The sequence below is a fragment of the Trachemys scripta genome, chromosome 19 (genome assembly GCF_013100865.1).
Source record: "Trachemys scripta elegans isolate TJP31775 chromosome 19, CAS_Tse_1.0, whole genome shotgun sequence".
Taxonomy (NCBI): domain Eukaryota; kingdom Metazoa; phylum Chordata; order Testudines; family Emydidae; genus Trachemys; species Trachemys scripta.
Genome location: NC_048316.1, coordinates 10277033 through 10420874, shown reverse-complemented (window position 1 = coordinate 10420874; position 143842 = coordinate 10277033). Strand labels below are relative to the sequence as shown.

At 48.6% G+C, this 143842-nt stretch overlaps 2 protein-coding genes and 1 long non-coding RNA gene across 17 annotated transcripts in view; 1 reads left to right on the top strand and 2 right to left on the bottom strand.

Annotated features, from left to right (window-relative positions):
* Nucleotides 1-32467: 32467 nt before the first annotated feature.
* Nucleotides 32468-107054, bottom strand: SPSB1 (splA/ryanodine receptor domain and SOCS box containing 1). Of its 7 annotated transcripts, none has more exons than XM_034753332.1 (4): nucleotides 106720-107054; nucleotides 101536-101610; nucleotides 41454-42275; nucleotides 32468-34743 (listed from the first exon to the last, which is right to left on the bottom strand). In XM_034753332.1, exons 3-4 carry the CDS (start codon nucleotides 42145-42147, stop codon nucleotides 34616-34618), a joined length of 822 nt encoding a protein of 273 aa, XP_034609223.1. In that variant the 5' UTR covers nucleotides 42148-42275; nucleotides 101536-101610; nucleotides 106720-107054; the 3' UTR covers nucleotides 32468-34615. The 7 variants fall into 7 exon arrangements, with proteins under 7 accessions (XP_034609223.1, XP_034609219.1, XP_034609222.1 ...); XM_034753328.1 differs by lacking the exon at nucleotides 101536-101610 and adding an exon at nucleotides 68556-68741; XM_034753331.1 differs by lacking the exons at nucleotides 101536-101610; nucleotides 106720-107054 and adding exons at nucleotides 68556-68741; nucleotides 71687-71702.
* Nucleotides 107055-121147: 14093 nt separating this feature from the next.
* LOC117867794 lies at nucleotides 121148-121578 on the top strand. Its single transcript, XR_004643506.1, has 2 exons — nucleotides 121148-121285; nucleotides 121483-121578. It is a non-coding gene; the product is annotated as an uncharacterized LOC117867794 (long non-coding RNA).
* Nucleotides 121579-125540: 3962 nt separating this feature from the next.
* Nucleotides 125541-143842, bottom strand: part of H6PD (hexose-6-phosphate dehydrogenase/glucose 1-dehydrogenase) — a 19324-nt gene continuing 1022 nt past the window's right edge. For 2 of the 9 annotated variants that reach the window (XM_034753072.1, XM_034753074.1), the window contains exons 2-6: nucleotides 142992-143054; nucleotides 134376-135032; nucleotides 130481-130598; nucleotides 128329-128598; nucleotides 125541-127597 (exon numbers count right to left, since the gene is read on the bottom strand). In XM_034753072.1, coding sequence (XP_034608963.1) covers nucleotides 126240-127597; nucleotides 128329-128598; nucleotides 130481-130598; nucleotides 134376-135002 — 2373 coding nt within the window. In that variant the 5' untranslated portion in view covers nucleotides 135003-135032; nucleotides 142992-143054 and the 3' untranslated portion in view covers nucleotides 125541-126239. The other 7 variants (XM_034753076.1, XM_034753077.1, XM_034753071.1 and 4 more) reach the window with 7 other exon arrangements.

The following is a 143842-nucleotide window of genomic DNA, read 5'->3' as shown; positions in this document are numbered from 1 at the left end:
TAAAATAAAGGCAAAACAAATTATAAACACATAACTAAACCACAGCTCTGCCAGTCAGGAAGCAAACAACCAGACTAAGAAACCCATCTGGCTAGGTGGCATCTTGGGTGGGCACCTTCCTAAATGTTTCATGAATGGCATTGTTACTGGGCTCGAGGTGGGGGGGAAACCGAGGCAAATTCAAAAAAAAAATCAACTCTTCCTTCAGTTGCGGGGAAGTAGAAGGGGAGGTGGGATGGTTATGGGGAGGACCACCTCCAAGGTCAGAGCCCGAGTCAGTCATCTCTCTCACAGGGAAGACTATGTCAAAGACGAGCAGCAGTTGGGTTAACCCTTCTCTGGCACCACGAGGCATGTGGTTTCAAACCCCGTCTGCCTCCCTACTGAACAACAATGCAAGCCAAGAGAGAGAAAAAAACCCAAATCCCCTTAAAGGAAGCCGAGGGCCAGATGTTCTCGGTTTCCTGTCCAATGCTGCCACAGCTGCCATAGCCTGTGGTTGTGGTTTGTCTGTCTATGGCTTGTATGTGAGAGACTGGAACAGCACTTTCTGGAAAGTCCCGCAGCAGCTGCACTGATACCTGACAGGCGTCAGATTTGCCACAGCCAGGGGGCTCTGTCTCGGCGGCAAGGGAAGTTCTGCTCGTTTTGTGCTTAAGCTTGTTGATGATTTTAGTGCCGGGGAGGGCGTTGCAATGACAGCCTTGGAGACCTACTGCTTGCCACAGAAAAGACCCAGCAAACTTTCAACAGACCAGGCCCCACAAGTTCCCCTGCCCAGATGCCCCTCCCCGACCAGCAGGGACCATCTCCAGGCCCAGGACGATAGCTCACTTTCCATGGCCCATTCACTCTTCGGCTCCTTTGCTGGCCAGTTTGTGATGGTGGTTTTGGTGATGTGGACACCGGGGCCAGATCCTGGACTGGTGTAAATTAGCGTAGCTTCATTGAAGTCCATGGAGCAAAGCTGATTCACATCATCTGAGTCTCAGCCCCCAGATTCAGACAACAGGCCATGTTCGGTCTCATTGTATCCATTGACTTCAGTGGTGTTTTGACTAAGCACAGGAAATTGCCCGTGCAAGTTGTCAGCATCACTTTGAATATTCTAATCACAATGGTAATAACTACAGTTGTCTTTGGAAAGCCCCACAGGGCACTTAGGATGCTGCAAGGACAATTATAATGCAATAATCACGATATTTAAAATGCCATGAAACACACCACACAAACCCCAAGCAATGTTTAAGAACCCAAACCTCAGCATCATAAACCAAATAAGAGAGGGACTTAGGGTAAGATCCGCCCTAATTGTAATATACTGAAAAAGCTGATTTCTAACTTTCCAGATAACACAACCAGCAGCAGTTACAGCATATAATAATCTTAGGCCCTTATCCTAGAAAGGAATCTGCACGGGCAGTCCCCTGTGTATGCATGTAACTTTATTGATGGATGCTACAGAGCGCTCAGTATAGGCTCAGGGTCCTAGAATGTAGGGTGTGGGTAATTATTCAACCTATACACATAATAAAATCTGAGAAAAGAGCTCTGTTACCCAAGAACTGGACACACAGACACCTCTTCTGCTGGTCAGTTACACAGGTGTAAATCCAGAGCAACTCCCCTGATCGGAATGGAGTTACTCTGAATCTATGCTGGTGTAAGGGACAGCAGAGTTGGCAACATAACGAGCTGGTTCCAGCTGAAAAGTACTCAGAGAAACACCTGGTACAGTGACAGCCAATCCAATCAGCCATAGGCTGTCATACTACTACTTTACGGTGCACCTTTCATCCAGCTGTGGTTATTCTGCATGTCAGACCATAGCTCTAAATCATAGAGCCTGGACTGGCAAGAGTGTTTGGGTGTTTTTGCTGTTGTGCCTTTCCACCTCCTCAGCACTGATTTGGGCTTGACCCAGGCAAAATTCAAAAGGAGGTTGGACCAAAAACAGTCTCCGGGATGGGGCCCTCTAAGAGCTGCCGTTTAAGGATAATAGGAAGAAAAAGCAAATCCAGTCTGTTTCCAACAAGAGAAGGAAATGGAACAAAGGAACCAACAGAAAATTCTGCTTACACACCACTACTTGCCACCGTCCACAGCTTTGCTAAGGGAACCTGGCCGGGGCTAAGCTAGGCCAACAAAATGTTTTAAATTAAGGCATCTGCATGACCTGACAATTCTGGAACCTGATCTGTAAAACTAAGGCTGCTTGGGATAGCTACAGATCGTGAGCCTTTGCCGGGTATATGGGCCACCCAGCTTAGTGCAGGAGAACTATTTTTCTGTTTTTAGGTATTAACCTAACCTGCTGAAAGGCACTCAGAGCAAGGGTGTCCACCCAGGGCGTTGGTGCAGAGTAACTATAGTACTAGTGCACACAAGTGACTCTGCCCTAGCAACCCGGGGCTTTTTCCCCTGTGTAGACAAGCCCTATTAGTAACAAGATTTTAAAAGATGGCTAGAATGAGGCACAGATTGGTTGAGCGATTTGCCCAAGGCCTTGCAGTGCGTCAGTGGCAGGGCTAAAACTAGAGCTCAGAAGTTTTTGTTTTCCAGTCTCTTGCCACTCCCTTCCCGTCCCCACCCTGTACAGCACACTGACAGAAAGAAGGAAAGTGCCAGACCAGTAGGATACAATGAAATCAGCAAGAGGCAATGCTGATCACTATCAGCGTCTGTGGCAATTAATGAGCACATTCTCCTCTCACAGTAAGTTCCGGAAAACTCTCCTAAGCCATCCAAAGATGCCTCAGGAAGTGCCAGGAATGGACGTCAGCCCCATTCACTAGCATCCATCCCTGATGCCAGGACTTCGTAAGAGATGCAGATGGAATATATCTGGCAACCGCGCCAGCTGGCCAGTGCTGCGCCTATTTGCAGCTATAGCGCTAGCAGTGAAGATGGCCATCGCAGGCTGTATGCTGCACTCTGCCTCGCTGGTGCGCTGAGGAAATATGCAGGGCCTAATTCAGTACATGTCAGGAAGAAGGATGCTTTTTTGGTAACTGGATGGATAAATGGATTCCCCCCAGGAACTGCAACACCCCAGACCTGAAATATTCCTAGAAGAGAGAGAGAGAAAAATTGGAGTCCCTTTCAGGCAATACCCACGTGTTAGCTTTTTACCACACACAAGGCAAACCTCTGCTTTCGGCCTGCCAGACTTTCTGATTAAGGAATATCAAAGAACTAAGGGTCCTTAAGAGAATGCAGAAGCCTGTGTGCCTCCTTGTAGTGCATAGGAACGGAGTAGCATCCCTTTAAATATTCTGTGAGCCCTCTAGTGGTGCTTACTGTGTTCTATGATGTAGAAGCTGCCAGAAACCAACCAGAGCAGCAGGCTGTATCTAGCTAGGCCTGCCATGTTTGTGTGTATTTAGTAAACACAGTTGTGAGACACACACACACACACACACACACACACACACACACACACACACACACACACCCGCCAGGGCCCATGAGGGATTGTTTTGTTGTGTAAAGAGCAAATGACACATCACTCTTCCATCTCAACTGAACCAAAAAAAATGGCAGCTGCTTCCAGCAGGGAGCAAAAGGAATGCAAATTGTCCGTACACAGAAAACAAAACACACCCGTTACATAGGAGATTCTGACTAGTACAGCATAGGCAGGGATTGGCCTAGGGACGTTCGCATTTCAAACTACCAACCGCACCCCATTGCCCACAATTCCTCCAGGACCCAGAGTGAAGAAACAAATCCAGAAATGGGGAGAGTCCAGGACAGTCTGCAACAAAGATAAATCAGAAGAGCAAGAGGGCAGGATTTCCCCAACATACCAAGAGATCCTTTAGCCCTTGAGGAAAGATATTAATTCTGACACTCTCCACCGGGCTGTGTATCTCTGTGTGGCTGTGGGGAGCCGACCCAGTGTGGTAGTAGTAGTCTAATGGTTCAAATCTAGGATTGGGAGTCAGGGGACCTGGGTCCACTTCCCAGTTTCGCCACTGACTTGGTGTGTGATCCTGGGCAAGTCACTTCACTGCCCTGTGCCTCAGTTTCTCTACCTGTAAGATTTGTATTTATTTGTTGTCAGGTTCAGTGAAGCGCTTGGGGATGCTTGGGTGAAAGGCACTAGAGCAGGGTGGAGTGGGGTTATTATTTAGCACATATTATCCCCTCGAGGACCAGGTGGACTCCCCTTCCCTTCCCTAGGGCAGCCTCTCTGTCTGTCTTTTATTTAATCGTGGTGTAATCCTGATTAGTTACAGCCTGCTCTTGTTTCTCCACAAAGCCATGTGGGCAGCACCACTCACGCGCCGCTGTCTGCCTTAGCCCTCTGATGGTGAGCCAGAGCAGGAGGAATTAACCACTGAGCTGTCTGGCCGCATCTCCAACAGGAAGCTGTTCCGCTTACGGCCCAGACAGCAGGCTTCAAGGTGCCTGCAGGAGGATGTCTTTGTCTCGACATGTGGGGTGGGGGAGGGGGGGCAGCTGCGCAGGGAAGAAAGGGGTGGGAGAAAGAAAGAGCACATAGCAAAAAAAAAAAAAAAAGCAAAGGAGGGGAGGGGGAGCAGGAAGAACAGAGAATCCAGCCGTTGGCACTAGCAACTTCAGAAAGGCTGAAATAAACCAGCCGAAAGGAGCAGGCAGGCTCAATCCACCCATTGACTGTAGTGGAGTCACCCCAGGGTTGTCCCATCAACGATCCACATTTTGTGACCACCTGAAAACCAACGCCAGCTGCAGCAGCAGAGGTGTTGCTACATTCCCTGGGCCCAGGCTGGGGGACTGAGTGACAGATGTGTGGCAGGCATGGGTAGGCTTGTCGGGGTGCCGTATCACATGCATCCACGTCTCCCGTTTAGCATCCAAGCTGGGAGCATGATTCTCCACAGCCGTGTGCTGGCACTTGCACCGGCGTGAAGTGGGTGTAAAATGCCACTATTGCCAAAGCCCAGTGAAGTCAATGGAGTCATGCCACTGACTTCAGGAAGTGTCAGCTGAGTTGGGGACTCTGATGTAGTCGCCTCTTTTGCACTGAACTACGCCCGAGGGCAAACAGCCACACAAGGCGCAAGGCGGGGGAGAATCAGGCCCACAGCTGTGCGCTGAGCACGTGCTCCCCTGCACACATCCATGAGCAAGTGCAAGGGAGGGCTTTGGTTTGCCGTGTGCTTGCGAGCGACACGTATGGATGTGAGTGTGCATTACACGGGCCACATGTGGAAATCCTAGAGGGGGCTTAAAGGGGAGGCAAGACTTGAGCGCGGCATTAACTGTGGTGTCAGCCTGAAGCCAAGCAGTCTGAATCCATTTTAACGGGGCCTGGGATTCCTGCCCTCTCCTAGTGCCATGTTCTGTCCTAGAGCAAGTGCACCTCTGAGCACTGAACCGGACCTTCGGCTCTGAAAGAACAATGCAGCCATGCATGGTACACAGCAACGATCCCAGCTCCCCCGCCCCCTTTAGTGCTGGATTCTGAACCTAGAAAGATCACCTTTTGATGGGAAAGCCTAATCTTGGGGAACCAGAAAGTGCACAGCCTGTGTAGTGTGCCAGGAGTTATCACCCAAGCTCTCTTTGGTGGAACATTGTCTTCTAAGGGGAGAAACAAACAAAAGGAAGACAGATGTATGGTAACCTCAGCCAGTTGAGTTTCTGCAGGTGGCCCAGAGCCAGCTGCGCTCTCCTGAAGGTCCCACAGCCAGCTCTGCTCTTGGGAGGGTCCTTTCACCCTCTTTTGCAGGAGTCCTGGGGCTGACCTGGTCTCTAAAGGACCTCAGAGCAGCTATGTCCTTTGAGGGCCTCAAAGACTCCAGCTGAGTTCATGTGAGCTTCCCACCTTTCCCATCATTGAGGACAGACAGGGTAACTTACACTAGCCTGTCTAGGTGACGTTGAGGAAATGATTTGCTAATGAAACGTGACATTTTCAACGTCTGAAGCCTGCTTAATCAGAACGACCTATTCCACTTTCAAGTGGTTTGGGCTGCAATGAGCAGTAATTAAGGGGATTTTCCAGGCCTGTTCCTCTGCTTTTCAAGCCAGGCTGACTTCTCTCCCTCTGATGTTTAGCTTGGGTGGCATTTGGCCACCAGCTGTGAGCAGGTAGTGCCTGTGCATCCAGCAGCACATGGGCCTTTGCTATGCTGACTGAGAGGAAGGGAGAGCTGCGGGAGGTTTTCATCTTTATGGTTCTCCCCCACCACCTGTGTGATTTTCCCGGTGATTTCCCCAAACCTACAACAAAGCTCCTGGAGCAGATCCTGCTCTCAGTAACATCAGTATAAATCTAGAGCGACTCTCTTGCAGCATTACAACCCTGCTGTGCCTGAGAGCAGAACTGGACACTGGAGCTCTCCCGGGGACTACTCAGGGCCAAAATCCTCGTCAGCTGGATCTACGGTGCTGAATCATGCCTGCGAGCACATTGTTTTGGGCATGGCATTGACATTGTCCTTTCCTTCAGACAAGGGGCTGGGCTAGGCATGGCTTTCAGGGGCCTTGTGACAAGCCAGTCTCACCTGTAGACCTCACATGGCCATCAAATCAAACCCAAATTGGAATCCAGGACATGCTGGCCCAGCTAGGGTACCACAGAGGGGTATCATGTAGAAAACCTGGCATCTGGAGCAACTCTGGGATGCTTGGGAGAGAGGAGTATCTAAGCCTACCTCTACCAACTGATTAGGAGGCATTTGATTTCTGAACTGGAGGGTGCCAAGCTAGGGACAGAGAATGGTGCTCAACGAAAAGATGATGGGGGGAGAGGATTGGAACAAAGTAGAGGGCCCTACACGGCTGCTCCTGGCCATGAACAAGGCGAGTAGCCTACTGGGATCTGAACTTCCCTACATACCAACCGTTGGCCACCCCTTTTCCCCATGAGGGGCCACAGCAAGAACTCTGGCTCCAAACCCATGGCCATACTTTGCGTCCCGGGCTGAGCTTTATGCCTCTGGTCCACAAAGAGAGAGAGCCAGACATGGCAGCACGGCCTACGGTTTGCTCCTGAAGGGGCACAGGTGCCACTGCACTCAAGTCCTGCCCCCGGCTGCAGCTGCGCATTGTGAATAATATCCCCGCCCACAACGCCTGCGAGCGCAGCACCAGCCCTGGACGAAGAGAAACAAGTGCGCATCGGGTTTCTAAGAACAACTGGTGCAAGTCCCAGATCTGAGCTGGCTTCAATGGAGCTGAGCCCAACTGTTTTACATCAAAACAGAGATTTTTCCTCCACGCTCAGCCTGTTTCCACTTATAGCAGGGCAGGGTCAGTCTGCAGTTTCCCCATTGCAGCACAAAGGGAGGGGGGAGGGTCTGATTTGTGCTGTCACCTGGATCTTCAGTCCCCCAACACCACAGACTTGGGCCTGCCACCTCCCCCAGCCTTCTGACTTCACCTGGTACCGTGGGGCTGTCAGGCAGTCATTCGAATAGGAGCCTGGGACTCAGACTTTCTGGAGGATACATCCCAGCCACTGACTGTGTGTGACCGTGGGGAGGTCACGGCCCTGCTCTGGGCCTTGTTTCCCCATCTGTAAAATGGGTATAATGATTCTTTTGCACCTTGGGGATGTGCTTTGAGATTAAGGCAGTGCTAATGTGATTTTCAGAAGGGCAAAGCACCCACAGCTCCCACTGGACTGCAATGGGAGCTGGGCATTCTTGGCACCTCTGAGAATCAGGCCATAAACTCACTGCAGGACTCCTCATCCATTGGATGGAAGTAGACACCAAAAAGAGCCTGAACCCAGCTGATCTGCATGAATTTGTGTGAAGGTGACTGTATCCTGTACCTGTAAACAGAGCAGCAGCCAGTCTCTTGGGTTTACAGAGACTGCCAGCAAAACATGGGACATTAAAGACTCAGTAAATGATGGAAGTAAAGGCCCCTGCAGCTGCTCCTCATTTCTGGATGCAAGATCTATCACTGAACTTCTGGGCCACATGCACTCCTCACAGTTAACTTCACCAAACACCCGACGTCATCGGCTCTTCCTACGTGGCCAGGATCTGTTCTCTCATCTGCAGCCCCCATCTGTTAGCGCAGCCTCCCTGTATCTCGGTCTGATCTGTCCTCATGACTTGACCATGCTCTTACATTCTTCTCTGTCCCCGCTCTGCCATGACCCATTATTTCACTCCTGCACAGCATCTCGGGGGGGGAAGCTGATGTGACAGGCTGGAGGACTCCAGGCAAAAGGGAAGTCGCACCATGGTGCCCCTCTGCTGGGTTTTCTCCTCTCTATGTTACAAGCCAGCAGTGAGGCTGGGAATTCTCCATGCCATGAAACACAAGGAGGGACAGCAATGACTGTCGGGGGGAGCAGGGCAGGTCTTCAATGCAAATGAGGTCCTGATCCAAAGTCCATTGCAGCCAACAGAAAGTCTCCCAATTACTTCGGCGGGCTTTTGATCCGGCCCCTGATGAGCGGAAAAGGCTGTGTGTGGAGTATTTCTACAGCCACACAGGACCGTTCAGTACCTGCCCCCCAGTATGAGGTGCAGGAGCACCCACGGTTATGGAGTCCTCCTGTTTGGCCCAAGGCTCCCTCTGAACACACAGAAAAGGAGAGAAGAAAAGCTTGAGAGAAAATACAGTGTAAATAGCAATGAAATGAAACGATGTGAAGCAAATTTAAATGGGCCAAAGCGGTGATGTTCCAATGCGGATTTGAACTGCCTTGTGTCTGAAAGCAGGGTCCATTCCAGCAAGCAAAGGGTCACACAGTTCTGACCCACAGCAGAAACGCTGTCGAGTCTGGGGACAATCGGAGCGCCCCAGCTCCAGCTGTAGGCAAAGATGCTTTTATTTTGATGATCACAACTTGCAAAGCAGCTAGACTGAGTCACAAGGATGAGACTCCCCAGTTCCTTCTAGACACCAGACTGGGCTCGTGTGAACCCCCTCACTCACTGGCGGAGCAAGTGCAACAGCAAAAAAGCAGCAAAGGAACAAAGGGAGCAAGGATGAGGCACCAGGCTGGGAGTCAAGCACCCTGTAGCTGACTTGCTGGGTGACCTTGGGCACATCACTTAGCAGCTCCGTGCCTCAGTTTCCCCTCTGGAAAACGGGGATACTGGCGTTTGTCTCCCACACAGGAGCGGAACTTGTTACCATTTGCCAAGTGGTTAGAAATCCTCCGAGGGATGTTGCTGCATGGCGTGAGTGCAAATATTCTGACCAAAACACTGACAAGCTGAGGAAATGAAAGAGTCCCCCGCCGAGCTCAGCACCTCTCTAGAATCCGACCTGGCGAGGGAGGTGAGAAGTGGACCTATGCCAAGCTGGCAGAGGGAGGGCTGAAGGAATCCATCCTGTCCCCCACTCGCCTGGTAGCACACAAATGCAAGCGAGGCAGCAGCAGCAGCGATCCCGCATGGTTGACTAACGCGGCTCCCTGTAGCCGGTCCAACAACAGCCCAGGCGGATCATAAAACAGCCTCTCACATCCATGTGGTTTGCGCTGCTAGGAGACAAGGCACCAAACACAACCTCACGCGGGCTCAGTAAAACCTTATATCCCCTCAGACCCGGAGCTCAGCTGAAGAATTTGCATCACCTAATTAAAACCAAGCCAAGTTTGCAAAGAAAAAAAAAAAAAACACAATCCCAAAAAGCCCCTCCCCACCCCTCTCCATGATTTCAATTACACTAAAACTTGAAAGCTGCCTTCCTGGCCTCTCCCCGGGGGTTTCCTTGCAGAAGCTTTGCTGGCAGGGCTCAGCTGCTAAGAACATTTGAAGGCTAAAGTCACTTCCTTTGCCTGGTGCCCAAAAGGCAGGTGTAGCCCTTTCTCTGGCCTTCCCAGGGAGAAGAGCGAACAGAGAGCTCCTGGGAAACACAAGGAGGCCTTGAAACAGTTGCTCTGGGTTTGGCTGCCGTGGGCGGTCAAGGGGTTGTTGTTCTGCAAGGAGGAGGAGACGCTGATCTCTCCTTTACAACCAGAGATGGGGTTGTTCATTTTATTTTGGTTCACCCGTTGTTGTTTTTTTTTGGTTTGTTTTTTTTAAGCAGCTAGAATAAGGGGCACTGTGGCCAGGTACTATGCCAGCTCCTCCTCCCCATCACCTCTGTAAAACAACCCCCACCTTGGCTCACTCCCAGCTGGCAGCCCCCTGCTCTCCCAGTCCTGGATCCCCCCACAGCTCTGCTGATGCACCTCACTCCTCCCTAGCAGCACCCCACGTTACTTGGCCACAACCTGCGAACTTGTCACCTGCAGCAGCCCTTCCTCTCCCAGGCATGCTACATCGCTCGGCCGACTCCCCACCACCTCCCTTGGAATGGCCCCCTACTAACCCAGGCATGGACTTCTCATGAGCCAGACCACAAGACGTGTCAAGTGTCATGCTAGTTTTATGGCAGCTGGAGAAAACCGAGGCCAAATGAAAGCAGAACAACCCCAGCCACAGTTCACTTCAGAGTCCCTGTGTCCAGCAGCAACTTTTCCATTTTCCGGCTTCCTAGGATTCGGTGTGTCTTGGGAAGTTCAGTGTATTAGGCTCTCATCTGTTCATTTTTTCCCCTTTGCAGCAGCCAATCAGACTGTTGGGCTGGGAGGTCACCGCCAAGCAAACCTGCCTGCTGCTCTGTCTCCCACACCCACTCTGCTGCAGGGTGAGAGTGAGGGGGTGCGAGGAGGTGAGGATGATTCGTGCAGCTTGTGTCTCCGTTTCAGCAAATCCAGAACCTGCCCATTCGCTCATCTCCCAGCAGCTGGCTAAGGCAGGGACTGGCACAAAAGCAAACTGTCGGTGACTCAGCTCAGAGGGGCTGCCCTTCGTCTCAGGAGCTGATCTCAAAGCACGCTGCAAACATTCATTAAGCTTCAAGGCCATCCTCAGATAACTGAGCATCCTCCTTCCCATTTTATAGAGGGGTAAACTGAGGCAGAGAGCTTCTCCCAAGCCCCCAAAGCGAGTCAGTGGCAGAGCTGGGAACAGAAGGCAAGAATCCTACATCCTCGTGTTCTCCCCACCCCCTGCCCCATCCGAATCACCAGGCAATGCTGCCCGCCAAACCACCTATCTGAGATCAGTGTCTAGCCATCTGGTTTTGCAAAGTGCGTCACTGGACGTTTCCCATCTATCACGTTAGTCAGTGACCCAGCTTCCTGGTGGGAGTTCCTCACCTTGCCAGGCCTCCTCCATCCATCACACAGCAGGACCTCCCCATCTGGTGCTGAAGAACAGAACGGGGGAGGCCTGTCGCTAGGTAGCATGGAGCTGGTCCGGCCCGGCCCGCCTTGAGGGCGGGTAAGTACCAGGGGAAGCATTAGAGGCGCCTTTCTTCAACTGCCTGACACCTCCTGGCTTCAGGTTTCTGGCCGCTGGAAGCCTGTGTGGGGTGGCAGTGTGTGGGCCGGGGGGCAGCGCTCTTGTGAGGTTTGGACACAATTTTGGTAGCTCACACCCTGTGATTTCTCCTGGCCCTGGTCCCACCTCTATTTGATGTGCCAGTCAGAGTAGAAAAATATGAACTGGCCCAGTACATTTCCTTGAGCAAGGCCTATTTTTATTGGAGGGGGAGGGGGCAGTGCAAGGATTACTCACCCGTTCTGAGCTGCTTTGTTGTTTGAGCCGTCAGATGGATGCAGCCTGCTGTAATTGCGGTCCAGGCTCCCCTTGCGAGCCGCCTGGCTTGCCTTCCAACACATGGAGATGGCAGCCATTCCAGAGCGGTTAGAATCCTCGCCTTGCCCTGTGCTGAAGGGCTGATGCAGTGGAAAGCAGCTGCAGGAGGGGAGTGTGCTGCCAGGACAGGCAGCTGGCAAAATAACTCGCCCTTCCCTCCCCTTTTTGCCCCTCGCACACACCCGGGGGGAGAGATAGGAAAGTGTCCCTCTACCTCAAGCAGCCGGGGAGAAGCGAGCAGAGCAGTGGCTGGATTTCCAGGAGGAGCTGCCAACCTACTTGTCCTCTTCAGGTCATGGAAGATGTGAGGGGGTGGGTGCTGCATTAGTAGCTGCAGAGCTACTCTTGGATTGCTACAGCATAGCCGGGGTGAAGCTGCTGTGACCCCTGGCACTGGTGTCCTGCCCCAAGAACAGTCAGTGCCAGCCCTCTGAAATGGTGACCCAACTCCCTGCCCGCGGCGCCAGGGATGGCCAACTGGGTGACATGCCTCCCCGCCCACAACCCAGGTCTATATTCAAAGCCATTGGTACCAGGCTGTATTACAGTGGTACGATGCTGGTTACATCCCCCTGTGGCATGTCTAACACAGTATATGATGCTGATGGTGCAGTGGCTACCCTACAGGTACAATATACCAGCGGGGTGCTTTGGCAGTATGTATGTCAGGGTAAGGCCAATACAGTACATCACCCATGAACTGCTACGGCACCAATAAAGTGCATCAGTGTAGGGCTCTTATGACCCCAGGATAACACCACTACAGCTCCAAGATGGCATGGTGCCCTGCCTCGGCCTCAGGCTGGCACATCAGTATAGCACTGCTGCAGTACAGGCTGATACAATGCAGACACACAGGAGAAATACCTAGAGGGCAGGAGGCCAGCGTAGTACTGTGCCCTCGTAACATGCCCCTTGCTCCGCATGGGCAGTGGACTGGAGCCGGAGTCAAATCCAAGGGCTGGAGAGGGGATCTTAGTCAGGGGCATATGCTGGAAGTGTGGTTTGGGGTTATAGTTTGGCTAAGTAGGCTGCCTGTGACGAATGTTCATTCCTAGTGGGTGTATCACAGCCAAGGCTTCCGGAGAAAGCAGCCAGTGGAACACAGAGACAGGTCCATGAAAGGGAGGGCCATATCCGCTGCAGTCTGTACACTCGAGAGGATGCAGCTGTATCCTCCACGCCAGACCTGTGCCTGCATTTTCCTTCGTCACTGCTCGAGTGAGACCCACACTCCCCTCCCCTCCCAGTGCAAGCTCAAGACTGACCTCTGCTAGCTGCCCCTGTGCCTGCCTTCTAGAAGGCATCGAGAGGGGGCAGGAAAGGGAATTAGACCTGTCCAGATTCATGCAGCAGCCTTACCTGCCAAGATCCTTCTGTCACCTCCACTGGGATGCTGGGGCCGTCAGGTTTAAAGGGAGAGTTGTCACAGCCTTGCCTCTGCCATCAGACCCAGGTAGATTCCACCCATCCAGTCTTTTAGCATGATGAAAAGATCCCAGTAAGGCGCCACTGTCAGGGGGGTCCCACGGATACCAAGTGCATCACTGAGCAGAGTGAGAGGAAATAATCATCTCAGGGAGGGAGAAAGAAAAAAAAAAAAAAAAGGACTTTCCCTGCCATGCGCTCAGAGGATGAGAGGGGAGGAAAGTCAATCACTGAAGCTGTGGCTCTGCTCCAACCCATTGTTCTGAGGGAGACTCAGTCGCTGGGCTTTCAGCAGGTGCTACCCAGAAAGTCCCTCGCCTCTCCCATTCCTCAGCTCTGGCTGCTAGTAGGAGTGGAGACATTCCTGAGACAGCTGTAACAGCGCCAGCTTCCTGGCTAGTTTTGCCTCACCTTCGTAGAGGAAAATCAGCCAAGCCTACCCATTACCAGGAGAAAGACCATGCCTAGGACTGCACGGCGCTGACGCAGGAGTTCATGCAAAAGCCAGCCGGGGGGAATTCAGAACTGTCTCTGATTTTTCTGGACGCTCCATGCCTGCTGTGGAACCCACCTACTGCATTGATGGACGCTGTCTTGGCCCGCAGAAAGCTGCTGGGTGTTGGGCCATCAGCAGAGCCGGGCAGCCACCATGACCCACAGAGTAACAAATATCACCCATTAGAAACACAGCTCTCTTCCTCTCCTCCATTCCTGTCTACCACCCACCGCCATGGCACCTCCTGGAGAGGGGGCAGACAACTTCCTAATCTCAAGTGAGAAAACACTGTGGAACGCAGACCTTCTCCCCTGGCTTCTGGGCCAGCTCCCTGTGCATTGCTAAGGAAGGCAGGACAGAGTCCAAAGCTTCTCTTAAGAAACTAGGAGCCTCCATAGGTCCCCCTAACTGACTGCAACAATAAAATACCCTTCAAGGTCTTACTGATGCCAGGGGCTATACCCAGAATCCATTCCAGTCCAGTCCCGCCCAGAGCTCTAGTTCAGGACTTCTACATTCCCACCTGGACTATAACCCAGGGAGAAGGAAGGCGAGAGATAGAGAAGCTGCTGAAGGAGGAGGAGGATGACTCAGAGGTTACAGTGCTAGCCTAAGACTTGCCAGACCTGGGTTCACAGCCACAGACTTGATTTCAATGGAAACTTGGAGCCTGGGTCTCTTTATGCCTCAGTTCCCCATCTGTACAATGGGGTTAATAGCATTTCCCTCCCTCACAGGGATGCTGCGAGGATAAATGCATTACAGATTGTGAAGTGCTCAGATGCTGTGGGCTGTATAAGTACCTGAGAGACTGATGGGTGATTATCACATCCGTTACTGCCCTACTGGTACAGCAGTCCTTGAAGGGGGACATTTATGCTGAATAGACTCCATTGAGTGCTGATGGAATTTACCAGCCTTTTCCATAGAATGCATAATTCCAAATCCTTGAGACTCATGGAAGGGGTCCAATGGGGGATCATATTAAATGGCTTAATATGCAAGTGTTGTCCTATGGCTTAAAATGCTCTCACTCAGGGGAGCAACATCAGGAAACCTCCCTCCCCCCGGTTGATTCAAGAAACCTTTTTGGCTCTCATTTGCCTTAGAACCCCCTGAACCTACAGAGAATTCTGAAGGGAGAAGCAGACAACCACAGGATAATTAAACTATTACGACAGTCTTGATCCTCTCAAGCCGACAGTTTTAAATACATTACCAATTCTCTCAACATGGCACATGCACAGTGCTGGGCGGTTACAGCAGTCTGGTTCTGGTTCCTGTTGCTGTCTGCCTGTGCGTCACACCGGCATTCAGGGACACTGGTCAACAATGGGAAGGGGGCATTTTTCCATTGAAACTTTTTGTTTGTTTGTTTTTAAATGGAAAATTGGGTTTTTGACTAAAACATTTCAGGGAAAGTGCCTGGCTTTTTTTAAATTTGTTGATATTTTGCTAAAATGTAACCCAAAATCATTTTTTTAAAGTTTTCAATAAAAAAAAAATCAATTTTTTCTGCAGGGGCTGAGGGGAAGGAGAACCATTTCCTGACCAGTTCTATTTGCCCACCTTCAGTTCTTGTCTACTTAGATAGTAATCCCTGCCCTGAAGAGCAGAAAAATCACAGAGCACCATGGGATATGTCCCCCCACACACATGGGCAAGCTAAGAAACAGTGAGGGCACAATAACTCAGGTCGGGCTTTGCAGTGGAGATGCTCATGCCTGGGCTTGGCTAACCTGGCTGCCCAGACCCGGGCTAACTGTGCAGTGAAGACATACCTAGAGCAGCAAGTGACTTGCCCAAGGTCATATGGTAGGTCAGCGGCAGAAACAAGAAGGTATCCCAGATCTCCTGCTATTTGATCCAGAGCTCAGTCCACCGGACCACACTTTTTCTCTTTGAAATAATGATACTGAAAGAGGAGAAGGGAAAGAAAGAGGTAGGGGAATGAAAGGAGAGGAAATAGAGGGAAAAACAGGGAGAGAGAACGGCAGAAAAGGAGAGGGAGAGATCCCTCATTCTTGTCCCCCATGCACTGTGGCAGACTCTCACTGTATCACATCCTCTCTGTCTGAGCGTTCTGCCCCTTAAGGGTAGGTTTGTCTATCTGGTTTTTATAAAGGATAAATCCAATTTCAGATTGGAAGCAAACGTGTTCTGCCCACAGGCTGAGAGCTGATGAAGAGAGAGAGCACCCTTATTGAGAGCACAGCATTTTCAAGAGGACGCCATTCTGGCTTCAAGCCTGGTCTTTCAGCAAACTCCATCCACTGGAGTAAGCAACAAATTCCATTACTTCAATACAAATTAACAAAGGTGAGGGAGATGTTCCCTCAGAACAATCACCTGGATGCTGCATTTTCTCTTTAAAGAACCTCCTGGGTTTGAGGGCCTTGCGCTCTCTGGAAGAAATTGGTGCTCCAGGGAAGAAATGGTTAGGAGACTGTAAGAGTGAGGAATACGAAGAACCAAAACACATAAGCAAAATAAATAAGGTTGGACACAGCCTTTGTGCACAGAGCTAGAAGAGACCAATAAAAGATGGATGGGATATTATAAAGCTTAGGGTTCTTGGACGGGAACACTGGCTATGAAATTTTACTTGAGTCATTACAATCATGACTCAAGTTTTAGCTCTAAGTGAACTCCCAGTGTTTCCGCATGAAGGAGATCACAGACTGTACCCTGCTCTGCTGCAGTCTATAACAACTCAAGAGACATCTGCTCCACCACACCTGCCTTCTACGTGGCAAAGACTTTGGCACAAAACTCAGACCATTACATCATTAGCCATCTACAGCCTTGTTTTCTGACCCTATGACTCCAGACTAAGTCAACTGGAGCTTCAGCTGCTCACCACCTCTGGAAGTCAGACCCTGTAGTCTAATTAAGGTATTTCTAAGTGAGCATCACCCTAGTATCTAACACCCATGGAAGGAACGAGCTCTTGCCCAGTGATTCACTCACAGTAGACCATTGATGGCTCGAAGAGCTGGCTGGTCACATGGTGGTGGTTTCTCCTTTTTGTTTCCAGCAGCTAAGTCACTTTAGAGGCCACCAAGAATACATTAGATACTTTCCATGTAAACAGTTGCTGTATGTGACACAGGGAGGCAGGCCATGAGCAATCTACCTAATCATGAATGGGAGAGGAGGCACTCATAAGACAACCTCGCTAAGATGACATGGTCGACAGCATGAGAAAGTCCGAGAACCCCACATCTAATGTTTGCAGTTGAGTTGTAGGAGTATGCATTGAATATTCCCAGTCAATGTTTGGGTTGTCACCTGAGGTCATATCTAGGTGCCCGGACTCCCCTCTAATGTTTCCATTGCACTCAAAGTCACTATGCAGCGTTCTCCACCTTGTACTGGGCACTGGGCATACACTGTGTGTGTATGGGGAGGGAAGGGTTCCTCTAGGAATGCATCCTTTGATATTCCCCATGGAGTATTGGGGGCACTCCTCATATTTGGGTTGGGTTTTGTGATGACAGGGAGGGAGTCTGCTGATCCTCCATTGGTTCTTTGGGGTTCCCACTAATGTTCTGACAAGATTCTAAGGACTCCTTTTCATTATCTTGCTTTGAGTTCCCTTTGACATTCTCCGCTCATCTTCCCATTTGGAAACCACCATGGATGAAAGCCACCAGTCCACTCCTGGAGGCACAACTGTTACTGCCTCCACCTGGGATGACCTTTTCAATGAAAGTAGGAAGTTTCTATGAAAGCCATTTGGACAACGTGAGATGTCACTGATCAGCACAAACCGACTGCTTTGTTCACATAAAGAGGAGTTCAGATGCTTTAGCGGAGCTCTGTCTAGCACGAAATAGACTGGATTCTGAATATCTACACACGCACTCCCATCTTTTTTGGAAAGTGAGGTTTCATTTTTGAAGACACCTAGGACCCATAAGAATTCTGAAGGCCAGTTGATAATGAGTAGGCCCGTGGGGAAATGCATTGTATGTATAGCTAATCTACTTAAAATATCCTTGTGTTATGGTTACCACGTCTGCCCTCTACTCATTTGTTTCATCCACCTATTACCGCCTGTCATTAGGGTAGGAACAATCTCTTACGACATGCTTGTACAGTTCCTAGCACACTATGTCCCTGCTCCCTGCCTGGGGGGGTCTAGGTGCTATTGTAATATGAACAATTATAGTACTTTAATTTGATTTATCATTCCCTTATTTCTGCAAATAGAAGGGATGGTTTCCTGTTCAGAAACAGGGAAGGGGAGCCAAGAAGTGAAAGGTACATGCAACTCCCCTCCTCTCCTCCTGCAACCACCACTTCAGCACAGAGACTCACAGGGACACATCCTCTCATCCGCAGACTTCTCTGCAGAGATTCTAACAGACCATAAATCAGCCCCTCTGTGAAGTAGCTGGAGAGTAATTAAAAAATATACTGAACAGCTGAGGTGGGCGTGTGTGAGAAAGAGAGAAAAGCAGCATACATCTCAGCAGACAACCCTGCAAATTCTTCTGGGATGCTAGAGGAAACGTAAGGAACTGCACATTGAATTTAGCACAGTGAAAACACATGCAGTCCCTGATTTTTTTGGAGTGTTGTAGTTTGTTAACATGCAGGCAGCATTTGAGTGGGAGCCGTTACTGGAGAGGATGGCTCTGTGATAATATTTACATACCGTGTTCTTCTGCGGGTGCAGCTCTCGCCAGCTCCAGGTCTTTGTTCCAAGCAGCCCTCCTGTGGACTGTCAGCACTGCACTCTCTGATCTGGAGTCCTGAGAACATGGGTTTTAGGAAGTTGGCTGTGATCCTTTCTTAGCAGCACGACTGCCTTGCTGCACCAAAGCCCTGCCCGATCCCTCTGGGAAACACTGACCAAAGCTTGGAACACAAATGGAATTTCAGGCACCATTGGGGATCGCTCCAAGGGCTGTCTATCCTTAAAAATACATAGTGCAATGTGTTTAAAAAGCAGCGGAATTTGCTCCTGTATAATAGTCTAACAGGGATTGGTGGCAGTATCTGCTGTACAAGCTTCCATCTCATAGCCCTGCCAAATGCACCTCAACCTTCCCATATAGCATCCCCCCATATAGCAGTCCTGCATTCTTTGCTGCTGCATTTCAGCCGCGGAGAGGCTGAACAAGTGTCTCAAAGCCAGTTGATTACATACAAGTGTCTCCCCTGGTATATCATAGACTTAATGCATACATTGCCAGCAGCCCATAGGTGTACACATGGAAAGAATGTGATTGACAGGGGCAATGCATGTCTGACTGGATCTGTAATCCATTCCTTCAGCCCACAGTGCACTTGGGCATTTGCAACACAATCAGAGAAAGAGGTGGATCTCTCAGCTGTACAGATGTCCAAGTAGCCAGGCGCAATTCCCATTTTAAATGGCATAGAAAAAGGAAAATTAGCAGGAGGACCCTAGACATATGAGAGATGATCTCTGCCCATGTAGAGGGAGACTAACCTAGGGGAGGAGAAAGTCAGGACTCCCAGGTTTTATTCTCCCTTCTAGTACTGACTCACTTTTTGAGCATAGACGAGTCACTTAACGTGTCTATGATCCTTGGTTTCCCCAGAATTCTAATACATGTCTCACAGGGTATCAGGTTTGCAAGCCGAGGTATTATCTTTAATGTGTGTGCAAAGTGTTTTCAGATCCTCCACTGAAAGGAGCTGTTAACATGCTTATTACTAGTTATCAGCATGAATAAAAGGGATACGGTTTAAGAGGGCTAAAGGGACTGGAGAGGAAAGGCTGTTAAAAGGGTAGAAATACAGCATCCCTCCTAGCTGATTGGAGTTACTTGTGTATATTGTACACAGGCTGCCATTCCCCACAAACAGCAGGTACCTTCCCAGAACTCTGCTGGTTCGATCCCACAGTAAGGCAAGCGAGCGTCAGCCTTCATTAAAGACTGGAAAGGGAAGATGCAGCACTGACAAAGACAATCCATTATTGTCCATATCCCAGACAGGCAGACGTTCCCAGAAAAGAAAGATAACCCGCTGGCAAGGCCCAGCTATGTAATTAGCACAAGGCCAGGCGACGTCCAAGCCAAAGGAATAGCCATCTCTTATTGATTAATAAGCTTTGGCTGCTTAAGATTTCCATCAGCCAACTTGGGGCAAATTAGTTCACTCACCCCGATGTAGCCAATGTTTGTACTGGACTGTTGGCCATCATGTGCACTCACAGTGAGAGACAGACTGGGACTCCCTTGCCCCCACTGATGAGCAGTTGCACACGCAGACAGTCCCCCTGAAGACGGCAGGATTATTTGTGAGAGTAACCACTCACCAAGCTCGGAGAGGTTCACAATCTGACTGTGAGTTTCCCTAACCCGGATTTAGCTGCCTTTCTCTAGGCAATTCCCTATAGCAAATGAGTCCCCTTCATTCCTACCGTGATTACAATTAAGGTTACAGGGGCTAGGGCCCATTTATCCCCATTTACTAAGCAAACAAGTTCCCAGGAATTCTGCAACTCCCTCATGGCCCCTACACTCCTGGGAAGGGGAGAGCAGAGGAGTGAATAACTAAGCCCCTTTAGTCAGAAAAAGAGGCGGCCGCTGCTGGAAAGGGTCCAAACCACACCCCTACACACCCTCTGCCTGGGAAGTTGTTTTTGGTACCAGGAGATTTCAGCTCCAGTGAGGCGTGTGTTAGCTGCCCTGCTTTCTTATAACCGAGTTGGGAGCCAGAATCTGCATGCCTTACAAGGATGATTACCGGCCCCTTGTGCAATTCTGTACTCCCCTTTAACTCAACGGCAGCCAGTGGCTTCTACTCTTCAACCGGCAGAACAGAAGAGGTGTGGCTGAAACTATCCAGCCCCACAGCCTCCAAACATGGCTGCAATGGGACCAACTGCTTTGGAGGCAGCACCGCCCGTTCATCTCTCATTTGTGTGGGCAGGTAGAAGACCATTCAATTCATGTCACCCCTTTCTTGCTCAAGTAGCTTCCCTTTGGCTAATGATCAACGAGCACAGTGGTATTGTCAAGAGAAGGCTGTAAACCTTTATGCATAACAAATGTGGAAGATCATGGAAGCAGGGTCCCAGGGACCTACAAGATGCATGGAATATACAAGAGTATCCTCAGCGGGGCATGACCAGATTTATTCTTGCATTAAATCTTGAGTTGGTCCTTGCATCATCCATGCATGATCCTTGCGCTTTTGCTGGAACAGACAGCCGGGCCACAGGGACTTTAGCGACAATCATAGCAAGTGGAAAAACAGGTCCACACATAAGGAATTGTATAGGGAAGAGAACACTGGGTGGAGAAGGCCCCTGCACCTCCTTCAATGCGCCAAAGAAGTTACCACTTGTATGTAGGGCCCTGTTCCAGAGCAGGTCCTTCCACCACGACTGAAGGACTGGGATGCCTGAACTTCCTCACTCCATTGTAAGCTCAGGGAAAAATGGCTCCAGCTCTCACTTGTCTGCAGAACATACTGGAGTTCCAGCTGTGAAGATCTGCACAGAACGACTCAATGCCTCCGCTCAGTCACAACGAAGAACCAAAGTGGCTAGAACCACTGTACTTCTGAAACCATGTTAAGACCTGACAGGAGGAACTGCACAGAGGAAGCCATTTGCAGCACAGAAATTTCACTGGTCCCACACAAAACCCAACGGTGCGGCGTAGCCTTGAGTGCTATCTATTGGCTCCTTATCTGTTAGTTCTTTGTCTATCCACAGATACAGAGTATACTTGAGAAACCAATCACCCAACCATCTCCCATCCTGGTCGAGAGATGGCAAAGGAGGTAGGACCAACGCACCCTTTGTCTTCATACAATCAGTCCCTCCTGTATCCTTTTGTATCTGGCTGTCTCTGGCAAAAGAATGAAAAAAACCCCCGAAAAACCCAAGACTTTTTATTTATGGTTGTGTCAGTGGGCTGCACTGTCTAGACAGCTGGTATTAGCATCTCAAGCCGTCCTGGAATTTGAAATACCATTTATTTACCAGGAGAAATAAAAACCCTGTGATTAAACAGTTCATCAAAATAAATTGGGAACTGACACCGGGCCGGAGGAGACAAAAGGTAACAATGTCTAGGGCAGGCGTCTTCGTTTGTCTTGGCCACAGAGATGTTTTTACAGAAAAAAACAAGTCAGCTTGTCTTCAGCAAAATGTCCTCTCTCTCTCCCCTCCCCACGTTCACTCAGCTGCTCTCAACATGTCCCCACAAGAAAGCCTCAGTTCACTCAATTGAAAAGGACGGACGAACAGAAATAGGTGTGACTCTTCTACAAGAAGCCTGAGGACTGTGTTCATGTGAAGAAAGGGACTAGGGATGGCTAGCTAATGAGTTACTTGCAAGAAGAGGGGAGAGCTGGAAGCAGGAATCCTCAACCTTCCTTCTCTGTTCTGGAGGTTACAGGGCAATCCATGTCTACCCCATTCTGGAGTGGCACTTTTCCAGGACACTGCACCTGCCAGCCTTCAGATAGCACCCCGTTTCCACTCCAGTTCACAGATTCCAGGAGGTTTCCAGTCACATAGCTTTTAAAATTCAGCATGGACAGAGCAAAATAAATCTCTGGATCCCACCCTCTCCTTCTCCTTGAATGAGCAGCACACAGTCTCCCAGGGGAACATATAAAGAGAGTTTGATGGAGCCACCCCATAACTTTAACAACAGCTGCAGAACTTTAAAGAGGAACCACATGAAGGCATGAGACCTCCCCTCTTACAAAGAGCTACGGGCTCTGTGTTGAAGCTGAAAGCTCATATTAATATAAATGACTCATTAGGCCAAACACACAGCAGCTTGGCTGGAGAATTACTCCAGTTCTCCAAAGACAGGAAGATTTTAATAAGTAAAGGAGAGGCCACAGGACAGAATCACAGCGCCAGGGCTGGAACTAGCAGGGCTTTGTGTGGGACAGACAGAGGCAAAAGTTAGTGTGGTAAAAAAAAAAAATCAGAAAAAACTGATTGGGTAGAAGATAAGGGAGGGGAATTTTGTGTAATTAGTAAGTACCAAAGCCTTGAAGGTCTGGAAAGAAAGGAGAAACAATCTGTAATGGATCAAACCACATGCCTGCTGCAAGCCATGTTAGTGGTATCCAAGGACAGCGAGAGCAGTAATAGCCTGTAGGTGTTTTTTTTTAAGCCGTGATAATATATAGGTTTGGAATGTAATGTGGATATTCTTAATGCATCTATCCCTGTGGTAACTGAACACACTGCTTCCAAATGCAGTGCACAGTACCTGAATGCTGGGTGATGAATGACACCCTGCAAGTGAAATCTGCAGCCTACTGTTTCAAAGTACTCATTGATGGTTCTAATCTCAAAGGAAATTTGCCATTTAAGGCCAATACAGGCAGGGAGGCAGCACGCACCAGGGCACAGTAAATAGTTTCAATACATTTCAGTTTTATTCAGCAAAGTGACTCAAAATGAGCTTTATAAAGCCAACCACTCCAGCCCTGGTTCAGAGCTTGAGAGGAAGGATGGCCTTGCGGTGTACTGGGACTTGAGCAATCCGAGTTGAATTCCCAACTCTGCTATAGACTCCGTGACTGGCCCTGGCCAAGCCACTTATTTCCTGGGCCTCAGTTCCCACCTCCACCCTCCCTGCTGTGAATTACAGGTGAGGTCACTTTTCCAGACCTGAAGAAAAGCTTTGTGTGACTAGAAAGTTGTCTCTCTCACCAACAAAAGTGGGTCCAATCACATCATTTACTTCACCCACCTGGTCTCTCTCCCCCTTGTCTACTTAGAATGTAAAATCTAGACCAGGGCTTCTCATTGCACTTTGACCCCCTTCTGACAACAAAAATTACTGCACGACCCCAGGAGGGAAGGGGACTGAAGCCTGAGCCCTGGGCAGGGGGCAAAGACAAAACCTGAGCTGCACTGTCCCAGGTGGGAGGGACAAAGCCAAATCCCAAGGGCTTCTGCCCCAGGCGGGGAGCCTGTAACCTGAGCCCCGCTGCCCAGGGATGAAACTCTCAGGCTTTGACCCCTGGGCAGTGGGGCTTGGGTTTTGGCCCCGGCCCCAGCAAGCCTCAGTCAGCCCTGGCGACCCCATTAAAATGAGGGTCACAACCTACTTTGGGGTCCGGACTCACAGTTTGAGAATCGCTGCTCAGACTCTCTCTCTCACAACACATACGGACAGCACCTAGCACACCAGGGTCCTGGTCTCTTCGGAGCCCCTCGGTGTTAACTACAATTCTATATAATAAATATGCTCCTTACAGTCTTCTGGCTACGGCCACATGGGCAAAGCAGCGGCCAACTGTGTAGAGTTCAGGCATTTTCTGCAAAGGGTGATTGGATCCTGGCTATTGCCAGAAGACCAGATTTGCTGGACGGAGGGTTCTGATCCAGTATGGCCAAACCTATCTTACTATGGAAACCCTGGTGAGTTCAGAGTCTGAAGAGCCAAATTCTGAAGCACCGAGAGAGGAAAGGATGTTTTCTTTTCTGCTGGACAAAACATAACATTTCTGGCAGACGCGAGCAGGGACTGAACACTGTGTCCACTTTGGCAATATCCCGAATTCCTGGATGGACACAAGTGTGTTTTTACATGCAACACAATTGTGTAATCCATCTCCCTCCACTCCCTCTGAAGGAACTTGGCAAAAAAGCATCCACAAGTCTTTGGAAATGAAGAGTAGCCTGGAGCACGTTGCATCTCACTCCATTCCTAGTGCTCCTCGGTGCGGCTGCAGAGCAAACATCACACAAAGAAACCAAGCCACCTTCAACACTGCATAGTCTGTAGCTTTGCTGCACCCAGATTGTAAGAGGTTCAATCAGCAAAGCCCAGTTTCTCCCTCTCGTTACATCCAATAAAGCTACATACTAAAAATCCAAGGGTCATGAACTATCTACTCCAGACAGCACCAGTGAAGAACCTGGAAAAACCTTGGTCTTCGTGTTGGGGTTTCCTGGCTTGCTAGCTTGTCCCCCCACCTTCTCTCGGGCTCATACACAGCCTTCTGCTCGTTGCACAGGAAAAGGCCCCACACAATGAACACAATTGACTAGCTCTTATGTGTATTCAACTCACCATGGGTCCAGGGCCAGGTCATCTGAAATATACAGATTATGTTTGGAGTAACAGCCATTACTCCTCAACCTGATCTGGCAGGCCTCACAGACTAAGGAGGAACAGACCCTTTCAGCACTTGGGAGGAGACATCCAATAAAGGAAACACCCCAGGGTTATTGATTCCATAGGCAGCACTCACCCTCCAATGAACAGTGACCCACTGCCCAGCATGGTGCTAGAGAATCCTATTGCCAGAGGTGCTTGCTTTGGAAGAAGAAATACAGCAGGACTCTGGTGCCTCATAATCATTAGAAACCTCTTTCTTTTTGTAGGGGACAGGAAAAGTAATCCATGTCCTGGTCAAAGGCCAGTTTAGGCCAGCATATTTTGCCAGTCTGTACTCTGAACTGGATAGAATATTTGCTTGTGTGGGTCCTGAACTGGGGTGAAGTCCTGCTAGACCCTGCTGAATAGAAGTTCCTGCCCAGGGAAGAGATGATTACAGTTCAGGGGCAGATGGGATTCCTGTATGAACAGGCACGATAACGAAGCACTTCGCAACCCTTCAGGACAAACAAAACATTTTCTATAAATTTATAAAGCAACACCACCTCCACTCAAGCCTATATTCCCCTGCGATTAGATACCCCAGCCAGCTCCTTCCGGAGCTATCGCCATCCGTTGCCTGAACAGCTTGACCAAGAGGATGCCTTAAAAACTCAACCCACATGTACTCGGGGGAAAACAGTGGTGGGTGAGTGGGGAGAAGTACTGATTCTACATACTTTTTAGAGGTACAGATTAAAGTCCCACTAGGCAAGCATCAATGGACGCTCAGAGTCAAGGCCTGCTGGCCAGTTATCCCTCTACACTTACACAAATGGACTTTCACTTAGAAAGAAAACCAAACTAACAGAATTATGCTAAGGCACTTGCACTGTTCCTCCCCCCCCCCCACCCCACCATCCTGTAATATTATCCCCATTTTACAAATGGGTTCCCGGAGGACGGAAGAAGTTCTAGACCTCAGGCCAAGATCACAGCTAGTCAAGCAGAGCAGCTGCTTACAGCCAATTTCTTCACAATCAAAATGCTCGGCTGGAGTATGCTGATGTCAGCAAATCTTCCGACGGAAACCAGGCAGCATTTCTGCTGTGTTGCACACCTGGCAGGCTGCTGCAGAGCTGGGACCCTGGAAGCCCCCCGCTCAAGATGGGGCTATCAGGACTTTCAAGCTCCCAGCTTCTTGGTCACCCCTCCAGGCAGGCCGCCAGGCAGCTCAAGGAGCCTCATCAATTTTGTTTAGAAAAAGAGTCAAAATGAAACATTTTGAATTTTCAAACTGGAAATTTCAGGCTGTCTCTGTTCCGCAGGAAATTCTGAAACCACAGTTTTGTTCCAATGCAGAATTATTATTTTTTCAATTATCAGAATTTCCTGGCCACTGGGGATTCCAGGTTCCGACCAACCCCAATATTAAGTGCTAGTCTATTTAAGGAAGCGTAGGCCCAGGCCAGGCTGTTCCCACGACCCAGTTGCCTTTGCAAATGGCTGTAAGCCACCTTAACATCTATGCAGGGGTAGGCAACCTATGGCACGCATGCCAAAGGCGGCACCTGAACTGATTTTCAGTGGCACTCACACTGCCCGGGTCCTGGCCACTGATCTGGGGGGCTCTGCATTTTAATTTAATTTTAAATGAAGCTTCTTAACATCTTAAAAACCTCATTTACTTTACATACAACAATAGTTTAGTAATATAGACTTATAGAAAGAGCCCTTCTAAAAATGTTAAAATGTATTACTGGCACGTGAAACCTTAAATTAGAGTGACTAAATGAAGACTCGGCACAGCACTTCTGAAAGGTTGCCGACCCCTGATCTGTGTGACACTGTAATGCGTGAATGGAGGAACGTGGCTGAATTGGGTGAGTCCCAGTACCCTTGGAAATCAGAACAGCAAGTTAGGCAGTAAACGTGCATTACTGTAGGCTTGCATGATGAGCTCTAGCTGGTATCTCTTCGATGCTATGTGCGTCTGTGGTTTGGGTGGGAAACAAGCATTTCGAGGCAGCAGAACAGAATGCACCAGGGCAGCTTGAACTCCGGCGGGAAGAGCATTGCTAAACAGTAAGCAAGTTGTAAACCACCAGTCAGACAAAACATCTGGCAGCTGCTTCAAATATTTCTCTGTCTGAAGGGCAGACAAGCTTGCAACAGACTCATAAATCAAAACATTTGTGAGGACAGGGCCAGAGCCTGGGGCAGGGGGGGTGGGTTTGTGCTGCCCGAGGACGAGCCTGTCTCCCTTTGGCACCACTTTCTGGGCCAAGGAAGTTTTAAAAATAAAAGAAGTACATCAATCTCCAAATATTTCCCTCTCCAATCAAATTCAAGCCAGCCTTGGGCACAGGATGAAGATTATCAGTGCGGTATAGGATGGGGGAGCACACTAGGGGATCCTTTTCACTTCTAGCTTCAGAACAGCTTCACTCACGCAATAGAAAAGACTTGTTTGCACCCAAATTGGAACATTCACTGCAGCAGTCAGCAGAGGAAGGCTGGCTGTGGTTAAGGCATGGGGCTGGGACTCAGAAAATTTGCAGTCAGTTCTCAGCTCTGTCACTGGATGTCCTCTGTGACCTTGTGCAAGTCACTGAATCTCTGCCTCAGTTCCCCATCTACAACAAGGAATTAGGATTACTCCCTTTGGGCTAAGACCCTAGTTAGGGTTGCCAACTTTCAAATCGCACAAAACCGAACACTCTTGCCCTGCCCCCTTTCCCCAAGACCCCATCCCCGCTCACTCCCATACCCCCTCCCTCTGTCACTCACTCTCCTCATCCTCACTTACTTTCACCGGGCTGGGGCAAGGGACTGGGGTGCAGGAGGAAGTGAGGACTCTGGCTGGGGGTGCAGGCTCTGGGGTGGGGCCAGGAATGAGGGGTTTGGGGTGCAGAAGGGGGCTCCAGGCTGCAGCCAAGGGGTTCAGAGTGTAGGAGGGGGCTCAGAGCTGGGGCACGGGGTTGGGGTGCAGGAGGGGCTGTGGGCTCTGGGGTGAGTCTGGGGAGGAGGGGTTTGGGATGCAGGAGAGGGCTCACGGCTGGGGCAGGGGTGCGGGAGGAGGTACGGGGTGCAGGCTCTGGGTGGGAGTTTGGGTGTGGGAGGGGGTTCTGACCTGGGGCAGAGCACTGGGGTGTGGGAGGGGGTTCTGACCTGGGGCAGAGGGTTGGGGTGCAGGCTCCGGCTGGGCGGCGCTTACCACAGGTGGCTCCCAGTTGGTGGCACAGCAGGGCTAAGGGAGGCTCCCTACCTGCCCTAGCTCCGTGCAGCTCCTGGAAGCAGCTAGCATATCCTTGCAGCCCCTAGGTAGAGGGGCCAGGGGGCTCTGTGTGCTGCCCGCAGGCACCACTCCCACAGCTCCCACTGGCCGTGGCTCATAGCCAATGGGAGCTGCAGAGCTAGTGCTCAGGGTGGGGGCAGCGCATGGAGCCCCTGTGGCCACCCCTGCGCCTACCAGCTGGATATGCTGGGAGCTTTCTGCACTGCAGGGAGGCTGCATGGCAGAGTGGAAAGGACACTGATGGGTACCCAGGCCTGGGCTGTATTCTCAACTCCACGCTGAATCACCATGACCTCGGGCAAACCACAACCCCTCTGCCCCTCCTTATGGATGAGACTTGAGCTTCCTTTCCTAAGTAGCTTGGACCTTGACAGGTAAAGCCCTGCATCTCTGCCGATAGCTATTTTACCATCATGGCAAAACACTCCCCTTAACTTGTAAGTTACTTCTGGGGATGGGTTTTTTTGGGGGGGAAGGAGAAAAGGTTATCATCAGGATATCTCAGATTCTTTCAGAGATCACCACGGGACATCTCTGGGGAGAGGAGCATCAGATACCTTGGATTGCATCACAGAGAGCAAAGCAGGATAGACTGCAATAAAATGGGAAGGCAAAATTCCATGCAGATGAACGTGATTAGTCAGCAATAGAAGGGAGACAAACGATATTGGCCAGCAAGCCAGGATTGGCTTTAAAGGAAGCCCTGATGCAAGTGGGACTTGTAATTTTCATGCTCTTCAGCGGTGGGAGCAGCCTTGGCTGCTGCAGGCCAGGACCCAAGCATATGCGACAGCAGGGGAAACAGGGCTCCACGGATTCATTAGGATTTGCTAATCCTTGACATCATTTGTTGATTCCACCAGGTCCAGTCCACATCTCATGACTTCCTGCATGGTTGCTAAGGCGATGTACATAAACACTGCAAACTCCAGGCCCCCGAGCAGGTCATTTATTTCAAATATTCCCAGCAGCTGGAACACGAGCCTGTTTGGGTGTCTGGAGCGGAGCATGAACAAATTTCTCAGTCTTTGGCACCCGCCCCACCTTCTGTCCCCACAACCCCAGCCCACTGCTGTGCCCCTCCCCGTATCGTTTATGGCTCAGTAGAGCTCACATTCCATAGAACAGTGATGGGACAGGCTACAAGGGAGGCAAGCTTTGCCCACATATGGTCAGAAATTAATATTTCTCTTCGAATCCCCACTACCTGCAGCATGAGAAAGATGAAGAGATTAATCGCTACCATGTGTGCAGGCTGCCTTTGCTTAGCATCATGTCACTAGCGCTTTCCTCCCGCCCCCTCCCCTCACCCCCCTCATTTATCTTGCATTTGCCCCCTGCCCAGGGCAGAAGCGGTTTCTGGTGTATTGCAACCTTGATTGGAGCTCAGTTTTACAGACCCCCTTCCCCAGACTGGAGTTGTAAGAGGTCGTTTTCCTCTCGCACCCACCCCGCCCAGTTTGGTAGCTACAGCACTGGTGTGCTCCCTCTCACAAGAGGGTGCAAGGCTTGCCCCAGATTAGTACAGGTGCTCTCAACCCCAGCCCAGTAAGTCGCATACACACTAGTCTACCAGGGAAAAACTGCAACATTAGCTAAGGTCACCCTGTAGCCATTATAGAATTCTAGAAAAGACTAGACAGAGCAACCACCCCGAACACCACGGCATTGCACGATGCCACTTCCGGGACCATGGAACTACCTTCTTTAGACAGGGCCTTCTTTCCAAGGAGTGAAACCTCTCCCCAAAGCCTATGTAGTGTCATTTCAAGCAGTCACAGGGAGGAGTGGGCACTAATCATACCAACTGCATCCCCATCGGTGCTTCGAGTCAAAAATCACAGTGGAACGGCTCGGACTGGTGAAAGGTGCTAGGTTAAGAGCCCTGTAGCTGAAAGGCCTCAGTGTATTGTGTGGGCAGCGGCAGTGTAAACTTCCACCCACTGCCCCTTGCAAATGCTTCAGCCTTGACCTGGAGGCCCACCAGGCCTAAGAGGGTTATTCAGATTCCACCACCAAATTCAATTTTTGGCCTCCAACAGCCAACTGCAATGACAGCTATACCAGACAGATCTAATGGCAAACGGTCTCAGTTCATCGCCACCAGGTCTGACCTAGGTAGGAGTCAACAGCCTACAGAAAAGAGGCTCTGTGCATCCCACTACAGATTCCAGAGCCATCAATCCCCTGCATCAAAAGCATGTGCTACATTAACCTGCAGGGGCAGGGCACTGCTCTTCAGCTTTCCCACCCCATCCAAAAGACCCTCATTTAAGTGAATGAGGAGAAACAGGAATCGCACTACTTCCATGTAACCTCAGAAGAGCCCGGCTGGAATAGGTCATGATCTCCTTTATTTATCCAGTTCCCTTCTCTCGCTCCATTTCTTCCTCTCTGCCTCTCCCGATCCCCTCCACTTTTTCTTCGCAACTTTCAGGAACCCACTCAAATAACCCTAGAGGGAAAAAAAAATGCTCCCGTATTTATGGTGTATTGCCCATTAAATTTTGCTCATATACATGGTGATTCTTTACCCTTACACTACAGCGTGAATAAGGCACACATTTTAAAAAGAGAGGCTAGCTAGCCATTGGAACTTAAGGAATGTGGATTCTCAGTCACTTAAAGTCCAAATCAAGACTGCAGGTGTCTAAAAGATCATCTTTCCTCACCCAGAAGTTATGGGGTTGATACAGGAATCACTGGGTAAAACTTTCTGGCATGTGCTATGCAGGAAGTCAACCTAGATAACAGTCACCTAAGGTCTTAAAAAAAAAAAAAAAAAAAGGCATCTATGAGTGAACCTGGTTCATTTTAAGGAACTGAGTACAGGGCCAGTAACAAATCTTCCCTGCCAAAACTGCCATCTCATCTCAGAGATATTCATTCCAGCCACATGTGCAGTAGAGATTTCCAGGCATGACTGGCAGATGTGGGTCCCATAAGCCTTTGGAAGTTAATGAGGTTGTCTAAACACACTGGTTCGCGGAAGATCCCCAATGCTTCAAGGAAACAAAAGTGCTGCAATTCTCATACATCACATCCCCACTCTCTTGGCCTGCCTCCTGCAGCCCTCCTCTCACTCAGTATTCAGAAGGAAGTTACATGCAACGAAAGGGCTGCAGGCTTGAACCCAAGTGACAAACAATGGTGGAGACCTGAACTCAAATGGTACCTGCTGTTACAGGTGGAAACAGTGCAACACTACCATGATAACCACAAGCTACCAAAGGAAATGGTAGAGTCTCAGACTCTTGGGAGTCTTCACTTCAAAGACCGGATGCCTTTCTGGAAGATCTGCTCTAGCCCAACATGTTGTTGGTGTCAATGCAGGGGTAACAGGGTAAAACTTCCCTGCCTCATGATACGCAGGAAGTCAGACTAGGCGATTGAATGGTCCCTTCTGGCCTTACAATCTATTAAAAAAAGCTGAGCCGTCTGAGGCTATAGTTGTCCATTATGTGCCTCTGCTAGGAAGCATGCAATGGATTGCAAGGAGCCCAGCGTCTGGAGAACAGAGTGAGGGGTTCCACTGGTCAGATGGAAGAAAAGTGTGGCACTGGGGGCATAGGGGCTGGCCCCTCCACTAGCTACAATAGGATACTCCGGCCTTTCACCGATACCACTTCAGCTTCCTATCCACACAACCCTGTTCCCCAGTCACCTCTACGTCTCCTCCAACACAGCCAGGCACCTTGCTTTCAGCAGGGGAGCACCACCACAAGCCCATACCAGATGAGCACAAGTGCAACTAGTAATGACAGCTCCGCATGTAAGGGGGGGGGGGGGGGAGAGTAGGGAAGAAGCGTTTCAGTCTGAAGAGCAAGGATGGTCCGGGGGTTATAGCATTCGAGATCTGGGTTTAATTCCCAGCTCTGCCACAGACTTTTTGGGTAGCCTCAGAATGGGATCTGTAAAATGGGCATAACCCATGCTCTCATCTTTGTTTGTNTATGTGCCTCTGCTAGGAAGCATGCAATGGATTGCAAGGAGCCCAGCGTCTGGAGAACAGAGTGAGGGGTTCCACTGGTCAGATGGAAGAAAAGTGTGGCACTGGGGGCATAGGGGCTGGCCCCTCCACTAGCTACAATAGGATACTCCGGCCTTTCACCGATACCACTTCAGCTTCCTATCCACACAACCCTGTTCCCCAGTCACCTCTACGTCTCCTCCAACACAGCCAGGCACCTTGCTTTCAGCAGGGGAGCACCACCACAAGCCCATACCAGATGAGCACAAGTGCAACTAGTAATGACAGCTCCGCATGTAAGGGGGGGGGGGGGGGGGGAAGGGTAGGGAAGAAGCGTTTCAGTCTGAAGAGCAAGGATGGTCCGGGGGTTATAGCATTCGAGATCTGGGTTTAATTCCCAGCTCTGCCACAGACTTTTTGGGTAGCCTCAGAATGGGATCTGTAAAATGGGCATAACCCATGCTCTCATCTTTGTTTGTTCTATTCAGACTAGACTCTTTGGGGCAGGTCTCTTGGTCTGTACACAGACCCGAGCACAATTGGCCTCTGATTTTGGCAGGGCCCCCTTAGGCACAAATAAACCAGGACTCCTGCTCAATATTTAATAAACTTTATTTCTGTATTGGGTTACTGAGTATTATTTACAGCTGTAAAAGAGAAAGCAAAGAGTTTAAAACTGTACAAAGCAATGCACTGGGGACAGCAGAGACAGTGGAGACAAAGGAGGGGCTAAAAGCACAAAAACAACAGGGCAGAAGGAGTGGTGGAAGACGCTGGTAGAGTTGAAGGCAATCAAGCTAGGCTCTGTACATGCTGAATTCTCTTGTGCAACTTTGTACGTGTCCCACCCTGTAACAGAAGCTTGTACAAATCCCTACATAAAAATAATAATCCAGGTTACATTAAAAAAAAAAGAAAGGGGGCACTCTGCACCCCCACCCAGTCTTGGCACCAATTCTGTGCTTTAAAAAATATACTATGCCAGTAGATTTTTTTTTTTTTTTTTTAAAAAGGTACCCTACAGCAGCTGTTTAAAACAGGATTATACAAACACCACAAATATATATTAAACATTTTCAACAAATAAACTCATTTGTACCTGTACAGAACAGAAGCAAAAAAAAAAAAAACACCACACAAACATTGTTTTTCAAGACAAAAAAGAAATGTGCAAAATAACCCCAGAGAAGGCAGCTTAATAGCCTGCTATTTGGAGAGGCCAGGAGAGAGCAGCTCCTGTTGACGGTGGGGAACTGGGTTCTCTCTTTTTGGCTACTGAGGTGAGAATCTTTATTTGGGATGTGCAAGGATTTCTCCTTTTTTAAAAAAAAAAATAATAATAATAATAATAATAAAGTCTCACAATGGTTCTTCTCCCCCTCTTTTCTTGACTGTAGTTCAGGCTAGTTCCCTTTGCTGTGCATGCAAAGCATCAAAAGAGCACTCTTAAGCCTCCCATCAAACTACTTTCCATCACATAACCCTCTAGACGTCTGGCCTGCTGACATACTGTAAGGCAGAACACACTGTTCACACCCTTCCTCCTGGGTCGTCCCTCTGTCCACTAGCAGGGATGAGAGAGAGGGTCGTTCCTGCCAGAGAGCAAGGAGGAGATTACCTTGATGGACAATGGCAGACTGAAAAGCTCCGATTTGAAATACTCTAAGCAGCTTATCAAAGCAGAAGATTCCCTGGCAGATCCATTTCAGGGGCGCGAACATGGACTAGAATATGCATGACGCAGACATGGGAAAGGAGAGGTCTGTGGTTGTAAAGGATCTGCCATCAACAAATCAGTCTGGAGTGGCTGGCTCTCCAGGGAGGATATTGCATGCCAACGAGTTGTGGCGGGGGAAACTGACCGCCAATGGAGAGGGGCGGGCATCTGATCTAAAAGCTGCAGGTTAAAGTGAACACAAGGAAAGAGAGGGGGAAGATGCAGACATCAGAGGGGCTGCTCAATAGATTGGTTTCCCCATCCACTTCAGGCCTTATTTGCCCCTAGCGTCACAGCCAGTGAAAAGGAAGACAGACAAGATGCAGGAAAAATGGAGTGAGGGATGGAAAGTGATGGTGAAAGAAACGAGATTCAATCTACATAAAGTAACAGTTAAGACAGGGTGAGACAGTATCACGACATTGACATCAGCTACATAACCACCTTATCCAAGTTAAAAAAAAAAAAAAAGTGTCCATGTGGAGTTTTTTTTGGTGTCTTCACTTCCCATTGAAGTGATTTACGTCCTTGCTTGTCAGAAGGCCCCCCCCATCTCGTGCCATTCCACTTCTAGCACCTGGCATTTGACGTGTTGCCATTCTCAATGCTTCCCCGTCCAAGCTTCATGTACTCTCCTTCAGCCCGAGTAAGAGGCAGAATTTGCTCCTAGACTTCAGGCATTCAAAGGATGCGCTACAGCTGTTTGTCAGGAGCTGTGAGGAAAGCAGCAAGGGATGTGCAGAGAGATTCTGGAAGGTTGTGTTTTTGGGGGTGTTTTTTTTGGAAGCATGCAGGGATGGGATGTGACCTTCATCAGCAAAGGTCATCTTAGTCGTTGAAACAAGGATACTTGAAAACGGCCATTTTAAGGTCATATTTGGTTTGGGCACTGGAGGAAGGTACTTGGGCTGAGGATGTCCAACACTAGTGATGATGGGGGGAGGCTGGCAGGACCACGGTCCAATGGGTCAGCGCCAAATCATTTGCCTCTGTTTCAGTTCTCACAGCATCCTTCAACCTGTAGGTCATTGGTAGAGAAGGTAGCTCTTGAGGGATGCCGGCAGTGGCAGCGCTTGGATCTCACTCAGTCGATCCTTGCCCAGAGCCAGCCGCACAGAACGCCGGCACAGGTCCATCAGAGGCAGTGGTTCGGCTGCAAGACAAAAAAGCCACACGTTAACTCGGAACACGAGTTAGAGCCCGGTGGCTGCGTTGTTAGTTACGGTAGCCGACACACTCAAGAGGAGCGTGAGAGAAACTGAGGCCCTGGTCTGTTCAGGAGCCCTTGACTACCCAGCACCCTCAGCAAGCGAGGCAGCAGTTCTAGGTTACTATGCAGGGGGTCCCAGTAGGCCACGAAAGCTGTGAACTATCTGCAGCAAGCACTGAAGGTAATACATGCCCTAGAAATACCAACGGTAGAGCAGGAAAGGAGATCCTGGAATCCCCCTATAAGTAATTAAGGAGGTGTATTCAGTTAAGGGGGGGGAGATCCCCCGTTTTAGACGCCACAATGTGGGAACCTTTGTGAAAGCTGTTTAAACACAGGACTGCATGCTGCAGTATGATTTTACCATTTCTAGGTACCCCAAAGCACTGTACTGTTCTTCACATTTCTAGGCACCCCAGAAGCCTTCACATGCTTACTTCTGACCTCCCCACTCCCAAAATATGGACAGGCCAGCTCCATCAAGGTTCACAAGTCACTAGATTTGCTCACCTCAGCAGAGATTTCACCTTCAACCTGAATCCTGATCCAGCAGCACCACATGGGACTATACACCCGCACCCATTAGTTCAGTATCCATGCAGCAGGTTTCATAGCCCTCAGCAGCGAGCCAGCTTTATTTAGAGCTCACACCGCCAGTTCTACTGGGATGTCTTTCTATGCATCCTTGGTGGATTGGGCACGTTCCTTGTGCCAGCACAGCATCCCCCATGGTGGAGCTCAAGTGTTCCTATTCTGTTAACACCTCCTGAAATGCAAGCGCCACGCGATTAAGGGTGCAGGTGTTCTGGCTGCTAAAGCCAGTGTTTGCACTGAACAGGCATCACTGATGTGAGTAATAATTTCTCTTCTGCAGGCAACCCTGCCCACCCCCCACCCCCCCCAAAAACCGTCACTGCAGCAGATCTCTAGCCCATTTCCTCTCCAAGGAGATTTTCCAATGACGTAGCTCAAGACCGCAGTTTCCATCAGAGGCTAATGGTAGCCACCTTGAGAAAAATCCAAAACCTAACATGAAGTCACCCCCAAAGAGCGAGTGGAGCTCACTTGCCTAGGTCAGGACTTCAGTGTCTGGTGGGCAGATGAGAACCAAGCCACCTACATAATGTCCCCAGCAAACCAGGTTTCAACACCTCTATTAAAGGGGGCAAGCCCACGTCATAGACCCCAGAGAGTGCTCCCAGGACTGGGGACAGACCAAACTCTACTGGAAGATCTGCAACTACAATTCTTGCAAAATCTCTTTAATAATACAGAAAAGGAGAAAGCACAAGAGTGGCTGGCTTCACTAACCAGGATTAAGACCCACCCAATGTGGAAAAGCTAGTCAAAAGCCCAGCTTCATTTTAGCTCCACAGTTACATTTTCAGGTTAGGTTTGACCGACTACGGCAGTACCCCAGCAATGAGGAGTTGGGGAAATGTTTTTCATATCAAACGATTGCATATGCACTTATGGCTCCATACACGTCAATGCAGCAGGGAGCTGCTATCTCTAGTTCTCAGGAAGAGGAGACTCTACGAAGGCCAAGTTTCCAGCACAGTGAGCCCAGGAAATTGAGGAGGACGAGATTCAGATTTGATATTTTAGAGACAGAAGATCCAAACTGCCATCTCCCTACCTCCCAGGTTACAATTCTGCTATCTAAGCAATTTCATAGCCCTGAAAAAGTTTGGGATTCTGTAGGCCAAACTCAAGAACGCTCTGCATTCAGATGCATGAACAGCAAGTAGGAGATAAAATTTAACTTGAGCGAGCTGCCACAACAGATTAAAATACAAATGAATATTTACTAGGAATATTTCACTGTTCTCCACAGGAAAGACTGGTTTCTTGTGCTCTGATGGGGCAGACAGCAGAAACCAAAGTTACAGCTGCACATAAGGAAAAGAATCTGAACTTTCAGGAGTTTTTCTTGATGAAGTTTTCCAAGCTCATCTGGATAGCACTAAATAAGGGTCAAGGTTTTGCAAAAGTGACTAGGCATGCCTCTGCTTTGGGAGGTCTCACTAGACACTTTAAGAGGGTCTGATTTAAAAAAAAAAAATAAATAAAAAAGCTCAACAGCATCTAAAAATCCAGGCTCCAGCTGGGAACCCCAAAATGGGGACTTTGAAAATCTTGGTCAACCAGTGTCAGTTTTTCAGGAGCTGACTACAGATTAATGCCAACAGCGCTCGCTTCCTCTGGAACAAGCCAAATTAAGCTATTGACCCTGTTCATCCTGCTGCCACTGCCAACAGATGGCAGGCAAAGTTTTTAGTCCATTTTCTGACCATAAGTGTCACTGCATTCGTGCTCCCTTCCAGGATCATTCCAGAAAATAATAATAATAAAAAAATCCCTCTTGCATCTCTCCTCTAACGCTTTCCACTCCATAGGAGTTTTAAGATCCATCCTTCCCTTTCTGTCCAGAGCAACGACACTCTCATTCAGGTCTACCCCCCCACACCTCGTTTTCAGATTATTGTAGCCATTGCTTCCACCTTTTAGCCTCCCAATACTCATTGACAAAACTGTGGCAGAGTTTGCCTAGCAGCTCGGACAGAATCCCTTCATAGATTGCAAGGCCAGACGGGACCACTGGGAACCTCTAATCTGACCTCATGTGTAACCCAGGCTAGAGAAATTCCCCGAAATAATTCCTAGGGTGTAGTTTTTAGAAAGACATCCAGTCTTGATTTCAAAATTCAGTGCCCTGCATGTCAGATCAAGTTCAAGATTCCAACCCTTCCTTTCAAGGTTCTAAACATCTCTGCTCCCCTCCTCCCCCCCCCACCCCGGCACACCACACCTCTCTGCCCATCGCGCAGCCTCTCCACCTAGCCAGCGATGCCAGCCTTGTCCACCGACTGGTCTTTGAGCTTTCCACTAGGATCCACCCCTCTGTCCATACTAGGGTTTCCCTGCACCAACCCCGAAGGTCCCAATCCTTCTCTCGAGATGCAGCTCAGCTGCAGTGCTGGTAAATCAGCTAATTAATGGCTACGTGGTGAGGCATATGGGGACATGACTCTTTATAAGTCATTTTAAAAGGCCAGGGTGCATACTGTGCATTTGATTCTCTACTTCCCGCTCCAGGCTCCATCCCAATGAACTTCATTTGTCCTTTCACCTGTAAGCTCTTCAGGGCAAGGACTGAGTCTTTGTTTATACAGCATTCAGCACAATAGGGCCCTGACCCTCCTCCTTGGGTCCCGTGGCATCACTGCAATAGAAACATGCCAATGCCGTGGCCTTCAAAGACGCTTTGGATGCAAACTAATCCAGCTAAATCGCACTAACTACGTTAGTTATTTGTGCGGATAACCCAAAAACAGTCCTGTAAAGACCACCCCGCTCCACAGGAGCCAGGAATGAACTTCTGTTGGTGGGTTAAACACCCAGAAGAACAAACCATGCTTGTATCTGAACCGCTGACCCAGAGAACGCAGCCACTGCTCGTGGAGCAGGTTCATGAGCATGGTGTCATTAGACCCAGGATCATTACTAAGTACTCCAGTACAACTACACCCAGGAGCTGTTCTATCTGTGCCTGGTAGCTGGTGTGACCATTTCTGACTCTGTTACCGTTACCCACGGTCAAGGCTGGGTTCCAGTAGCCCCATATTGGGTATGTTACATCTTGGAACCCACTCCAACTGAAACAGACACAGAACGTGACTGCTTGCTTGCTATGTGGAGTTCTGTGCTGAGAACTCCAATCTATATTGGCCACCTACTGGCTTCACCCCTATGGTGCTGAATGGTTTGGGACCCAGCTACCTGAACGACTGCCTCCCCTAGGCCATACTGGATAGCAGCAGTGTTAGAGCTGGAATCCCTTCTGAGTGGTAGGGCACCACTGCCAAGAGCGCTCTATTCAAATGCTTGATCCCATGGCCTCCAGGGTTGGGCACCCGTCTGGACATGCTCTCAGCTAGCCTGATTAGAGACAAGGAGGCTGGAGGAAGTGGCTGCTGAGGGACCATCTGGTTTTTAGATGGTAGTGTTTACTTGTGGAAGGCAGTCTATACGGAAAGCGTTGACAGTGTGCATTTTCAAGTTTCAGCACCAGCATCCTGAAGGGGCACCTCTCATACATGGAGATGAGACATCCGACCTTTATCCAGTGCCTTTCCCTACTTCACACACGCACTTGCCCTGTGCCTGGACCCTTGAAACCAGTGCAAGTGAAGGGCTCTTGCTCATTTATTAGCCTGTAAAGTAAATACAAAGCATTCCCAGCCATTGCCTCTGCCCTGCCATTGGCTCCTTTCAGATACAGAAGACTTGATAGGGTGATTGGCCAAGACCACAGTGCAGACAAGAATCTGCGTTCCTGTGTCACAAAGCTTGATTTAGGCCACCTCAAAATTAGACCAGTCTAGTCCCATCACTGTTTAGAAGGAGAGGGATACACAATATCAGTGCTCCAATCCCTGCCCGTCTGCTCCTGGATGTAATTTGAAATGCCTGTTTTGCTTTACCTACATCCGCACGGTTTGGGACCTAGGTACCTATGAGACTAACCATCCCCAAAGTGCTGCTACAGCTATCAGGCTTAGCTGGAAAGCTCTCTCCAACCAACGGCATCTGGAAGTGAGGAGTAACAGCAGAGTTTTTGAGGAAGGGTCCTGGGCTGTGGAATTCTCCTCTCTGATGTGCAGGGCAAAGCTTTTCCTTTGAGCCAACCATTTGCTCGACATGGGTCACAGCTAAGACAATGTTTTGCTGTGAGAGGTACCGGGGGGGGAGGGTTGGGGGGCTGTCATTAGGGAGATCTCAGTTACAGTGCACTGAAAGTGTAGAGTAAAAATACACGAGTTTGGATATGTTTAATCAGCAGCTGTCCCTGTAGTCATGTAAAAGCTCAGAGCTTGCTAAATACCCAGCTGCACCATTGGCCAGGTTTGCTCAGGGCCACTAAATTTGAAAATCAAGAGACTGAACGGTAGCTGTTTACAGCAGGGCAAATTAGGAGAAGTGAGAATTAGCTCTCTCTCTCTCACACACACCCCCCCCCCCAAATGTTTCACTCCAATGCCTGTGACTCAGCACTGGCTCTGTCTCAGGCCAGGAATACCCTACTGCATGTCGATTGGTTGCCAGGTTTGGCTAGATAATAGAGCAGCAGAAACACCAAAGCTGGAAGATTCAGTCTCTGCAGGCCAACCTGGGTAGCAAAAACTAGGAGGAGTTTTAATGCAGAGTGGAAGGAAAAAAAAAAATCTCACTGTTCAAAAACATTGTCCCTTTTGGTCTGTTTGTACAGCCCCTAGCACAACAGAATTCTGCTCCATGACTGGGGCTCCCGGAGGGTGGAGAGGGGACTACAATACAAACACTACCCATTGCCTTAATTTAATAGCTACAGTAGCAAGGAGAGTCAAGTCTGCAGTATTAGGCCCTTGCACTTCGTTCTACAGAAGTGAACTATCCTGCTTAAATAATTCATAATTCATTAATTGTAATTAATACTACACTTGATTCTGAAAGGGCTCCATCATTGCACTGGGTGACCTTTGCATGGCTTTGATGAAGAGGAAGTATATTTACCCCCAAATACAGGAAGAAAGTATTCTATAATCCCTTGCAACAATACAAGACAGATGCTACTCTGGGGCTTGGGGTGAACATGCTAATCCTTCCCATATTAAACCTGACAAATTTCTGTAGCAGTGAATCCAGGTTAAGCCATTCCTCCGAATGGACTAAGTCCCATTCTGGTGCAATTGGGAACCTCTGTCCCAAAGAGACAGACAGGCTTTTTTTTTTCAGGACCAATTTGAACTTGGGAAGCTTGTACTAAGCTTGGTGACCAACTGCCATCCTGAGTTTACACTGAGCCGTCAGAACTACGAAGGTTTTCCTGGCCACAATACCCAACCCCACTCTGTTCAACAGCGTTCCTTAGCCTGGAAGGGAAAAGGACAGAAAGCTAGTTGCTGAAAGGTGGGGTTCCAGGCTAATGATTGCACAGCTCCCTACACACCTGCCTGCAGAGCAAGTTTAAAACTTGTTCTCCTGTATAAAGAGTACGTGGAGGAAAGGTCACCTTTCAGGTAAAGCGTGCTACAGAGAAGCTACAGGATTCTGCCTTGTCCATTGGCCTAAATCCATAGTAAGGCTCTGGAGACTCTAGCAGTAAAGAGGAGGAGGAGGAGGAAGAGAACATCAGCTTTCCAGATAGACTTCATGCAGATGGCTGGAGTCCCAGCCGTAGGTTTCCTCTCCGCATGGCTGCCCAAAATCCACACTTTCCATCCTATACAGTCACCTAGTTACTATCAAACTGCTTTCCTAATTTGAGGCTCCGTATGCTGATGCGTACCCAGACCAGTGGGGGTTACCCTGCTATAGGGACATAATCTGGCTGACTGGTAGCTGCACCAGATCCAGTTAGAAACAATACTGCTCTTTCCAAACACAGCCCATCAGCAGAGACTAATCTGGAGTAGAAACCCCATCCTCCCCCTAACCCTTTGCTGCCCGAACAGACCCTGCTGTCCTAACCGGCTTCATTTCGGTTTGCATGAGTCACAGTTTTCAGGTACATAGCTCACTAGCTATTGGGAAGAGAGTGCGGCTATGTGGTTCAATCTCTTTAGCGGGGCTAGGAAGGCATGCAGAGATCTGCACAGGGTTATACTCACGATCAAGCCCGTTCAAGTAGCGCATCCGTATTTCGCAGTGCCCCCACACCGCGCTTACAACTGGATACAGTTTTTTCCCTTTAAGTCCTCGAAAAGCAACACCCATGTACTGCCCATCTACGATGAAGCTCAGGGTCCCATCATCCATGTCCAGGACCACCAGGAAAGAGTCCGGCACAATGAAAGTCTCATCCGGTTCTAAGAAGGCAGGGTAGGTTTTACTCGGCTGGTTCTTGCCATCGTGGTACAGTCTGTTCCGCCCAAGGTCCCAGCCCCAGGATTCATGGTTATTTCCTATCAGGGTCGTGTACCCTACAGAATGCAAGGGCGCGTCCGCCGTAGCCACCCCTACCACGGCATGCGTGCCCCGCTGCCTCATGGCCCACGTGATCTGCCACACATGCAGTCCCCTCGTATATCCAACTTTGCCTCGGATGGCATCTGTGCTCTGAGCCACCGGATGCCGGTGAAATATTAGTTTGTCGTCCTCTTTCACAAAGACATTCAGCGAGCGGTCATCGTTGTTCCATGAGTGCAGCAGCTGGACCTCGTACGAGACCGGAGGCATGTCCAATAGCAAGTCCAGGCGCGTGGGCTTGCAGTAATCCAACCCCTGGAGCTCCTGCTTGAGTGGCCTGTATGCAGGGTCTCTCATATCCACAGTCTTTATCCCGCCAGTGACCTTCTGACCCATCTTGTGTTTTGATTTCACGTATTTAGAGACTCCCAGGGCAAGCTCATCAATTACCCTCCCGCTGTCATTCAGCCCTGCAGAAGAGGTTGCTAGGAGACCTTATCAAGATGTGCACTGGTCAGTATTGCCTAATGGAGGGAAAGAAAAACAAGGAGAGTTAAACATTACAGTTAAACATTAGCACATCACCCATAAACAAGATTTCCAGCACCTCCTTGTCAGACCAAAGGTCACACCTAGGGGGGCTCACGTGCCCTGCACAGACAGAGACCGGACCACCACTCACTGGAACTTGCAGTGTGTTCTAGAGGGAACCTTTAAAAGTTCTGTCTACACTGCAGGACCAGGTGTGACTGCAGCATATACTGACCTACCTGAGCCAGCTTTAATCTAGCAAGTGAGAGCACCAACAGCAGCGAAGCCACCGCAGCACGGAGGCTTAAACCCGTCTGGGACCCGGGGTACCCAGGCAGTTAGCCGATGCTGAAGTCCTTGCTGCTGCAGCCTCACCACTATTGGGACTTGCAATAGCTGGATTAAAGCTCTCTCAGGTCGGTCTCCACATGATGCAATTTCACCTCTAACTGCAGTGTGGACATACTGTAAGGACTGGGAGTTTGCCAGGCAACTCATGTAGGCGAAGTTTAATAAGGAAGCTGGAAAAATTTAAGCACGCCCAGCCTCTCACGAGCTGCAAGGAGGACACAAGTCTACATGCTGTGATATACGATGCATAGAGAAACCCAGACTTTGGCCCTTTGTGGGCATCATTGAAAACACTGAAGCTGTGGTTTTCCCTTGGGTTACACAGACTGGACCACCCTGTTGTCACTGGGCCATGCTAAAACTTTTAGACACAGGGCTTCTCTAATATGCTGCCTTCCCATAGGTATCCCCTGCATTTAATCCCCAATCACTCCTGCTAAATACTCTATTGTATGCCGCATACATGGGCACAAGCGTTGATACAAGGTAGCGGCAGAGATTAAGAAATTCCTTGATGGTCCTGAATCCGCAATGGAGTTGTAGCAGATACGGCTTTTAGCGAGCATAGCCTTGCTTCATCTCAGCCCCAACCTATACGCTCATGGATGCAAGCGGCACGAGACACCCCAGCCACTGCCAGGACCATCCACCTGTGTGCATCTTTCCAGACACTTAGAAAGGCCCTGGAATTACATTCCAACTGGACAACAGTCAAAGCAATCTCTACAGTTGCCCAGAAAGGAGCCAAAACACACAAAGCGTTTAACATTCTGCAAAGAAAAATCCCTAAACAACCCCAGGCAACTACTGCGCCTATTTGAGCCCTTGTAGCAAAGCGATTCCCAGAGGTATGTCCAAGTTCAGAGGGATTGAAGTCGCATTTAGAGCCTAGAAGGAGCTTGCTTTCATCTTGCAGGGGAGACTGCTCTGGCAGGAGAACTGAGCTTGCTTATTTGGACTTGGTTACTGAAGCTTAAGGCAAGGTCCAGGGATTACTGCATGTTCGGTATTTAGCTAGTTCTTAGCAGCACAAGCCTCCCCATCCTGATCCCCTGGTCTTATTTTGCAATAGATAAGACAGAACCAACCTCCAGACAGAGGCAGTTGCCACTAAATAATAAAGGTGGCTGAAATAGGACTATAGGAGTAGTAAAGGAGCAGGCTGGGTTTCAGTGGGTCTCCCTTCAGGGTTTTATTTCCTAACCACCGTGCTCTCAGGGGGAACCTGAAGACCTGATCCCAATCTGCGAAGATGTCTAGTGCTTGCTGGGATATTACAGGGCTGGCTGGCAGAGCCTGAGGTCTATGCTACCCTGCGTCCCACTCGCTGGTTCAGCAAGGGCTGAGAGCACAGCAGAGGAAGCACTCGCTCATGTGAAGTGGGGAAGTGACTTGCATGGATTTCCCTGGAGTAGCTATAGCTGGCCAAGGGCGCGGGAGATCCAGCCTCCCTTGGCTGCCTGCCGTAGGTGACAAGGCTCTCGGGGTGGGAGGGAATCCTCTGGGCTCTAAGCACCCTCTGGAGAAAAGATTACACAAGGCAAACGCACAGGCGAGGTTGGCTCCTTGATAGCTTTTCCTTCCTCCGCTCAGCACTGAAACGCAGCTCCTGAAAAAGCTTTAAACATGGCTACTTCCCAACAGCAATAAAGCTATTTCAGTGATCAAAAAAGGGAGAGGCCAGGCAGTAAGGGAAAGCCCCCAATGGCTACAAACCATTTTCTGATCAGTGGGCAGAGTTAGAGAGCGCACCCTCCGCTGGGACAGGTCTGGAGAGGAATCTGTCCCCCAAACCCCCAGCACTTCCCTAGTCCGACCCCTCAATACTGTGAAGTACCTTGGAAGCGTCCAACTTTGCAGAGCTGAAGGAGCAGGCAAACAGGCTCAGCCCAGCCTCAGGAGGCCCACATTCCAGCAACGCTTGGCAGCAGAGCTCCCATTGAGTTACTGGAATCCAGACAGCAGTTACAAAAACCCTCCTTGTACGTTTCGTCTCCAATTCTCTGCATCACTGGGGCAGCTGCTCTTCCCAGGGAGACAGAAGCAGACTCCGAGTCCGGAGAGAGAAGCAGGATTCTTTGCACAGCTTAACAGTTTCCTTCCAAGCTTCAGACAGACTCATTTTGAGAGGAGCCTATCTGCTTAGAGACCAGCTACCTTTCGTGCACCGCTCTGTGGCATTGTGTCCACCCAAGCAAATCTGCTCTCACTCGGCTACACAAGCAACCCTCTGTTTATGAGCCGCCAGAGTAGGGGCGGCTATTAGGAAAATAAAAATATGGGAGGGGAGGGAACCAGCTTTCTAAGAAAAAAGTGTTATTTTAACATTTCCTGGAGTGAGGCAATCACCCAGAATTCCTGCCAGCTAACAGTCACAACAGTTACTCATGACCAGGACCTCATCTGGCATGGAAAAAAAATCACAGTGCATGAACAGAATTTTTGCTTGTATTAAAAAAAAAAAAAAAAAAAAAAAGGTTACCGGACATAAGCGGCAGCACTTCAGTTAGAGGCAATGGGGGGAAGGAAGGGCTGTAACGTGCGTCGGCATTACCATGGACAGACTGATCAGCTTCGCCTAAGCTTTGTGCTAACGAAGTTACTGAGATACTCTGCTATTTTAGGTGCCTGCGGTCCAGGGGTTGCTGCAGTTCTGTGGCTATTTGCATAGTTTGCTAAACTATGCACACACACACACACACACACACACACACACACACACGCACACAGTTTGTCAAGCTTTCTGAGACTAACCCCCAAAGTTCCATCTCTGAGAAGCCAGCTCCACAGCTGGCATAGTACATTGGCCCTGAAGATCTTCCACATTCTCTTCTACCTTTGCCCGGTGAGCTGAACGTCAGATTCTTGGAGGTGTGCTCTTAGGGAACAAACCACTCCCAACTTCCCAGTCAAGCCTGCCCTAGTTTGTTAGGCAACTATGGAAGAAAAAGCAGCTGCCTCTTAGAACAGTTTGTTTCTCACCTTTAGATGCCCACCCATTTTCTGCTACGGTGTTGCACAGGCCGTATGCGTCACCATTTAAGAGACAGTGTCAATGAAACAACAAGACCTATCCTACATCTCAAGTACTATATTGGGCTCTCTTCAGGGACCTCTGCCCTACGAGACAGAAGTGCTTTAACAAACTCCAGTCCTGTAGAACAGGGCTGATAACATTGGTAATGAACAACTTGAAATGGAGGCTAATTACTATAAGTCAGACATCATCCAGTATTATCCACGGGGGCACCCGAAGACGAGCTAGGGAACTTGCAAGGACTGCTTAAATCACACTCCAGCATTTGCCGACTGGCTAAGCAGCTAAGTCACTAACCAATTGGAGAACAATTTTAGTGATGTTCCCCTTTCTTTGGCTCAATGCTTCTCTTTAAAATATGTGCCTCATTCTCCCCGGGAATCTCATTCCACTTCACTCCAATAGGTGGCAACACTAAGTCTGGATTAAATCTGCAGATATTTAGGTCTCTAATCTCCCTTCCTAGCACTTCTCTGCCAATGCAGGTGCCTCTGGCACTGGTGCACCTGGGTCACTCCTATTCTCTCCCTGAGGCATATAGTAATGTAGTTTCACATGGGCTGAATGCTAGAGTCTGGTTTCGGTTCGGTGTGCATCTGCTGGGTGGTGTTGGTGGCCTGTGATATATAGGATGTCAGACGAGATGATCTGGTGATCCTTTGGGGCCTTAAACTCTATGATGAAGGATCAAAACACTGGCAGAAAAGGAGATGCAGAGATTTTCCTGAATGCAATAGTCCACGTGACAGCAACAGACAAGAAGCTACAATCCAGCCTGCCAAACTGAGTGAGTATCTGGTGCAGACCATTTTGAAGCAAGACATACTTGAGAGTAGAGAAGAGGGTACTTCTGTACTCTGCTAATGAGCAAACAATCCCCCATTTCCCTGCTCCATCTGCGGAAGCGCCAGCAAGACTAGATTCCAGTACGTGTTATCTACAGCAGCCTTTCATACACTCCTTGTCTTTGACTTAACTTGCACTTGGGAATAGCTTCCCTTCAGCAATCTCTGTTACTGCACCCATGCTCATCCGTAAGAGTAGATAGGATTTGCTTCTGCTTGAAGCCGAGTGGAGCTCAGAGAAAGGGTGGGCTTTACATACCTGTAACACTGAATTGAGCCAAGGATTTCAAGGACAGAATGAGAGCGCCAAATCGGAACACTGTGGCTTGTGGATTTAGCAATTATTGTAACGCATCACAATATATACCTACTGCAACACTCCATTGTGCACCATGTGCCCAACAGAGCCGCTGCCCCAGAAATGGGGTAGGGGTGTCACAAGAGAGAAAGGAGCTTTCAGCTGGGAATGAAAGCTGATGCCCTTGGAAACTTGAAAGAACCTCACCCACCTTTGGATGAGCACTAGTCACTGCATGCTTCATTACCTTTCTTTCCTGAGGCAAAGAACGAGGGAGCTAGCCAGGTCCAAGCAGCAAAGAACTAGATTCGACATTACAGCCAGGACACGAGAGAGAGAAAAAGGTTGGGTTGGGAAGGAAAAGAAAGGAGCAGCGAGAACTGAACACAAGTAAGGGGCTTCTAGAAGGTCAGACTGGATAGCGTCCAAGTAACACAAGGAGATGCTACTTAACTTATGGCTCCAAGATGCATGTAGAATGTGGCCCCTTTACAATCTGACAGGCTAAGGCAGAATCCGTCAGCTCTGTTAGAGGGATTGACGAACACCGTGCAAGCTGACATCTAGTTATAAGCAGTAACACTAGTTGAGGAGAGCCAGCTTTGGCAGGGAATCAGATTACCCAAAGGCAGGGTTTATTCCTTACACCCCAACAGGATTTTAAAAGAAAAGTGCCTGCCTTTTCAAACTGAAGTATAGCAGCCACCGTGGTGCTCAGCAAGCACAAAGCAGACCAGAATACAGTTCTGCTGTGCAAACGGCTGTGTGTCCCGAGGACCGGACTCCTGTACGGTTAGAGTGGTGGCTTACCGATCTGGGAGTGCAGAGCTAGGCATTACGCCTCCCTACAGACAGCTCAGCATGAGACGCAGGCAGCCCTAGAGAAAAAGGGTCAGAAGACACCAAGCACTTAAAGCTACAAACCTTTCACCACAAAGATTTTCAGGGGTCTATAAAGGTGCCTACCACCGTGGAATCTACACACTGGAAGATCTCCATTGCTCATGCAGCCTGTGCTTGCTGGATTTCTGCATTGCTCTACTACCACCAGCCCCGTTTGGCCCCACAGTTTTAAAGCCCCATTTTGCTCCTGTGCTATTCTGGTTTTATTCGGAACCTGACAGATTGAAGAACTTTGGAGTCTCACAGCAACGACATCCACTGCTATTTTCAGAGCATTAGCTCTTTCTTTAGTTTAGTTGTTAGGAACCAACTGGCAACGTCCCATGGTACACACACGCGTCAGGCTACAAAACAAATGATGTTGGCGAGTGGGCACGAAGGCGATCATGAGACGTTTCTCCATCGAGGGCTTTCACACCACAAGAGAGGAGCAGGGACATTGTTTTGGGGCTGCTCAAGAACGATTGCAGCAAAGGTGCAAATGGAAGCGGAGATGGAGAACAGGGTATCCCACCTAGAAAGCCTTCTCTGTCTTCCTGGCACCTTGTCTCCCCTAGACAGAAATGCTGCCCCAACAGCCAGGCTCAACCACTGAGCACATCCAGACCATCTTCTCACCTCTCCACCCAAATAACTTGTGTTTTACTAAGAGTTGAGGTCATGCAAACGTTGCTTCCCTGACAACCTCCTTTGCCTTCTCCCAAGGGATGCATGCAGCCTTCCATTTGCATGTTGTCCTGCACCATCTCCACTTCCTAGGGCTGGAACACCTCCCCTAACCCAGCCCCATTATGCAACCACCCTCTAAGGCCCCAAATTAAACTGCACTTCTTGCAAAGGACTTGTAAGCCTCGCCCTCCCCATTGAATCATTAGCTAATGCAACGATTCATCACCAATACACTGCATGCAAGATGTTGAGAAGCCACGCTTTGCCTCTCTGTTCATACACTCCCCTCCACCCCAACATCACATCCAAACCCCAGCCCTGCTTTGGCCATCTAGACCCATCCACACTACAGAGCGTTCAAGTTTGAAAGCAACTGACCAACTGAGTTAGCTGACAATGCTCACCACGATCTAACCCCGACGCTTCGCTAGCGGTCAGCCCTGCGTCAACAAACTCGACTGTTAATAATCTTGTCCCAACACGGCAACGTTCTGTAGTGTAGGCAAGACCCAAGACTCCGCTCCATTGCTTTTAGTTTCTTTTGATTTGTTTAAAACACTCCCACAATGGGTCCGGAAGTTTCACAATAATTTATACAAAGGTCTGAGAAAAAAAGTCTAACTACTAAACTCCAGACAGGCTATGAGGAACCCCACAGATTCATAGACATGCCCTACCCACTCCATCCTTCAACCCACTGTGCTCTCCTTTCTTGAGCTTTGCCATGTGCCATAAAAGTTAAATCTGGGCCATCTGAACAACCAGGAGGAGAAGTTCTCAGGAAGAGGGGCTCTTCATCCAAGAAGTCCTCCCACCAGCTCTCCCTGCTCTGTCTAAAGCCAGATGACTGCTCAAACTGCATTGCTGTCACACAGACAGGTCGTTTCAGATAGTCCCATTCCAAACCACATGGGGCTTTAAAGGTCAAATCCTACGACAAACTCCATCCAGGAGCTAAGTGGGAAGCAGTGCAAGTCTGCAGAACATCAGTGCACAAAGCAGGGACTTGGTGCTGGGAGCTTTACAAAGGAGTACAGAGACATTGCTGGTGCCATTACCCCAACCCCACCCTGAACTGTGGTTATCAAGTTTGTAGTAAGTCCTGCCCAGAGCTCTCTACGCTCGAGAGGGTTAAAGCAAATATTAAAAGCTGCATTAAGGAAAAAAAGCAGAACCTCTCCATTTGCTCTGGGACAAGCAATGTTGCCAAACATGGAAGCGGCAGGAGGGGATGTTAGGACAGGAAAGCACCTCCAGTTTGGACCCCTACGATGCACTCATTGCATGGAGCAGAGCCATACTGGTGCCAGCTCAGACAAAGGAGATTGGAACTGAAAACGAACCAAACACTGCAGAAAGGGAAAAGACGAAGGCAACTCTAGCCAGCTACAAAAGGTTTTGGACAACTGAAGTTCAAAGCCACGCACAGCTGCTCTGGCCAAGGTGAGCTGCAAAGCAACGGACGACACCTCCCAGGTCACCAGTCACGGAGGCCCCAACATGCTTTTCTCCATCCCCTGGCTTCCTGTGTAAGTTTTGCTCTATGGCTGTTGGTTTGAGGGAGAGTTTACTCTGGCTCGCTCTCTTCCCACAGTATTTACACAGAGTTTCTACGGGGGAGAGGTCAGGCATCTATAAAGCACCCAGAGCGTGAGGAGAAACTCCTGGCCCCACCCCAAAGAGCTTAAGATCTGGAGACACCATACAGAGGGACAGGGGGAGAGGAAATGCTGTGTACAGCCACTTAACCAAGCTTTTAAAAGGAGAATGATTTAACTGCCTGGTATGAGCCTTGTCATCATTCTACCATTCTTTAACCCTGGCTTATGTCTTTTAAAAAAAGGAATCTGATTTTCCAAGTCCTTTTGGTTTGTTTTAGGGACTAAGTCAACACTGTCCCTCTTCCTACTCGTTAGAGACCAAGAACTCATCACGGCCAGTGGGCAGGGCACTGGACTGGCGTGTGGAGTCCTGGTTCTAGTCCCAGCTCTGCCCTCAATCTGTTCCTTGGGCAATTGACTCCCCCCCCCCACACACACAATTTCCCCATTACTCCTTTGTTTTGGCCAAGGCCTCACTGTGTCTGTACAGCGCCTAGCACAATGGAACCCTTCTTTTGACCCTCTGACCGCACTCCTGTCCCTCTTATTTCATTAGTTGTCCCCCGAAATCAGTTGGGTTTCGGGTCCTGTGGATCCTCCCCTTAGGCTGGGGGGCGGAGGGGAGAGAAGAGAGAAGAGATCCTTCCCAGAACCCAATAGGTGCAATGGAACCCTGATCTCAACTAGGGCCTCTAGAGGTGGATCTACACTGCAAACACACACCTGCTGACACAGGCCAGCAGCAGGTGTTTGATTGCCATGTAGACATGCCAAAGTGCGACTTCAATCCAAAGCAACAGTAATCCTTCCTTCTCTCAGTAGTCAGCACCGTCCAGGAGCACAAACCCTTTTGCATTGGACTGAAAGCACAGCCGACTGTAGCAACATTTTAACCAGAAGGGAAAGCACACCGCTCAAGTTCCCCTGTGAAACTAGTGCAACTGAAATCTGCACAACAGTTAAGCTTTGATCTCAGCAGAAAGTTACCAGCACTGTGTTTTTATTCTCAGTCCACTCTCACAAAGGAGATCAGAGGGCGACGTCAGGAGACCCAGTCCTGCTACTCCCCCACCGCACGGACACCCCCTGCACTCAGAACATCTCTGAAGTCCCAGCTCCTGCCGCTAACAATTAATCAACGCTTTTGAAACACCTACCTGCCAGAAGGAGCCTTTGCCGGCTGCCCTGGAAGCTAGTCGGTGTGCGGCAAACGCTAGCCAGCCCCAGAACAGGCTGCCTTGGCAGCTGCTAAGTAGCACACAGAGACCACTGCATTAGTAACACAGTTTACGCTAGTTTTGAAGTGTTGCAAGTCAGCCCCAGCAGAGACGGGGAGGCACAATCATCACTGCCCGGCACCAGTTTTTGGCACTGGTTGCCGCCCCTCTTCAGTCTTGCTTCACAGACCACAAAAAGAAGTTGTCCAAGGGGGCAACTTCCCCCAACCCCACCACCGGCAGAAGCAGCTTGACTAGGAAGGTTCAATTGCTGGAAAGGCTGTTACGGTCCCTCTGCAGAAAGTGAAACTGCCTTAGCATGTGAGAGCAGGAGGAAAGCAATAAAGAGGGATGGCACACGTTCTGGCAGACAGACAGAGCAAGAAAATCCTCTTCCAAAACAGAGGCCCCGACAAGCAGCTGTATTCTACAGATCTGCAGGGGATGGAGGAGAACAAGCCTCTTTACAGCCTAACTGAGCAGTACTCTGCCAAAAGCAATGCTGGCAACCCACGTTCCTAAGCCAAGCACCAGATTTTTCTGCAAAGTTGTGGGCCCTATGCCTACAGACTTCTGCAGCTAGATTCCAATTCTTCTAGATGCTGAGTGAGAGATGTACCTACCCTCATTCCTCTAAGAGAGAGGTCTCTACTACAGATACGAGGAGGGGTATCTTTTCAGAAAGAGGAGAAAGGCCATCTCCTGGGCAGGGGCTTTCAGAAAATTTGACCTTGTAAAACAGCTGGCTTTTAAACTGCTCCAGGTCCTAGCAGTGCCATAAAATGGGTCTAAGAAGGGTCCTCCAAGCAGCAGCTTTGCAAAAGCGGTGCATTTTGGGTAGCATGTGAAATGCACTGTGGACATCTCATGCGCTGTGGTTCATCCTCAAACTGTTCAATTTTCAAACACAACCATAGCAGGGCTGTGAACTCAAATGAGCCAGCGCCCGGAATTAGCTAGGCCCACCCTCGCTCCCATCAACATCTGCATAAAACCACATAACGGAGGAGCCACCTACAGGAATCCAATCTCCTGGTTAAGTTTCCACTCTCCTCCAACCCAACACAGCCATGAAGCTCTGCAGCTAGCAACAAGAAAGTCTTGAAGCACCTCTACAACCAGGGAGAGGATGAATAATTCATAGATTCCAAGGCCAGAAGAGACCACTGTGATCTAGTCTAACTTCCTGTACAACACAAGCCAGAGAACTTCCCCAAAATAATTCCTAGGGAATGGCTTTCTAGGGGAAAAAAGAAAAATCTAATCTTAAACCTCCAGTCAAGAGATTCTGAAGCATTGTGGTCATCAGGGGAGTTCTACACAACTCAGTTCCAATAGCGGAGACACAAAAACATTTGCTTTGTTGAAGGTTTGTACTCAGGAAGATGTGTCTGGAAGAAGGTGGTTTCCTGCTACTGCAAGAGATTCTCCCCTGGATTATACAGGCCAGCTGCAAGTGGCAGTTAAAGTCAAACTCCTGGATGCAATGTGCATATCGGCATTTGCTAGTGGTCTCAGAAAGGCCTGGTCATATCTTAAAAGATTTAAGGGGAATCCCGCATCACAAAGTTTAGCGGATGTGCCAAGAAGGTCACTAGATTATCTGCAGCTCTCAAGAAAACTCATATTCCTTGCCAGTGCCAGCTGCAAATCAAACCACATGCACAGACACAGCATTTCCTCAAGGCTCTTAAAACTAGCCTGCTTAAGTGAAGGCAGATTCCAGCCATTCCCTCCCCATAGCAACAAAATCTACACTAGAGGGACAGAAAAGTTTCAAACTGTACGATTTTTTTTTTTTTTTACAGTGGCATTGCCAGACCAGCTCTCCATCTCCAATGCTGGTCAAGATCAGGCTTTTCAGAGGAAGATGCTCTAATCCTCGCAATGCCCTACTTATGAGGAAGATTTTTCTTAACTATCCCCCATCTGCATCAGTCAGTGGGTGGCTTTTGCCCCCGAGTGTAGGAGATTATAAAAAACTTGCATTTATAAAAACCACCTTGTTCAAGCCCTGAAGTTCAGCTACAGGCAGCTGATGTATTTTCACGGCTTTCAAGATCACAAGGGATCGTTTTTCCCCCTCACTCTGTCCCATTTAGGACAATATCCGCTTGGCGCTTAAGCATCCAGGTTAGTGCTATAGATACCACTGACACATGTGGATGGGTTTGTATCCTGTCAAATGCTGCCAGGGTCCTCTTGGCAATGACATGGGATCCGGCTTCTTTCTAAGCGAGTATGTACGTTTCACAGCACCTTTACGGCAGTTGATTCTCAGACAGGGTGCAGAGTGGGAGCACGTTCGTTTTCTTTCCTCCTGTGATGGAACAGCACCGGCATGAAACGGCGCAGTGCCGGAAGACAGGATTCCATGTTAATGGTTCTCAGGCAAACCAGCACTGGCTACCTGCAGCCAGATCAGAAACAATACACACGGGTCGCCACAAACTGTAGCGCCACCTGTAACTGGATTTTCTCTCTTTAAATAAGGATGGTTCACACACCCCTGCCCCGTACTCCATTGTCTCCGGTGCTGAGCCAAACCACTGTTCCCCCTCCCCTCCCCAATCAAAGAAGTTTTTTTGTTTTAAATAAAGTGATCACACCGGAGGATATACTTCAGGGTGCAGCAAGCTTTGCTCAAAGTGCTGTAAAGACACATGCCTCCACCACTCCAGAGACCACCAGAGGCAGCGTGGCTTAATGGATAGAAAGAGGTGGGTTTTCTATCCTGGGCTCCGATCTGCCGCGAGACCTTGGCCAAGTCACTTCTCCTCTGTGTGTCTGTTTCTCCTCCCATCATCTGTCTTGTCTATTTAGTCTGTGAGCTCTTTGGGGCAAAGACCATCTCACTGTGTCCAATGCAAAGCACAAGAAGGATCCCACTACGGTAGGCTGGGGGTGTCTCCAGGTGCCACCATGATAACCCTTTGGTAGATTGGAGGAGAGGGAGAACCAGGCGCAAAGGTTAAGTGACTTGGCCAAGTGTCTCCCAGCAGTGTCATTTGCACAGCCAGGAACAGAAACCCCAACAGAACTCCCAGCCCATTCCCCTCAAACACCAAGGCCCAGGGATAAGCACCTCTGCAGAATGACTTCTGGCGAGCAAGTTTAGCAGCTTTATATTCTAGAAGGCACCTTTAATAGTGATAAGAGGGGAAATAAGGACATGGGGATATTTCAGCGAGTTCGCCAGAGCTAGGTCACTTTAAATAGCGGCAGGGACATGAACTATTAGAGACCATCTCCCCAGGATACAGCCCTGGCAGTTTAAGATCACATTAAACTAGTACTGCACTGCATCTCTGCCAGATTGCTGAGAAATTTAGCAAAAGCCCCTTCCCATGTCCCTAATTTGCAGCTGCAGCCCTGACCTTCCCCACAACTCTTCCCCTCTGCTCCTCTCCAACATCCTGTGGATGCAAAGCATTTGGCTGCAGCCCACTGGTGAAATGCTGTTTTGATCAGCTGTGTCTGTGTGTCACAAGAACTGCCAGGCACTCTTACAATTCAGAGATCTGGTCTAATGAGCTGTGTTTCCAGGTATACTTTGTGGTGTCTAAACCACCTTCGGTGCCACAAGCCAGACTGTCACATGTCTGGACGCCAACTGCCAGCGAGAGTGAATCCAGCCATCTGTCCGCAGCTCTTTCTGAAGCTAGCAGTGTGTACGGATGGGTTGCAGACATACCTTGTTTTTATGCAAGGGTTGCAGACAGGCTATATCAGGAACATCACTGATGATGATGATCATATGTGGTGAGTTAGAATAAGAGCCATAACTCTGAACTCCAGATAGACTCTTTTGGAGGAAACAGCACGAAGTTGTGGTCTGGCAGAAACGGCAGCATTGAGACGGCACCTGTACATTGCGTTACGCCTGGATTTTCTTGCCCAGTATTTTTCCCCTTGCTCCAAGGCAAGTCTGAGGCGGCAAAAAGACACGTGTCTGGAGCATCCCAGAAGTTACATATCAGAGAGGGAAGTGAGGAGACAGAGAGAGAACAACGTGTCCTCGCAGTAATTAGGCAATTACACAGAGCTATTCCTCTCCAAAGCGCTTTGCAAATATTAGCCATCAGCCCTCCCATGCTGTAGTGTAAGCATTTCACCAACGAGGAACCAGTCACAGATTTAAGTGACTTGGCCAGGGCCACAGTGTCAATTGCAACATTTGGTGCCATGGCAACCGATCCACATTCTTAGGTGTAAAGGGGACACAACTGACTGTTGCAGAAAGTAGATTGGCTAGATCAAGCGTCTGCCCCAGACAGGAGAACAAGCCTTCAGAGCGCCTGAGCTGGCGTCATTTGCCATAGTTTGTCAAAAGGCAGGACAAGGGGTCAGGAGCTCCTGGTTCTGCGCCTCGTAGACGGGTGGTTTTCTAAGCCAAGCTCTTTGTGGACATTTATAACACCACAGAGCCGATGCAGCGGCTCGTCTCCTCAGTCGGAGCACCGAGGGTGCAGCGTCCACTAGGACTGAGGTTCATTGGCAGAGCCACGTGGAGAGGGGCTCACAGGTTGGATCAGCAGCCCCTCATGCCAAAGTCAACAACCCAGGGGGACGGAAGTCGATGGAGTAAAACTAGGGCCCCAGAGCGCAGTACTTTCTTCGGAAGGGCCCAGGCGTTTCAGAATCTCACGGTGATGGTTCCTTATACCCAGACAATATTTCCAGTGCCCATACTGGGTCAGGATTCAAGAACCACTTGCCAGTCAGGATGGTGTGGGCGCAGAGCCAGTGGGGGAGGGGAGGACTTCATCTCTCCTTAGGAAATCTCGCCTCCCATCCTCACATACCTGCCCTATTCCGAAGTTAACTTTTCTAGCACTGCCAGGACTTGAAAAGCTCGCACACGCCTCCCCCACGAAGACGTCACCTCCCCAGTAAGGGTTGTGCCAGGCTTGGCTTGCGTCACAGCTAGCAAAGATCCCAAAGCCACAGCTTAGCAGCGCTGGAAAGACTGGTTTGGGCAGTTGGGAGACTGTACTGAGAGGCACCAGCCGTGCTGTCATCCAGGTTATTAACAGAGCTTGTCTTGGGAGCCTCTCCCTGCTTTCACAAGCTAATCTCCACACTTCCCCAATCCGACACATGCTCAGCAGGCAGGACAAGCCTGGCTTTAAAGAGGCTTTTTTAAAAGCCAGGTGCTCAGGCAGGCTTCTGTCTCTATGGATGCTGCATCATGGTTCCTGTGTCCTTAGACTAGAAGCTCTTTGAGGCAGGGGTTGGCTATTTTGTATTTGTACTGCACCTTGCCTGATAGGATCCTGATCCAGGCCTGGAGCTCCAAGGTGCCCCCCCCCCCCCCCCCCCCCAATAATATCCTGTGCACAGCTGCCCCACCTCACAGCAGACAGTCATAGTCTAGGCCTGGCCAAACTAAGAACTCACAGAGACCACTAGGGTGATACCAATTGCATCATGTTTTTTTGACTACAGCTGACAGGTCTGAGACACACCCAGCTGGTGAGCTAAGTGGGTGAAAGACTGATCCTTCGTGGCCACGCCAAGTTTCCACTTCTGGGGTGGTGCACTCNCTCCCTGCTTTCACAAGCTAATCTCCACACTTCCCCAATCCGACACATGCTCAGCAGGCAGGACAAGCCTGGCTTTAAAGAGGCTTTTTTAAAAGCCAGGTGCTCAGGCAGGCTTCTGTCTCTATGGATGCTGCATCATGGTTCCTGTGTCCTTAGACTAGAAGCTCTTTGAGGCAGGGGTTGGCTATTTTGTATTTGTACTGCACCTTGCCTGATAGGATCCTGATCCAGGCCTGGAGCTCCAAGGTGCTCCTACACCCCCCCCCCCCCAATAATATCCTGTGCACAGCTGCCCCACCTCACAGCAGACAGTCATAGTCTAGGCCTGGCCAAACTAAGAACTCACAGAGACCACTAGGGTGATACCAATTGCATCATGTTTTTTTGACTACAGCTGACAGGTCTGAGACACACCCAGCTGGTGAGCTAAGTGGGTGAAAGACTGATCCTTCGTGGCCACGCCAAGTTTCCACTTCTGGGGTGGTGCACTCAAGCCATCAAGGAAGAGTTGACACATTACTGGATTTACTGAAATTGCTAGTCTAGCTCAGAGCAGCTGTTCTGACTTGGAAAGCGTCGTGTGCCTGTGAATAAAGGAGCACTTAGCAGCAGGTGGATAGGTTCCCTACCACTGACCCTCACCTCCGGACAGTTTGTCACTGTTATCTTGTCATTCCCCCTCCAGGAACACAGCCAGCTGGAAAGTACAGCATCTGAGACAGCTCTCGGGCTGCTCTTTTGCAAGACCCATAGGTTAAATGGGCAGGAGACAAAACAGCAGGAAAGTGTGGGTGGAATAAAAAACCAGATAAGGAGGGCAGGGATGGTCCCCCTAAAATTAACACCAGTAACCTTTTGCTATAGTTACTGGGCAGCAAACTGACAGAGGCTCTCAGATTAGCCCCAGTTCCAATGTGTTTAACTGTTCTGTGCCCGGCTTGGGAGCTTCCAAACAGCTGGTGCCTTCTACACCCCCCTCAACACAGATTCTCCCCTCAGTAAGAAGTGTCTAGCTGATTAACCACTCCCCACATCAGGTTTCTCTGAACCCAGGAGCTATATCATCGGGATAAGCAGCATTTTAAAAAGATATTTCCTCTGCTAGTAAGCCACCATAAATTTAAAATAGAAGGTGTTTACCTTTGGAGCTATTTGCATTAAAGAAACACACCTAATCCTTAGCCAAACCAAGCTCCTCTTATACAGCCAGGGCTCCAGAGTCTAATTTATTCCCTCTTTACTTATTCATCGCCCATGCAGCAGTCAGCCTGTGTGTTTATCTGCCTAAACGACCTTCTTTAGTTCTGTGTCATTCGTTGGACAATCACACCAGTTTGAGACAGTGGGGAAGAGAAGGAAAGAAACGAGTTTCTATCACTATCCAGAGTTTCTGTTCCCATATCAGAAGCTCTTTTCTGCTGAGACAGTACTATGGGCCAACAAAACAACCCACCAGGACCCAGGTTTTCGTAACAGCACTCTCCTTCCCTCGTGAAGCCCGTTAGCACTGAGTCACTGTGGTTTAATGCTAGCGGCAGCTGCACTGATGGAAGGAATCCACATTAAAGTTGAACAACATCATCTACCCCATCCTTCTCCAAGGGACAGTGGGGCAGACGGATGACTGCTTGAAAGCCCAGGAGATTGGGACAGGAGCAACCGTTTCACTGGGGGGTAGATTGTTCTTAGGTAGAAGGAAGGGACTGGGTTGATAGCAGGGACAATTACAGCACAGGCAGTGGTGAAACTTAAGGCTCCCACACCCCAGTGTGCAAGTTTACCCTGCCATGGCAGGGCTAGCCAGTAATACCAGAGGAGTTTAGTTTTCATTCTGTTCAGCCCTTGGCCTGCCAACCAGTGTGGACGCCTAGGGTACGTCTACACTGCAATAACAAAAACCCACGACACCGAGCCTCAGAGCCCAGCTCCACTGACCCAGGCTCGCCGGGCTAAAATTTGCAGTGTAGATGTTCGGGCTTGGGCTGGAGTTTGAGCTCTGAGACCCACCTCCCCAGCAGAGTTTCAGAGCCTGGGCTCCAGCTGGAGCCTGAACAGCGACACTGCAATATTTTTAGCCGTGCAAGCCATGTCTACTGACCTAGCCAGCCACGGCCAACCTGCGGGTCTTATTGCAGTGTGGATGTACCCTTCGTGACTAGAACCAGGCAGAAGTCACTCATTTTCATACAGACTTCTGAACAGCAACTGGCCGGATCTGAACTAGTGACCAAGACACACAAGACTTTTCCAGTTACCAGGATCCTGTATGACGACTGGACAACTAGAGAGCACAGGCGGGTCTCCCCTTGTGCCTCAGCATTCTAGGAAATTAATTTCCTCCTTCCCTTACAAACAGCCAAGCAAAGGTGCATTCCACACTAGCACCCCAGCGACTATCATGCCCAAACAGCGCAGTGACACAGTTCTGGGGAGTTGTTAGCATGACCCCAGACTAGAACCCAGGTGTCTCCTCTATTGCCTGCTGTAGCCACTAGGTGACACTCTCCTAATAAGCAGTTCCAGGAGTCAGCGCAGATCTGAAAGACAGGCCTGCAGAACAAAGCCAAGAGTCCTTCCGCTGTTAATGCCTTGTTTTGCCTTTGTTTTACCATTTGTTTCGAGAACACAGCAAGCTTGTCAGGGATTGAACAAGGCAGCCTAGTACAGGACTGTCACGGGGATCGGAGGCCTATCTGAACTAGTCAGCCACTGGAAGGCTGAGAGGGAGAATCAAAGGCTAGAAAGGAGCGAGTTTGCTCATATATACTGAACCGACAGGGCCAGAGAGATATTCGGAAAAGAATGTTTTTGTGCTGAGCCAGAAGTTGCCAAGCCTCCTGTGTGTATGGGCGAGGCTTGGGGAGCGGAGAGCAATTCCCTATGACCCAACCGTCTTTACATTCTTTGGGAGCATCCAGTTAGCTGGGGATCAGCTGTCCCCTCTAAGATTCCGGTTGCATTTGGCAGAAGTTCTTCGCACCCAAAGCAACGGGACAAAATTTAGTTTCCAGGTTAAAATGTTTCAGACAGCTGACGATACCAAGATGTGTGGGTCTTGCAGAGGATCCTAGAAAAGCCATGACTCCCTAGCCCCAGAAGTGCAGCTGAATACATCTAGAATACCAGGTCATCCTAAACTGCTAACCTGGAGGCTCCATCCAGCATGGCAGAGAAGCCACCACTAGCTAGGATCTGGAGAAGGGCAAATGCATAGTAACACCCCCCCCACCCTTCCACCCCAGCAACTCTGAGCCATGGTCAACGTAATACAAGTGGAGACACTGCATTACCTATGTCAATGCTAACAGTCCTGTAGCAGCTGTTGAACGATGCCAGACACTAGCCACTCTGCTCACAATTGTAAACCCCATTGCCCAGGTGTCACTGAAATCGGAAGCCCCCCATCCCCTTTACGGCCCCCAAATTTTTGAAATGCCTTTTCCTGATTGTCCAGTTTGGTGAGCTCACCTAATCACTCTCCTTTGTTGTGTGCAACTGCTCAGCTGACCCTGACGGCTACAAGCTCCAGACGTGCTCTGGCTTGGAAAAGACAGGAGATATTGGATCCCCTGGGCCTGTGTGGAGAAGAGGCTGTGCAAGCAGTGCTGTGGAGATCTAGGAGCAGGTTGCACAGGGGATGCAGGCGAAGGGAACAGCAGCAGTGTCTTAAGAAAGCAAAGGAACTGCGGTAGGCCTACCAAAAGGCCAGGGAGACCTACCGTTGACCCACTGCCAAGCTGCAGGCCTGCCGCTTTTACAAAAAGCAGCATGCCATACTTGGCAGAGACCCCACCAATCACCCCACACTGGACACCTCTGGGAAGCCAGAGTCCCAGGCCCCTGGTGTGAATAGCTAGGATGATGAAGAGGCCGAGGATAAGGGACATGCGACCGGAGGGTCCAATTATGCTGCAGGCCAGGACCTATTTGACACTCCACCACAGCCCAGTCAGTTGAGCACGGGTGAGACCAATGCAGGGGAAGGAATTTGGGGTAAATGTGTGTCAATTTATTTCCCATTACAGTGATGGCGCCTCCATGTTAGCAGGACACAACTATCTACTTCTCATTAATATCCTCATGCTAGAAGAGGTCTTGGTACAACAGAAGTAGAGTTCTCTACTTTGGACGCAGGCGGCTGGGGCGGGGGGTTGCGGAGCAGTTCACGTACACAGGGATGTCCCTGGAATCCTTGAGATCTCTCAGTGAAACTTCCATGGAGATACTCTGCATTCCTTTCCAAAAGGTTTCTAGGGCTGGCAGCTTTATTTCTTCCTTTGCAGTAGGACACTTTCTCACGCCAGAAGGGGATTACTGCAACGGTGCCTGCCGAAGTTAATGGGTTAGCAGCATACCGGCATGGCCAGCTTCGGGATGCCAGCTGCAGCGGTGCTCGTGTTACCCTCAGCAGTGAGAGATCAACTAAAAACACCACCGAAGATGGGGAACGATGCCCGTATTCTGTGCCATTGCCCTATAATTATAGTTTCATGCAACTGAGCAATTCCCTCCCACTGTCCCTCCCCCGACTAGCCACACTCACCATGGCTGGAGCCAAGAGCTGTGAGAGCTGACCATGCACAAGCACTCTGAAGCAGACGTGTCCATAAACACGCCTCGTTTAAAACTGTAGGGGAACAAGGGAAGAGAGCTCTGAATCTTCACTTTCACTTTCTGTTGTGCCTATACAGTCATTAGTGCCTGTGTGTGTTTTATCTGTAGCTGCTGCTGTGGTGGCCTTGAGGGTTTTTTTCCCTCCACATCTGCAGAATGCCTGAGCCAGATAAGGAGGAGGAAGAGGACGACATGTTCAGCGAGGTCCTACGCAAGCCAGTGCTGCATCAGACCAGGAACAGAGAGCCTGGAGGATGAATATTGCAGACTGTATGGAGAAGGAAAGAGTGGACAGGAGAAAGGCCCAGCAGTTGGAGAGGGAGAGGCACCAGGACATAAACGGGGCTTCTCTGGCAGCAAACAGATGCTGCAGACTCTTGGGGAGCTACAGGTTCAGTCCCAGGCTCACCTCCCCTTTGCAGTCAATAGAGAACTCCAGTACAGCACCTTCCTACTCCTCCCTCGCCCCGATCACTGTACATCGGGGGACATTAAGGACAATCACAGCTTCACATACCCTCACCTGTGAGCAGGGGTGAAAGTAACTTAAAGAACTTACCGGTATGCAGGGCCAGAGTCCTGAGCAGGGGGGCGGGGCCTCAACTGGAAGGGGGCGGGACCTCAACTGGAAGGGGGCGGGACCTCAAGCAGAAGAGTCGGCCCCTTTAAAATCCCCAGGCCCTTTAAATCTCCATTTAAAGGGCTCGGGGCTCCGGCTACGATAGCCGTGGCTGGGAGCCCCGGGCCCTTTAAATCATTGCCGGAGCCCCATGGTAGTGGTAGCTGCGGTGGTGGCCAGGAGCCCCGGGGCTCAGGCTGCAATTTAAAGGACCCCAGGCTCTGGCCGCCGCTGCTACCTGGGGCTCTGGCAGCGATTTAAAGGGCCCGGGGCTCCGGAGCCCCAGGCCCTTTAAATTGCCAGCCAAGCCCTGGGGCTCCCAGCTGCCGCCGCTACCCCGGGGCTCCGGCAGCAGGGCTCTGGTGGCAATTTAAAGGGCCCGGGGCTCTGCTGCAGTAGTGGCGGTCGGAAGCCCCAGACCCTTTAAATCACCGCTGGAGCCCCGGGGCTCCCGGCCTCCACCACTACCCCGGGGCTCTGGCGGCAATTTAAAGGGCCGGGGGTACTACCGGGAGCCCCAGGCCCTTTAAATCGCTGACCTAAGGAAGCTGCCCCCTGCCGGTACAGTCGGCTGTGTACTGGCTCTTGCAGGTACGCCGTACCGGACCAGCTTACTTTCACCTCTGCCTATGAGAGCCACAGTAGATGTACGTGTCGCTAAAACAGAAGTGAATGTTCCGTCCCTTTCTTTACGCCTGTTCCATGAATTTGTTCAGATTTTAATGAATTTGCTTTTAACTTGCACAGAATTTAAGTGGTTTTGTTACTCAGTAAAACTATTATTTGGAAAATAATTTATCTTTATTAGTTCCCAACATAGGCTGCAGAACAGCTGGAGGGACTTGTGATTGGACCCGGACACAACTAATAGGATCAAGTATCAGAGGGGTATCCGTGTTAGTCTGTATCCACAAAAAGAACGAGGAGTCCGGTGGCACCTTAAAGACTAACAGATTTATTTGGGCATAAGCTTCTGTGGGTAAAAAACCCAACTTCTTCAGATGTATGGAGTGAAAATTACAGAGGCAGGCATTATTATACATGAAGAGAAAGGCGTTACCTTAGAAGTGGAGAACCAGTGTTTACAGGGCCAGTTCAATCAGGGTGGATGTGGTGCACTCCCAATAATTGATGCGGAGGTGTCAATTCCAAGAGAGGGAAAATTGCTTTTGTAATGAGCCAGCCACTCCCAGTCCCTATTCAAGCCCAAATGAATGATGTTAAATTTGCAAATGAATTGTAGCTCTGCAGTTTCTCTTTGAAGTCTGTTTTTGAGGTCCATCCGTTTGGAGAGGAAGATGTCTGTCTGTATCTGAGAGAGTTTTTTGAGGAGGTTGATGGATTTCCACTCATAGGATCAGTGACAGCGTAATCATACATGTGCACCAATCACCACAAAATTCATAAAAGGCCCCCAAACAGAAGGCCAGGCACAGCAGCGCCATGACAACGTATTACTATGGCTCGCTGATCTAGTGCTCTTCCAAAGCCCCCCTGAACTGTATAGGTCCATGCTGAGCTCGTGCCAGCCTGGCTGTTCAAACTCAGCTGACAGCCGCTCCACCTTTGCCCTCCACCCCGGCAGCAAATTTCCCCCCCTTTGGTTCACAGCTGTTATGCAGGACACAGCAGGCAGCTAGAACCACTGGAGTATTTGTCTCATTGAGATCCAACCTTGTGCCCCTTCAATCTCCTAAAAGGGCATTCAGTCGTTCTGCATCTACTGAGCCAGTAGTTGACTCTTTCCTCGGTGCTGTTGAGGTGGCCAGGGTCTGCTTTCATGAGCCAAGGAGTAAAGGGTAGGCTGGGTCCCCCAGGATCCTATATGATCATCTACTGGTTGGGAAAGGAAGTCCCTGCTTGTAGCTTTTGAGCAGTCCTGTGCTCTTAAAGATGCGAGCGTCATGCACTTTCCCTCAGCAGCTAGCGTTAATGTCAATAATGCATCCCCAGTGATCCACCAGTACTTGCATAACCATTAAAAAAAAAAAAAAAAAAGAACCCTCCCTGTTCATGTACTCTATGGCAAGACATTCTGATGCCAAAATATGGATGTGCTTGCAATCTATCGCTCCACAGCAGTTTGGGAACTGCTGGAGGGCTGGGGCGAGCTCGGCACACAGATCCAGGAACATGGCATTGCGCATCTGAACGTCCTGCAGGCACTGCTCGGCATCTCAAACCCGCATTATGATGCGATCCCACCAGGCAGTGCTCATTTCTTGGGCCCAGAAACAGCACGCAGTGAATGCCACTGACCATCTTGAACGGATTCTCGTTCTGGCCCACAGCAATCTGTCCTCCGGGAAATGGTCATTTGCCACGCGGCTCTTCTTGCATCTCTGTGAATACCAGAGGATTGCGTGTCCTGTGTTTGTAATGCTCTGGACAATAGGGCAGAGCTGTTCAGGCTCCATGCTTCTGTCAGAGGTAGCGAACAGGTCCCATATAAGGTTCATGGGTTTGTCAAAATAGGCATGAAAAATCATGGGTGGAGAAAGCTGCATCATGGGAACTTGACTCCCTCAGTCTCAATCATCCCTTCATGACACATTTCTGACCCACCAGGCTTTGCCAAAACTTCCCAAGTCAATGGGCTGGATGATGGTAAGGTGCATACTGGGATACCTACCTATGGCGCACTGCACTGTGCATCGAAACTAGCCCCCCGATGAGCAAGTGCACCCCAATGCAAGGCTGCAAGCATGCACAAGCAGTATACTAAACTGACAGCTTTATGCTGATGTGACTTCCATCGGCAAAAGTTTGTAGTGTAGACATGCCCTCAGTCTGACCTCTAAGGGATGTCAGAGACAGGACTATGGGGCTGCATGCAAATCTAAACCTCTACCTCCAGGGCGGGGACCTGCAGGAGAATGAAGTGACTGGATAGACGGCGGAATATTTTTGTGACCAGGCAAAGGCAACAAGCCCTTCAAAAAACTTTTGGGGTGACAGATGGATCCAAGTTCAATCTTGGAAAACAGAAGGGTAGAGGCAGTTTGCTCAGCCTACACGTTTTACCTTCAATTTTGTATTTTAGCTGGTGCAGTGTCCTCCTATAAATGCTGAAAAAAGAGTCACACATTCTCCATCACCTTGCTTTCCTCCCAGGCACTCGAGACAATCCCACCTTACTCTCCATTAGGCTGCTTCATCCTCCCACCCCAGCTAGTCTTGCATTCAGGGAAACCACATCTTTAGCACTCAACTAACATTCCCGACAGAGCGTTTCCATTCTCCACCTCCTTGGGTGCTCTGCTTTGGCTGCAGACCCAGGAGCCTTCCACTGGCTTCTGCAAGCAGCACCATGACTGGCGCGGTGAACGTGCACCTCTGCTTGCTAGTGCACAGCTGGCGGTGTCACCATTACAGCCCTTTGTCTCTTCTTGAGTTGGCTGAGAAATGGTTTGGTGCTGGGAGCAGGATTCAAGTTAGATGAGCAGTAAGTCTGTTCCAACAGCAGCTCCACACGCACAGCAGACCGTCTCCTCTGGATGGAAAATCCCTTACAATTTTCAAGTTGTTTTATCAATACTAAGGCTGCCAAACTGCACCCTCCTCCTTCCTCTTTTCATTTAAGCTGTGTTAGCCAGGTCACAAGCACTATTAACCAAAGAGCAGAAATCCCCCACAACGAAGCACTAGATTACTCAGCCTGTTCCCTTCTAAGGCTTTGTTGAGTCTGATACACAGCTACAGTAAATGCTTCTTCATCAGTAAAGTCTCTGCCCAAGGGGAAGTTATGGCAAGCATGCTTGGGCCAGGTCTACACTAAAGTAAGGTCAGCCCACCTGTGTCCCTCAGTGTGTGAAAAATCCACACCCCTGAGCAATGTAGTTAAGCCAACCTTATTCCTGAAGGACTTCTTCCATCAACCTAGCTGCTGCCTCTCGGGCAGGTGGATTCCCTTTGCTGATGGGAGAATTCCCCTCCCATGGCTCTAGTGAGTGTCTACGCGGACGTGCTACAGCAGCACAGCTGCAATGCTTAAGCGTAGACATAGCATTGGCAATGCCGCTCGGCTGTTTAGGAAGGCAGCACTGTCTGAAAATATTTGCCAACTAATTCCGCTTGATCTACAGCAGGTGCCCCTCCACACCCCACCCACCCCCAAACATTCTCACCACCTCTCCTGCAGAGAGGAGCTCAAGGGAAGTTTTGAGGAGCATAAAGGGGCCACGCTTCCATTTATTGGCATTCTATGCCAATAGGCCCAATGAGCCACTGGGCCACAAAGACTGAACTACCCATCCCTCTACAGGGGGGTCTCTCCAGGTCAGAAGAGAGGCAGACTGGGTCTGTACATGTTTGTGCAATCTTGCATCAAATGATGCATTTTCTGAGGCTGAATAGAGGACATTACTCTGCAGGACTGGAAGGCAGAAGCAGCACCGTCAGCTAGCGGTGTTGAAATGCAGTGTTGCCTAGTCAGTAAGGCGCTGGAGTGTGATCAGGAGACTGGGTGCGAGTCCCAGCTCTGCCGCTGCATTGCCGGGGGGGGGGGGGGGGGCAATTTCCTCCCTGTATTCCCCCCCACCCCCATATCTACAAAATGGGTATAGCGATATGACCTCCTTTGTGATCTATGGATCAAAGCATTGGATAAGAGCTAGGTATTATTAAATGAGAGGAAGAACCTGGATCAAAGTTCCTCCCACCCCAACCCTGAGCAGCATCTCTTCCTAGGAGGGACTAGATCCCTCCTCACAAGAGCAAGAGGCGTCTCTAGATAGATACAGAAGTGCCTGTGGTTGGAAGACTAATCAACTCCCTTCCGCTAGCCTCTTGAGGCAGGCAACACAGCACATGTGCTACAGTGGATTTGTTTTCTCCTTCCTATCCCGCACTCCCAAAAGCCACACTTCAGATGTGAGTTACAGTTTCTCTTTTCCCTCCTTTCCAACCTTAAATTCCTTTAAGAGGCCAACACTGAGCTTTTCTGGCTTCACCAGTCTCTGGTGTTTACACCTTACTACTTGTATTCAATAAATGGACACTCAGCTTTGTGGAGCGAGATCGGTGCCAAGCCTCTCCAGCCTTGCCGGCCAACTGCCGCTGTAGGTTTACACTCATTACAGGGGCTGCTCTGGATCTGATCAGGTGTGAACACAAAAGGTGCACTGGTTTAAAAACACCTTTGGTTAAACCAGTGTTCAGAGGTGGTTCTACACTCTTGTTCTGAAAACTGGCTAAAAAGGACATAGCTAAAATTGGCTTGTTGCAAGCCTTAGGCAAAGTCAGTTGAGCTACATATATTGTAAATAAGTGCTCATGCAGATTTGCAGCTGAATAATCAAATCGGTTTTAATCTACACCGTTTGGTATTCAAGTGCAAGCCTGAAGATAGAACAATCACTTGGCCGAACCTAGCCACGGCAAGCCCATGCATTTATTAAATAGTCAGGAGAGGGGGTTATAGATTGAAATAAAAACGTTCCTGTACACACAAATAGCATCAGGTTTGAGGAACTAGAAGAGAACCACTCCAAATGAACAGTTAATGATTGCCCAATTACCCATGGAATTTCAAAAAGTAGAATGCTTTATTAGCTCTGTGATGAGCAGCCGCATGAATTGAGAAAACAAGCTGTGAAGTCAGACACCAAGAATGTCATTTTAGGATGGAGCATCTCTAGGATACATTGAACACCTTTCGGGAGCTCTGCCTAGCGGATACTTCTGCATGGCCTTCTAAAGGAGATTGAGACATGACACAGCACAAGATTGAGAGCGTGTTTGACAGGAAGGGGATAAAGTGATGCACAATACAATCCCCTTCTTAAATTCAACTTGCAGTCCACCCAGCCCACCAGACAGGCAGCACCTGACCCCCATACATAACAGCATCCCATGTCATCAGCATGCACTGAAGGTTTCTCCAAGCTGCTCCACCAGCAGTTTAAAAGATCGAGGTTACTTGTGCTCTGCTCTTTCCCTGTGCATCTGACTTAACATGCTAGTCTCTCCCCTCTGTTGGGGATAGCTGGTAGCCTTCCAGTGGCAAGCCGCCAACTCTGCCAGCGCATGCCAGTGAGACTGTGGGGGGGGGGGGGGGGGGTAGGCAGCAATTCCATTCCAAGTACGGCCAAAATCCCCTCCCTGCAGCAATGGGATAGCCCTTCCATACTGGGTTTCTTTCTCCCTGTGCCAGCACAGGTCACAGAGATTGAGAGCCTAACCCTTTTCTGGAGTCTACTAATAGCGAATCCAAACAGGAGAGCTAGGATCTAATTTATGTAGTGCGGTACCCAAGTTCCTATCTCTCTTCTTCTCTCCCTCCCCCACAAATGAGGCAGGGAATACCTGCTGACACCTTATGGGATCTAGAACCAATCGACCCAGGCCAGTCGCAGGCATTTAACTGCTGTACAGATGTATCCTCGGAGATCTCCAGGATGGACCTGGTTAAAGATCTTTATTTGGATAGATTCTAAGAGAGACAGCTAGACTGGGAGCCAGAGGCAAATTTCAGCCCCCAAGGACATAATGTAACAGCATGAGTATCAAGCCTAGAACTGCTTCCTCTCATGACAAAGAAATGCTTCTCACTTATTAGCAATACTGACTTACTGAGTAAGACAAGACCGAGTCACGTGATACACAAGCCTGCAGAGTGCGTCTCTGGAGGAATAAAGCTATTCAGCTCCGGGGACAAGGTTACTGGAAGAGTCAGAAGAATCTGTCCAATCATATTAGTCTGTTGTCCATCTGTGATTCCCAGCTCCTTCTTTTATACCACATGTCAATGAAGCCGCACTGAGTTAAAAAAAAAAAAAAAAAAAAAGGACCACATCAAGAACTTCATAGCTAAGCTTCTCACAACCAATGCAACTGCCACTACAGTCCTAGACAGGAAGAGATGCCAAGCTGTACTGGGGTTTTGTAATAGGGCCAAGTGTCCTTGGAGGAGTGAAATTAGACTTTGCTCTCATCTAACTGTGACCCAATAAACACTGGAACCTCATTTTGCTTGGAGAGCGGCTAGTCCACTAACATCCCTGCATCATTAAGTTCTCAAGCCACTTCCACACAAAAAGATGCTTCTACATCTTTGCTTATTCTCTCTGCCGGAGTCTTCCCCGAAGTGGAGAAAAATCTTTGTTAGCCAAGGTCAGTGAAAGGCTCTGTACTGTTCTCTCCCCCACGCCCTGCCCCAAGCCACACAGTGCTGCATGCAATGAGATCGTCTTTAGCAGGGATCAGTTAAAGCCCCCAGCATTCAGCCAGGCAGAAACAACCTCCTGATTCCAGGACATGGGGACTCAGGTGTGGGAAAGAGATGAAGGGAGGCTTTGTGCAAATGTCTAGGAGACTCAGAATCTCACAACAGGCTAGTCCTGGAAGGAGAGAAGAGAAAGGACCCTACTGTCCGACAGTAAGGCAATCAGCACTACCAACAGGAATTAGCAAGACTAGTACTGGAGGCAATCATTATGAATCAACAAGGAGTTTTATTTATTTGCAGCCAAATGTCTGAAGTACCCCAAAGCCAGACAAAAACCGAGGAAAGTCCCTCGGACAAATGGTCTGGATATAGTTGAAATTTCAAGTTTCAACATCACCGCCCCCCCAAAACAAGTTGTCTGCCTGTTTTTGGGTATGTGGGAGGGGGAACCCAGGAAAGGTCTTTTCAGCTGCTTCCTTCTGGGAAACAAGCAGCCAATATCCCAGAACACAGCCCAGGCATGCAAGAGGTCAACATCTGTTGGCATACTGCTGATACACTGTATAGCTGCCACTCCTCCCTCCAAACCCACAAATCTCCTGCTTCCAAAGCTTTTAGCTATCCTGCAGAGAGTGTATGTCTCGACTGCATAAAAGAGAGGTTCCGTACCCCGGGGCAGGCAGCACCGAAGACAAGGGACGTTCGCTTTTCACTTGTTAGCGGCTAGAGTTTAAAAAATCTACAGGGAGTCTGGTGTTGAACTCAAGCAACCTCATCTTCACTATTTTAACCTGAATGTTCTTTACTTGGGTTGGCGAACCCCTTTTTGGGGGGGTGGGGAGGGGGGAAGGAAGAGGACAACAGTGAAGATCTGCCCGTTGTGTGGTCAAAGCAAACCGCCTACAAATAAATCACAGGACAACGATCAACTGCTCCACAAGCTAAACACAGCAGCTTCCCCTTAAAAATACAGGTTGCCACACTCCACCTCACAGAATCCCTGAGTTCAAACACCTCCACTGCCATTAAACAGCCCTATAGCCCAAGCCCAAGCCTGCTGGCATGGGCCAGCAGTGGGTTAACTGCAATGTAGACAACCCTTACAGTCCACTGAATCACAACAAACCAGTGAATCTCACTTGTACCAGATACATGAGCTACTTAGATTGCCTGGGCAAAACTGCACTAATAGACCAGGTACAAAGTGCTGAGAGCAGAGGTCTAAGGAGAAGGGTACGTATATGGGTATTCCTGAGTGGAGTTTCACCATATGCCAAAGTCAGACAACAACAACTCCTAGTTTTTAAGAATCTCCTCCAGGGTGTTTGTCAGGATCACTTATCCCTCTATAAGAAGTTATTGACAAAAAGTGGCAACGGGAGGAAAGAGGAATTAGCCTTGTGTCTTCCTTCTCTGATTCACAAGGGCCCAAAAGGATGTTAGATGTTTGCTTACACCAAACATTCAGCCCCTTTCTGCCCTGAAGACGACGGACACCGAAGAATGTGCAGTTACAACAAACCCAAGACAGAACAGAGTTGAGTAACCAAGGGAGTGATTTTTACAACAGCTTCTGTTAACGCCAATACTTAACACAACCCCCCTTTTGCCAGGTGCTTATTAAGGAGTCAACATCCTTGCACATGCAATTGAAGTGTGAGAGCTCACACCCCCACCCCCAGGAGATCTTTCAGAGCCTGGGGAGACCATACTCGATATTCCTGATGTTACTAATCTTACAAAAACGTGGGTATGGGGGGGTTGTTTTTAAAGAACGCTAAAGACCTTCATGCAAAACAGTGAAATTTTCTAGACCAGCTAGGAGATTGAGAGACCCATTTGTAGGAACTGGAAGATCAACCCTTAGGCAGCTTGGGGGCGGGGGGGAAAGAAAGGCACAAACTCCATTTTAAAAGCAAAAGCCTTTTACACGTCGCCTTTAAAAAGTATGATACCGGTTTCTGTTCATGAGGCAGGACCCCAAGCTGAAGGAGAACAGTCCTCACTTCTGGTCTGTGTCCTTAACTCAGAACCAATACTGGTATTTGGATAAGGCTCAGTGATCAGCAAGGTTGGGTAGGGAAAGAGAGAAGAGCCACTCGGTGGCACATTAAAACACTAGCTTTTGATCCACTAGCGAGCCATGGCATGGGGTCATGGAAGCAGAGGAAGGAACCCAGCAGTTTCCCAGTAGTAAGCATGCTGGACAGCATCCCCTGCTCTGCCCTGTGACTCAGAGCGTTATCTCATCAATAAAAGGAAAAACGTGTTCAAGCGTTAGAGTGCCTCATGGTAACAATGAGCCTACCCATGCACATGGCACTTCAGCTTCATGCTTTATAAATATCCACCCTATATAGACAGCGCCAGCCCTATTATGTAAGCAGGGACAAGTTAGACAAGTGACTTGCCCACAGCTGCAGAGGGAGCGAGCAACAGAGCCAGGACTAGACGCGGGGTGTTACCTTACGCCTAGCCCCATGTTCAGCCCAAGCAGGGAAACGCAACAGGTCCACCAGATAAGATATACTCTTACCTGGCTTGCAGCTACAGATCACTTCACTGCCACAGTTAAAGGTCTTCAAGATTGAGGTTCATCTGCCCGGCTTCCTACCACAGTTGTGCTAGGGAAGAGCTTCACGCTGAACCACACCAATGGCACGATACCGGTAGCATCATTTTCACACTACAGCCTATAATCAACTGGGAGGTGAACAAGTTGCAGGAATGGTCGGTACAACATGTGATGTCCCTCAAACCAACTCTTCCCCTTCAATCCCTCATTTTCCAGCCTCCTGGCTCAAGCTCTAACTGCCCCTCAAAGAGGCCACACGCTGCAGAGCAGTCAGTGAAACAGCCAAGTGGAACAGACTACGAGAGTCGAAATGTTAGCCCAAGTGTGGTCCCCAGTTGCTTTGTAGGGTCACGTTTGATTTTTAGGGAGGGGGCTGAACGACACAGGGCTCACCTTGCTGTAAAAAAGGCATTTTATTACCAAAGTGGTCTGGATGGGGAGCTTTGAAAAACTCCCTTCTCCCCCCACATGAAAGTCCAGTTAAATTTAGCTTTGCAACCAAAACAAAACACAAGCAGCATCTGCTTGGAAGAGATGAACACAAGATAAAAGGTGTCCATGACAGAAAGCTGGCTGCAGCCTCCTGTTTTCTTTTCAAGTTTGAGCTGGGAAAGAAACATAACAAGAGCTGTGGAAAAACCCTTTCCAAATCCAGCAACGCAGCCGGAAGAGGCAATTATTCTTCCCCAACAGCATCAATAGCCAGGCAAGGTAAGAAGTTGAGACAGATCCAAACTTGCTGTCCCCTCCGGTGCCTACAGCTCCTCTGCTTGCTGGAATCTGGAGGGATTTTCCCGGCCCCCCAAAGAAAGAGCAGTTTCCTAGGGATCTCCCTCAGCAAAAAGGAAGTTGAGTTTCATATGATGGCAGGGCGCCTCCAGAATTTTTCTGGCATGGAAGGTTTGCAACCCCGCCAGTAAGGAAAGGAAAAGCACTGGCATCTTTCCTCTGCCTAGAACGGACTGTTCTTAGAGGAGAGTGAAGTTAGGATCATCATGGGTTTGCTGGGACGTTATATAATACAGTATTTAGACACTGCTGAGGTCTCATCGTGGTTAAGCCCAACACTGCAGTATGAATAGACAAGGATTGCCCGGCTGCAGATGCACAGTAACATAGCAGTTCTGCCCCCACTCCAGGGAGGCGCCACCATCCCTTACCTGGCAGCATCCCAGCTGCCAGTACCCCCTTGGACACACAGTGCCCCTAGTATACAAGTTAATCCAGCACAAGAGAGCTTATGAAATGTGGGTTTCTGCTAGGGGCCGACTGAAAAAGCCAAGGTGCCTTAAGGATCCAGGATTTTACACACTTCAGGCTCTTGTGGTCTCAGTCCAGCCTCCAATGGACAAGCCTCCACCACTACACTGGTCCCCCTTGTTGTCAAGCCTCAGCAGAGGTTCCCAGGACTGAATGGGCTAGCGAGACCCAACGCTCACCCCTAGAGGTGGTTGCTGTAGAACTGAAACAGCCTGGGCAGGGCAGGGCAAGCTTGCCATGTGAGGATTTATTGGTCTCCAAAGTCAAGTATTCCCTCTTCGTGAGCACAATAATCACACCAACAGTCTTGCTTGCTGATTTTGCCTGCACTACTACTATTTTTGTATGGCATTTGCCAAGCAATGGGGTGGGATTATAATTGAATCTTGAGATTCAAAAGCCATTCTAATGCTTCTGGGGTAAGTAGGTCAGTCTTCCTTGTACCACAACTGTAAGTGTTAATGGGGGTGTTATCCATGAGGCATCCTGGCCACCTGAGAGATCAGGTCAGGCTGTTTCCCTCAAAAGTTTCTATAGCTGAAGGACTAGGTACAGGGGTTCCCTCGCCTTTCATAGCATGAACTACATTTTGGTAGAAATTGTCATACGGACCTCCCCCTCCAGCTTCCGTTGCTTCTTATCCCCGAAGAAGCTCCAGCAGTTGCATTTGGAGTACACTCATTTCTCATCTTCACAGTATCCGCCAGTCGGAAACAAGGAGAAGAAGTTATAAGACGACGAAGGGGAGGGAGGGATGTGATAGAGATCTATAAAATCATGACTGGTGTGGAGAAAGTGAGTGTTATGTGAAGGAGTAAACAACACAAGAACCAGGGGGTCACTCAATTAAGCTAATAGGCAGCAGGTTTAAAACAAACACACCGTCAACCTGTGGAACTCGTTGCCAGGGAATGCTGAAGGCCGAAAGCATAACAGGATTCAAATAAATAAATAAATAAATATAAAAACAATTTAAAAAATGGCAAATTCACGGAGGATAGCCAAGGACAGCTGTTAGCCAAGATGATCAGGGATGCAACTGCATGCTCTGGGTGTCCGTAAGCCTCTGACTGCCAGGTAACGGGATGGATCACTCAGTCGCCCTGTTCTGTTCATTCCCTCTGAAGCATCCAGCACCGGACACTGTCAGAAAACAGGATACTGGGCTAGCTGGACCATTGGTCTGACCCAGTATGATTGTTCTTATGTTCAACACTACGTGCCCAGCCTCCTCTCAATCCATCTGCAGCATCTATTAAAAAGGTACATACATGCCCCTCCCATTACCAGAGTATCTGTCAAAGTCTACAAAGCATTTGAAAAATTACATACGTGGGAACCAAACAGGATTCATCCAGATGTGGCACGGACAAGTGCTAAGCCACTCTGTCAATGTTGAGATGACTATCTCATAGTACACCAGCGCAAATACCACTGCCAGAACACACAGAAGTGACAAGTTACGCCACAGCATCTCATGGGCTGCCCAGTAACAATTGAGTAAGAGGACATTCCTGAGAGAACTCAAGACTACTCAAAAGGCAGCTCAGATTACCCGTGTACTGGAAATACACAGAAACTCCCTCAGCTAAACATGCTGGGCCGGTACCTCTCTAGAGCTCATTGATCCTTCATTAGTCAAAGAGGTGGTTGAACCTTGTGTTTACCAGAATGCTTCAGTCCAATTATTTTTAAATGGGAATATGGCAGGCGGTACACACCCCTCAGTGAAGATTACAGCTCTGCACTGCCATCCAGGCTCATTAGATAATACATGACTCCTTTCACCCTACCCGGAGAGGCTTATGAGAACAGAATCATGTTTGTCAAGTGCTTTTAGTAGGGTGGGGCTACAGGAGTGATTAATTTGGATTCTTACATCACCTAGCATTGCAAAGGGCTTAAGATACCACATGGGTCAGCGACAAGACAGCTAGATTTGTCCATTTGTTTAGGTGTTTTTTCAGCTTTGGCAGTTGAAGTTTTATGCAAAGCAGCTTGCATCAGAGGACACAAGCAGAGCTCAGATTTGCATGTACAAAAAAACTGCAGCTACTGGTTCAGCTGTGCTTCCCTTTGGGGAGGTCTACACTAGAAACACTACAGCCGCACAGCTAGTGCGGCAACTGCGCCGGTGTAGCGCTTCAACAGACAGTCACTACAGCGATGGGAGAGGGTCTTCCATCTCTGTAGTAAATCCAGTCCCCCGGGGAGGTGGTAGCTAGGTTGACGGAAGAATTATTCTGTCAAGTCCCCATGTAGACAGTGCTAGGTTAAGTCAGCTTAACTACATAGCACAGAGTCAGATTTTTCAAACTGAGTGATGTAGCTGCGTCCATCTAATTTTCTAATGTAGAGCGGCCCCGAGTCTTTACTCCTTCAATATAGCCCGGAGGGATCTGCTCTTCAGACAGCCCTCCCTCATTGAGAGAGAGCCTCTTAAGACTGAGGCCTGGACTACACCTACCTAGTTATGTCACTTTGGGGCATGAAAAAGTTTATTCCCTCCCCCTTCTCCCCCTGGAGCAAAGTCACTCAGGGCCTGTATACACTTATCAGGGATCGACGCATCAGCGGTCGATTTAGCGGGTCTAGTGAAGACCCGGCTAAATCAACCGCCAATCCTCTCCCATCAACGTCACGTAGTGTGGACCCCATGGTAAGTGGGTCTAAGCTACATCGATTTGAGTTATGCTATTCACATAACTCAAATTGCGCAACTTAGATCGACTGTCCCCTGTAGTGTAGACAAGGCCTAAGCCAACCTCAGCCCAGCTGTACAGACTCTGCTGGCTCAATGGAAGAATTCTTCTATTGACCTCTCAAGGGGGTGGATTTACTACAGCAACAGACAACCCCCTCCTGTTGCTGTTGAGTCTACGCTACGGCAGCACCGTGCCTGTAGCACTTGTAGCATAGGGATACCTAAAGAGGAGAAAGACAGTGGGAGCTGCGTCAGGCCCATAGAGTAGAACGGCACAAGCTCTAGACATAGATTGCAAGACATCATAACAAGTACTTGCCTCTCCAACCTCTTCAAGTCAGCGTGAAGCTGTGCCCAGCTCATTAAATTACTTAAGGGAGTTCTAACAACTTAGGCTTCCCCACGTGGTGCATTCCCTATACCAGTTTACATAACAGGAGCACCACCCTAGGGCAGCAAACGTGAGCTGCGTAACTTGACTACATTACTTGCCGCCATGTCAGTGCGAGGATATTAGTGTGACAATATGGTCCAATAAAAGCCTCTCTCACCCACCAACTTCTGTTGGCAAGAGAGAGACGTCTGAAGAGCTCTGTGTAAGCTTGTCTTACACGAACAGAATGTGGACATATAAAAGATATTATCTCACCCCCATGCATCTCTAACTTCCTCAGACTAACATGACTATACGACCACAGACGACAACTTACTGTACACACTCCTTTGCATAACCTCATGCAGTCTTACATCGGCTGGTTAGAAGACAAATTGCATGGTAAGCACATAAGCAAATTCTTATAGCCTTCTGTTCCTTACAGGCTTTTTTTTTTTTTTTTTTTGGGGGGGGGGGGGGGGGTCACAGTGGGAAGAATACCTGGCAGTAAGATTAAAGACCTAAAAACAGCCATATTTTTGACACTTGCCTAGAGTTAAAGGAAAGTTGTTCCAGCCAGTCTAGAGTAATCAGAAGTAAGGTCTAGTGAAGCTGTGAGGAAAAGCAAAAGATTGTAGGAACTGGAGTTAGCTCACACTGGATGTTTGAGCTTGGTTTTCCCCTGTAAATCTGAAGTACAGATGAGGCTTACTTGCTGATTTCCTGTACTAGAATGTATGCATGCTTGGTTGGGAAATTAAGACCAGAGTTTAATTAGCCTTGTAATGCATTGACTGATGGTATAGATTTTGTTTAGCTATCTGCCAAGATAGTCTCCAGCAATGAAGAAAGGCTGCTAGAACACACTGTCCACAGGGCAATTAGCAAAAAACAAAAACAAAACAAAAAACAACCTTTGCCTACATAACTTCACATAGACCTCCCTCCTTCGTTGAAAGGGAATTTTACTTCAACCCTCTAGAATAAAAATAAGAGAACAGTTTCCCAAAAACACATGGTCAGATCTTGTTCATGCTACATTGTAGAACTTTAAGAACTAGCCTGCCCCTTACATTTTCACATTCCAAGTGCACCAACAATACTGCAGAGTCCTGTGTTAAGTGGTGTTTGGAGGAAGCCTCAGAAATGAACACACACACGCACACACCTCCCACCCCCTCCCTGGAACTCCCGTGCAGACTAAACTGTGGGCTTCCTCTTATAAAGGACAGAATTCCAGTACAATACCTGTAATTAAGCTAGCTGCTTTATGCCACAACTGTTCCAACGTGGATGTCTGAATCCTTTCCATCATTACCAATGCAAAAAAAAAAAAAAAAAAGCAAGCTAGACAAAGTGAGAAAGAAACAAGAGAGTCAAAGAGAGGGCAAGTACCACGAACCAACCCCGAATTCTCTTATCTGGCATTTCACGGCTGCTAGTATTTTTTACAGTTCAAAGGCAAGGCAAAAAAATATCCATAGTCAACCTGTCCTCTCATAGCCATCTTAAGTCCTCATAAATCAACATACCCACTAAACAAACATTTAATACAAATGTTTATATAGTCACTTACTTCCTGGTGAACCAAATCATTTGAAGTGGGCCATGGAAAGTTGATGACATCAGTGGAAAGTTTCCAATTAGGAGACCAAGTTTAAAGCATATTAAGGGCATTTCGGGCTCTTTAAATAAAGCTGCGGACATGGAAACAGCCAAAAAGAAACCTGCTGTTAAGCAAAGAGTCATTTTAAAAACAGGTTTCAGTGGTAGCCGTGTTAGTCTGTATCAGCAAAAAAGAAAAGAAAAGAAAAAAAAAAAAAAAAAGTGAGGCGTTCCTGTGGCACCTACTGCCCAAATAAATTTGTTAGTCTCTAAGGTGCCACAAGGACTCCTCGTTTTTAAAACAGACTTCTAGGACCAAATGAAGAATTTAGATCAGGTCTTGTGTTCTTAGTCGGTGCTTATGCGAGCTGATTGAATGCAAACAGCACATGACCCGATGGACACGCTAGGTCATTATAGGTCATTAGGTTCAGGCTTCTGTCTTTATTAAGACTGGTTGAGGGACTCAAGCTGTTTCATCCATCTACAGCTCACTGAACCTTTACCTCTTTTCAAGTTACCATTGAGTTAGAAGCATCCACTCTAGATCAAAAGGGTAGAGTCAGTCATTACAAGTCTCTTGCCAATCACACACACATTTCAGGAGCATTCTCCATCAGGACTTCTTACTAGGCTACATCAGCTCTGCAGTACAATAGTTGGACTAGACGATTTTTCCCAGTTTTAGGAGTCTGGTATCTGGTCCCAGCCAGATCATGGGCTTGAGTACAGGGGAGTGGTTCCCCTCCACCCTCAAAGGAATTAACACTTGCCAAAGCAACTCAGACAAGTTGCAGTAGAGTTCAGCAATCCTCAAGAAGCCACCATTAAAATAGGGGCTACTGGACAGAGAAGGGGCAGACTGCTGAGCCCTAAGGGGCTCTAGTCCAAGCAGAGACTCTAGTTTACCTCTTAAGTGTGTGTGTGTGTGTGTGTGTGTGTGTGTGTGTGTGTGTGTGTGTGTGTGTGGAGGGGGGGGGTAGACGGACGACACAGTATTATTTATAGTCTTTCTAAAAACTGAAGTTACACCAAGCTAAGTGTGACAGTCTGGTGTTTGAGGTTGTGGGGAGGACTTTCGCATTTGCTTACAAACCACTTAGGACAGGACTTGATAGGTTTCCATCAACATGCCTCTTTCCAGCCAGATTCCTGCAAGGAACCAGTGCACTTTCAAGACATTTGTCCAACAGCCGTCATTCCGATGTGGTCTCACTGGACTGAGGTTATTGCCTGCCAGCTCTTCATTTCTAGTGGTCTCTCTCACAATTAAGAGCCCAGAGGTAGATGCTAGTAAGAGGCGCCGCAGGACTGCTTCTTTAAGACACCCATGTGTGAAGAGCCAGACTCAGGACCACAGCTGCAGAGTGAGCAATCCTACGGGGGTGGGAGGAGACAGCCTCAGTAAGTATCCGCTCTGCTAGCTGTTGAGTGAAAGGGACATCCCGGCCAGCCTCCACACACGCTGCTTTCTAAGCAAGCGCAGTGCTGGCCTGGAGCGGTGTCAATGCAGCACACCCTTTGCCAGAGGGACGCTTGTAGGCACTTCAGTTTCCGAACCAAAACGTACAAGAGAGACTTGGAAAAAAGAGCCCTATGAGGGATAATTACAGACTTCACACAACCAGCTGTCTCCAAGTCACGCGCTCTACAACAGCCGCACTTACGGTGCTAAAACGTTTTGTGCTACTAACACCACGCACAGAATGGGACACCTCCCCCACATCCCGATTCCCAGCTGTCACCATTACAGAGAAGGAACAGTTGTTTTTTTAGTGCAGAATGATCACCTTTGCTTTTCGAATGTGACCAAGGAGCTATCGCCTAGGACGGGTCTTGAACAATCATTACATCAGACAGGAGCACTCTCTCTCTCCTGTTAAGGGATCTGGCATTGGACACTGTCAGAAGACAGGATAGTGGGCAAGCTGGACCATTGGCCTGACTCAGTATGGCCTTTCTTGCCCTTAAGGGAATTCACAGCAGACAAGCTTGGAATCATGGTCATTTTTGGCAATCAAGTCACTGCAGATTTAGGGAGTCCTTAAGAAAAGAGTGGTTTCATGTTAGGGTGACCAGATAGCAAGTGTGAAAAATCGGGACAGGGGTGTGTGTGGGGAGGAGGGGGGGGTAATAGGTGCCTATATAAGAAAAAGCTCCAAATATCGGGACTGTCCCTATAAAATTGGAACATCTGGTCACCCTATTTCATGTACTGAAGTGTACTACAATATTAGACCTTTCCCCTCCAGGGCAGGAGGAGTCCTGGATTAGCCTTATTGCCCTGATGTAGTACAGAGCACATATTTTAACAGGCAGGGAAATAATGGCCAGATCCTCGGGACCTGGAATAAAGTTTGGCTTCACACTCATTAGAATTTAACATGAAAGGAAGGGGTGGCAGTGTGGTCTAGTAGATAGGAGCACCAGACTGGGACTCAGGAGACCTGGATTCTATTCCCAGTTTTGTCACTGGCCTGCTGGGTGACGTTGGGCAAGTCACTTTGCACCCTGTGCCTCAGTTTCCCCCATTTGTAAGATAAAAAAAATAAGGCTCCCGACCACGTAAGCTGCTTAGAGATCTACTGATGAAAAGCACTGTAAGACTCATTGTCATTACTACTCCAGGAGCTACGTTTCCAAAGCAACACTGTATCAACTTAGAGCAGAGGTGAGTGATTAAGTACTGCTTGAAAGGTGCTTCCAAGAAGGGGGGTATATGAAAAAGGTTCATCTAAAGTGGTAGCCTGAAAAATTACCAAGGGCCTTTTAACCACTTGAGACGGATTGTGTGCCAACAGCACAGTAATCTATAGCAAGAGGATCTTGAACGGAAGCTTTTAGTTCAGGATGGATTCACTAGAGGATTTCTGGAGAACAGCAAATTGACAGTTGTCTAGTAAGTCTCAAGGTTGTGACTTGGGGCCTTTTTAGATGAGCACCCCCTTGTTTAGATGATTGGCTTCAAGGGAAGCCAGAGCTTGGCTCAGACCTCTTTGCAAGAGGGGAGCCGGGCTAGAAGAACAGAAGCTCAGGGCAGTAGAGAACTCACATCCCAGCCTCCTCCTCAAAGAAGAATCTTTCCCAGTTGCCTGAACCCAAGTCAGGATTAAAATACCCTGCTCTGAGACAAGCGAAGAGCTCTCCACTAATGCAAGTATTTAGAGATTGGAAAAAAAAAAAAAAAAAAAAGGGGGTGACCCATTATAGAAGGCAGGGTAACAGGTGCAAACCAGATGCACCGTAGCGTCTGCTGCCCAAGCACGGAGCATCTGTGCCAAAGCAGAGCAGGACATACTCCTGGCTGACCGCTTTAGAAGGTCAGTGGCAGCATCATTCAGGAAGTTTGCTGCTAACAGCAACAGAGGAGTAACCTTTGCAATGTCTTTTCCGTGCCACAGCTGGGACACCCATCTAATTTGGGCAGCCACTTTTAAGCGCTACCCAAATCGGCCTATTGCACAGTGGCTTTTCAGGAGACTGCCAAACTGCTCTCAGTCTGCAAAGATGAGCTGCTGTCAGTTCATCCCAGCATCAAACCCTCCACCCACAGGAATACAGCTCTCACACAAAACACCCTGAAACCCCATCCCCCCATAGGTTTGATCATGCCACACACAGATCCAAAGGCTGGCTAAGCAGTTCTTCACCCCAGATAATTCTGTATAGATGCACATGAGGTAGATTGGCCAACTTTTATATTAGCCTTACAGCCAAAATGGTTAATTTCAGCCGACTGCAAAGCCATCCCTTTCGCTGTTGACTGCCTGCCACCTGCTGGGCCATTTGCCTTGTCTGCTCAGGACTCCTGAGAAAACTTTTGTTAGCAAATGGCTCAATATTGGCACATACAAGATTTCACTAGATTCTTTTATGGGTGGCCCAAGAAACCACACCAAGACAACAAGATTCCATGACACACAGAATAGGACATTGAAAAAATGCTACTGCAGAGCTGGTGGGGCCTTTTGCTGTTTGATTCTAGATGCTTGGGAGGACCCCAGGCAGCCAGCCAACCAACCAGATGACTAGGGTCTTGTCTAGACTAGGATTCAAGGCATGATATTAGCATGTTAGCCAACGTGCACCAACATGTTTAAGAAATCAGTATAGACATGGGACACTGCTTTTACACATGCTAAACTGGTCAAGTAAAGCCTAATGGATAGCTTAAGATCCAATGTGACCAGCTTCACAAGCATACGTTGCCTTGTTCTACCTATCCTAGGATCCTGAAACACACTAGCATGTGCCAATGTCACACCACAAATCCTAGTCTAGGCAAGTCTTCAACTGCATCTGCTACGGCTTAGTCGCATTTGTCTTCCCCTCCCCCCGCACAATGAATATTGATAGGACTGAACTGGAATGTAGCGCTCTTTCCTATCTGGAACAGGACGTTCCCTCAAAAATCATGACCCTTTTGAGTGGTCCGCCCGGGAAACCACTTCTGCTTTAAGCTGTTTGAGAGCAGAGTGGAATCTTGAGTTCTGTGTTTGGCTCTTCTGTATTTCCTGATCAGGGACACAAAAAAAGAGTCAGAAGGATGTTGTTTATTGTCAAGGAAGAAGTCTCTACACCAGACATTTGGTGTTCAGAAGGCCCAACATGACTTGGAGTCTACAACATCACGACCTTGGAACACAATGTCTATATTTATATAGGTTTCAGAGTAGCAGCCATGTTAGTCTGTATCCGCAAAAAGAACAGGAGTACTTGTGGCACCTTAGAGGCTAACAAATTTATTAGAGCATCTATATTTATATAGCCCATCAAGCTCACCTTCACTCCTCCCCTTCCAGCAGGGGCTCTCGCTATGGCTGGCCACTCTCCCTCCCTGGCATCCAACGAAGGAGTCCTTCCCTGATGGCAGCAATTATCTCAGCCAGTCCTCTAGGCAAGTCCCAAGCTTGCACTCACCCTTAGTAACTATCTAGGGCCAGTCCATTCCCTACCCCACCCAGGGGCAGCAGAACAGAGGGACCAGGGGGACATGGCCCCATCACTTTTTACCAGCCATAAGGGCAAGCAATGGGTTGGAAGGGTTTCAGGGGAAGAGGCAGCGCGGGGGCAGGGCCATGGTTCAGGAGCCGGTGGTCCCCGCCACTTTGAGGGAGCTTCCGTAACTGGAAATTCCCCCTCACCCTCCCAGCAAGGGCAAGCAATCATTTGACCATGTTCCCCAGCACTATCAGCAGTGAGCTGAAGAGTTCCTCCTGGAGTTACCTGGCTGCTAATGGAACTTCACAGCTCACTTAGTCTGCAGTCGTCAGCCCTGCTCTGACTAGCCTTACGCATCCCTTGTACCACTGATGCTTTTACTCACAGCCATGTGAGCAGGCTTGTCCTGCAGCTGTCCAGAGGTTCCTAGAAACCAGACAGTGCTTGCCCAGTCTCCCAGTTCAGCTTATTCCTTGGCTGCGTGGCCAGGTTTTTTATTTCTTGGCCGGGATGCAGCCTGGAATCTCGCACATCTACTTTGGGTGAACTTTTATTCGGGGATTAGACTAGTCCAAAACATCAGAGCAATCCCCCCCAATCAACTCCGGTTGTGATTGGTTTGATCCCGACTAGCTAGGGAAAAACGCTTTCTAATGCGTTCTCTTACAGGAAGGCCAGAGGTGATTGATCTAGCAGCTTTGTTTTGAACCACTGGCATGTAGAACCCCCCCCCCCCCCCCCAGACACACCCATCACCTCCATTCCTGCAGAGGCAAAATAGATTGAGGTTTACAACTGCCTCACTTGGAAGCACTTCAGAGATCACAATTCCTGTACACGGAGACCACGGAGACAGTCACGCAGCTCACAAAGCAGCAGACGGGCAGCTAATGCTCCTGTGATGTGCCTATGCAGATCAGTGAAAGGCTGTTCTGATTGGTTACTCTTCTGGGACATGGTTTCAACAAGCTTGCTGAAACCAAACAAAACCAAAAGATTTCACAGCTGTCCATAAGTATAGTATTCACAATTGGAGCAGATCACAGGGACTTAAAGCTGGTCACATTTAAGATTTGCCTTTTAAATTACAGGCATGTAGAAATCTCTTCTTCCAACAAGTGGTAATTTACTGTCATTCACCAAGGAGCCAGCTGGAATGCAGACACACACACACACCTTCTTCCCCAATCAAATTCTACCCTTAGCATACCCTGTGTATTCCTTTCTGCCCCCATTTTATCCATTGGCTTCCTTGAACGTAGTCCACTTAAACCAAGTTCTTCTGACCAGGGACCTGCCTTACTTGGTGTCTAAGCCCCTAGCGCATCGGAGAGCTACATAGACACAACACATACAGAGGCAGCTCTAACAGGAGGAAGAAGAGTGCCAGTTTGAGGCTTGGTCTTCACTTCTTCTGTTGGTAGAACTACGTTGCTCCGGGGTCTGGATTTTCCCCTGAGCGACAGTTATAGTGATCTAACCCCTGGTGTAGACAGCACTATGTCAATGAAAGGTCTTCTTCCCCAAGAGACGGTAGCTATGTCGACGGGAGTGGAGTTCCTACGCCAACAGAAGAAGCTCTCCCGTCAGCGTCGGCATAGACAAGCCCTGAGTGTCAGTCTCTGCAATTACTTTTACCGACATTCATTTTTATCACTGGGGGAAGGAGGCGAGTCCGTGGCTTTGGGTGCCTGGGCACTTATGAAAATGCTAAGGAAGTTAAACCAGGTCACACTATTGAGCCCACCCCCACAAAAACTAGAACCCTGGCCTCTTTAATGGGACGCTGTTCAACTGCATCAGGCTGCTTCCACCACCGGTTCAACAGTCCGAAGGCATGTGCTCCACCTGGATTGGACAAGGTCAGGGTCAGGGGCACTGGAACGAGTGGTGTAGCAGCACCCCGGCTTAAAGTAATAATAGCACGGCTTCCATAATATGCAGCGTTTGCAGTGTTGCTCAATGGCTTTCAACACCCCTGCTACCAAAATCATTCCAGCATCCTTGGTCTCTGAGTTTAATCATCAGCTTGGAAAGAACATTTAAATTCTGCCTGGCCCAACTCACCAATTCATCCTTCTTTTGGTAGGGACTGTAGATACAGTCCTGGGGCCTGACTGCTCTGTGCCCCTGCAGATTTAACCAACTGAATTGTGCACAAGTTGTACAACCTGAGCTGAAGCCTCACAACCAGGAGGTCCTGGTAGGCCCTGGAATCCATGAGTTAGAAAGTTGAGGTATGTCAACCAAGTTGCATTGTTATAATTAAGACACACCCTGATTTCTGTTGAAACAAAGCTTATTTTAGCTTGGCTCAGCTTATTGGGAATCTCTTTCAACTAACCCAACAATGCCACTCAAGTCAGAGAAGAGTCCACACAAGGGTTTGCAGCAGTTTAAATGAGTAAGTCTTTTTAAAAACCAGTGCTGCTTTCTTGTGCAGAAAAGGGCTTGGTCTCCTCCATCCCTGGCTTATGTTGGCTGTTGACAGTTTGTGGCTTGAGTTCTCTTTAAAACGCAGTCATTCCTAGAAGGACTATTGTTTAGTTACTGACTGGCTTTGTACATTTATGGTGTCGAGGCCCCATTTGGGATCGCCTCACGATATAGATTCTTGACATGGCAACATGCCACAGATCCAAAGAAAGCAGCTCTGGCATCTATGCAGCTGCTGCAAAACTGAAGACTTCTCATCAAATTCCCTTCCCAGCCCAGGAGAGAAAGCCCTTGTTTGGTAACTCCATATTCTAGCACACCGCCACCTTCTGCCCCAGTGCCCTCAGATAAGAAGCAGGCATGTTTGTACATTTAGAAAAAAGAAAAGAGTAAAATCCTATCTCCATCCCAAGGTTATAAAAGTCCTAAGGCAATGTAATATACTAGCAGTGCTACCATAGCAAGCTGCCTGCTTCTGGAGTCTGAGAGCAGAGCAACAACCTAAACCTCAGAGAATTTTAAAAAGGAGTTTGTTTTATTGCCATTAAGAAGGTTGCAGAGAGCCCTGTTGACTTCTAACAATGTGCGCGCAGATGGCAATTTCTGCATGAAGACTGGGAAAAGCATCTCATCTGAAGAGTTTCTTTGGTGCTCAATTTAATTAGTCCCAAGACTAAGTAGGCTTCACATGTGAAAGGTTTCTGAACGACACTGAAGTTGTGAGAAAATAGTGGGAAGAATTTTTTGGATGCGAGTTGGGAAAGAATTAGAGCCAGTAGCACACTGTTTTTCCTACATCTGTGAAGGGGAAGAGATCCCATTTCTGAAGCTTGTTTATATTACAGTAACATCCACAAACCCCCAAAACCAACTGGGCCTCTCACTGCATTAAGCTCATAAGCAAGAGGGCTGTCCCTGCCCCAGAGAGCCTACAATTGAGAGCAAGTAGCGATGCACCAGATCAGAATAGCCAAAATGCACCAATATACTAAGGATGGCTTATACTGTTCCAGCATGAGACAGGAAGGAAAACAGCCTGGCCCTGGTAGGGTCTGCAGCAGACAGTGGTCCTCAGATTATTTCCAGAGAGAACATACAGCAAAGATTCCTTCTATGCCCAGGAAAGAAGCAGCTAGAGTGTAAAGGGATGCTTTCCCCTCCCATTCAAAGCTATGTTGGTGTGTCCCAGGGAAGAGACGGCACACCAAAACATAGTGCAGCACCAGATCAATCCCGACTGTCCAACCCTCAGTGGAGAGAAGCTGCATTTCCTTTATCAAACGTTTCATTTGACGGTAACCCCACCACTGATGCCAAGGTCCTGCACACAGGGCAGCTGTTTATCAGCTTTTAAGGAAGCCCAGGTTAGAATGGCAGGAACTGTACACAGGATATATTTTAAAACCCAAATTATCTTCCTTTAGTAAGCACGGAGCTCCGAGAGAGGGTGAGAAGACTTTTCCCAGTTGCTACTGATATCTTCCAATAAGAATTCATCTGTTTTTACATATGCTGCTTACTTTTTGCATCTCACTCTGCTTAGACGATGAAGAAGCTTCTAAACCAGTTTCACTTCCAGGTTATCATGCACCAGCACCAATACCCCAGGGTTCGCAGTGCTAGCCCTGTAGGGGAATGCACGTTGAAGTCCAGAGACAAAGCCTCATTTTCGCTTCTTTTAAAAGTTAATATTTCTAGTAGAATCCACTTTTACAGAGCAAAATTACCTTAATTTTGGGCTTCACCTGCCTAACATGGGCCCTTCTGTAGCACGGCCCAAAAGGCAGGGAATAGAGCTGTGGCAGAGCTGGTTTCCTTGGTTGTGTCCTTTGCAGTCAATCAGTCCCCTTGCAACCAAGGCTAACTTCATGAAGTAAAGCGAACAGAAATCTAGGCCTAATTTTTGCAGGGTTGCGCGTGAAGCGATACAAAACCTCAGCCTAAGGTGGCAAAGGAGTCCAAATCAAGGGGAGTCAATTGTTAAATCATTAGGTAGTCAGAGGTGAATGGGCCACAGGGGATGGATCACTTGATGATTATCTGTTCCATTCATTCTCTCTGGGGCACCTGGCATTGGTCACTGTCGGAAGACAGGATACTGGGTTAGACGGACCTTTGGTCTGACCCAGTATGGCCGCTCTTATGTTCTTATATTCTAATAGTTCAGCCCCGAGATGTGCAAGGCATTGCACAATAAAGGCTAGCAAACCTAATACCCAGTCTCCCACTTTGGTCAGTGCTCTCGATGTCTTTCTAGCCCACTCCTTGAGCGCCATCTTTGTAATTCAACTAATATTAGGGCTTGGCAGAATCTGTTTTTGTTTTGTTTTGTTTTTTAAATTTTGATGGATAACTAAAAATAGAACTTAAAAATAAATATAATCGAGGTGTTTTCACAGTTGCAGGAAGTTATGGGGTCATGCTTCTCAAGAAGCATTTTGCTTACTTTGCCCACTTGAGTGTTTTAATTATCTATGGACTTTTCTCATTGGTTTGCGTGTACACAGTGGAACTGATGTTCACCAACATTTACTGATAGGAATCTAATCCTGCCAAGCCTTGTCATATTGTATTTGTCTGAGCCAGACTGCAAACATTTCAGCACAGGCACTGGACACGCCGGCCTGGTCTACACTTACAAGTTTTACTGGTATAACTATTTTGGTTATGGGGAGTTTTAAAGCAAATATTTATCCTGCTAAAAGCCCTAGGATGGCTGCAATTATAACAGTATAAAGATAACTTATATAGTATAGCTTCTTCCACCTCCTGAACCAGAATGAGTTATACCAGTACAAGCACTTACACTGGTGTAACTGCGAGAGCGGTCAGAATAGCAGATTTTTCAGTTTGCAGGCAATTCCAAAAAACAGGAGGGGGAGATTGTTGTGTGTCAAAACTAAACGCTTTTTTTAACCCAAAACAAATTGTTGTTTTGACAGAGCTTTATGTGTAAGAGTTTAGACGTTTCCTTTAAGTTGAAGTTAATTTTGAATCACTGACCTTTTTTAAATGAAATGTTTCTATTTTATATTTTCCGACCAAAACAATTCAGAAATGAAAGTTTGTGAAATGTTTTGGTGTTACCAAATCTGCATTTTTCCTCCAAAAAAGGTTTGTCAAAAAGTGTTACCCTGCTCTAACGACTTCACCTACACTAGTAGTTTTGTTGCCCCCACCCACCCTCACCATAGCAAAGCTTTCTAGTGTAATTAAGGCCCTTGATTCAATGTCATTTAAAATTCAATTTTTTATAGTAAAGGACATAGTTTAAAAACTCTACCCCAAACGGGTCGAGGGGCTAGTTTATTCTAATGTGATAGGTATTGGTAATAAGATTGTCGTACTACAGTAACCTACCACAGCTGCCTATGGTAAGGGTGGGAGAAAAGCATTTTGAACTATTGCCACTACACAAGTTTGAACAGACGCCAGCATCCAAATCATGCCCAAAAGGTATTAAGGAAGATCAGAGGCCTCTTTAAAAACCTAACATCCAGCAAGTAAAATAGTTGTTACTTTACGAGAAAATATTCACAGCCTTCTACAGACACAGGCAGGTTCACACAGAACCTGTAGCCAGTTTACTGATTATTTATAATCGCATCAACTTTCTCTTGCTTGGGGGAGAGTTCGTTTCAAGCATGATTTTCTCTATACATGAAAATTTGTTTTTTCAACCAGACAGCCATGCACATAAAACAATCAGGAATAGACAGAGCAAATGAAAAATGGCTTCTCTACATTTGTATATTGGGCTTATGCATGAGATGTGTGCTTGGGTGGACAGTCAGTACAATGCCTGGATGTTTACAATAAGCCAGAGAGGCATGTGCAACAAACAAACAAACAAGAATAATGAAGCATCAGAGGGGTAGCTGTGTTAGTCTGACTCTGTAAAAAGCAACAGAGGGTCCTGTGGCACCTTTAAGACTAACAAAAGTATTGGAGCATAAGCTTTCGTGGGTGAATGCCCACTTCATCAGACACAAGAATAATGGAATTATTCATTCAGAAATAAACCAAGAGCTTTTCCTTGTAAGTTTAGGATACCATTCTCTAATTAAAACACTGAGAAACTGAACTTGTGTGCCCATAACCCATTTTCCTATCTTTTTCACCCAGTTGTTTTTAAAATAACCTGCATGGACTTCAATGTCCCTTCCACACAATTTCCTATTAGAAATAGTACAATTCTAATTCCCAAAATGTTTGTCTCACACCCTGGCATTTTCACATACACCTCCACGAACAAGGTAGTTGTCCTTATTATTGGTGTGAAAGTTACAAGCAGCCCACTCTCCAGATATCGGACAATGGCAGAACTGTTCCAGCCAACATACTTAAAGCTGCCTCATGTTACACAACAAGCATTTGATGCCACTAGACTTTATGAGCCTAACACAGGAAGAAAACCCATTGGTTTGGGGGGATCAGAGTCACTTCTAAGCTCTGGAGGGATCCCGAGTTTTAAGAAGACAGATCATACACACGAGGTTGCATTAGATGCTATTCTTCTGGGAATAATGTGCTTGTAAGAAGCAAGGGGTGTCAGCCAGGAGTGCCCAGCCTGAAGGCCCTGCTACTGATTTATCAGAATCACAATGACTGAATGGGGAAGAGGAGGAAGAACAAACCTTAAGGATAACGACAGCTCAACTATCCTCTGACGTCAGGGCCGAAGGGAAATGCGGAGTGGTCCAAGCTTTCTGGTTAGAGGAGTAACAGTAACTCAGATGTTGAGTTTTGCAGTCCGGTTTAGGACTTCCGATTTTTCTTCCACTGGCTAATGACTGGGGATTTAAGTTCCGCTTTCCTCCCTTAAGAGGAGTGTTGAACACCAGGAAGTGCAAGTCCAACAGAGCTGGTTAGATCCATGCAGACACTGAGCAAGTTTGCCGACACCTGAAGCCAGACTCTCACCAGCTGTCATTCTTCTCCCATCTCCCTTTCTAGAACAGGCTATCAAGGGCTGACGGTGCAGTGGTTCTTCAACAGAGGCTCAAACTCAGTGCACTTGTGACCCAAGCAACGTACGAGCCAGGATGCCAGGAATGAAAAGCTACGCCAGGATTTATATGTTCTGTTTATCGGTGTGTTTGCTTGAGGCATCAATCCCGGTTTCCTTTCAAAGGAAGTTTATTGTTAAAGGCTTGCACTGAGTCAGAAGGTTTCAAGTATTAAAAGAAACACATGTTTCAGTCTTCAAGACGGCTATTTTGCAGCTTAATAATGAGGCTGCTGCAGAAACTCACCAAGCCATGCTGATGACTCATGATCCACAGGGAAGGGGAGGGCTAGAAGGCAGGTGACATCCAAGAAAGCCTCTACCTCAAGTGTCCTTGCTTATCTCCTCTGAACAATGTTAGGAACGCATCCAAAAAAAAAAATTCCTTCCCACTTCTGACTTGCAATGAGCCAGCGTCCAGAAATGAGGGTGGAAAGGCTTCCGGCACGCACCAGCAGTTCCAGGCAACATGCTGCAGCCACAGGGCCCAGCTGCTGCATTTTCAGGGTGTCGACAGGATTGATTCATTCCCTCCGCCCCCAGTCAAAACGAGTCCCCACATCATGAGAAGTCTCCCACCAAAACCAAGCAATGCTGCTTCCTGCATTAGCCAGCGCCATGGAAATCAGCACCATATGAACGTCAGTCCTCTCAACAGCCCGGCTCAGCAGATTTCTCCTTCTGTAAGGACAGGGCTGACTCATTAAGGGACCTGCTCAAGGCCACACAGCAAGTCAATGGTACAGCTGAGATTAGCCTACTATTCCTCCTGGCTCCCAGCCCTGTCCTCAATCCACTAAACCACACTCCTTGGGGCAGGCTACTGCTGCCAGAATGCTACAAGCACCAGGTGGCCCAGAGAATCCTAGACCTAAAGCCCAATCTCAGGTACAGCAACATGCTGCGAATGTGATGGTCACTGGAGATTGAGTGAGCATCTTTCTCGTGCATCCGTCTGTCACTTCAGCAACACCCCTGGCCTCACTCCACATACAGTCGTTCTCCCACCAAGGAAACCCCTCTTATGCGCACATGCTCCCCCTCCAAATCAACAGCACACGAGGAGCCAGTCTGCAGGCCACCTGATGGCGCAGAGGACGGATGAGGAGTTATTCAGCATTTCACCTTTAAGTCATTGCTTTATACACAGATTGTTAGGAACAGAGTTGTTACTGTACTGTAGCTATTCAGTGAGGGGGGGGGGGGCAGGGAGGCTCAGCCCAGCATACACCCCTAACACCAGTGAGCCTTGTTCGGGAGAGGTCAAGGACATCAAAGTAGCCTTTGACCCCTAGAAATGATCCTTCCAGGTCAGGGCTGAGGAAGCGCATGTTGCTGCAGATTGAATCGTGCAGAAAATTGCGTGATCGATCCTTTCAGCAGCATTAAAATCACAGATTTAACCCCTCCAATTTTCCACTTACTAGAACCACTCCTAGCCCTGATCATGCATCTAAGAAACAGCACTGTAAGCTGAACGCACGTCTCTTCACTACTAGAGCACTCCTAGAGAGTTCAGGCTGGCGCCAGCCTCAACAGCACTCGTTTGTTAACTGCAGTAGGGTTTTCCTTGAGATTATACCAGAGCAGCATTAAAATTTCGGTTTCCAAGACTGCAGAATTGCTATGACTAGAGTGGGAGAAGCTAATTAGAGTGTCACTACTGGGGAGACTGCCACCATGTAAACCTGTCACAATACAGAATAACTGCAACAGACATTTCATCAGAGCCAGGAAAGCCTTAAGTTTAAAGGGAGGTTAAGCCTGTCCACTGGTCAGACCAAAAACGACTACATCTAGAAGTGCCCCCAACTCCCTTGTATCTCTCTCCAAGCAAGTCTCCGTTTCCCTCTATTCCAGTCAACCAAGCTGGACAACTAGGTGCAAGTTCATCTTGATAGTGAACTTCTAAACTCCTTTGTATGCTAGACAGAAAGTCTTTCCTCTGCACAGTCCTACACTGGCCAAGAATGATACCCCTCTAGTGTATCTGGAACTCACAACATTGGAGCCGTCAGTCATCTGCTGGAGTGTAGTTGGCAGGAGGAATTCACTCTTCAACCTGGTCTACACTGAAGTTAAGTGGACATAGCTATGTCAGTCCAGGGGTAAAAAACATCCCCCTTCCCCTCCAAGTGTCATAGCTATCCAGATCTAAACCCCAGGGCCCAGAATGCTTCTGTCAGCTTAGCTACCATCACTCGGGGAGGGGGTGTTCCCACACAGCCTGGAAAACCCCTTCCATTGGCGCAGGCTGTGTCTTCATTACTGGATCTCGGCAGTGTAGACATACCCGGAATTACCTTGCATCACCTCTGCCAGTAAAATTATATAAGTGCATAACTGCATGTTAGCAAAGCAAAATTATAAATGATTTCAGCACACGTGTACTGTGCAGTGTAAACATACTAGATAAGACCGTGGGAAAACTTCCATCCTACTCAGCATGGATAATTAGTCTACTGGACCATGCTTCTTCTAAACACAGAAATGGAAGCCAGGACCTCCTGGCATTCTAATCCTGGCTGTGCCAACAGCCCCGCCAATGCTCCAGGCATGCCAGTTAAGTCTGGAAACACACAAGTTTAACATCTGATAGATATTTGCCTACCTCACAGGATTGTTGGAAGTGGTTTATACAGGATCAGGGTGGATAAAAATCAATTACTTTAAAAAAAAAAAAAACACAAACAGATTTTTTTAATTTAAATCAGATTTTTTGGATAAAATGTTTTTTGAGGAAAAACTTATCTAAAGATAGTTTTAATTAAGATACATTATAGCTCAAAGATCATGGAATAGGGATTATAAATTCTAATTCTATAGCATGAGACAATATATTCATGTAATGTTTAAGAAAAGTTTGGTAAATGAGTTCCAATAGTTAATGGATTAGGGACCCAATCTTATGGGGTTCCAGAGGCTTCTGTATAGATTATTTAGGTTAATCTTTCTATCTACCCAATGGGACTCAGTGCTCAGTCTAGAAGATACCATCAGAGATGTTTCAGAGTAGCAGCCGTGTTAGTCTGTATCCGCAAAAAGAACAGGAGTACTTGTGGCACCTTAGAGACTAACAGATTTATTAGAGCATAAGCTTTCGTGGACTACAACCCACTTCTTCGGATCAGAGATGCTTAGTTTTGCAGTTCTTAAACTGTGAATTTGTGTCTCCAGAGAGAACATGCTTGTTAACAGCAAAAATGTTTTTAAATAAATAAATAAATAAAGAGAGAGAGAGGGGTGAGAAATAACAGACCTCAACCCTATTGTCCCTCCACAAATTTGGGTACACAGAGTCAACCCCTTACCTCTCTCTAATAGTGCAAAGTTTCAAAAAGTTCAATTAATAGAAGATTGTTGGGGGCGGAATAGTTCTGGACAAGGAGAAGAAGTCTGGAGACAAATGTGAGAAGGGGGGACAGGCAGTAGAAACAAAAGTGCAACTGTTTGAGCAACATATTCCAGGAGTCTTGAGGTCTTTCTGAGTGTGGCCTTCCTTGATTTGAGATCTACCATACCATTCTCTCACTAGAAGGGAAAACCTATAAAGGCAGCAGGCCATAAAAGAGACCCAGGTGGAGAATATTTTAATGAAGTTCCGCTACCTGTGAAGAATGTGTATGAACGTTATAACCACCACCAAGAATGCACTTTTATGTAGAAATCCATGATTAAATTGAATCTTCCTGACTAGTGATTTAAATCAGTTCCACCCTGTACAGAATGCACGCACACGCAAGCTAACTATTAAACGCTACTGCTACACCTTTCAGTCAAGGATCGAAGTCATTTACAAACACTTTGTCACAACCCATCCTGTGAAGCAGATGCATCAACCCCTTTTTACAAAACAGGGAAACAGAGGCACAGGGATGAAGGGACATTCCCACGGTCACACACCACGGCAGAGTCATTCCCACGGTCACACACCACGGCAGAGAGACATTCCCAGGAAAAGGAATCAGACATCCTGGTTCCCAGTCACACATGCATAACACTGAAAAAATTAAGTAATTCCGTGGGCATGTTTCCTCCTTTACATACCAGATGCAAAGCCACGTGTAGTGCAAAGCTGCATTCTTTGGAGCCTAGTCATCATTTCAGACACCCTAGAGCTCTCCTCTCCTGCCCCTGCAGTTAGGCTGTGAAAGAACAGAGCGCCTCAGCTACTGAGGGAAGGCACCACCTCCATAACCCCTGGTCAGAACAGCAAGAGGCCTGCAGGCAAGGGGAGAGTTCAGCCAAACGTGCCGTGTCACAGTTCAAGGCAACTGCACCCAAATTTCCCTGGCCCAGCAAAGGAACCTGCTCTAGGTGCCTGGCTCCCCAGCCGTCACCTCTCTTGTCTCCTCCCGACTGGCCTATTTCCGGGCTGCACAGTTCCCTGCCTACATTGTGAATCCCCAGCAGTTCTGACTGTGCAGCAAGCCTGCCTGGCCTTCATCCCTCGGAGGCTATAAACAGCGTAATTATCCACAGTTACCACACAGCCCTTTCTAAGCGTTATTCTTCATGTACCAGTATTAGACAAGACATATTAACAATAAAAACCTACCTGCAAGCTAATCGCTTACCAGAGATCACCCTTGACTCCAACAGGGGCTCTGGGAGGTGAATGGTCCTTCAAACACCAAGCCCTTCTGAGGTCATAAGTACAAAACCACCTTGGCACCGACTGAGAGTCACTCACAGCCTCAGAAACAACTCTGACATTATCATCAAAGGAGCTGACAAAGGAGGTGCTGTAGTCATAATGAACAGGTCAGATTATGAACAGGAGGCTGCCAGGCAACTCTCCAAGACCACATTCTACAGGCCACTATCCTCTGATCCTACTGAGGAATACCAAAAGAAACTACACCATCTGCTCAAGAAACTCCCAGCTACAGTACAGGAACAAATCTACATGGACACACCCCCAGAACCCCGACCAGGGGTATTCTATCTGCTACCCAAGATCCATAAACCCGGAAACCCTGGACGCCCCATCATCTCAGGCATTGGTACTCTGACAGCAGGATTATCTGGCTATTTGGACACTCTCCTCAGACCCTATGCTACCAGCACTCCCAGCTATCTTCGAGACACCACCGACTTCCTGAGGAAACTACAGTGCATTGACGTTCTTCCTGAAAACACCATCCTGGCCACCATGGATGTAGAAGCACTTTATACCAATATTCCACATGAGGATGGACTACAAGCTGTCAGGAACAGTATCCCTGATGAGGCCACAGCAAGCCTGGTGGCTGAGCTTTGTGACTTTGTCCTCACCCACAACCACTTCAGATTTGGGGACAACTTATACCTTCAAGTCAGTGGCACTGCTATGGGTACCCGCATGGCCCCACAGTATGCCAACATTTTTATGGCTGACTTAGAACAACGCTTCCTCAGCTCTCGTCCCCTAGTGCCCCTCCTCTACTTGCGCTACATTGATGACATCTTCATCATATGGACCCACGGAAAGGAGGCCCTTGAATCATTCCACCTGGACTTCAACAATTTCCACCCCACCATCAACCTCAGCCTGGACCAGTCCACACAAGAGATCCACTTCCTGGACACTACAGTACAAATAAGTGATGGTCACATAAACACCACCCTATACCGGAAACCTACTGACCGCTATACGTACCTACATGCCTCCAGCTTCCATCCAAGACACATCATACGATCCATTGTCTACAGCCAAGCCCTAAGATACAACCGAATTTGCTCCAACCCCTCAGACAGAGACAAACACCTACAAGATCTTTATCAAGCATTCGTAAAACTACAATACCCACCTGGGGAAGTGAGGAAACAGATTGACAGAGCAAGACGGGTACCCAGAAATCACCTACTACAGGACAGGCCCAACAAGGACAATAACAGAACACCACTGGCCATCACATACAGCCCCCAGCTAAAACCTCTCCAGCGCATTATCCACGACCTACAACCTATCCTGGAAAATGATCCCTCACTCTCACAGACCTTGGGAGGCAGGCCAGTCCTTGCTTACAGACAACCCCCCAACCTGAAGCAAATACTCACCAGCAACTACACACCACACCACAGAAACACCAACCCAGGAACCTATCCCTGTAGCAAACCTCGTTGCCTATTGTGTCCCCATATCTACTCTGGCAACAGCATCAGAGGACCCAACCACATCAGCCACACCATCAGGGGCTCATTCACCTGCACATCCACTAATGTCATATATGCCATCATGTGCCAGCAATGCCCCTCTGCCATGTACATTGGCCAAACCGGACAGTCCCTCCGCAAAAGAATAAATGGACACAAATCGGACATCAGGAATGGCAACATACACAAGCCAGTAAGTGAACACTTCAATCTTCCTGGTCATTCTATCACAGATTTAAAAGTCACTGTCATTGAACAAAAAAACTTCAGAAACAGACTTCAAAGAGAAACAGCAGAACTAAAATTCATTTGCAAATTCAACACCATTAATCTGGGCTTGAATAGGGATTGGGAGTGGCTGGCTCACTACAGAAGCAGCTTTTCCTCTCCTGGAATTGACACCTCCTCATCTATTATTGGGAGTGGACTACATCCACCCTGATTGAATTGGCCTTGTCAACACTGGTTCGCCACTTGTGAAGTAACTCCCTGCTCTCCATGTGTCTGTATATAATGCCTGCATCTGTAGCTTTCACTCTATGCATCCGAAGAAGTGAGGTTTTTACTCACGAAAGCTTATGCCCAAATAAATCTGTTAGTCTTTAAGGTGCCACCAGACTCTTTGCTGTTTTTGTAGATACAGACTAACACGGCTACCCCCTGATACTTCTTATCCAGTTTGAGCCTCTGATCTTGTCTGCACTTAACAGATGATCAGCAGACAATGGGTTTCTCCTCAGGGAGCAGGTTCCAGAGATAAGAAGTTACCTTCCCTGCCTCCCAAGTACTTCCTAAGTATCCCTTGAATAAGGACTGGGAATGGCTGAGCCATTACAAACATTGAATCTATCTCCCCTTGTAAGTATTCTCACACCTCTTATTAAACCGTCTGTACTGGGCTAGCTTGATTATCACTTCAAAAGTTTTTTTTCTCTTAATTAATTGGCCTCTCAGAGTTGGTAAGACAACTCCCACCTGTTTATGCTCTCTGTATGTGTGTATATATATCTCCTCAATATATGTTCCATTCTATATGCATCCAAAGAAGTGGGCTGTAGTCCACGAAAGCTTATGCTCTAATAAATTTGTTAGTCTCTAAGGTGCCACAAGTACTCCTGTTGTTCTTCTTCCTAGGTATCCCACTTTGCTTGGTCTGTCTAGCCCATTGTTTCCCAGAGTCCTTTGAAGCTCCTAACACTTCCCAAGGGTTTACACTGGTCACGTCTCCTAGAGAAGTTACACACAATCCTACAACAATACAAACATTTGCATTTTCAATACAATGAGTTCCTAAGACACTTAAACTTAATTCAATAAGGTTTGTCCCCACTATTGCAAGGCATGTCTCACAGGCGGAAGGTTGGTCAGAACAGGCTGAAATTTGCTTGGTTGTAAGGCTGACCTGATGAACTGTTCGAGCTGACTCTATGGCTATACACTTAACCGCCATCTATTTGAGATTGTTGGACAAGCCAGAACTCGGGAACGTAGGTTTAAAGCTAACTGGACTCAAGCAAAATGATGAAGTGTTTGGAAGAGCAAATTGCTGCCATATGCTTGAAGCTGAGGAGTCAAGCAGCATTACTGTGACTAAGCAAGGGCTGGACACTGGGAAAGAATGTGCTTGTCATGAGTCAGTAGAGTACTCTGAATAGCATCCCACCCTTTTGCGGGAGTGGGGGTGTCTGAGACAGGAAGAACGGCCTTGCAGTTGAGGCAGGGGACGGGGACTGGAACTGGAGAGATCTGGGTTGAATTCCCAGCTCTGCCACAAACTTCCTGTGCAAAGTCAGGCAAGTCACTTATTAAGACTTTGTTTCCCATCTCTAAAACAACTTCCCAACCACTCATATTTCTGAGGCAAGGAGGGGCCATGGAGATAGCCCCCTGACCATGGTACTCTTTCCCTTCCCATAGAAGGGCTACAGAACATTTCTACCTATTATCAACAACAACTTGTTTTTAAAACTTGCTCTAAACAGGACAGAGCTGGCTTGCAGCCCATTTTAGCGCTCTTCGCCCCCTCACAACCATGTCCAAGGTTCAGCAGAGAGCAAACGACTGCTTGCCCAACATGCGCCAGAGTCCTCACGAACTGGATAATAGAAAGACCCGCTGCATTTTGGTGGAGTTTCTTCATTCAGCAGGAGCAAGCTAGCTGCCAGCAGAACCTCCCACTGAAACTGCAGGCCTTGTCCTCGGTTTAAGGGGGCAAGTCCCTGTGTGTACACGCACTTCAGTTTAGGGGTGGCTTATTTCAGCTTAAATAGATTCCTAACTGACTTAACCTAAGCCAAACTAAGTGTGGCTACACAAGGATTTCCAAAAGATTTAAGTGAAACCAGAGGAGCATTCTTGTTAAAACAAAGTCTCAGTGATAAGATTGAGCAATAGAGAGAGAGGGGATCACACGTAGCAGTGGTAAATGGCTCCCTGACCCTGGCAGCCTCCCACCAACCAGGCTATTTATAGCTGATGAGTGCTAAGTGAGCTGCTGAAGGCAGCAGTATCCATTAAGGAGAGAGGACATCCATACTGTTGCTGCTGAACCCGATAAGGTTAACAAAAACCCAGAGGAATAGAGAACTGTCAGAGAATCACAGAAACACAAGCACCACTCCGGCCCTCGCTTACACACACACGCAAAATCAGACCAACGAAGACACATGAAATTCAACCATCTCTCTCCATTCAGTTTCAGATTCCAGAGAGCTATTGTTGCAAAATGCTATTATCCCTATTCAGTTATCAGCCTGCACCCACAAGGACATTCCTTCTCCAGCAGTTTGCTGGGGCTTTGCTTCTAACAAAGACATCAAGCTATAAATTTTTCAGTGGCTCTAGCCCTGTGCCCCCCCACCGACTAGTATTTCAAATGAAGATCTAGGCAAAACAAAAACCAAAAGGATGCAAGAGGCCCTGGCTGAGGAAGCTCTTTGTGGGGGGAAAGTGGGAATAATCGATCCATCAGGATAACTTGAAACTGGTAAATGAGTATGGCTCTTTCCATTAGCCTATAAATAAATGATTGCTAAGTAATCAAGCAGCTGTAACCTTGTCTGAAAGTCACACGTGACCAGCTCTGCTGAAAATAACTTCCTAAATCTTTAAGATCTTGGTAGAAGGAGAATGGACTTATTCTCACTACTTTGTTGCCTGGTGGTCAGTTTTTAATCATAGTATCCAGAGAACACGAGGACTGTTCATCAAAATGAAGTAAGGAAGTGGGTTCCAGGAAACCTGTGTCAATCAGAATTATCCACGGCGTTGTCTACTCTTGGACTGCTTTAACTATATCAGTACAGTTAAAGCAGTACCCCAGTGTGGGCACCGTTGCAGGAACATAAAGATGATTTATTCCAGTTAAGTTTACTCCCCCTTCTTCTGCTAGAATAAGTTATACCAATATAAGGCAGTTTTATACCAATATAGCTGTGCCCATACTAGGGGTTGTACAGGTACAACTATTTTGGTCAAATGAAAGTCACACCACTAACCAAAATAGTTATGCTGCAAAATCTGAGTTTAGACCAGATCTTCACTTCTGCCCATCCCCTCCCAGTAGAAGAAAAGCCCTCTGTCCTAAAGGATGCTTTAAACATAGGAGAACCTTCTTTCCTTCCCATCATGCCCCTCCCATCTGGGAAAACACCCTGGGCAGATTCAGTACTTCAGAACCCATGAATCAATGAGATCACAAGTCCCCAAGTTAATACAATCCCAGCTCTGCATCCAGATCTTTTGGGAGGCAGTTACTGAAATTCCTGTTTTTATTACCATCACGCACACACACGGGACAACTGTATAACACATCTCCCAACCCCCACTTACAGCTATACCGCCACAGCTATTTAAGAAGATGTACCAAGGACAGCACCTATTGTCTTGAGGCTCCAGTGCCTCTTTCACATGGACAAAGAACCTGGAAGCCTATCTGATCCTCATTCAACTGAGAAAATTATTTGTACTGTGACCACATGGCACAAAGCAGCCTCCTTCCGGCCAAGAAATGAGAGTTCACAATGTGGTTATATAGGGAGAAAGCAAGACACACCAATTTGGCGGGGGGGGGGGGGGGGGAAAGAGGGAGATCCTCACAGGCCTATGGCCAAGCATACTAATGAGCACTTAATCAACCCAGTAGTGAGATGCAAAGCTCACCACGGCCTTATAATTAGCTCTGAGCTCTTCCCCCTCTTCATTTGGATTTGAAGAATGGCAACCAAGTATATAGCGCGGTAACAGATAAAGCCATGTCAGAGGAATGTGACATGTGACCCAAAACCTAGATTAGGCATATAATAGCCAAATCCAGATGTTCCAGTTTCCTTCCTTGTATCTCATACAATGTGGAAGCTTCCCAGTGTTTAATTCTCCTAAACTTGCCTTACTGCACATGCTATCTGCTGGATAGTCTTCTTATATGATACCACGTGGATATGCAGGACCTGCTGCTTTACCCTACCTTGGCTTTAAAAGCCACTGAGGCCTTGGCTACACTGGCAATTCACAGCGCTGCACTTGCTGCGCTCAGGGGTGTGAAAAAACACACCCCCTGAGTGTAGTGATTGCAGCGCTGTAAAGCTATTCCCCTCGGAGAGGTGGAGTACTTGCAGTGCTGCGAGAGGCGCGACTACACTTGTGCTTCACAGCACTGCCACGGCAGTACTGTGAATCTGCGAGTGTAGCCAAGGCCTAAGATTGGACTCTGAAAAAAGGGAGGGAGGCATTGGAGCAAGTTCTAACAGTGACTCAAGTTTCGCTTTTGGCCTTACAAATATAGATTTTCTTGAGCATAGAAAAGAAATGTGCCAGGCTACATTTATGCATCTCTCCCCGGTTGGGTGACCAGACGTCCCGATTTTATAGGGATAGTCCCGATATTTGGGGCTTTGTCTTATATAGGCACCTATTACCCCCACCCCCGTCCCAATTTTTCCTGCTTGCTGTCTGGTCACCCTACTCCCCAGTCACTGAAATGTGTTGGTTAACTTATGAGGTGAAGGGGGAAGATATTAAAATGGCCATTCATTTACACTAGCGTAAGATGTGCTTTAGAGGGCAAAGTGAGTTAGTCCCTACAAAAATAGAGAGTAAGTTCCAAACAGAGGGGCAGCATGAAGACACTAAGCTGAAAACAAGCCACAAAACCTGAGGTTGTCTTCACTGCAAAAAAAGCAAGAGAGAGTTTTCACATCAAGGTAGCTTGATGGAAGGCAGGGGGAGGGAGATTAAGTAGGGTTGACCTCAACTTGCCATAATCGAGGTAACTACTTGTGCCTTGTCTCCATTTGGGATTTTACATTGTTTGCTACCTTGATGCAAAATAAAAAAGCCACACTCACCCTTTCTGCAGTGAAAGCATAGCCTAGGAGGAAGGTATCAGCAGGAGGAAGTTGGAGCAGAGATTGTGCAGGGCCCTGAAAGTGAAGGACAGAAGTTCAAATCTGATGTGGTAAGGGGCCGGAAGCCAGTGCAGCAGACTGCTCAGCATTCTGAGCCGGGAACATCTGTACCGAGTCTGGCCGCGTGCCCACCCTGAATTTGTTACGAAGGGTTTTTGCTTTTAGCCATGGTATTTAGTGCCCATATTGGTGTGGTTTGTACAATTATTGTAAACTGAGAAAGTCAATAATGCCAAACTTGCACATTTCAGAGTGAGCCCAGGGATCCTGGCTACTAGAATCCATCCCCTAATTGCACACTGGAACTAGGTGTTCTGCTGTTTTGACACAACTGCACACTACTAAAAAAAAAAAAAAAAAAAAAGAAGTTTGTGGTCTTAAATATCCCATTACTGAAGTTCTCATCCAGCCTCAGCAGTGGGTTTGTTTGTTTTTTAACCCCAAGTTTCAAGACTTCCTGTTCTGTTTTTAACAGTTTTCTATTACATTTAATTCAATGACCCACCATAATTTGACCCTAGAGACATCCTTCTACACACAAAATTCTGCTTCAATCACACAGCTGCCAAGATCTCCAGCAAGCCACTCAGTTCAGATAGGTGGGTCTCACCAGTACAAAACTTATTAGCTACTTACTTTGGAAGACTATTCCTATATTCTTCCTCTTCCCCCCCCCCCCCCCCCCGTGAAAGACATGGTTTGATAGAGCAATGCTTCCTGTGGCATTAGTGGAACGGGCCAGTAGGCTTTAAGATAACTACAATCATTGGGCAAGAACTTGCCCTGGGTTGGTTTCCATTCCTGTTCTAAGGCTCTCAAACTTTCTCCAGACTTCGGACTACATCTCAATAAAAATATAGTCTCTTGGACAGACCCAAGCAATAGCATGCGTCACTCCCCCATGTGCAACAGCATAACATCCTTGTGGTAACTCCAGCAATTGCTTACATGGAAGAGCAACCTTAGGGAAGTAGTTTGCTGTCGAATACAATGTAGTAGCTGGAAGTGAGTCAGCAGCACGTTGACCCGAGCCAACTCTGAAGACCAGCAGCAAGAACTCCACAGACCACGGTTTGGAAGCCTCCGTTCTCAGACACTTATTCACTTTTTATATCCCATGAGCATTACCCTCGATTGCACAATCTTTTCAGGAGCTCATCATACAACTGGTGTTTAATTAGTGCCCTAACCCAGCACTCTACAGGAGCCATTCGTGGGAGAGATTAAATAACTCTCCCATTATTAGTCTGCTCACGTGAAGAGCAGGGCTGCCCACTGGACCGGTCTCCATCTTAGGTGATGTCTATGTCAAGGAAATTTGCACCAAATCAATCATTGCAAACTTCCCCTGTAGTTATTACACTGTTGTGACTTACCCCTTTGAACACCAGGTGTAAATTGCACAGGTGCAGCATCTCCATTAGGGCTTTGCACTGGCGTAGCTGTACTAAAAGAGCCTCACTTATGCACGCACATTGGCACCGATTTCCCTCATCTAACCAAGCCCTCGAGGACTGGGAGCAACTTGCTCATCTCATCCCCACCCCTTTCCCATTCTCACACGTGTGAGTAGTTGAGCCCTGCTTCAAAGGGAGAGACGTAAGGCTGGTTTAGAGTTCCAAGTCAGAACCTGCTTCCATCCTTATTAACTTCCAGCTGCTCTTGAAGTAAGTGCTGCTGGTGCAGGAATAGCGTAGGTAAGCACTGAGTACGCCAACCGCTCACCGTATCAGCCTACCACATGAACCGATAGGCATGTAATACTTTCCCCTCCCTGCCACCACACACAGAGGAAGAAGCTGTTGCTACCCTCTTTGTTGCAAATGCAGCCACAGTGAATGAACAGCATCACATCAGCTGCAGAATCAGCTGCATCTTCAGCTACATTTACAAGATAAGCAAGACCTCCAGGGCAAGCAGCCCACATCTTTGCACCCGGCAGGAGACAATGGGGACACTGTCCTCAGCCGCCATGCTTCATTTCACTTTTAAAAGCCCATGGAAAAGTGTGACAAGAAGTACAATACAGTGCAGTGCTAGACCAGAGCCCAGATAAAAGAAATGGAGACAAAACTGAGTCTTGAAAGTTAAAAAGACTGTCAGTCATAATTACATCAAGTTGAATGCATGGTTTATGGGATTTTCTTCTGAACAGTTCTGGGGGAAATGTTGAACAATTCTACTCCCCTCCTTCCCCCTTCATGAACTATGAATCAAACACTCTAATACAAATAAAAGTACCCTCAGGGTCCCCTATAAATACCACTGAACTATGAACATAAAATAAATAAAAACTTACTGGGTTAAATGCAAGACTCCTTGAACTTGAAAATTAATCAGTTTATGCAGTGTTAGCTTCACAGCATGCAGCAGCTTATGTACAAATCCATAGGGCTAAGAATTCCAGTGTACTAACTGGCTCAACTACAAATCAAATGCCTTCATCAATTCGTAACCAGCCCATTTTAAAGTGCATCATTTATAGCTTATTGGGGGGAGGGACTGAATATTAAACTAACTCCTTTTGTGTCCAGGATCCATGTGAAGCCACCTGACTCCACAGGAGGACAATACACCATTACAGCAAATTAGTTCCTGGAAAACCAGACCACAGCTTAGACACATCCAACATATGGGATCCAAAAAACAAAAACTCCCAATCACATTATAATGCACTTCAGTGATCTCTGAAGAAACAGAGACAACACACTAAGCTACACCAGCACAATTCCCCTCCAGGGGAATACTCTGCTGTGAAACAGTTATCATTCCTATTGCCTCTGCAATACAAAAAAAGATGAATGGGCAGAAGGAGGGAGGAATAAATTACATCTTAATATGTCAATCATGTTAGTTCTTGATAAAGCCAGAAAAGCCAAGACACGGCTAGGCAGATTGACAGAGCAGTTCCATGTATTTAGCATTTATTTAAATATCATCCTATCAAGGGGGAAAGAGTCTTCCATGTATCAAAGTTTAAGTCCCTCTTGAAGGTGCAATTTACTTTTAGATTACTTTATAAGAAGTGGAATGGCTCCATCTTATTCTCAATACATTTCATATCAACTGGCTCTGCTCACAGGGCTGTCCATTCCCCACCCCTACAATTGTCATCTGCGGTCTCATTCTACAGTCCCATGTACCCAGATCCCCCGTTGTAGTGAATGGGAGTTCTGCACATGGACTGCTCAGAAGATCAGGCCTTCACCTTGCAGGGTATGAATATGGATGAGGCAAAAGAAAAAAGGTAAATAAATTTTATCTATTTATAAAATGTATTTATTTTTTTAAATCAACCCTTGCCCTCCCCTATCTGTCTCTGTCCTGCATTGCTGACAGGAGTAAAAAGTTCAATCCCCTCTCAGGAAAGTTGATTGTTGCCATTTTTACAATCACTTAGGGCTTGTCTGTACTTGTAAGTAGCGTTTCAAGTGTAGACAACTACACTAGAAACAGTAGTGGGAAACCTCTCCCACAGTTCTCCCATGGATCCAGCCCTGTCTACAGAGGGGCTTAGGTCGGTATAATTATGTCTCTCAGGGGCGTGGATTTTTCACATCCCTGAGACACAAGCTATGCCAATGCTAGTTCCCAGTGTAGACCACCCTTAAGTCTTACCCAAAAGCATGCTTTAAGCAGGACAGAAGATAGCCCATTTACAATGAACACCAGGCTTAGGTGCAGTTCATGACATGTCAGGTTGTTCATTAGCCATTGACTCAATCAGGAAGCCGCAAATGCCAAATGAACTAGGAAACCCCCTGATGAAGAGCTCTGCGAAAGCTCAAACGCGCGTCTCTTTCACCAACAGAAGTTGGTCCAATATTATCTCACCCACCTCTCAAATTAACTGCATTTCATCTTTACTTGTCAAGAGTATTTTGTCATGGAAATGACAGACACCAGCTATTTAGAACCAGGCAGAAGTCTTCCTATACTACCAAGCTGACCATGTTGTAAAAATAACCATGTTCGTTAGACTTGCAGGGTGTGCTCCCGAGACCATTCAGAGCGGCACTGTAAAGCATACACTTAATAAACAAACCTATTTCCTTAGTTAGTTTAAATCTCTGAATCAACCTTATCGGTGTTTGCCTTTCAAATTCACACAGGACCTCTGGCCGTTAAACATTTCCTTGCATCCCAATCACTTGGGTTTTCTGATAAAGGAAATAAAGCATTTGCCCAGATCCCCAGCTGACAGCTCTGAGACAACTGGCACTTGCGATTGGCCCAGCTAATCTTAACTAATTTTCATATGAAAAGGACACCGCCACTCACTTTTGCCCTAAGGTGAAGATACTATAACAGAGCAGTTCAGATACAACAGCCCCTTTAAGCTGCACAAACAAGGGCATAAAGTATAGAGGAATCAGAGTTGGGTATTGTTTGGTTTTGGGGTGGGTTTTTTTATTTTATTTTATTGGTAAGATTTGCATTGAGCTAGTTCGGTTACTTGAAAAAACAAGTTCTTCGCCGTGAACTTGGAGGAGGGGGGAAGAGGAAATCCTCATCCCAACTAAGTTTTCAACATCCAGTGTTTGCACAACAGCTGCATCTTAAGGAGGGGGGGAGGGAAATAGTGACTGTTGGCCAGGCGAGGAGACGGAGCAGGAAAGTGAATTTACCCTCTCAGCAGAAGCGCCAGCAGGTGAGAGCTCCCTCCAAGCGGGATGTTTTGGGGGAGGAGGGAGCGAGGCCGGCGCACAAGCGCGGTACTTGTCTCTGCCCCTAGCGTGGGCCGCTACATAGGAAACTGAAGCCACAGAAGGTGGGAAGTGAGGACCGGTCCCTAGCCAAGTTACCATTAACCCCTTCGCAGCCGACCGGCTCTACCCCGCCTTTCCCGGGCTGCTGAGGGTTTCCTGGGATGGGCAAGGGACGCCCACGTTACTCCCCCGGGACTCTCCAGCCCAGCCCAGCCCCCCGCAGCTTCAGGGGAGGCCCCTTCCCCAGCACCCGCCTGGCTGGCTCCGGGGCGACCAAGCACCCACGAGCCCCCCTACTCCCTGCCCTACTGCCCGCCCGGAGCCCCCCGCCGGCTCTCGGGGAAGGGGGAGCGGGCGCACCCGCCACCCCCCAAGCCCCAGCCCCGCTCGGGCCCCGGGAAGCCCCGCTTCTTACCATGCAAGCCCGCCTCCCCGAGCAGGGCTGCTTCCTATCGCTCCGGGACTCGGCACCGGAGCATGCCAGCGGCCGCGGCCAGGCTCTCCCCGCTCCCGGGCTGCTCCTCGTCCGCGTCCTCCCCGGGCAGGGCCGCTGGGATGCCAAGCGACTGCCGGGGGCGAGGGGAAACCCAGCCCCACCCCTGGCACGCAAGCCCGGCTCCTCCAGGCAGCTGCCGCCCGCCCCTGCAAGCCCCGGCAGCGCGTGACTCCCCCCGGACAAGTTCAGGGCTGGAGCCGCACTCGCCGGGCTCCTCCTGGGCGCCAGACGCGAAGAGCTCCGGCCGGCCGGATCACATGGGCCAAATAGCTCCCAGCTGCCGCTTGGCACCTCCCCGCTCCCAGCCCCTCCTCTCGGCGGGGAGGGGGGACCCGCGGCCGAGCTTGGGAGCAGGAAAAACCCTCTGCCCAGGCCGGCTTTGCTGCTTCTGCCCTTTGCGGCAGAGCTGGGTGTCCAGAGGTGAGAAAAGCCCCCAGCTAGAGCGACCAGGGAAAACTTTCTCACTCGAAGGCTCTGGAACAAAGGCTTCCAAGGGGCTGTGGCATCCCCTTCCTTGGGGAGGTTTAAGAACAGGTTGGACCAACAGCTGTCAGGGATGGTCTAGGGGGCTAGGTTTACTTGGTCCTGCCTCAATGGAGGCGGCTGGAAGGTTTTCTCAAGGTCCCTTCCTCCAGCCCTACGTTTCTATGCTTCTGTGAACTGGGGGTAGGATCAGGGGCTAGGAAGTGATGTATATCCAGATTAAAAAGAAGAACAGGAGTACTTGTGGCACCTTAGAGACTAACAAATTTATTAGAGCATAAGCTTTCGTGGACTACAGCCCACTTCTTCGGATGCATATAGAATGGAACATATATTGAGGAGATATATATACACACATACAGAGAGCATGAACAGGTGGGAGTTGTCTTACCAACTCTGAGAGGCCAATTAATTAAGAGAAAAAAAACTTTTGAAGTGATAATCAAGATAGCCCAGTACAGACAGTTTGATAAGAAGTGTGAGCATACTTACAAGGGGAGATAGATTCAATGTTTGTAATGGCTCAGCCATTCCCAGTCCTTATTCAAACCGGAGTTGATTGTGTCTAGTTTGCATATCAATTCCAGCTCAGCAGTCTCTCGTTGGAGTCTGTTTTTGAAGTTTTTCTGTTGTAATATAGCCACCCGCAGGTCTGTCACTGAATGACCAGACAGGTTAAAGTGTTCTCCCACTGGTTTTTGAGTATTTTGATTCCTGATGTCAGATTTGTGTGAAATATATCCAGATTATTACTGGATTGTGGTGGTGTCTAAAAGGCCATTGTGCCAGGCACCCTACAAACAGATACGATGAGTTTGCAACCCAAAGCGCTAGATCCTGTAAATACTTATGCACGGTGCTTAACTACACTACCCTGGCTAATTCCACCGATTTCTTATTAGGACACCTCTGGTAGCAAAAGTTGAGCACATGCATAAGTGTTTGCAGGATGGGGGCTGCAGTGCATACTGACGGCCCCAAGCATTCACAGGCCACAAGTCAGGCCCCTTAAAATCATGAAAATGGCTTAAAAATCATGAAATTTAACAAATAATTATCGGTTCTTTTTATTGGCTTTCTCGTATTTGACCCTTTAGATTACACTCAGGACACATTTTCAAGCTTTTCACTCTAGCCATGAAAGCTAAAAGCTTACTTAACAAAAAACAAAAAAAAAAAAGGCAGAGATTCACAACTACTCACATGATTCCAGGAGTTGGGATTTTGAGAAAAATACCAAATAGGATGAGAGTTGGCAATACTGCAGGGTCAAAATTCTACTTGTCTAATGCCTTACCTATGTTACAAATAACACCTTAGGTTATTAATGCACAAAGCATTTGTTTTTTTACTATTTATACACTGTTTATTTTCATTTATTTGTGGACAAATAAACCCAGTTCCACTTTTGTTTGTGAACTGTCTAGTAGTGGCAAACCCTTTAGTGGAAGGTGTATTTAAAAAAAAAAACAAAAACAATTTCATTACAAATAAATCATGAAAACAATTCTATTGGTTTTAGGTTCTCCAAAAAGGAAATTGTGGGACAAATTTGATTTGACGGTCTCCTTTTAAGAGGTGCATTTTCAGTATTCCCAAGCAAAAGGTCTGTTTGTAACTATACCACTTAGGGCTGTGAACTTATAAGTTCTCATAAATTAAGCAAGCTTGAACTTGATCAGTATTGCACTCCAACGGCCACCTAGGTGGTGCAGGAAGTGGTATGAATGATTCAGTAGGTGGCACTCTGCCAGACAAGTCAGTATTGAACCAGTGCCCCATCCTGGTGCAGAAGGTGGTGGACTTTGAGTTGAGACATTCAAATCCGGTCCTGACTGCCTGTGGTCATTACAGATCCCATGACACTTTTCCCAAGAAAAGTCTTGGCTAAATGGAAAGGGCCTGATTCTCATCTATGCTCAGGCACTTTTACACTGCAGAGCCTTTGTTTAACTAAGAATCATACTCCAGTTGTGTAACTGCTTTCTGCCTACCTAAATGCAGTTAAAGTTAGAAAACTTTCTCTCCTGTTAGTGTTGCTGTGCTCTTTTTAGTGATGACTGAAGTTCAAAAGCGAGTGAGGGGATTCCTTTCTATGCACATCATAGGCTTGTCTTTGCTGCAGAAAAGGAGCGGGGTTTCACAGTGGGAGAACTAACATTAGCTATCCCACTATAAAATCCTAGTGGAGAGAAATCACTATAGCTTTTACTGCAAGGTAACTAGGTGAGTTTAGAAGCATAGTACATTTACATGACATTTTTCAGAGTAGCAGCCGTGTTAGTCTGTATCCGCAAAAAGAACAGGAGTACTTGTGGCACCTTAGAGACTAACAAATTTATTAGAGCATAAGCTTTCGTGGACTACAGCCCACTTCTTCGGATGCATAACATGACATTAAGGTCGTTATTCTAGCTGCCTAGTAGCTGGGAATTTAAAGATAAAGCACAAAATCCTTTAACACACTACATTGCAGGAGAGAAAAGGGAGAAACAAATGTGAAAAATATAGAGGTAGGTGGCATTTTCAAAACCACTTTGTATTGACCTGACTCTTCCCCCATTTAAGTCAGTGGAAGTTTTCCATTCATTTCCATGGCAGCACTGAGCCGGTTTTAAAATCCCACATGCATACTTTTCCCCTGTGTACTTTTTATTTGAACAGGTGGTGGGCCAAGCCCTGCAGGTCCACACTCAGCTGAAGTCAGTGGGAGTTTTGCCTGAAGAAGGAGTGAGTAGGGAGTGCAGGGTTTTGCGCTGTGTAATAGCTCCAAGTTCAGCCAGGACTGCAGTGACAGCCCGCTGGGTAACTCCTTTTTTGTCTGGGCATCGATTCTTTGCAGCTGTTAAAGTCTCTTGTGTCCCTTGTCCTCCCGCACGGGCATAACACATCTCTATGCAGAAATTTCTGCTCAGAAAATCGCGGCATGGATACTAACACTCAGGATTGTGGCTATCTTTATTTGGGTATTTAAAAACACCAAAACCACTCTAAATCATTCTCATTTACACTGAGGCTTCTCTACATCATTCTGACAGGGTAGATGTCACTGAAGTACATGTTACACCTACTTTAAGGCTCTTTTATACTATCAGAGAAATGTCAATGGGGTCTTAATGTAATGAGTATCTGACCCATGGAGGTTAACATAGGCCGAAATGACCTTGGAACCCAGAAAGCTGTAGTTGTGTCACCCGTGGGGCACTGATTCACTTGTTTCTGGAATGTCGCGCTTGTGAAAGATGTTGGATCAGGACTGAGGTCTTTGGTTGGCCCACAGAATAGGTACAGCAGGGGCAGCAGCAGTGCACGTTTCCCTGCAAACCTGCAAGTGGCACCGAGCAGGTTTCTAGTGGACTCTCCTGATGCTGCCAACGAGGGTTCCACTGACAGTGTCCGCTACGAGCCTACCACCTCATTTCACATAAGCCACCAAACAGCCATCAAGAGGTTAAAACCTACTACTGACCTGATCCAGGATCACACTGGGGACCTAGAGAGTAAATCTCCAAAGACCCCCTACCCGTTGCTTGAGGTGTCAAGTTCCTATCACTCACAGAGCTTACAAAGAGCCAGTTGGATTTACTGATGCTTAACCCTAGGGGTTGGGAAAGTCCCTCTTTCACTGCATTTGCGCAGTGCCCCAGGGGAAGTCCAGCTGTGGCAACGCTTTGCTGCAGCACCATAGGGGGAACCATGCCCCTGTGGGAACTTAAAAGCTCTTGCATGGAGATTCCGAAGGAGCCTTTAGCTACTGCTCCCATGCCGCTTTGGGAACCAGTGTGAGGTTTCCACCTCCTGCAGAGAAGGAGGCCAAGTCATTGGTGACTCCCAAAAATAAGAATTCTACAGGGAAGACACCATCCGTCTGCCTGTGAACTTCACGGCTCAGTTAGTTGCTCTGCAGTGGAATAGGCAGGTCTCCCAATGTACGCCCAGGGGATACCAGACTGGACAGTGAAAGGGAAGTAATAAGGCTTTAACTGGAAGAGGAAAAAAAAGGTTAGACACTCACCAAGAGAGCAGAGAGAAAAGGCACTAGGCATTTGTTAGAAGATTCTCTTAATCTGTATGATGGACACTACTAGTCCTTTTGCCTGCTGGAGAGAAGGAGGGGGAAAATTAACCCACCTGCCAGGGTGTGCAGCACAAAACGTATCAAAATGGCAAGGATATGTTAGTTCATCTCTTGCAGGATGAGGTCATGGCAGACCCACTAGAGAGGCTAACCTAGTACAAGCTACAAGGAAAAAAAACTTTCTTGATGTACTGGGCCAAATCCATCCCTGGTGCGTACCTTGGATAACTTCAGGAGTGTTACAGTGGGGATGCATCTGGCCTGCAGAGTGTGCAGAGGTGGATTTTAGGATGCACGAGTGACAAAATAGAGACAGCTAAGGACATTATTTCACCCCACCTCTTCCTAACAGACACTGCTTCTTGGCTGAAAGTTTAAAAAGTGACTAGGAATTTTGGGTGCTCAACTGGAAACACTTTAAAAGGGCCTGGTTTTCAGAGGGTGGGCACTCAGCATTGTGTGCATATGAGGCCGCTTTAAGATGTCGAAAGTTGGACAGCCAAAATCACTAGTCACTTTTTGAAATGTAGGACCTTATCTGTAGAAGGCACTGTCATGCTTAGAGCAGGACAGGGAGTCAGCAGGCCAGGCTTGTCCACTGTTTTTCTGTGGGATCTTGGACAATTCATGCCTTTGTCACTTGGTCCAGATCCTCAAAGGTGGCTCTTTAGGTGCCAAACCCTCAATGGGTAGATATCTGCTTTATATCCACTTTATATCCGCGGACCATGTTTGCAGCTCGCGGCTCAGATGCGGATTCAAATTTTGTATCCATGCAGGGCTCTACCAATGGGAGTTAGGCAGCTATATACCTTTGATGATCGGGGCCACTGAGATGAGGCTGTTGCAATGCATTCTACATGGGGCTAACCCTTACATCCATTCCAAAACTTAAACTGGTGCAATATGCACCCCCTCACTTACCTTGTGGAGAGCACATTATATCCCTGGCAAATAAAGAAGTATTCTTTTCAAAGTGAGCGAGTAAATGACACGTCCAAGGTCACATACAGTCTGCACCAGACTGGAATTTGAGCACAGGTCTTGAGGCCCAGTCTGGCTCCTTAATAACCACAAAAATCTCCCCCTCTCAGTCTGAAAGGGTACTGCCCAAAAAGACCAAAGGTAAAGCAGTTGGCACCAGCCTGAAAGAGGGAATGCTGCACCAATTCATGTGCGAAATAGGACACTTTTCCATCAGGATTGTCTGAACCAGCATGCAGAAAATAAGTACCTACTCCGTGTGAGAACTTAGGTTTCTTTCCCATGATAATGCACCATGCTGTCTCCACGCTGGCCCTTGTAAATGCCACTTGATTAATTATCATCTTCTTTTAAGACACTCTATTCTTAGTATCTGGCCTCTGAGCATGGATAGACTGCAAGAGAACACAACAGCCAGATGAGGCCTCTTATTCTGTAGACAATATGGGCTAAATTTTCCTCTGATTTACAGTGGTGCAACCACACTGAGCTCAAGAGGGCTTCGCCGATGTGATTAGCAGGCTCTCTCACCCACTCCCATAGGGATGTGGGGCGCCTTCATTGACTCACCCTGTAACCAGGACTCAGAAGCCTGCCCAAAGCTGACGGATAAATTCTGCTGACTCACAATGGCAAGTGCAGCTTGTTAACTTCAGTGAGATAAGAAAGTATGGGGGCAGCCCTCTTGTCATGGGTGGGTTTAGAGACAGAAACAAGGTCTCCTAGGATACTTGCTCTTTGAGTCCTGAGCAGAGTCAGGCCCCACGAGGGGGTTGAGTTACATGTCATGTATAGGCTTTATCTTCAGCAAGCCATGTTCTGCTACTGAGAAGAAAACCAGGTCCTGTGTCTTCAGCTCTTAAGTCAAAGATAACCTTATAGAGGGCTTTATCACTATCCCCTTGTGACCTGTTATGCAAGTTTCCTTGTTCCGAGGGATTGTCTCACAACCTTGGACGTCCTTTTGATGCAGTTCAAGGCATGTGAAGGTCTCCTGCTGTGTCTAACCAAAAGATACTCTTATCTCTGGATTAACGGCTGGGAATGCCCAGGGTGTTCTGTTCCAGGGGGTCTCAGCCAGACAGATATTAATGCACATGTAAGCTAAGCACCCTCGATCTGACCTGCTCTTTTTGCGTTCACTTGGCTGTGATCTGCAGATTGCTGGAGAATTGTTACGCATCGGGTGGTGATACAAAACGTTCAGCTCTAGCTTTTTGTTACCCTGCAGTTTTACCCTTCTTGTATCTGTAAGAAGAGCAGACAGATTGGAGGAAACACCAGGTTGCAAACAGTCAAAACATCGTTCTGGAACTTCTGGCCAGTCCATTCTGAAGGTGGACACCTTCTCTGGGAGCAGATGGGGCATTGGAACCTCTTGCCAGATGAGAGTCCAGCTTCTACAGAACAGTTTAATTTTGTCACATTTAACTCTCCTGCATCTTCAAGGACCAGGAAGACACAGAGTTATTTGCTAGACTCACTAACAATCACATCCAACCAGCTTCCTAAGAGAGGGGTGGGTTTTTTTCATTTTTGTTTTTAAATCCCTCTACATTTCAATTTTGACTGAAATAAATGGAGGAAGGGGATAATTGACAAATGCCATTGCCCAGTGACTAAAACTGAATCTGCTTGAAGAGCTAGATTCTGCCTTGGCTGGGGAGTGGACCCAGTTGATTGAACAGGCCTTCTCCAGCTCTACCCACAGCCTAAGCCAAGATTTAAAAAAAATATTAGTTCTTTTGGGTGCCATGGTGTTTGACTTTAGGCACCTTAAAAGGGCCTGTTTTTTAGAAAGTGCTAAGCACCTGCCTTCTGAGAATCAGGCCTCTATAAGGTGTCTCATGTTGGGCTCTCAAAATCACTTATAGGGTTTCCATCTCTGAGGCACAGCAAAACTGGCTGTGAGGTCAGGTCCCAACTTGGGGGAATGGCCTGTGGGAGGGACTAGGTCCCAGGGCTGCAGGGAAGAGGCTCAGTTCTTGGAAATTTGGAGAGATCTGGGACTGGGATTGGTCACCACTTCCCTATGAGCTGATGTCCACCCTTTGCACACTACGTGCATGCAGAGCAGTACCCAGGGTCCAGCCAGATAGCTGCGGTGCACTCCCAGCTGCCAAGCGCCCAGCCAGCAGTTAAGATATTGCATGTGCATGGAGCAAAAAACCTGGCAAATGACATCTTCTGTCCCTGGACAAGCGAGTCAAAACCCTGCCCAGTGGCCAACCCTATTACTCCTCACTTTTGAAAGTGGCCCAAAAGCTGCTACATGATTTATAGGGGTCCTTTTGCCCTGCAGGAGTTACTCCATCAGCAGAAGGCTGGGAGACTGTATCTAAAATAAATCCCAGCACTTTGCCTTTTGGCTGCAGGGGTAAAGAGTATCGGGGGGTAGCCGTGTTAGTCTGTATCCACAAAAACAACAGATCTGTTAGTCTTTAAGGTGCCACCGGACTCCTTGTTGTTTTGGTATAAAGAGTCTGCAGCCATGTAGCGTTTTTGAAGGGAGCCAGATCTCTCCTAGCCTACCACCCCCTTTTGCCTGGGGACAGTTGTGGTGTTCCCAGGGGCGGCGAGGCTGAGCAGCGCCCGGAAGCATCTACGTGCTGCATGCAGGCTCTGCATGTGGGAATCTAGGGAGACAATGTGACAGGCGGAACAATGAGGGTCTGTATCGTACCGCTCTGGAGCCAGAGTAACCTAGTACTCTGTTGAACAGAGGGAAAGAGACGTTTTTAAAACAGCAGCATCCCCAGAGGTAGAATTCCTGCCAAGCTCGCTCATAATGCAATCAGCATGACCTCCTCAGCTAGAGGATGGGTCATTGTGATAGAGAAGGAAGTAAAAATGAGGGCGTGGGGATGGCGAATCCCAGGGGAACTCCTGCAGGCCAAACATAATCTCTGCTCTTTTAAGTCAGCCAACCTCCTGCGCGTCCCAGGTTCAGATCCCAACAGGGTCAACCCCAGAACTTCAGCCTTTGCCAAGCAAATAAACGAAGCTCCACACAAGCTCTTTTCAAGCGAGACTTTAAATGAAGCCTGTCTACTCTGCACAGACACTAAAGCACTTATGGCACTACTCAGAAGAGTTGGGATTTGCACTGACGTTCTGGACCACCGTTTCCTCTGGCCCACCCCAGTTGCACAGGGGCGCCAAATGGCCACTGGCTGCTTTGCACTGGTATTGGCCGTCTAGAGCCCTAAAGCTCTTTGCACAAAAGATGCTCATCAAAGATGATTCAAATAATATTTTATAGAGGCATCCAGCCACCGAGAGTCCAGTTAAACTTGGGATGCGTGGGCGGCAGTCATAACACCCCTTCCTGACCCCTCAATGGGTGTCCATTCCTGGAGCACTGGCCTAGATGCATTCGCTGCTCCAGAGAAGGGCCCCTTCACAAGCCCATGGTTTTAATCATCACTGCTGCAACTGCAGTAACCTTAACAGCTAACACAACCGTCCCTCCTTTATCCTCTGGGCATATAGTGCTGTCCCAGCCATTACTATATAGCACAATCACCAGTCTGGGCACAGGAGGCGGATCCCACTGTCACAGCCTGCACACAGAGTCGTCTTCTTTGTGCACAAGGAGTCTGCATGCATGTGAAATAGAGAAAATATTTTCTGGTCTTACTGACCCAAAATGATGGAGGAAACACAGGGAGCCACAGAACGTCTATGGTTCCCTTACAGGCTGCATGGGCCCTGCCCCAGAAGAGCAGCCACTAAACCAAACATTGTGTCCCAGCTTAACCCAGAGGAGTTTATTTCTAGTAATCGTGCTCTCAGTGATGCGCAGACAGCTGGGCTCTGCATCGCCTGTGAACAATGCACTGCAGCACTGGGCGGAGAAAATAACTGGTTCAGTGTCCTACTCGCTCTGCGTTAGGAAAGAGCACCCCCTGCTGGTGAGATGCCTGACTCAAAAGCACATTTGGCTCCAGACGCTAGAGTGCCTCGAGAAAGGCTGCGGCTTCGTCAGGCTTTGAAAAGCATCTGTAAAAAAAAGTCCCTCTGCAAGTCATAACACTGCAGCGTGTGGGCGGTTTGTTTAATAGACGGTCTGACCATCATGTCAGAATACTGCGGCTGGGGAAGAAGCTGCATCTGCTCTCAGCAGCCGGGAAATACACAGGCAAGGCACAGAAAAAGATCTTGCTTGCTGCTGTTCTACTTCTAGTACTTGGGTTGGTATTTTATGGTGAATGTGTCTTTACACACAGAGAGAGACACCTCCCAAGGACTCTGTAATAATGCTCTCCCTTCATCACCCTTGATCCAGCACTTTACAAACCTTCACTAAGCCTTTAATAAATTGCCTACCTTCTGGGATGATGACAGCCCTTTTACAGAATGGGAAACCAAGGCACAGATAAGTTAGGTGACTTGCCCTCCCTGAATCAGTGGCAGAGCCCTGACATCCTGGCTGCCTTCCCTTGCTCTAACCATGAGACAATATTCCCTCTTCGGAGCTGGGAACAGAACCAAGGAGTCCTGACTTCCTATTTCTCTGCTCTAGCCCCCCTCCCCGACAACTCGTCATGTCAAGGACATCAGTAAGGGGGCCTGGTTCCATTTCACCTCTCCCCCTTGGCTAGCCAGCGGGCCAGCCCACCAGCCAGTGCATCAAGCCCACTCAATAGCCACACAATTTTAGTCCCTTTACTTCAGGGCTGGAGTTTTATTTCTTCCAAATAAAAGTTTAACCTAAACGTATCCACGTCTCAACCATGCCCTTTCCTCTGACCCAGGGTCTCCTGCAGGCTCCGATCTCCTCACAGCCCAGCTACCTGGCCACAAAGGAGAGCCTCTTTACCTCCTTATCTCCCTGCCCTCAGGCTGCCCTTTATCCCAGCTGTCCTATTTCTGAGCCGCTTAGGGTGACCAGATGTCCCGATTTTATAGGGACAGTCCCGATTTTTGGGTCTTTTTCTTATATAGGCTCCTATTACCCCCCATCCCGATTTTTCACACTTGCTATCTGGTCACCCTAGTCAGCTTCTACCCCGTGACCCCAGGACTTACTCCCTTCCCGAGGGAGGTGAGCTGAGCCTGGCAAAGTGAAGCAGCTGAACCCCCAAATCTCTCAACGAGCCAGCTTACCCTGTGACCCTCCCTTCAGCACACAGCTTTGTTCCAGCCCCTCCCAAACATACGGCACTCCCTGTTCCACTACTTTGCTACAGTGTGTGCCCCAAAACGCACGTCCCCAAGGGGTGCTTCTTCACCTTGGTCTCTGCACCAGGGCAGCAATGGTGAATGACTCTCTGACCCAGTGTCATTCACATGACAGAGCTTGTTTTGTGTACGAGTGGATGCCTACAAAAGGGAGCCCCGGCTGAAGGAAAAAATGAAGTGATGTCTGCTCTGCGCATTATAGGGACAGCTTTTCCAAGGAAATTTTCCCAAGAGCAGTTCGTCAAGGGGGAGCCAGTGCGTCCCGAGGGAAGGAGCATTGTAAGGGCACAGGCCTGTCTGCAGGAAAGCCTGGTGCTGCATTGCTACAGGATAACATGCCAGCTCTGCAGAGGTAGGACCTGGGCTGAACTGTAGCCATTTAAAACACACACAGACAATTCATCCACTCGTTTGTTTAGGAATCAAAGGGATTCCTGAGATGTGACACTTTTTCCCCCCTTTGTTCTGCATTTTCTCCTTCCCTTTTTATGAAACATCCATTTTCAATCGTACTGTTTTGGGGGGAAAATTAAATCAAACCATTACAAAGGAGAGGAGCCTGGAATTCCAGATCTGCACAGGGCAAGCTTAGCGGTCGACTGCGGAGAAGCCAAGGCAACCATTAAAAGAGACATTTATTTCTGAAATGATTCAGGTGCTACTATGGGCAAGCGTCTCAGACCTTCAATCCTTTCCATCAGTCCTGCCTCTGCGCATGGTGGGGGAGGGGAGGAGACCTGGCTTTGGTAAAAACCTGCCAGTATTTTTAAGCATCCACCTTCAGGGATATGCGCTAAACAAGAATTGCCTTTCCAAACAGTTTGTGACTGAACGGGGAAGCAACATCTCTCCCATGTGGCCGAGCTGTTACATATGTTTTCAATCATCAATTTGGATTAATTAACTGACACGTGTTTTGTTGAATCCTAATGTAATAGGCTGCCATCTCCATTCAGCATGTGCGTGAGATGCTCATGTGTGGCCCTAGTTATACGGACATCAGTCTGGGGGACATCAAAGGGCTATTAGGATGTGACTATCATTCCCCCCCACCTTGGCCAGTACAGCAGTGTTCCTTTACTCCACATTTTCTCATACTATAGGGCCAATTCTGGACCCTATTCTGACCCATGCCTACTGCCCCATCAACATCTAGAGTCAGAAACTGAGCCACAAAGGACCAGGGGAGAATTCCCCAAGTGCAGAAGCAGCATAAGGCAGCTGTAAGGGCCCTACGCTGCCTCCCATGCAAGCCTTGGCATAGAGGGAGTCCTGGGGGCAGAAGGGGAAGTACCCCTAGCACTTGGTGCTACAGAGAACCCCTCCTGCAATACAGCTCTGGGGTAGCTCTGGGGTGGCTGTTGTAATACTCTAATTTTACCCAGGGTCATTTTGGCCCCTGCAACAACCCAGAATCCAGGCAGCATGAAGTCATACTTGTCACCCATCCTCCTGGGTGATACAGCACAGAAGCTAGCCCTTTGTCAAGTTAGAAAGTTTCACCTCCTTCCATTCGGCGACTATTCCACAGTCTAATAGAATATGTGTTTCTGATGGTATAGTGTTCTTCTGGAAGAGGTCATTGGCTGCCATCAAGCAGGTCTTTGATCTGTAGACAATCATAGGCCTGGTTAAAGCTGATGCCTGTGCTGTGCACCATTCTTTCAGGCTAAATGGAAGGAGCAATGAAATGCCTCTTTATGTAATGATAGCTGCAAACAAGAGGGAGCCACCACCCAAAACAATGGGCCTCAGGATAAGTCCAATAAGAAGTTAAGCCATGTTGACTGAGGAGTTTTCCTGGGGCTGACTGTAAAATGCAGGCACTAGGGGATTGGTTGGCTCAGGTAAGTATCTGTATGTAACAGAGGCAGAAAACCAGCAAAACAGTGGTGAGAGTGGCCTTCAAAGGGAAGTGAGAGACAGAGATGCTTTTGAGCACAGTACTTGATGAAAAAGCAGACTTGGATTTATGAGCAAGGAAACAGCCTGCTGCTTTTTGTTTCTACTGTGTTCAGGGAAACAGGACTTTATGTACACTCTTTTTAAATAAGCAGGATTGCACTAAAGAAATACCTGACTTGTATAATCAGTTTCTCCTCCTAATTAAAACAACTTACCCCCAAACACTGACAAACTGCTAGGCCCCAAAGTGGCAACAGCATAAACTTCTACGTTTTGCCTCCTCATCCCCAAATGATGCAGTTTCGTTTTCCGCTCCTCCCTTCTCTCCTCCCCCGTCCCCCTTTTCCCCCCCTCCCCAACTAGGTTCTACACCTTTTTGTTTTGTTTACTGGAGAGAAAAATCTAACATATTAAAATGTATTTAATTTTTCAAGTGATGGCACTAACCAAGGAGGGGGTTGGTTCTAGGCAGTGGCCATTAGGAATACAGGGGAACAGAGAACACCGAGCTGGTTTCGGCCCCAGCACTGGAATTCTCTTATTCAGCAGAAGACAGTCTACAGATTTCATTTTAAAATTCAACTACACAATCTTGACTCGCTGGAACCTAAGTTACTAAGCAACCAGATACTATGGTGATGGCTTCTACAGAAATGCATAGAATAAATCAATAGATCACTGGAGATTTTCCCCAAGCAGCATAGGGCCGATTCCAGGACATTAGAACCTATGTTTTCAAAGACTAGTGATTTTGGGAACCCAACCAGACACCTTAAAAAGGACTTGATTTTTAGAAGGAGGATGGTTCAGCACTTTCTGAAACCCTGGCCCTTTTAAAATGGCTCAGGTTAGGCAGGCAAAAATTGAGAGAGTCGAAATGAATACTCATGCCAAAAATGCAGACCTACTCTCTTCAAACTCTTGTAAATTTAGGCCTACTGTCTTTGTAAGAACCAGTACAATTTAAATGCAATCACCAAACAGAGGATAAACAAAAGAAGAATGAAAGGCAGCTTTAGGCCAAAAAACGATTTTATTATTCAAAAATATATATATTTGTTTTTTAAAAATAAATTTCCATCAATTCCCAAACATTTTATGGTTCATTATTAACAGGAAAAGAACTCTTTACAGCTTGATTTATAAACGTTAAACCATGTGAAAAATGGCCCGTTTCCAGTGTTAGATTTTTGTAAAAACGTATATAAACAGTCACATCATTGCTTTGTATGAACACTGTTAAGAAATAGTTCTTCCTTTTAAAAAAAGCGCGGTGACAATACAAATAATTGGTGGTGTGATAAAATGACTGCAAAAAGTCACTCAATGGGCTCCTCTTTGCAAGGATGTTTAACACACATTCACTCAGCAACGCAACTGCACACAGCATTCCTAGCTCACTATTCACTGAAAATAAAAATCTATCAACCGTTTCTATTAATAGCTTTCCCAAAATGTAACTAGCACTCTGATTCCATGGCCTAGAATGAAGTAGATCTTTACCACACTGTCTTTTTCAGTGTCAGACTTATTTTAGAGTTTCACGTTCCCTCCCCCACATCCTGCTCCCCAAATCTCTTGCTGGTAAACTTCGGAGGTTTAAAAATATTTATCCCCACTCTGTTATTTTCCATTTGGCAAATACAAACAAAGGATTAAAGAGTTTAAAACAGATGCTTCTGAAAAAGACATTGCCCTGAGAAATACAGTGAAGAATAAAACAGAGATATATTCCAGAGCACAATTACTAACGAAGGATACATTTACGTACAAAGTTTCTACTGGAATTTTATAAAGGGAAACCTGAGGTTTTAGTCACAATTTTGGGGTGCCCAACCTAAGATATCTTAGGTTTCAGAGTAGCAGCCGTGTTAGTCTGTATCCGCAAAAAGAACAGGAGTACTTGTGGCACCTTAGAGACTAACAAATTTATTAGAGCATAAGCTTTCCGAAGAAGTGGGTTGTAGCCCACGAAAGCTTATGCTCTAATAAATTTGTTAGTCTCTAAGGTGCCACAAGTACTCCTGTTCTTTTTAAGATATCTTAAGAGGTCCTGATTTTCAGAAAGAGCTGAGCACTCAACTTCTGAGAAATCAGGCCTCTTTGAGGTGTCAAGTGGGGCACCTCAAAACCATTAGTCATTTTTTAATAATTTGGCTGAAATTTTTTTTAAAAGAATCAAGGAAACACTCCACCCCCTAAGCCACTCCTCCAATGTCACAATCCCTTCCGATCTCGAGAGAAATTCTGCTGATAGCCATTACATTTATTTTCCTGGAATCTCCTCCCCCCCGCCCTTTTTTTTTTTTTTTTTTAATTACATTAAACCTGTTGCACCACACACGCCATTTGAATGAAGCTGAAGGTAAAACAGCTCATTTTGTTTAACAAAGAAAAATGAAGCTTTGAATTTTCAGCCATCCCAGGCCTAAAACCTCCTCCTCTACATGGCTGCTTCAGCCCCGGGGGCACATTTTGGAATTAGCAGTGTTTGTTAGCAACCTGGCACTTCAAGCCAGCAGAGCAGGGGGAATTGTGTTCTTCTAGGTCTGTGACAGAGGGCGAGCAGCACCACCCTAAGCACCAACGATGTTGCAGACTACAAAGGCTACGGGCTCAGCGGGAAGCAGTTAACCACTTTTCTATTAGGAGATTATGAGCACCTGGGGGGTAATTACTACACGACTGGAATAACTGGCAGTAATTGGGAGGATCAGGAAGGGGGAATCTCAGAAGCTGTATGGAAAGCCCTGCCTGTAGCATACCTGTATCCTCTCTTTGGTTTGGGACTGAGGGACCATGGAAGCAGGCCAGGAAGTGAGGCACAGCGGGTAGCTCAGGGAGCACCCCGTGACAAGGTCTTATGGTAGGGGGTTGTGATGGTGGTGGCACTCTGTGTTAATGCTTTCAGAGGCGGGAGGATTTTCTGTCTGGAGAAAACAATGTAGCGGATGGTATGAGACACGATGGAGAAGAGGAAGACCAAAAACCTTTTCTAATGCCAGTAAGCCACAGCATCGTCCCTTCTAAAAGCAACCACCAGGGCTTCCCCACTACACAATGCTTTACGCTTACCCTTTGCTCTGAGGCGGATAGGTAGGCCCGCCTGCCATAATAATCCATGGAGGAGGTAGCTCCAATCCACGCTCATATCTGATTAGACAGCCTTTGTCTCCTCGGGATCTGAGCCGATGATGTAGCTACACCAGTGCAACCTCCCTAATGTAGACAAGCCAAGCTACTTGCAGCAGAGCCATTTATCCCAGATTGATCAGAGGCACCAGTGCAAACTGCAGCTTGGTCTTTCCGCACTAGATGCTTGCACTGGTGCAACGACCTCAGTGGCAGACGTCAAAGCAGCCCCAGCTCTGAATTTCACTGCGATCAGAACACGTCTCCCACCCCAGCTTACTGCTCTCACTACCTTAGTTTGCCCCGGGTCTGAAAACAAGGGATTGGTTCTCAAGAGCTTCCCCATTTTATTTTTATCCACAGCATTAAAAGAGGATTGCGTGTTACAATAAAAGCCATTCGGAATGAGCAGGAGTGGGAACACAGGTGCACAGGAACAGCCAGACTGAAAGTGACCCATGTCCCCCGCGTCTCGGACAACAGCCAGCATCCGATGCTTTGGAGGAAGGTGCAGGAGACCCCCCCGGCAGATGTGGGATAATCTGACCCCCCACATTACATCTCATCCTGTTCTCTAGTAGTCAGAGGCTGGCTTGACTCAGCAGAGGAGGGGTTTTACATCCCTTCCACGGTTTTTTTGGTATTAACTCTTAACGCTGGATATTTCTCGTTAGCCATATGCCTTCCCTCTTTGAAGCACTTTGACAACGCACCCCACCCCCGCAACAAATCTATATATTCTCAGAACTCCAAACCAGCTTACAGTGAAGTCCTACTCTGAAAAACAGGAAGAAATGTCCTGCAGCCCCTGTTATACTCCGAATCCTCGCTGCTGATTTTAGTGTGTTTTTCCTATTTGTTACTCCTGCTAGCCCCTCAGCCATGAGCGTGAACCCAACTCCTTCCCAGCTTATGCAGCTAGTCTGCCTGTGCCCTGACTGCCTCTTCCACCAAGGTCCATAGAGTTCAGTGGGGTGCAAGTCAGACAGAATTTGGCCCCAATATCCACCTCCCAGACCCCTGGATAGACTTTTCCTCCTTCCCCACTCCATCAGCATTTCACATCCGAGTCGGTCAGGAGGGCTGGTTCCTGAGAATCTCGCAAGCAGGACAGAGCAGCTTCCCCTGGTTTCAGGCTCAAACTTGGAAAATACACACAATTTATCACCACTTGGTTTGTTTGGTCATGGCGCCATCTTGTGTCAGACTCCAGCTTTTCCACTGAACTCCAGTCGCGCCCGTCACTGACTGACGACGTCCATCTGGACTCCGACAAGACTGGAGTGCTGGACAACTAATTCTTTCACTAGCTGCAAACATCAGAGAGTCAACAGCCAGCAACCCACCCTCCCCAAAAGGGGGCTGCTAAAAATCCTTCTGAAAACCGCCACTTTCTTCCCTTCTCCAGTTCTGCCAGCCAAGGATGTGGCATTGCTGGGTGCGGATCAGACACCAGCGGATCTGGATTTGCCAGGAACTGGTAGAAAGTCCCTATTCTGGGTTCCTACAGCTCTGTCTTGTACTCCTGGCCCTGCAATGCTTGGGGGGATTTACCTCCGCCCCCCAAACAGATCATAGAGCAGCTCAACATCTCCCAGTGCAGTCAGCAGAATCCAGGTTTCCTTATCTAAAAAAAGAACGTTCCTCCTGCACTCCATAGTAAATAGCCCACAAAAGCAGGCCATAGCATCACAAGAGTATACGGGGCTAAGGATTATATAAAGAACGAGCAGCATATGGGCAAGGCGGAATTTAGGCAGTGGGGGAAAGAGGGTTCTAAAGATTCTTCCCCCTTTTACTAAACAGGACTGCACCCCCCGCTTTTGTGCAGTTGGTCTATGCTCTTCTGTCCTCCCTCAGATGTTTTCAAAGGACGGGTCCTCCCTACGCGGTGACAGCAATGTGTGGATTGGCTAGAAAACACCCAGGAGACAGAAAACTCCCTCCCCTTATCCAACAGCACCCCAGTGCCCTGGAGTAACTGCCTGGTCACGGCAGTATCCTTGTCGTAAGCGCTGGGGTGTCGGGATCATTACTGCTGAAGACCGTAGTATTGTATACAGCTGCCTCGCGGGGAGATGTCATAAGCTGCTGAACAATGCCACAGCTTGCCCCTGAGGGCGGAGGAGGGCTCTTCCCGGGGAGTACAACACAAAGGCACCTCAGGATATTTAAGGAGACCCAATTCCATCTGCAGCTAACTCTGCCCTCCACCCCTGATCCTCTGACCAGGGGAGCTTCGTGCAGCAGTAACGTCACGCCGCAGACAAATGCCATCTCCAGAATAACGGGAGCTGAGCCACGATGCTCTCAGCCCAATCCCCATAATCCTGAAAACCTAAAAATCCCTTGCCTTTTCCATCCCCCTGGGGTGCTGGCTTCCCATTTAGGAAGAGCAGCAATTGCTACTGACAGCTACGCCTGTGCACCAGGACAATTTCTAAAGCCTCAGACCGGCACTCAGCACACAGCTCAGTGCCAGGGAGGGGGTGGTGTTGGTCACACAAGGGATGGTCCCGGGGTGTCTGCAGCTTCCAGGGCTGCATAAACACAGCCATGTAGGGAAGGGGACTGGTTGTTTCTCTTTGTTTGGGGGGGGGGGAGGAGGGCAGGGGGAAGAGAGGGAAGGAGGTGGAATCAATAACAGGGCCAATGCAATTGACAAAGGTTAATATGAGACAAATCCCTGTGGATGGCATAAGGCAAGCAGGCAGGGTCTGGAAAACTCCAGTGCCCAATGACTGTACCCAATCATGCCCTTACAATGAAGCAAGGCCCCATGCATGCCAATACAGGAGACCTCTAAAACAGGAACTGCATCAGAAGACATTAGACTAGGGGTACTAACCTCTATCAGGGATCGATTTATCACGTCTCGTCTACACGATAAATCGATCCCCGAACGTGCTCCCCATCGACTCCGGAACTCCACCAGGGCGAGAGGCGGAAGTGGAGTCGACGGGGGAGCCGCGGCCATCGATCCCGCGCCGTGAGGACGCAAGGTAAGTCGATCTAAGATACGCCGACTTCAGCTACGCTATTCTCATAGCTGAAGTTGCGTATCTTAGATCGATCCCCCCCCCAATGTAGACCAGCCCTAGGAGACTCCATAGAGGAAGAGAGTGGGAAAATGGTCAGTATTTTGCTGAAGTAAAGGGTTGGCACATACGGGACTAGAGCACAATCTGAATGGGACTGTGACTGGGCCTCTGGCCACCGTGAAAATGCTTCTGTCAGCCTGTCTGATCAGAGGTGAACATTAGCAGTCAGTAACACTGCGCTTCTCTCTGTTCCTCTCCTCTGAGAATCCTCAAGAGCTCTGCAGGCAATTAATCAGAGTGGTCTTGGATGGCTCCTGCGAGGTAGGTAGGTATTATTAACCCCATAGGGTGTGGGGGAAACTGAGGCACAGAGCAGCGACGTGGCTTGCCCAAGGTCCCAGAAGCAGTCAGGGGTAAAGTCAGGAATACAACGCTGATCTCTGAGCGCTGAGCCGCCCCCTTTTCTAGGCTCAGATGACAGAGCCGTTACAGCCAATGGATCTTCACAAAAGTTAGAGGGACTGTTCAGAGCAGGAGCTGTTATTGTAAACACAGGAGCCTGTGTGCAGTGTTCGAAAATCAAGGCTCCAGGGGGCAATGGGACAGGCATGAGGGGAGGATAAACCAAGAGATCATCCAAGCAAAGCGTCATAATCCATGTACCACACCAGCTGGCCAGAGCTGGGGTTGACCCCTGAAATAGGCCATTTTTTGGGCTCCTGCCCCACTCTACTCATCTGGGTTGTGATTTCATGCTTCCCCTTCCCCATCACCAGCACGGCCACCTGCCTGGCTTTGTTGATGAGAGGCAGGCTGAGGCTCATCCTCTGGTGGGGTTTGACGGGGCTCTCCGTGAGCACCACTGTCTGGGCCCCTTCGAGGCCGCTGGATGAACGCGGGAAGAGCGAGGCCGTGTGCCCGTCAGAGCCCAGCCCCAGCAGCACAAAGTCCAAGCTGGCGTTGTTCACTAGCGCTGCAATCTCCTTGGCATACAGCTCTGGCCCCCGGTCCTCCTCCACGCACAGCCGCCGGTTCAGGTGCACCGGCATGGGGTGGATGTTGAGGTAGGGCACCCGGACGTGCTGGAGGAGGTGGTCGTGCAAGCTGCGGAAGTTGGACTCTGGGTCGGCGAGCGGCACGCAGCGCTCGTCCACCAGCCACAAGTGGGTGTGTCTCCATGGGAAGCCGTAGTGGTGGGTCACCAGCCTCCGGAACATGACAATGGGGCTCGAGCCGCCCGACAGGGCCAGGTGGAACTCGCCGCAGCGTGCCACAGCCTCGGCCGCCGCCGTCTCAATGTCTGATGCCACCCGGGCGATCAGCTCCTCCGGCCAAGCCGAGACCAAGGGGCTTTGCCGAAACTTGGCCTGGATGGTTCTGTAGTCGCCCGGCTTTTGCCCGTCGATGTGCAGCAGTTCCACCGGCTCCTCCAGCGTGAAGGACAGCTCCCTGCCCACCATTTCAAAGTCCAGGAGGTGCTGGTTCTCCAGGCCCCCCGGGTACAAGCGTGGGACCTGCTGGGTTAAGCTGTCCAGCAGTGGGGTCCAGAACTCCCAAGACGCCAGCAGGTTCTCAGTGGTGATGAAGGAGTCCTTCCTGCCATGGAAGATGCTGGAGATGAGGACAGAATAAGCCTCTCTCTCCTTCACGGGGCTGTACACGTAGTAATCAGACAGCGGGAGCCCGAAGAGGTGCAGCTGCGGGCGATCCGCCACCTCCTTCCAGCTGTCTTCTGGCATGATGGGCTTGAAGAGGTTCCTGCTGATCAGCACGGCAGGACAGCTCAGCTCCCCGTGCCCGATGTAGAATATGATCTGCTTGGCTCCACACTGGCTCTGCCCTGCCTCCCTCAGGCTCTCGCGCTGGGTGCAGTAGGCCCGGTTCTTGAAGAGGACACGGATGTAGCCTACCCGCTCGTCCAGGGCTTTGCCAGAGGTGAGGAGGAAGGGGACTCCCTCCCACCGCAGGCTGTCTAGCTGAATCAACACACCTGAAATGACAGGGGAACCTCAGGCCCGAGCCCAAGCACCATTCTCCTTGCGTGGGTCCTGGCATCCGGAGTCTCCCTGGCACCACAATCAGTCCTCCCCATCACCCTGCCAGTCACTGCTCTCCCGGTCCCCAAAGATTTGCCTTGCTCCCTCCCGATTAGCCCACCACGTTCCTCAGATTGCCTAGCTACCCCTTAGGACAGCACGGATGAGCCGTCACGTCACTCCCTAGCCAAGAATCAAAACACTGAGCTTGTGCAGCATGGCCAGAGATGGCCTTGTGATGAAGTGAGGTCCACCGGCCCCAGAGAAACCCCCCGGTTCTTACCTTTTGGAGACATGGAACGGCCCCCATACAGTGAAGGGCGGGACCTAAGGCACTATAGAATGAATTCCTAACCCCGCCCCCCCGACATTTATAGTAATAATTCCACATGTGGCTTCATGGGCCAACAGATCCTTATAGGGCCCTGGGCAGCTGGACCTTGGGTTCTTTAGGTCCCACAGGGACAGATGCCCTAGAAATAAACAAGGCAGCTACTGTCTCCTTGTTACAGCCGTGGAAGCAGAGACAGAAGTTAAGTGATTGGCCCACAGCCACAGAGGAAGTGACAGAGCTGGGATTAGGATTTGGCCGCTCTCCCCGTCGCCTAGTCCCATGAGCTTACCCCACCCCACCCGCCTCAGCCTTTATGCCCTATGAAGTCATCAGCCTGGGTCTTGCCCCCACCTGCAAAGGTCGGCGTCGTGCTGACGTAGTCCTGTGCCTTCTGCAGCTCCTCCCGCACCTGGCTGGCGTAGGCCTGGTATTGACCCAGCACCGCGCTGGTGCTCTCCGGGCCCTGCAATGCCTTGAAGGTCTGCAGCTTGCGCCGGAGAACGTCTTCAGTGCTGCTGATGTTGGCCGGCAGCTCCATGGCGAGATACATCAGGACCTCGGTGAGGTGGTTCTGGAGCACATCGCGGATGACCCCGTACTGCTCATAGAAGCTGGTGCGGCCTGAGTGCGACGAGGAGGCGAGAGACGAGCAGTCAGAGCGGCAGGAAAAAGAAACCCCCCTGCAGCCCCCAGCACGTGAAAGGAGCTTGAATATTGGTGCTCGAGGGAATGAAGGGACAGGCCCAGGGTCGGAGCCGTCTCTAGCCCCAGATTGGGTACGACGCCAGCTGCCTCTGCGGGCACCTCAGCAACTCCCTTCAGCCCCGCACACTGCAGCGGGGCCTCCCAGGAGAAGCTGCCGCAGCTGATAAAGGATTCCCAGAGGACCGGCTGCCCTCACTGGAGCAGCAAGCGGGACCTCCGCTGGAGGAAGGAACAGGAGAGTGGGGGCTGGCAGGGTTGGCCAGCTGGGTGAGTGGAAGGGCTGAGAGGAGGCACCAAATCCTCTCTGTCCTCAGGCACCAATGTAGACTTAGGCCAACCCTAATTACAGCCTTGCGTGGGGCTTCCTGAGCTCAGTGGGGGTGGGGAGGGGGCTTTGCTTGAGCAGGCCGGCAGCACAGTCCGTGTTCAGTCTGAGCCTGGGATCAGCGTCCAGCCCATGTGCTGGGAAAGGAACGCAAGACCGTGCAGTGCCAGGCGTCTTTCACCCCAGCAACGATGGGCACATCTCAAGGGGCAGGGGGGCGGGCAGCAGAGCCCGGGGTCTCTAGCCGGAGTGTGACTCCACATCAAAGCCTTAACAGAGGGATCAGAACAAACCCGGTTACCCCTCGCAATTCTGCAGCCACGGACCAGGTCAACAGAGCAGCAGCTGTCTGCATTACACTGGACCCCTTCCATCCACCACTCCATGCATAGCCCACTCTGAGCCGCTGAATACTCCCCCATACCATTAACTTAAGCTCTGCCCTTTCTGCAAGAGTCGGGCTTTACCTGTTTCAATACAGGACGTGCCTTGCCCTGGGCTGATTTCTTACTGGGGCCGGGAGGGAGAAGGACGATGTCCTATTAAGTGCAGGTGATTCCAACCAAAGCCTCCTGTTAGCTGGTCAGGGGCAGGCTAAGCGCTGCAGACCTTGCCCCTGCCCTGGGCTTCCCCTTTGGTTTGATATAGTTTGTCTCCCTCTCTTTAATCCAAAGGCACATTTGTTAACGCAATCAATGCGGCAGCCTCTCTGGAAGCCGGGGGGCTGTGTGTGTGTGAGGGGTGGGGTGGGAGGGGGAGGGGGGGAGTCAAATGATCAAGGACCAGGCTTTAAGAGTTATCTTATTTAACACGCGTGGGTGGTGGCTAGGAGCAGGGGAGGGAGAAAAAGGGGAGCAGACACACAATCCTGATGTTGCAGAAATAAGGGCGCCTGGTGTCCCCACAACTGCTGCCGGCGGCAGCCCAACCCGGAATGCTTTCTGCTCAGCCCTGCGGCGTGGGGCTGGAGCCCTGCAGGCCGGGATTGCAGCTGCGTCCATCCAGCATCTCTCCCTCTCCGAACAGCTGCTGAGAAATGCCCCTGTGCCGGGATGGATGAGCACAGCCTGGTGAGTGCGAGTCAATCCCTCGGGCAAAAGCTGCAGCAGCCGAACCCTGATTTAAACTTTCACACCACAGCACCAAATGAGACCTGAACCCAGACCAGACCCTTTCCGAGTCCCTCTGCAGCAGAACTCGGGGTCTCTGGGCATCGATGTGAAAGGCTCCCGAACTCTGCAGCAGGAGGAAGGGGCAGGTTCCCCTCCAGTCGAGGGAGGTAACAGCAGTGACTGGGAATCAAATTTCTGCCTCTCAAGTGCCCATGCCGAGAGACACCGCTCAGCTACCCACCTGGCCTCCTTCTCATGCATTTGCAACATTCAGCCACAGGGGTCACTCTCACACAGATACACTAAAGCCACCCAGGTCCTGAGAGATTCCCCCTGGCTAGCTCAGCCCAGGCTCCCTGACCTTTAGCATCCAGAGTCTCCTTCAGGACAATCTCTACTCTCTCCACATGATGCCGGTTCCAGATTGGGTCCAGAAACCGTCGGTTCTGGTCTCGGAAAGGCAGGATGTGGGCCACAGCCTGCGAAGGAAGGAAGGGAGGGAGGGAGGGTGGGAAAGATCAGCATTAAAAACAAAAAAATCCAAAGCCAGCAGCATTTCTAGAGCATCTCCCATCCCACTGCTCCATCCAGCCTGAAACGCAGCCCTGTCTGAGGTCTAGGGAGCACACGGCACGGGGAGAAAGAGGGGAAATGGGCACAAGAACCGCAGGGTAAAGCCCGACTCTTGCAGAAAGTACCGGGGGGGAGGGTCTCTAATGTCCATGTGGGACAGACACAAAAGACCTCCCTGGACAAGGCAAACGTTTTACAGTTTCATTGGAAAGACTCCCACACAAAACACAAGACACTCAGCCTCTCTCCCTTGGAAGGGCAAATGGCCGAGTCAGACCCTGCTAAGATTCCAGGCCGGGGTTCCAAGGAGTTGAGGCGGATCAAAGGGACGCGTACATCACTGAGCCATCTGTTCTCACTTAGGGCAAAAAAAATTCCAGTAGAGATGCTCTCCTTGAAGTCAGGCACGCACCCTTGTGACCGGACCATGAGGCCATGGATGGAATAAGGCTATTTTGAAAAGGAGATGTCCCAGCACACTGAGGCCAAGGCAGTGCATCCACCTCACACGTGTTCCCTCGAGGGGCCATACGGCTGCTCAGACGCCGCATCGGGACAGGGCAGCGGCATGTTCTCGGAGCCCTGTGTTCTGGGGTCAAGAGTGAAACTTCAGCTCAGCCCACTCCACGGCTACGGAAAGTGACACCTTGTCGGCTGGCTGAGGAAGGCCGGGTGGGAAGGGGAGGGAAGGGAAAGGTCACCTGAGGTCTTCAACAACCTGATCCACCACGGCACAGCACTGTGGCCCTCAAATCACTTGTGGTCTAGTCGATCTGAGGCGGGGCGGGGCTGGGCTGGGAGTCAGAAGACCTGGGTTCTGTTCCTGGCTCTGACAATGGCCTGCTGGGTGACCTTGGGCCAGTATCTTCCCTTCCCCATCCGTAACATGTGGATAGTGACACTTACCTCTGTATGTAGAGGACCCTAGTATCTTTAGCTGACCGGCCTTATCAGAGCTAGATGTGCTGAAAACCCATGGAGGTCAAGAGGCACAAAGTCAGGAAAACTCCCGTATAAAGCTAACCATCACGTCTCTGGCGCAACCCAGCTGTTCCCAAACTAGTGGTTCACAGGGATAACAGGTGCTGGGAAGTGGGACTGTGGGTGGATGGTGGATAATTTGGAGTTCCTTGGGAACCCCTGGAAGAAGGCAGAAGAAACTGAGGACAAAGTGGGAAACATTAAAGCATTGCATCGTTGGATTGGTTCTCAAGTAGGACGTTAACACTGGTCTCCCAGCTCAGGATGGATCCTGGTCAGGTACCACTCCCTACTTCATGTTTATAGTTCAAAAGATGGGGTAGCGGCACAACGGGCCACCAGAATGGCGATCCCCTCTTAGGTCCTTATCAGAAAGATCCCAGCAGATCCAAGAGAGAACCCTGTTCTATCCATCTACTGCTAGAGGAGTGCTACCGAGCCCCTGGGTACGCAGGATTGACAGGGAGAGAAAGATGTCTCCCAGTGTGGCAGATACAATCACCTGGATTGTGTGGCAGCTGCCTTCCAATTAGGGGACCTGACCCCAAGCAGGTCTGTACCAGCAATTTACCTGCTGGATGTGGCAATATCTGGTGCAGGGGAAAGGACAAACAAAGTCAAAACCAGAGAGCATATAGGCCATAGGTCGGGGGCTAGGATCTCATGGGGGTGGGGATGAGGGAACAGTCCTGATTCTCAAGAGAATCAAGTGATGAACCCCTTTCCTGCCCCGACACCCTCTTCCAGCCCAGAGCAGGAGAAGTGTGACTTCCTCTGTCGCAGGGCTACGTTCACTGCCTTTTACACCCCCTCCCCACTCTGTCCCTGCTGCAGTCACTCGCACAGATGCACAGCTCCTGAAAAATTGGCTGATCATTTAAAAAAAAAAAAAAAAAAGTGACAGCACATCATATCAAATTAAAAGCCTCCTCTAGAAGCTGGTGCTCAGGGGCTGGGCCTGCGTGGAAAGGAAGGGTTTGCTTACTCAGCGAAATACAAGCCCCGACCTTGACTGGAAGACCAGATGGATTCTGCATCTCACACACCTCCATATGTGGCCACCTCGCTAGGAGGAGGAGAACAAAAAAGCCTGACCCTTATCACTTGGGCATGAAAAGGTCCGGCCTCTGCATTTTCCTCGGTGAGAGATGGGCCGGCAGTACAGGGGAAGAGTAATGGCCAGTCACTGCAAGGTCGCTCGGCTGCAGCCCGGAATAGTGGGCTGGACACATTCTCTTTGGCAAGGGCAGGGTTTGAAACATGCTCTGAACTGCTCTGCCTGGGATCCCAAGGGGAGATGGACCCCCTCAGACACCAGGGAAGGGGGCAGGATCCAGATATGCCGTGAGAGCAGTAAAAGAGCTCTAAGCGCTTCATAAACAGGGATCCACTCGCAGGCAGGGACCATCCTCATCTGCAGATGGAGAAGCTGAGGCACAGAGAGGACAAGTCACAGCGCCTCTAGGAGGCAGAGCTTGGAAATGAATCTAGGAGTCCGGACTCACAGTGGCTGTGCCGTAGCCACAAGGCCGACCTGCTTCCGTTATTAAGCAAAGGACAGGCCAGTCAAGACAAAAACTAAGAGCCAAGAGCACAAAACTCATCAATGGGGCTGAACCCTCTTGCTTGAAGGCAGAAAGGGAAGAGAGAAGCTGCCTAAGGAGATCTGTAGCTATAAGCCCTTCAGGAATGGCTGGGGTGGGAGCAGGGGAGAAAACATAGACCTTGATAACCCACTTTCTGGTACTCTTGCACCTAGTCCTTAATTGTTTGTATTGCCCTGATCTACACCAGACTCTCGACTCCTCAGGCACCTTGCCTTCTTCGGCATCTGCAAAGCACCATGCACACCTATGGCACTGCAGGGTAACACAGTCCAGGGACATGCAGCGCGCAGACAGGCTGGCATTCGCTAAGAGGAAACGTGGGAGCAATGAAGCCACCCACGAGTGTCTCCAAACTCCACAGGTCTGATGGGAATGGGGCATCATGGCCTGCGAGTGACGTCACACACACCCGACATGGCCCTCGAGCGACAGCTACAGTTCACAATATTATTGCACCAACCCTACATTTGTTAGATACAAATTGCACATGAGGACCCAGCCAGATTTTGAGGGGGAGGCTCCAGGTTCTGCCCAGCATGTTTTAAATCCTGCCGCACCCTCAGACCCAAAGGGAGGGTGGAAATACCCAGCTTGTGGCCTGCACCTCACCCCCTCCCTGCCTTCCCTTTACCGTCCATGTGCTGGGCGCATCAGCCAGTCTTACTAAGGTTTATTTTGCTGATGCTGAATATAAGCCATGGATCCTTTCTGCAGCTGGGCAAAGACCAGTAGTATTAATAAGTGAGGAGAAGCCAACGTGGCCCTCGTTTCACAAGACGGTCAGATCAACAGGAACCAAGACAGCCTCACTGGGTCCCAGCTAGTTGTAAATTAGTCTCCAGCCCTGCGCATCGTGGTGAAGGGGACAAGGTACCAGCCAAATGAACAGTGATAATAAGACTTAATAGGCTCCAGGTCACTTCACTGCTCCAGCAACCTAGGTGAGCAGCTCAGTTGGGCTGTGATTGGTGCACCTGGCAGCCTGCTGCCCACATGAAATGAACGCCTGAAATTTAGGGCCCTCCCACCATCCAAGCTCCCACCCCACCGAGACCCCATCCAGCATGGCAACAGAGTCATTCCAAGTCTGCTCACCTGTTTGCCAAGGTAGTGATCCACCCGGTACATCTCCTCTTCCCGGAAGAAAGTCCTCAGCTCGATGGCCAGCTGCTGGGCTGACTTGAGGTCATGGCCAAAAGGCTTCTCCAGCACCACCCGCAGCCAGGCTCCGGGGCGCGGCCTGCAGCTGCCGTTGATGTGGCGGGCGATCTCCGCGTAGGCGAAGGGCGGCACCGAGAAGTAGAAGATCCTGCCGGCTTCCTCCAGCCCCTCCTGCTGGAGCAGGGTCTCAATCTCCCGATTCAGGGCAGTGTAGTTCTCGGATGTCTTCAGCTGGTGATACCGGCTCAGCTTGAGGAACTGGTCTTTGACCACAGCGCACCTGTCGGGGGACACGTCCGACGGGCAGGCCAGCTTCTTCAGCACCTCAAACATCAGCCCCTGCCCTGGCTCGTGCGCCGTCAGCGCAGCCCCGTGGAAAGTGAAGCTGTGGCCGCTGCTCACCTGGTCCAGGTAGAGGTGGAACAGCCCCTCCCACAAGTACTTCTTGGCCAGGTCCCCCGTGGCTCCCAGCAAGACGACTGAGACATGCCCTCGGGACTCCTTGGCCAATGATGGCAGGGCGCCTAAGAGAAAGACGGCACACAGGGCTGCCCTCAGCATCCTGTGGGAGGAGACAAGGACCCAGGGAACCTAGAGGATGGGAGAAGAGAAGGGAAACATCAAGCTACATTAGCACAAAATATAATGCCACAAACCACAACCCAGGGTGCCGGTTCTTCCACAGCACTCAAGCCAGGAATTTTCACCTGGATTCCTCTCCCCAAAAGTCTCTCTCCTGGTTTGCCACAGGTGGGAGTGATTAAAGCTGAGGTCCCGGATGCTGCATAAACCAGATGGCGTCTGTCAATAAGGAAGACCAGATCTCCTGGAGTAGAGCGGATCAATGCCATCAGCACTGAGCAATAGGGTGGGGAGACCTGGCACTAGGCATAAGTACACGAAGCAATTGCTTAGGGCCCCAAGCAGCTCAAGGGGGCCCTCTATTCACTTTTTTAGAATGTGTTGTATGTGGGGGACCCCCAAAATATCCCTGCCGAGGGCCCCCATGGGCTAGCATTGCGTGCGTGTGGCTGGCTGCACAGGACAATAAGGCTGCATTAGTGCAGGAAGCCTCGTCACTTCTCCCCCGTTTGACAGAGTTTATGATTATTGCCAGCAAATATTTGCATTACAGGGCCCACATGCCCCTATCAGGACTGGGCTCTGGACAAACATAAAGAAGAACACAGCACCTGCCTTGGAGACCTTCCTGCTGCGTCAGCACTAACCCCTACATGGTGAGGTTTCTGAGTGGGAGTCGCTGGCTTTGAGCTGTGGAAATGAAATCCATTCTTACGCGAGTTTCAGTGTCTGCTGCAAACAAACGTGTGCGTCAGTGCATGCAGGATGCTACTTCCTGCCTGGGGCTTTTCTTCCATTTTGGCACCGATTTGCATCAATATTGTCACAGCGCTTCAGAGACAGGCGCCACAACTGGGAGTCCTGTTTTTGTAGCTCTTCGGTTCACTTCGATAATATGCAGCCATAAGACTTGCATGTAACTATGTCCCCATGACTGGCACTGAATAAGGCTCCAATAAGCCAAAATGGACCAATCAGTCTGATGAAACAAGTCTAGTATATGTAGCTATGAATCAGTGATGCATTTTGTGTGTACTTGCACCTTTATATCGCTAAGCACTCTGCCTGTCTGCAGAGATTCCCCATTCTGTTCCCAGAGTTGCTACAGCCTATAACAGAAGAGATGAACACAGTCCACTCTCCAAAATAAACTTAGCTTTTGTTCCTTCTTGCTTCTGTTTTCTTTAGACCAAAATACAAGCAATTTTTTAGACGAAAGTACAGGTTTTGTTCTTTGTGCAAGGCAGTGATGTGGGAAACCAGGAGAGAGAACCCAGAAGGACAAGTTATGAAGACAGCACAACGGTTGATTCATAATCTATTGCATCAGCTGTTATCTCGCGCTGTTCACCTAGTTTCCTGGAGTTGTGCATTACTGGACAGCAGCCACAATGATAGCACAGTTGAGATAATCCAGGGCTTTCATGGCATTGCACACAGCTAAGCCTTATCTACAACAGCAAGTTGTGTTGCTTTAACTACACCAGTTTAATTAAAGCATGAGAACACCCCCAAGTGCGACCACAGTCATATTGGTATAACAATGCTTTAGACCACTATAGTTACTCCTGTACTCTGTGCCCACCGTAGTTTACGTACTAGCCTAACTACTTAGGTAAAAACATCATATCTCTAACTGACATAGTTACACCAGTACAAAACTGGTGTTTTGACCAGGCCTTACTGAGCAAGTTTCTCAAGTGTCTCAGTGAAACAGGAAATGTATTTGACACCACAGACCCCGTTTGCTTTTTGCACATTCTGCATTGGGGGCAATGAAACTAGTCGGTTTCACTTTCTAGCTCTCCTGCAGCAGCTGGTCAGGATGGATTTCTCCAGTGCATGGGCCTGGCAAAATATCATTTCAGAAATTGAAAAAACAGGTGACAATATTTCCATTCACATTTAGGGTTTGAAACAACCCGGTTTTCTTTTTACAGCAAGACTACACCAGGGCTCTGCTCTACCATGCAGAGAGCGTCACTCCAGGGTATTTGGTTCATTTTCCTCAGACAGGAAAATCCGTTCTCCACCAATACAGTAAATGATCCATAATGAAGGATGCAGGTTTTTTAAGCCTGTTTCCTCTGGCGTCAGTGACCCCAACAGTACCCATTCAGGCCATATAGGTCAAATGTAAGGACTGGTCTTGTTCAGATTCTTGCATGAAATGGGAGCGTTGGGTATTTAGGATTTTTCTCCTGCTCCCCCAACAGCCTCATATCATCTGCTGCCAGTTTCCCCTGACCCCACTGCCTGCTCTGCCAATTGTGGGCTAGTTTACCTCTCCTCATCCCAAAACATCAGCAGAGTGGGGAGCTGGGTGCCAGTAAGGGGAGCGTGCCATGTTCTGTTTAACATGCTCTGGCCACGTGTGTCAGGCAGAGCAAGGCTTCTGATTACTGGACTGAGCGCTCCGAACTGGTTTGAACCCCAGTTTCCAAACCAGCTTGTCCTGGTTACACTTGCTGTTCAAACCACGTTCAACACTGGCTCAGATGCCCTTGTTGTCAACCTTGGGTATCTTTCGGTGTAAACAAGGCTACCTAGAAGGAGAGTCGGAGTGGGCAGGTCTGCGTCTGAAGGGAGGAGAGAAGGGGAATGGAGTGAGGGAGAGCTGGTAGGTTTGGAAGATAAAGGCAAAGGAAGAGAAACAAAACCCAAATGCCCTCCCACCCCATCCCTGTGCGATCTCCCCTCTCCTCCAGCTTCTGCCTGGAGCTTGGCAGCTCAATGACATGTTTCTGGCAGTGCCAGCACAGAGTGTTGGGAATGGATGGAAAGTGGAGATGTAGCAGCCCCCAAGTACCACTTTGTAGGCAGAAATGGGAAACAAAGGCTTCTCCACAGGCTCCCAGAATTCCTGGCTACAGCAGCCAGCTCCCCTCTCTCCCAACACACAGTGACCCTTGCACCAACATCCGTTCCCTTCCTCCTCCCCAAGCCCCACTTCAGGGCCTGGTTCTGGAACAAAGGACCTGGACTCTGACCCCCTGTACGGCAGCGGGCTGAGCGGGTCCCACCCTCCTACCACAGTTCATCTAACGGGGTCCAAGGAAAAGTCTCTTCAGCGCTAGTGTTTTCACTAAATCAACACAGGGAGCCCCAGGAAATCTTCACGGCCCCATCGTGAACAAACATGATTAAAACACACACTGGTCTCACCCAGCAGACTCACCCCAGTAACACAAGGACTTTGCAAAGACTGCAGTGGTGAAAGTGCTCTGGAAACTGACTTCCGCCTGTTAACTCCTGACCACAGATCTTTCTTCTCCTGCAGCCAGGGACAGGCTATGCCAGCGCACTCAGGACTAGCAAACTGATTGATAGGTAGACAAACAAGAGACCTCGTTAACGATAAGCCAGCTCAGCACTTTCTGGTAAACGGGGGGAAACAGCAAACCTGAACCTCCCATTCCCAGCAGAGAAAAAAAAAATGCTCCCGTACCCGTCCCCACCCGGCGCTTCAAATTCATTGGTCCAACCAAGTTCCTTTTACATAACCGTCCAGGAATGGGGGTGGGAGGGAGAGATTCTTTTTTCATCATGGATTCTTGATCTTTTATTTAAAAGAGTCGGAGGGGAACCAAGGTTAAAGTTAAATATTGCATCTAGGCTAGCGGCAGATGTGTGAAATGCTGGCCCATGCAGGAAGTCCAACTTCCCAAGAATTTTCTCTGAAACATTCATCTGATTAGTTAAGACACTTGAGAATCAAACCTCCCCCTCCTAGTGAGAAGCACTGGTAATGGCTTATAGTGAGCTTTCAATGAGAGGGATTTAAGAAAAGCCTGCCCGAAGTCACAAAAACGGAGTGAAGAAAAGTGTACATTTTAATACACACACACAAATAAAATAAATTAAGGGTTTGATGCTGTTGAAATTCTGAATGCCCTTGATCAGAGTTGAATTTGCAGATTAGGAAAGACAGTGTGGAAAGATGGAGGAAAAGCACTAGTGTAGGTCTTGAGAGACTGGAGTTCTTGCCCCAGCTTCGCCACAGCCTCCTTACATGACCTTGGGCAAGTCACTTTGAGGCCTTGTCTATGCACAGTTAAGCCAATAAGAATGTGACCCTCGTGAGCGATATCATTTTTCTAGTTCAATCAGTATCACCCCTAGCAGTTATATTGGTATAAAGGTGTTTTATACTGGAATCATTCGTTGCTTTTCCCCACAGGAATTGCTATACCAGTAGAAGGCACCTTTCCACCAGCGTAACTGCATCCACACTGGGTGTTGTGCTGCTTTCTCTATCCCAGTTAAGATAAAGCGCTACAACTTGTGTTCGTAAACAAGGCCTTAATCTCTCTGTGCCTCAGATCCCCAGCCATAAATGGGAACAACACTACGCCCCTTCGCCCACCTTTTGTCTGTCTTGTCTATTTCAGCCCATCAGCAATTTGGGGCAGGGACTGTCTCCTCTTACTGGAATGCACAGCACCTAGCGCGATGAGCGCCTATTCGCGCAGGAGCCTCTCGGTGCCGCTGTACTACTACTTAATGTGCTTTTCCCCAGCCCTGGCTGATCGGTGGGGTTTTCAGGTACACAGAGCAGCACAGAAGGCGTTTCTTTGATGTTTTTCAAACACAGGAAAGAACGCCCCCTGGCTGCAAAGGAAGAATGTCACACATTAGCTGAACACAGGTAGAGCAGGTCTAACCTGACCTGTCGTCGGCATTTAGCAAAGGGAAACAGGAGATAGCCTCAGTGTTTACCACAGTGTGGAACGCTCTCTCAGGAGACAGGCTGGGATGAATTCTTTTTCTCCTGGGAGCTCCTACAAGATACATCTTCACTCATCAATCTCTCCCCAGCCATCCACTGTAACTCTCCTACCCCTCCCTCCTTACTTACTTCTTCACCACTGGCTACTTAACTTCTATGCAGCCATCAAAGTGCACTGACAACCACATAGGGCCAAAAGCATGGGACATACTCCCCTTGTCTACTGTATTATAGAGAGTGATTATTTTGCATGTGTACATGATAGTCTTTCCTTCCACTATGGAAATATAATAGAATAATATTATTGTATCTGGATCAGCAACTTCTATTTAACCCTAGAGTGCTTCAAATGTATTTAGATAGAGCATAAGTGAAATGCTCCTACCTTGTGGGGTGCAGGGGGCTAGCCCCCTAGAACACAATATAGTGCATGACAGCTGAGACGGGATGAGCAAGGATTTCGGCTATGGACCCTGGCACAGCCCTCAAGTCCTATAATAAAAAGCCATGGGATCTTCTTTGATCTCAGCTGCATACAGGGGCATAAGGAGGGGGGCCAGGTTACCTGCCCGGCTGCCCCCAATCTGAGTGGTGTTGCGACACCGTGTGCCAGGTCACAACACCACTCGTTTAAATTTGGCCCACGTGGTCCTGCATCATCCAGTTAGGGGCTGGGGTGCTGCATCCCCCGCTGTGCCCCCAGCTGTACGTGAAATACCCCTACATAAACTACAGGGCATCATTTATCAACTCCAACACTGGAAAGACAAACCACCCCCATAGGGACTAGAATCTGTGATGCTACAGTTTGGGCATCAAAACCCTGGGCATCCCAAAGCTAAGATAACCCTTCGGGAGTTTTCTCTGTATTAGACCAGTGGTTCTTGAGCAGGGGTACACGTAACCTTGAGGGTATGCAGAGGTCTTCCGGGGGGTACATCCATTCATCTAGATATTTACCTAGTTTTACAACAGACTGCATAAACACAAAGTCAGTACAAACTAAGATTGCATACAGACAATGACTTGTTTATACTGCTCTATATACTATACACTGAAAGGTAAGTACAATATTTATATTTCAATCGATTTATTTTATAATTACATGGTAAACAGAAAGTCAGCATTTTTTCAGTAAGTGTGCCGTGACACTTCTGTATTTTTAGGTCTGATTTTGTAAGCAAGTGATTTTTAAGTGAGGTGAATCTTGGGGGTAGGCAAGACAAATCAGATTCCTGAAAGGGGCATAGTACTCTGGAAAGGTTGAGAGCCACTGCATTAGACAACTTGTACTGATGTAATTAAAACCAATTTAAAGTTAGTTTAGTCACACCCGTGCAAACCCCTACTGTAGACACGTTTACTGGTTTAAAGTGCATCATTCTGATTTAGCTCAATTTGGTAACTGAATTAAACTGGGGTGAGCATATTTTAAACCAGTTTAAGTGTGTCTACAGAAGGGTCGTACACCAGTGTAAGTAAGCTAATTTAGGTCACATCTACACTTGCATTTATGTCGGAAAAACTTTTGTCGCTCAGGGATGTGGAAAAAAAACACCCTCCTGAGCGATATAAGTTTTGCCTGCAGAGGTGCCTGTGTGCGCAGCGCTTTGTGGGCAGGAGACACGCTACTGTGGACACAGCTTCCGCCTCTCGCGGAGGTGGAGTAATTATGCCGACAGGAGCGTGCTCTCCCATCAGCGGCGTGCGTCTCCACCAGCTGCGCTGCAGCTGTGCCAATATAGCATGGTAGCATAGACTTGCCCTAAGCCAAGTGGACTCCTGGGGGATTCAATTATACAGTCTCACACATTTCCAGTCCAACTAAAAACTGGTTACTCAATACTTCCAATTGCAAAACACTGCCCTGCTGTGCCCAGAGCCAACAGAATAAACCCAGTTCCCTTGGTTTACTGCTGTAGTCAGGGACGGTGCTACCATTTAGGCCAACTAGGCGATTGCCTAGGGCGCCAAGATTTCGGGGTGCCAAAAAGCGGTGCCCTCAATTTTTTTTATTTTTTTTTTTTTACAGCGGCCGCTGCACTGGGAGGGAGAGGGAGTCTGAGTCGCCGGCAGGCAGCCCAGGGGTTCCCCGAGTCAGCGCGCCGCCGGCAGCCCAGGTATTCCCCTGGGTCAGAGCTGCCGCACGGATCCCTGGGCCAGAGGGTGGGGGCTGCCGCGGGGGCGGGGCGCCTCAGGGTGGGGGGGGGGCGGGGGGCTGCCGCGGGGGGGGGGGGGGGGGGAAGGGCGCAAGGTGGAAGTTTCGCCTAGAGCGCGAAACTTCCTTGCACCGGCCCTGGCTGTAATATCATATAACAAAAAGGACCCATGTAAAAATAAAACCAGACTGGATTATGTTACCCAAGAAGGATTCCTTTCCCATGTGACCTACAGCTTAGCTATATGAGAAAGTTGCAACATTTTAACTTAAATCCATTTTAAATCTGGGTTAGTTAAACCAGTGCAGGCCCCTGTGCAGACATTCTTATTCTGGTTGAAGAATAGCTTGTTTGGGTTTATCTGGGTAAATTCCCAAAACTTAAAAACCAAAATAATTGCTATCAAATGGGCATAAGGCAGCCCTGGTGCAAAAGTCCCCCGTCCCTCCCCGTTATAAGAAGCACCCTGACAACCACAAACCTGAAAATAAACAGCCCGATTAAAATGAATGGATTTTACAACACGGCCATAAAGTCTTGTCCTGCAGTGACTCCATTCAGGCAATCCACTGAGGGTAACGCTGCCCTACTGCCCAGCAAACCAATTCCAAGGGCTTTCTCACCCTGGATGTCACTGCTTGCAGCAGTTCAGGACCCATACCGAGAGCATTCCACTTGGCCATAACCACTGTGACATACGCATTCAGGCCCTCATCCTGCAATGATCTGTCAAACTACGGGTTGTCTTCAAGGTTAGCAGTCCAATGGGGTACCCAAGGGAGGCTGAAAGACTGTCTTAGGCCCTAATTTTTCACTACAGATCCACTAGTGCAGGTGATTGCAGGATCAGGGCCAAATATGTTCTCCCAAACTCTCTGCCTCTGCTAACCAAAAAGCCACGCACAGTACGACACAGATCACCCTGAAGTCTCTAGTGCTGGGCTCTTTAAGGGAGTAAGATTGATTTGGGTTGGTCTGGGAGAGCACTGCAGAGAAAAATCACCTGTTAATCACTTTTACACACACACACACACACACACACACACACACACAGTTTTCTGACCAAAGAAAAGCACTTACAGCCTTGGGAAAACAGCAGCTACTGTCACGACTGGCTAGAAGTCTCAATCACCCAACTCGTCGCTGTATGAAAAAATGACAAAATGATCACTGAGTGGCAGGTTTTCACTAGTGAATTAGCATTCAGTCCGCTCCGCAAAACATTTAAGAGATACACAGCACAACACAGCATGGCTTAATCCTTCTGTAAGGCTGGGCATAAATAAAACACGAAGGAAAGCGTCATCAAGAGGGAGTGATAATCAGGAAAAAAAAGTCAGCCTTCTGCACGAGGGAGTATTAGAGATGGGTTGAATTGGCACCATCAGTTCCTGGAAAAGTCAGAGGTTTAATGCCCCAGATCCCATTAAGTACAGAAGGAGAGATTCAAATTAGCACTTGATCCTTTCTATTAACTGTTCTGACAAAGCTGTGACCTCCAAGCCTCACACAAAAGGGACAGAGCTCAGGCCACCAACCCCAGAAAACTGAATCACAGAATTTCCAGCGAGTAGGAGGAGCAGACTTGCATTTATAAAAGCCCCAATCAATATAGCATCTATTCCTCAATGACACAGAAGGCAAAATGTTGGCAATACAAGGGTTAGCGTTTCTTGCTACTCCGATCAGTGTGTCTAAGTGGAGATCTAAAATACTCCTCATTTGCCTTCCTCAGGCTGATTCCAACCCAGTAATTTATTTGTTAAACCCCTAAGCAGCAAGGAGGCAGGAGACGAATTTCATCAAGGTTGTGGAACCATGCATGCACAGAGGTAACCAGTGTCATAATTGGCAATAACTAGCAAATGATTTACCAAAAACAATAAAACAAACCAGAGAGTTACCGAGGCAGAGATGGGGAAGTGTATTTC

Bases quoted from the DNA above. Each gene is read 5' to 3' on its own strand.
- SPSB1 (XM_034753332.1), bottom strand. From the start codon at position 42,147: ATGGGTCAGAAGGTCACTGGCGGGATAAAGACTGTGGATATGAGAGAC. The intron at 34,744-41,453 runs GTGAGTATAACC...TTTGTCTTGCAG, and splicing joins CTACTTGAACGGGCTTGATC to CCGAACCACTGCCTCTGATG.